This window comes from Solea senegalensis, linkage group LG19, assembly GCF_019176455.1.
Source record: "Solea senegalensis isolate Sse05_10M linkage group LG19, IFAPA_SoseM_1, whole genome shotgun sequence".
Lineage (NCBI taxonomy): Eukaryota > Metazoa > Chordata > Actinopteri > Pleuronectiformes > Soleidae > Solea > Solea senegalensis.
In genome coordinates this window covers 12162958-12281095 of record NC_058038.1, presented here as the reverse complement: position 1 = coordinate 12281095, position 118138 = coordinate 12162958, and the positions used below count along the sequence as shown (strand labels likewise).

At 42.4% G+C, this 118138-nt stretch overlaps 2 protein-coding genes across 4 annotated transcripts; both read left to right on the top strand.

Moving 5' to 3' along the window:
- Positions 1-871: 871 nt before the first annotated feature.
- Positions 872-98677, top strand: cep112 (centrosomal protein 112). Of its 3 annotated transcripts, XR_006362292.1 has the most exons (29): positions 872-930; positions 1308-1413; positions 2008-2198; positions 2436-2599; positions 8017-8101; positions 9609-9686; positions 12437-12484; positions 12603-12677; positions 18326-18412; positions 21089-21188; positions 21580-21698; positions 22671-22814; positions 26259-26413; positions 27070-27199; positions 27314-27406; positions 27584-27643; positions 28865-28944; positions 37628-37763; positions 41068-41175; positions 45880-46062; positions 54360-54590; positions 63259-63321; positions 69269-69418; positions 80120-80209; positions 87972-88073; positions 89355-89419; positions 90178-90244; positions 97652-97786; positions 98178-98677. XR_006362292.1 is itself a non-coding variant. In XM_044051343.1 (27 exons), the coding sequence occupies exons 2-27, from the start codon at positions 1314-1316 to the stop codon at positions 90179-90181; spliced, it is 2841 nt and encodes a 946-aa protein (XP_043907278.1). In that variant the 5' UTR covers positions 872-930; positions 1308-1313; the 3' UTR covers positions 90182-90470. The 3 variants fall into 3 exon arrangements, 2 of the variants coding, with proteins under 2 accessions (XP_043907278.1, XP_043907279.1); XM_044051343.1 differs by lacking the exons at positions 97652-97786; positions 98178-98677 and having other exon boundaries at positions 90178-90470; XM_044051344.1 differs by lacking the exons at positions 90178-90244; positions 97652-97786; positions 98178-98677 and having other exon boundaries at positions 89355-89423.
- Positions 98678-101523: 2846 nt separating this feature from the next.
- axin2 (axin 2 (conductin, axil)) lies at positions 101524-116227 on the top strand. Its single transcript, XM_044051345.1, has 11 exons — positions 101524-101798; positions 103085-104016; positions 106029-106160; positions 108418-108520; positions 110135-110275; positions 110384-110916; positions 111042-111218; positions 111339-111554; positions 111696-111821; positions 112550-112717; positions 115963-116227. Exons 2-11 carry the CDS (start codon positions 103208-103210, stop codon positions 116087-116089), a joined length of 2532 nt encoding a protein of 843 aa, XP_043907280.1. The 5' UTR covers positions 101524-101798; positions 103085-103207; the 3' UTR covers positions 116090-116227.
- Positions 116228-118138: the final 1911 nt, after the last annotated feature.

Below are 118138 nucleotides of genomic sequence, written 5' to 3'. Positions count from 1 at the left end.
GGGGTCAGTTTGGGTATCGGCTGATCAGAAAATCTTTTTTTCCCTCTCGCTCTTAGAGGCATTTAAATTCTGTATGGTTCTCATATTATGCCTTTCTTTCTTTCAAAATGGCATCAGTCTGACCATGCTTCCATATATCTCACTCACATCACTAAGGCCACTGTGTTCCTGAGATCATTCAGAGCTTTAGAAATGGCTACTTTTTCTTTCCCTGATCCATTCCTTGTCACATTTTACAGAGACTCTCTTGAACTGTGGTCTGTATTAATCTTTGTCATATGGGTCATGCTCCTTAGAAATAAACACATACATATACTGTATGTGTATATATATATATATATATATATATATAAAATTTAGAACCTTCTTCCACAGCTGCCATTTTGAATGATGTTGCATCCTCTTTATAAAAGTGATGGGTCAAATTGGCTGCTCTGAAAAGGGTCCATTAAGTGTATAAAGTGAAATGATTCAAAGCTATTGAATGTGGGGAGCAGAGAAACAGAACAGGGATGCAGTTTCTATAGCAACAGGAACAAACTTAAAACCCCAATGATTCGTTTCTGGGGGTATTCTCTTAACTGCAAAAGTTCAACTCGGATTGTCACCTTTAATAGTTCCCCCCATAAACATTGGTAGGTAGGAACCTAAAGCAAGAATAAATAAGCACCTAAATATACACATTCATATTATTGCACATTCATGTATAATGTATGTATAAAATTGGTCAATCTATAACATGCAACGGAAAAATATATTGTGAGCTGCATGACGTGAAGCTATTGAATATGGAGGCAACAAAAAGACGGAAATATGATGCAGTTTCTATGGCAACAGTGAGACGCTGCTTCACCGCGGAAAACGGATGTGACGTAACTTGAGGACGCTAAAGTTTTTGAACCGTTTTGAGCGGTGGAATCAGTGCCTGTGGTAAGTTTGTTTTTTCCCCATCCACGTACAACATTATCGCCAGCGCTGTGATTTTTTTAAAGACGCTGTTCCTACAAACTAATGTTCCATGTCATCTGTAGGACGATGCACTTGTGCTTTCCCAGCGTTATTGTGTGTTTTAGCTCAGTTAGCATCATGTTTGCTAATGTTTACGGTCTGTGTGAGCCCTTTAAATTGTCATTCGTGTGTTTGCAAACACTGCGAGATATAATTATAAGGTATTTGTCATGTTGTGTTGTGGTGGTTCTACGTGTCACGGTGCTACTGTGCGCCACATAAATGAGCTAAAACACTGTCTGTTGCTAGCGAATCTGTGTTTAACAACAGGTAATATATTCTTTAATTCCCACCTGAAGGGCAACATGAGCAAACGTGAAGAGTCATGGTTGAGGCTGGACACTGAGTTTGACCATTTTCTACTGGACATGAAGCCATATGTCCTCAAACACTCCAACAAGACAGGTGAGATTTCATTTACTCACACTTCACTTTTGTTAATAGCATCATCAGACATCACTGGTGTGGGAAACTTGATGTTTGTTGTTGCTCTTGAGCTGCTTCAAAGACACAAATCTTGATACCTAGAGTTAGAATTAATGATTGATGATACATAGTGCGTTAAAAGTAAAAAAATATTACACAAAACTGCTCAGTTTAAAGAAACATTTATTGACCAACACTTATGGTCTGGCTTTTCAGTCTGCATTTTGTGTCTGCACTGCACTGCGATTGTATACTTTAAATAAAGTAGTGTATAAACAAAATATTAAATGCATAAAGCAGGTAATCAAAACATAACATTGTCAAATCATCCTTTGAATGAAAAAATAAAGCTTTAGTGCAAGCGATCATTTTATGGATAGATATGATTGTCTTGCAATATATTGATTTTCACAAATCGTTGTATCGTGATATTATTGGTATCGTGCAGCATGTGTCGTACTGTTAGGTACCCTGTGATTCCCACCCCTAGCACAGTGCAAACCAAAGTGATATGTTATATAATAGTAATAGTAATATACTTTACCTTGCTGTCCTCTTTTCCAATGTTCCCAGACCGTCAGCAGTGTGCCATATGGATAAAGAAACTGTGCGACCCGGCCACGTGTGCCTCAGGTCTGGATGGACGCAAGAACCGCAACATGTATGCCCTATTGCTTCTTCACATGCTGAAAAGAGGGGTTCTGGAAGCTCCTTTCAACAGCAAACCAGAGCCTGGCAATCTTAAGACCCTCCCTACCTATATGGTAAGTAAAACAGCTGCATTAAATCCCAAATGTAGCTGTATTACCGCCATCTAGAAGTGAGACAACATTTGTGCCTCAATTTGGATAATGCTCTTCAAAAATGCTGCCTTAATCAAGTTACTCGAAGAGTCCCTTTTCAAGTCATTGTGCAAAAACGTAGTAGTTGGAACTCAAAAACCACTGGATTGCATATCCTGATGTTCTTAATGAATATTCATTTTAAATTTTAATTTGTAGTCCATCTACTTTGACGAGCCACTGAGTGGTCGGTCTTTGGAGAACAACACAGCACATCTGCCTGACTGGGTGACAGGAGAGCTTGGTGGATATACAGATGACAGTTTCAGTGCCAGTCTGCTCAAGGACAGAACCAGTTCCACACCTATTGCGGCTCTTCACAGGTACTTTTCCACTGTGCACAATTTTGTCTGAATATACACAAGTACCACAGCATATCTCCTGAATAAATCATGGCTAGCATGATCAATCATCTGTTTTTTTTTTTTATTCATATATAACATTTGCAAGATTCTGCATTTTAAGAATATTTTATGAGGTCTAGATCTGGTCTAATCTATGCCATCGATCTGGCATAGATTATGAACTGATGCATAAGAATACATGTTACTAATGAACAAAAGGCTGAACACTAAAACCTCAGTTACCCCTGAGATTGTGGCCCATGTCAGTATGTATGCATCACATCCTTCCTGCACATTTGTCAGCTGCACATTCATGAAGCGTATCCTCTGATCTGCTACATCCCAGAAGTGTTCTTTTTAGGGTCTGATGACTCCTTGTTATGTTACTGAAACCAGTTATGACATTTGTGTTGAATCATTATGCTAAAAGAAGCCATTATGGGGAAGCATGAAGTGATGTCAGCAACTCAGTCAGACTGTAGTGTTTAAATGAGAGTTAATCAACTCTATTCTCACAAAAGTGTATTTTTGATGATTTAATTCAGCATTATTCTTGTTATTCTTCCTGTTTCACCACATTTTTCTGGTGCATGGAGTGGACAATGGTTTGGGCCGAGAGATGGAATAAAATATATGATAACAAATGAGTCCCATCAGAATAAGCTGTTATTTAAACAAGAAAATGTGGCATAGTGTGTATAACAGGCCCAAGGCGTTTGAATAAAAACACTTTCCACACCACTATATCACCTTCAGCCTAGACTGTTGACACAACGCTATTGTGTGCAAATCCCCAGGAAATGGTCTCAGAAATGGTTATACCAACCTGTCTTGCACCAACAGTCATGTCACAGTCAATTACTTTGTCATTGTGTACAGTTAGTGTATTGCTGATGGATGGATAACTATAACAGGAATTTCCATTATGCTCATGTCCTGTATTTGTGCAATGCACTGCTGCCAAATGAATGGTTAAAATGTATACATGTTCTCTTGGATGGTCAGTGTGTCTGGGAGTGCTTCATAAGGCTCTCTTCTTTTAAGGGAGTAGTAAACATTTCAAATAACAGACTGACTGTCATTTTCTGATTGGAAAGCACAGTGAACTTGTGTCTCGTTTCATTTATCCTTGACAACATGGTGGCATTTATTTTAAAATGTACCACAGTTTGGACACAAAGGTCCAATAGTTGAATACTATTCTGGTGTTTTCAGAGACTGATTAATTGGGCCAATAATTAGCAATTTTTCATCATTAACATTGGCCAGATATTATTTAATTAAACAGCCAATTATTACACTTTTTTTTTTTTAAGTTTTTTTCCCAAAAGCTTATAGATGACCTATTTTATCTATTTAATATTTAGTTTGTTTATATTTTTTATTTAAAAGATACAATGTATGTGCACTGCAGTACAGACACAAAATGCAGATTGTAAACAAAGTGTTTGTGCGTGTATGCTTATTTAAGCTAGGGATATTTATCTATATTTCCTGTTTTCAAAGTTCTTTTACCAAACTAAAAAAATACCGGCCATGTCTGTTATGCCGGTAACACACAGCTTTAATGCCTGAATGCCCGTCATACTTGCTCAGCAGCGTTATTGGAAAAGCCATTGCCAAGTACTTGCATCAGTCTGCATGAACCGTCCATTCAGAATATTTCAAAGAGAAATACTTCAAAACAGCATGAGAGGACGAGGAACCTCTCATATTCTCTATCCATCTTTTTTTTCTCTCCACCCCTCTTCCTCTCTCTCTGTTAATGAACCTGAGGTCAAACCTCCACAGAGGAGAGAGATAAAGAGAGAGAGAGGGGAAAGCACACAATAAAGTTTGGTAGCTCACTGCATGAAAATCATCTTCCCTAAGACCTAAATATATGTATTTCGGATTTAAAATTGTCCTGCTTGGTTTAAAATTCATAATGTGTGCGTCATAAATTGTGTAGATTATATTACAAGAGGAGGGTGCCTTTGCAGCAAGACGAGTTGTGTGTGTTTGTGTGGGTTTTCTGCGGGTTTTCTGGCTTCCTCCCACAGTCCAAAAACTTGCAATATGGGGATTAGGTAAATTGGACAATCTAGATTGACCGTAGATGTGAGAGTGAATGGTTGAATGGTTGTTTGTCTCTATCGCGAGGGACTGGCGAACTGTCCAGGGTGTACTCCGCCTATCGCCCTATGTCAGCTGAGATTGGTACAGCCCAACCCCCCCCAGACCTGTGGAGAGTAAAGCGGTAGAAGATGAGTGAGTAATATCACAAGTGATCCAAAACTATGTGGCTTGCTTTTGATGAGACACAGTTCTTCCTTGTCCTTGTCATTGAGCATGTGCGCATCCAGGTTTTGTTGGGAACAGGCTGCCGAGTACCAGAACATCTGATTGGAATAAGACCATGAAAGACACTCGGATCACAGGCTAATGTCCCGTTGGGGAAAATTATTCAGGCTTAGAGTTCTTTTATGTGTCTCTCTCATTAAGATAAGATTAAATGGAAGGAACTTGTCTGACTCCCTCCCTATGATGTGGCAACGTTTGATGTTGGTCTCACTCACCATTAGTCAGGTGATGGGCAGGGATTCGTTCTACTTGTGAAACTGTCAGACCTGATTCAATTTTTACTGTAAATCCACACTCGTTATTAGAATGGATATCTGAGTTGTCTCCTTTTCACACAGTGGTGTGTGGGTTCCCCCACATTGTTTGTTTGGATTAACAGCGCCGTTATTCCAAAATGCCCCGAGTGAATTCCGTCATGCATTCCACTCCTGCTTTGCTATGCCTCATTCAGCCACTAGATAGAGCCTCTGCTTTATCATTAGCTTGAGCTCAGCTCAGGCAGAGGAATGCTGTGGGAAAGCAAAGGCAGTTGGTGAGGGTCAAAGGATCTTACAGAACAGCTTTGGTAATTAGTCCGCATGTCCACTCCATCTTCTGATATGTCAACTTGAGTTCAAAGGAGACACTTAATGATAAAGATGTAAGGGGGGGACTGGCATGTGTGGTTTGGATTTGACATGTAAACCTGGTTATCAGCACTGCTGGGGTCAGGTTCAATGCTAAAGTTTAGCTGAAGAGAATGTATGTTTATGAAAGCGGCTTTACTCGTCACATTGTACAGTTTCTCTCGTAGGCGTCTCCTTTCTGTCTTCCTGACCTCTGCCTTCCATCTGTGTGTTTTCAGCCACACATGAAAACTTTTAACCCCCCCCCCTTCCTCTCTCATTTCTATTTTTTTTTTGTCTCTGTGTAAGTGTGACAATAACATTGCACTTGCAGTTGAAGGAGTCAGCCGTTGATGTTGGTGTAAACGCCTCACAGCTCTCCCTCGTAGGCCAGCATGTTTGCACTGATCCTCCAGGTGCTGTGGGGTTATGTCGGAGGGTGTGCAGGGGCAGAGGGATGTTTGTGTCCCAAGGTCAGACTGCTTTCCTGAGATTGCCTGAGGCTGAGACCTGGGCCCTCTGGCTATGCACCTGGAGGTCAAGCTCGGATATGGATGTCAGGCAGCTTTAATCAGCCGAGCTCCAGCTTCTGAGGCTCTACATGGTGTTCTCATTTTCTTCTCTCTCTCTCTCTCTCTCTCTCTCTGTGTGTGTGTGTGTGTGTGTGTGTGTGTGTGTGTGTGTGTGTGTTGTCTGTGTGTAGCTCTGGCCAGACATGCCACTGCTTTGATCTCTGGGCCTCAGACTCCAGACACATCTGATTCAATTATCTTCATCCACCTGTTGACTTAGAGGCCCAAGATTGTGAAGCTTGGCCCCCCTGTCCAAGTTTCACAGCTGCATGTGTTTGTGCATGTGCGTGCAGGTGTGTGGCCGTGTGCGTGTATTGACTGACCAACTTGGATGTGAGTAAGGAGTATGTACACAAAAGCTGAGGGTATCATTAGAAACGTTTGGTTAATTGCATGCTGTTGTTTGCAACATGGGTAACTCAGTAGTCTTTTCCTACTTTGAGATTGTTTTCTCTGTGTAGCAGCCGTTGTGGAAAGTTGTAAAAACAAAGTTAAGTGGCGTTCAGCGCAATGAATGCATTTATAACTTATTCATTACGGTACAGGGCAAGTTACTGAGCATTTTCTACCACTGTACATGTTCAGAAGCACAATGCTGCCACTGCACATTCTTTATTGAATCAAACATCAGCAAGTCAACCCACAAACCTGGCTCACAGCAAGGTTTTTCTGAGTATCTAACTCTGTGGTACTCATGAAACTATGGGGGGGAGGAGTTCAAAGTGCCATGATTGTATAACTGTCCTCTCCTATGCCTAAGTTTCCTTTTTGATTATGTTTTTAATCAGAATCCTACTAAGAAAATCTCTTATATAATTACAATATTTGATATTCCATTTGTTTAGGAGAGAAACAGAACTATAAGAAACATTACCTGCTGATTGACTCACTGTCTTTTTGAAGGGATGGGTGAACTCCTTATTTAAAAGAAAGAATGTTTTTAATGTTAAAAGGTTGCGATGATGATGATGATGATGAAGAAATGAGTACATGTTTTGTATGTTACAATAACCTAAAGTGGACGGTACAGCATCTGCTTACCTCGCACAGGTATTATCCTGTTCAATATTCAGCAGACGATCACATCACATTGTTTGTGTTTGCCTTCAAGAGGCAACACTGACTGTGATGAATTCTCAATACGAGGAATTCTGAAAACATTACATTGGTAGGAAAAGTATGTCCATAGGCAAGAAAATAAAAATGGACTGAAGAAGACTAAGCGATGTATTTTCTTCATTGTTGGTGTGCTAATCTTCTTGAAGACATGTTTATATGTCTATTTGGGTGGTATTAGTCATTTCTGAGAAACTAGTTAAGGTTATGGCGAAGATGTGAATTGTGCTTAGGTTACATTTAGGCATTAATTGGTTAAGCAGCACTTTTGTTATTCTGCTGGACGATGATGAAGAACAATCAAGTGTAGGGCTTATTTTCATAATTGATGAATCTGTCGATGAATGGATTAGTTGTTTTGTCCATAAAATGTTAAAACATTGATCAATGTTTCCCAATCTTTTCCCAAACCAAACCAGAAAATATTCACATTTACGAAGCTGAAAAAATCTGACAAATTATTTTAATTAACAAAAAACAACTCTAACCAATTAATAGATGATCTAAATAGCGCATGGAAAACAAACGGATGTATAGCAGGGAGGTTTATTGTTCAGATGGGATGAAATGAAAACCACAAACCATGCAACCAATGCCAGATGTTGATGTGTGTGTAAATACCGCGGCGCTCTGCCTACGCAAGCGCATTCATATGCAAAGAGAGACAAGAGTGCACTCCAGAGGCGTGCACACATGCATATATTGTAGCTTAACCTCCCTCACTTTGCTGTCTTTTCCTCTCTCACTGTATCTCATCCAGGAGAAAGCTGTATGAGGAGAGGAGCTCATCACGACCCGCAGGCTCCAGTCCACTCAAACAGTCCTCCAAACATGATGTTAGAGAGGTAACGATGACGTTAAACAGGTTATTTTGAAAATGGATATTTCTAGGTCACTGCAAGGTATCTGTGATGACGCATTGAAAGAACCTGCTTGCGCCAATCAAAACAGGAGCCACGCTTCTTAAACACAAACCGTTTTGGAAATCCCTCGTCTAATTTTCCCACAACGTCAAAAGGAATTCCCAGAACTCATAGGTTGTTGTTTCATGCAACATAATTGGGGCTAGTGATTGGAGTGACAATACAATTTCAGTATTATACCCTCAGCAGCCAGTTTGTCAGCTTGTCTATTTAATTGGATTTCACTATTACTCAGTACAGGTGTTCCTAATAAAGTCAACAGAATATGTATGTTAATGGTATAAGCCAGTCACTTCCAGACAGATGGTTTTGGGAGTGTATAAACAGCACATTCAATAACAAGCATGAAGATTAGCAAACATTTATTATGGAATCTGGTCAGAATAATATAAGGTGCTCTATAGATGGCAGTGCAGATCACACATTTACATTGTGACTTGAATTGCACTGGTTTTATCTTGAAGTGGGTCCTCGCAAAAAGCCAATGTGCATTTAATCAGCAGAACTTTAGCTATATCTGTGACTAAAGCCATTTAGGCCATTCAGTGTTTAAACACAATGTGCAATGAATTCCTGGTTCGATAAAGAGACTGTGACATGCAGCTTTGAACAGCCAGTGATTTGCATACTAAGTATTCCTAGATACTGAAATGAAACGTTGAGTATGTTTGCTCAAGATTGAGTCTCTGGGACCTTAATGCCTTTTTAATCACACAGGGGCATTTAATCCTGAGCTATTCCATTCAGACAATTCTCTGTGCCGGTACAGTTCCACTCAGCGACACCCAAGGTCCACACTCCACCAGATCCTAATCACATTCAACAACATCTCTCCTTTCCATATCACTCTCCCAGCTCTATTAGATATTTTTCCTATTTTCAACCTTTCTGCCCAACCTTGACTTGAGTAAACTGATCTTGAATCAACAGAAAGAATTCCAATGATGCTGTATGAAACACGTCCGGAGGCCTTTTGTATTAAAGGGGCCGGGGAAAACAAAAATGACAGGCAGCATAGCTGCATATGACACTCTTGTGTGGAATTTACTGCGTGACGGAAATGATGTGGAACTGCCAAACATCTGGAGTGCTCTATGTGAGAGGGAGGAGAGCAAGGGAACAAAGGGCGGAGAAATGGAGATAACGAGGGAGTAGAACGCTGTTTGTAAGGGAGGAGAACACATGTGGGTGTACGTATATCTGTAAGCTGTTAAAGAACCTTTTTGTTGTTGCCAGGAGAGCAATTATATTTTGTCAAAACAATAACCTCCGTCACATCTGTTGTTCTCTCCCTCAGGCCAAAGTGACAATCAAAGTGCTGCCAGAAATATTTTAAATTCCCTCCTCTAATTTGTTTCAACCCTCGCTTTGCTTCCATTTTGTTTCTGCCGTTTACGCATTTATTGCCTCCATTTTTCCCCCTCCTCAGGTGGACAGGGGGTTGAAAGCAGACACGTCTCATGATGACAGTGACTTGGAGGCTCGTCTCAACAGCTGGAACCTAGGGGTGAGTCCAGGGGCATGCCTTGAGCTCCCTGGTTAAATACAGCTGTCAACATGCTGCGGCTCATCTACTGCGTGGATGACTGAGCTCACGAGTAACTCTAAATCAATAATGCATTGATGCTGACTTAGCTGTATTGCTTGCGCGCTGCAAGGGGCAAAAATATTCCTTTCACCTATGTCCTCTGCAAACCGCTTCCCTCAGGCAGCTCACTGCTTTTGTGGGACGCGAAGGTAGGATGATGAGTGCAAGAAGGGTTGTGTAAACTATTACGTATTTGATGATTCTGTCTGGAGTGCGCCAGGCCAGGGCTTGATAAGCACTGTACCCTCACATCTTTTATTCTCTTATATGTTTGTTATCTCCTCACCCGCACGACCCAGAGTCTCTCTTTCTTTTTTCCTCCTTTCGTTTGCTTGTCACCTCTCATTTCTCCCACATTGTTACACTCTTATGCTTTTTTTTGTTTGTTCAGAACAGCCCGTCTCTTTCAGTGTTTTCCCTCTTTCTCTGTTTCTCTCTGTTCCGCCATTCTGTCTTTTGCCATTTTTTGTCCGCCCAGCTTCCCCCCTCCAACACTCTCATCGTTGCTCTCCCTCTCCCTTTCAAGACGAGGGTAATCTGAGGTCTCTATCAGCAGACGTGAAGCTGTGCACTGCTCCACTCCGCACTCCTCTGTGTTGAGACGCTGATAAGATGCATTGCTTGGCAACGCTCCCTCAAGCCTGCATCTTTCAAATCAACAGATGTTCCTTCACACACAACCACACAAACACACACATACACACAAACCCCCTTCAAGTTTATAGAAGTTTCATGGATGCACTGCCTCAAAGAGCCCAGCTCCTACAAAATTTCAGCACAGCCCAAGCATCACGCTGTCTAGCACTTCTTTAGCTTTGGCTTTAGATGTTCTGAAGCTGTTTGAATTGGTTTGTTCGTTCGACCCGAATGTAATAAAGTCAGTGTGGTCAGCACGACAGCCGTACTGGACAGTAAACAACCAATTGCTTGAGACTCCGATAAGAGTTTCTTTAAGATACACAAAACCTGAGTCAGCTGGACCAACATTGGTTTCATCTCGCACTTAGTCTGTGGTGTGTGTTGGAGGCACAGACGGCTAAACTGCAGTAAACATTGTGTAAAAACATTACCTATTTTACCTCCTATCCATTTCAATTTCAACCCGGCCGTCCATTGTCTGTTGTTAGATGGGCGTGCCTACCACTTACCACTTGCTCAACATCAGTCCGATGCAAGGAAGTCATCAATCACAGCTTGTTTGTTTGGCCTGAGATCCTGGCCTTGTGATGTGTAGTCTTGTTCCTCTTCTGCGTCCGTCCATCCATCCATCCATGTCGGGTTCCATCTGTGAGGCTGGACACACATTTACTCACGGCAGTATGTGTGTGTTTGTGACCGCGCAGCAGATACGCACGCACGCATGCACACGCAGAAGGTCATGGGCACACACGGGTGACCATGTTTAGTATCAGACTCACTGTGCCAGGATTACACCACAGCATTTAGTATAAATGTCTTCCTTACCCTGTGGGCTGTGCTCAATCAAGTCTAAAGACTGGCTGTCCATATAAAAATAAATCCCATTCTTCTTTTCAGCCTGGGCACTAGTTTAGAAGAGTATTGATTGATTCATCACTTGGCAAATGTGGCCGGTGCCAGATTTTGAGTAGCAATTCATCACATAATAGCATGGCACCCTCTATTGATGCTAGTTTGCACCGACTAAGCGTGAGTGGTCTTGTTTTGGGCAAGTGTGTGCATTTGATAATAAATCTGACTGTAGTCAAATCAGATGTTCCCTTTTTTGGCTAATAAAATGCCTGACCTGTTTTTCCTCTCTCTATCACAGTCGGGAAGTAGGTCCCCTTTCAGCAGATTGTGACTGTGGCTATTTTAGTCCCAACCTCTGAGGTTCTATCGGGTTCTCTTCCCTCATCTCCCATTCATTCTGAATTTAATTTGTTTGGGTTGTGTCACATCACAACATGAAATTATTATTGAAATGAGTTCCACTATACTCCCCTCTCCCTCCCTCATGCCCATGTTGAAGATATTAGTTACAGAACTGTTTACTGGGTGTCATTGCTGTCATCTCCAAAGTGAGCTCTCCTGTTTGAAGGCTGTGATCTTGCTTTTAGTTGGCAGCCCCTACAGACAGCCCCCAGTACATAGCAGAGAAACACTGTATGATACTTTGCTCACAATAAAGTAATGGGGTCACAAATAGTGCAGGGGGAAAATAGCAGGTTGTCGACACAGAGTTTGTTTGTTTTTTTGTTTTTTGTTTTTTTGCACTGAGCAGTATTGATGTAATGATGCGGAGTCATTTGAAGTGTGACCCCTTTGCTTTCAGGTGGTTTAGTGGCTCACTCGTATTATAATCAAAGAACATGCTGTGTCAGTGTTTGGCAAGGATTTGTACACATTTGTCTCCATCGCATGGTAAATGGTTGGGCGATAGCTTACAGATTAGTGGTTGCGAGTGTTGACAAAAGGACCGTGTCAGGACAGCGGAATGGGGCCGAGAGCGGAAACAGAGATGGCCACACACAATCCCTTGAGGTATCCTGACCCATTCTCTGTTTCTAAACAGAGGATAGTTGACAGAAGAGAGCCAAAGCACCAGGCTTTTGATGTGTTCCCCACAGTGTTTATGACAAACTGAGGGTGGAGGTTAGGTTTTGCGAGTAGAGAGGTCTAAAATGGTCTTTTTGTGTTGACTCTTCCAGATTGAAAACCCCAGGTATTTGCGAGAGAAGCCTATCCCCTGGTCTCCGGTAAGTTTTCAGACGGTACCTCCCTTGTGGTTCACGTATGGTTAAGAAGACAAGAGCGTTGTCTTTGAACTTTACAGTCACCTTGACCACTAATCTCTTTCACCCATATCTTTTGTAGATTTTCAAGTCAAGCTTTGGGAGGAACAGCGCCTTGACTGATGATCAGGGCCCACAGCTTGTGCAGAGCAAGGAGGTATGCACCAAGGAAGCGCTTAATAAACCCCAGCCTTACCTGAAAGCTTCTTTGTGTGATAAATATCAGAATTCTTTTATAACTCTGATACCATCTCTTTTCATGTCCCAAAGCAGTGCATTTAAGAGACTGCCCTTTACATCCATTCCAGTAAGCCGAGATCCCTTGGTTTCTGCGGGGCCTAGGCCCTGTGGTAGGTTGTTGGGAGGGTGGTCTGTATTTTGACTGGATTAACAATTTGTACATAATTCACAACACAAGTTTTTACATTTTATTATAATTGTTCTCAGACATCAGCCATGAGAACACCAACATATACTCACTGCAGAAGGGCGTTCTATATCCTGAAGTAATAACTTCAGTAATAAATCACTGTACCCCATACAAAATAACGCTATTTGCACCACAACTTTCTTCATTTCCGTTTGCTGTCTGAAAATGAGGCAATATTGAAACTGCTTACAAAATGTGTTTGTTCTGTTTAGTCTCCTCACCATCCCAAAGACCACTAGTCAGCTGACCCTGAAGGAGAACTCTGCTTTGCTGTTGGCAGTACAAAAACATTTGAGGAAACAAAGGACAACATAGATACACGCAGCACAAACATTAGAACAATTATCAACCATCCTCCTGTATTTTTTCTGACATTTAGCAACATCGTTTTTCATGTTCTTGGGTGGAGGATTTATTTTCAAGAACTGGATGAACCGAGGTCAGTTCATTCTAGGATAAGAATCACTATAGTTTGGAATCAGAAACCCTCACAATTCTGTTGTTTAATGCACCACTGTTAAAAGGACCATAATTATTATTATTATATAATTACAGTATCCTTCAGAGCAGTCGACAAGAACTTAGAAACATAGTTTATCTGTTAATTTTGGTGCTCTGCCCATCGTATTACCCTGGTAGTCAGTATATTCACTTTGTCTGTAGAAGCAACTCATATAGAGGTTGAATGTTGCTTGACTGCTTTATGACAATGAACATATTCACAGTCATGTTCATAAATCCTTGTCCGTAGTTTGTATTGTAACGGCCAATATGTGCATTTTTTTTTTCCCCCCAAGACAAAAATAATGCTCGCTCCCAGTGATGACAGTTTTTTCCTTATGTGGAATTAAGCTGAAAATCCTACTCTGAAAGTATGCTTTGAAGTCCTCTCTGCCCCTCCCTGCCTTTCCGAACCACCACTCATCCCCCCATCCGCCTTAACTCGCACTGTTAAATATAAAACTGAGCATGACTTGGCTGTAAAAAAGCTGTGGCTTTTCATGTCTGCTCGGGGAAAGCACTGCCAGCCTGTTACATCAGCTTCACCAGGAGAGGGAAGAGATTGGGGGTAGAAAGGACGGGAAGTGAGAGAAACATACACGGTACATGCATGATGGACAAAAATAGTTGTTTATTGACCCGCCATGTTCGCGCTGAAGATGCTTTGCATGGGTGGACAGCTGGACACGCACTCGTGTCCTCATCCCCACAGTCGAGCAGTCTACCTGTGGGCTAATATTGGATGTAGCAACACCAGTCCTGATACAACATTAAAGCAACGCCCCATTCTGTTTGATCCTGCTTCAGACGAGATAACTTGCCCCATACAGCTCTGTGTGGTAGGAATATAAATGTATCACTCCTCAGAAGACCACATCATTTTATTAATTCCACCTTTTCAATCTAGAGCAATGCAATTAAAATGTCCCGTGTAGCTCCTGTTGACACTGAGTCACAGGTTTCCTGATGCATCTCGATAGTCATCTTTGAGGCTTCAGTCAACATATTTGACTGCATTTTATTGGTGAATGATTCTCTGTATTGTAGGTGGCCTTGAACCGGTGCATCATTTTTTTAGCAGGGAAGCTGTAGGAAATTCTACTGGCCTGTCATTTCCACTGAGGCCACAGTGCTCTCGGTATGAGAACCAGTTCAAAAGTTGCACAGAAACATTGGGAGGGACACACTGGGAAACGAGAGGAAATTGTGCAGAACTGGAGCTTTTTCCCTGTGGTGCTTAGATTTGTGTAATTTGCCGACTGTAACCAAACTGTTGCGCTGCTGTACAGTCTAACTTATATGGACTTTACTTTCAATACAATGGGAATAGAGCTGTAGATAAAATGTTTGTGGATTTTTATGTTTTTTTTTTTATTTTTTTAAAACATCCATAAAGAGCCATGCTGTATTTCTGGATAAAATGATAACATCAAACCCCATTATGTGATGTCTGGCACTGTCTTTGGTTAGGTAGGGATGACTACTTACAGATGTTTTTTTCAGATATGGGTAGGTCAGTAGCTGTGTTTAGGGGAGCCTGGTATAAGCCGGTTGTCATTCAGATCATATAAACAGTCGATCCAATCATGACTTCCTGGTTTGGTGCTATTGGCTTCTCTGATTCCATACACTCTGCCCACTACAAGAGACATCATAACAGGATATAGCTATAACCCTGTTATGGTGTGGCTGTCTAGACCCAGTCTAGGAGTCACAGTGACGTCACTTCCCTTTAATTCCCACGGGTGCACTGATGTGTGCAAGTGTATTCGCCACCTACACGACGTGGGTGCTGGGTGTGAAAATGACAACTGCGGCAGACGCTTTCGCCGCTGTTTGCGCCAGGCTTAAGATGGCACCTAATACACATCGACATGCGTGCAAACATTCTGGCATTTGTACAGTTCAACTCGTACAGAACATACTTTTATTCTCACAAACGGGGGGTGCATCCACGATGCATTTTAATGCCAGGTGTGAACAGCGGTACTTAGCACAATCTTGCTGTGATAGGATCATCGAGGACAGATGTTAATACCTTGTCTGAAAGGGGCCTAGTGGTCATAAGCCCCTGACAGGGGATCAGACCCTTTGTTTTCTGATGCTGTAATGATTCGGTCTCTTTAATTTGTGGAACCTCTGGGACAGTGCTTGATCTCCTCAGCCTGTGATTTAGAGGGCCATAGCCCATCTTATCTCATTGCTTTTCAAAGCTAAAGCAAGGGCAAGCTAGTGAGCCTTGATAGTTTTAAGGTTCAGTCTCTGAAGATTAAGATGGTGCTTCAGGCTGGGAGACAAAAATGGACCAATGAATTTGGTATTTTAAGGTTCTTCTTTTCTAGATCTTTTTTGTACTTCTAATCTGTTCCACCTAACAATTTCAATTAATAAACCTGTTTACTTCACAATTTACTGTGAACAGAGAATAGTAGACAATATTATATGAACTTTTTTTCCCTGAGTATAGAAATGTCATGTAGATGTTTGTCAGTAGACTGCAGAACGCTCACTATTGAGCATCTGTGTGTACTGAGGATGAAAGACACACCAAGACACTGTTCGTCTCATATGCAACCTTTCTTTGTGGAGCCCAAACAGTTTGCAGACGATTTGTGAACACATCCTCCTGAGGGAATGGGGCTTGACCCCGTGCCACTTTTGAGCGCAGAAAAAGCAACCGTTTCATCGTCTTCTTGCATTCCCTCTGTCATAACCCCCTCCTCCTCCTTCTCGCCCTCTCATCTTTTCAAGAGTGAAGTGTCAAAAAACTTGGCATCTTACAGTGCTCGCTACGACTCTGAAGAAGAGAGAGGGGGGGCTGTACCACCCAGTTAAGCTTATTGAAGACATCTCAGAAGCCTTAGGTGTACGACATTCCTCCTCCTCCTGTCTTCACTGATGCTTTTATAAACAAGTTTCAAACGCCCCTGATCTAGTTTGACAAACTTTCTCCAAAGACCATTTGAAGAAAGGATGAGAAAGTGACACCCCCATGTTGTTTTTTTTATTTATGTTTCTTTCTTTTTTTTTGGCCTCTTGCTTTTCTATCACCGTGCCGCCCCCCCCATCTCTTTCTCACACATGCTTTTTTTTCGTTCTCTTGCGACAGGTCTCCTGTGGTCCCTTCACATGAAATTGCAGTAAGTTAGGAGAAAAGACAGAGAATAAACAGGCAGAATATTTAATAGGGCTTTGTCAAGGATACACTGTGTAAATGCACCTCAAGTGCAATAATGAGGTAATACGAAGCGAAGGCCTTCAAAGATTCCACCAATTCACTCACAGTTCATGGATACCATGCATGTCTGTGGTGTATTTATCAGTTACAGCGGCAACATTTAACCGATTTATCTATTCATAACTAATTACTACTACTAACTAGTAAATTGACGAGGGATTTCACCTTTTGAAATGTGAATATTTTTGCTCTCCTGTATGACATTTAACTGAAAAATAAGACATTAGAGGATGTTGTTATTTTGATGTTTTTGAAACCGCTTTCTTCACTTTGCATCATTGTACAGACCAAACTATTAATTGATCAGTTGAGGAGGTAATCATGATATCAATCAACAGTTCAGCTAATTGTTAGTCACAGCCCTAGTATCTATATTTACATTTTTCACCATGTAGTACTTTAATTATATTTACATTGGGATGTTGGCACAGTTCCTCTCCTTTTTGAGTATAGCAGTACAAGAAGGTCTGAGGTGTTTTGACTGTGCCAAGTCAAGTCGTGGGAATTCTCTGCTTAATTGTTTTGATGACTAGAACAAACAAGGACTAGCCCCAGGACATTGTTAACTGCTGACATGCTCACACACACATAGCCACACTTTCAAAGGGAGAATGTTGTCACTGTGCTCCAGGCTTGATTAACACACCAGAGCAGACGGTGACTAAACACGAGTTGTGACATCAAAGCAAAGGGCACCTTAGGTCATCTTTCCATCTTTGTCTTTCCGCGTGTCGTGTATCCGTGAGAAGCAGCGCGTGTGTTTTTGCAGCTAACTAAACAGAAAGTGTGTGTAATAAGAAGCAAATGTAAAATGTGTTAATGGAAACAACAAAAGATTGTAAAATGAATAGGGTTGCATATTATGTGATTTTAATTATTCTCAAAGAGTTACTGAGGAGATGATTTTTTTTCTTTTCATACACACACTAACAAAACATGTGCTGCAGCGCAAAGGGAACAAGACCAGGCCGTGTCTTTGTGTTGCCAGAGACGTGATAATTATTTTCCAGTAATCACAAATGACTAATGGCTAATTTTGTACAAGAAAAAAAAAAAAAAAAATCGTCAAATGGAGACTGGATTGTAATGTTTTCGGTCAATTGCAGACATTGATGAACAGGTCATTATGGGTTTGTGTGACTGAGAGCGCTGAGAAGCCCTCTGGCTCAAGGAGATCTGTTCTCACACGCACACATCATTGAACATTTGATCCTCCAAAAATACTGTGTTGAAATCATAACAGCCGCTCTCACCATGTTAAGCTGCAATGAGTGCAAGAACACGGACACGCGGGCTTCCACCTTGTTGTTCTTACCATAAACAGACTGAAGACGTTCTCACAAACACGTACGCACACACACACACACACACACACAGTGTTGGGTTCATCTCAGATTCTTCCTTGCTAGTTTTTGAAGCTGTGTGCGTGTGGATGAATGTTTCTAAATGTTACCATGGTTTATTTCATCATCAACTACACTAAGATGGGACTCAGTCTTGATTTATGCCACTGCTATTATCCTGCCATTCTATATGATGATGTGTGTTTTTTGTCTCTGAAAAATGTCAACACATCCTTGAGTTCCACCAGTAGAAAGTTAAATGTGATTTACGTTTGGTTTCTGTGTGTTTCCAGACTGAGATGAAGATAAAGGTTCTGGAGTCCAAGCACCAGGAGGAGAAACTAAAGATGCAGCAGAGACATGATGCAGATGTTGAGAAAGTAAGAATCACAGCTATCACTGTGGGGGTTACCTTTTCAAACCGCAGGTGACTTATAGCCACAGTATGTCAATATGTATAGTGTATGTTAAGTCTATTGTCCACCACAACACTGTCTTTTACTGAATTAGTGTTTTGCTTCTGGAGAATGTCGAGTTAGAGTGTTTTCCGACACCTCATCTCATCGGGCAACTCATGTGTAGAACCACAGTATAAAGTTCACTGTATAACTAGTGTCTATATATAATAATGTGAAATATAACAGATACAATTTCAAAGGAGTTTATTGTTTTCATTGGCCAACTGGACAAGTTCTAGTGCTAATGGAATCTAGTTAACCTGTGTGACAGTAGCCATCATTGTTACTTGATAGAGCAGCGAGTCCTATTCTGAATGCTCCATCTCCCAAATAATCATCTCTTCAAAGGTCTTTGCCAGTTGTTGAAAATAGCAGTAAAATCCGGTTTATTTCACACTTAGGCTGCAGATCAAGCACCTGGGATCTGTCACATCCTCGCTATGACTTGTCTTTGTTGCCACAGAAGGTTTTAATAAATCGGGGAAAAAAAAACAAAAAAAAAACCACTTCAATTTTCTTTCCACTTTAAGATGCCCGTGGCTTCTTTGTGTTTGACAAGAGACAGGATGACAGCTCCCTCGCTCGCTCTCCCTTCGTCACTCTGCAATTACACACAGATTGCAAGATATGTCCAAATGAATTTCCTCATAATTGTACCCATTATTCCCTGTAGTGGCTTCAAAGTGTGAGTGATTGTTGGGTGAAAGTGATGGAAGGTGAGCTAAGATTTAGGTTTTTTTGTAGTCTCCTTATGAATAATGTAGCCCTGCGATGGACTGGCGACCCGTCCAGGGTGTACTCTACCCAGCACCTCCTGCGACCCTCATGAAATACACTAGACTATCGGATCCGGCATTTCCCTACCACTGATTCACCATTATGAAGTGAATTTTGTTTGTTTGTCACTTTGGAAGCTACAGATTTTGTTTATGTGTATTTCTCTCCAGCTCTACTCTCTTAATTAACTTAATGTACTGGTTAAAGCTGCGGACAGTCGGGCTGGACTGCTCCTGCATTAGGAGGGCTTATAAAAGCCTAAAATTGGCATTCTAAAAGCTGTCATTTCCCTCTGTCTAATGCACTCTCCCTGGACCTGACACTGTGTCTGACTCGGACCCATAAAAAGACAACACTCTCTTTCGGTTGGTGAAATGGAAAAAAAAACGGAGTATCCCTAAATGTTCGGTGACCTTTTACTCCAGTCACCTCCCCATCCTCCTTTCATCTCCCCTATCTTGTTCGCACAGAGGATGACAGGCTTGGTGACTAAGTGCACTTGGGTAGAACAAAAACTGGAGAGATGAAGTCTTCGACATTTTGGGACACGTCTTGGAAAAAAACCTCCCTCACTCGTCATTAACCCAGAAAATCATAGCGTCACCTGTTGTTGCACATGTCCGTTTAGTCTTTCTCGTATACATGATATCAGTTGTGCTTAAAAATATAGTATTAATATAATATAGATATAGTATTATATTAATATAGATTAACATGTCAATTAGATGACGTAATCCCAGAGTGAGAGCAGAATTTATTAACGTGAGAGTAGGACAGATTACAGATATAATATTACCGACACAATGCATTGTGTAGGTAAACCTGGATTGTAGTATAGTGCAGGAAAATATGTGTATGTATATATATATATATATATATATATATGTATATATATGTATGTATATATATATGTATATATATGTATGTATATATGTATATATATGTATATATATGTATGTATATATATATGTATATATATGTATATATGTATATATATGTGTATATATATGTGTGTATATGTATATATATATATATATATATATACACATATGAACACAACCAGTTAGACCAGTTATATAATAAACCTGTATATGTGTATTATAAAGGTAAGCAAGAACTCCACTTGAGTGTTAAACTGTCCTTTCATACTCGGGCTCCAACTCTCCATGGTCTAATTTAACTAATTACAGACAGATGGCAGCAGCAAGCAGATGCAGTTGCCTCATTGCACCTTAGCACAGGTGGTTCACTCAGTCATCATTTCACTCAGTTAGCCCGTAGTCTCTTCAGGATTAGTGGAAAACGACGTCGGGTCATAGCGCAAATTATGTCTTCTAAATGTTCCGTGTCTTTATGAGAGACATAATGTTTAGTTGTCATTTTATAGGTGAAGAATTGTATTTTGTATTTGTCAGATGATCATATTTGAGGATATATCTTTCTTTTTTTTTTGAAGTCCACAAAATTGTTTATGATGTAAACAAACCTTTAATAATGTCATGATAATAATGTTTGTTGCCAGTTTAAAGCTGCTCAGATATGTTTTCTTACAAACAAAGGTTTACCTTTAGGCTCTGATTACCTTCAGGTTTTGTCACCAAATGACACGGATCAGAACATTTCCAAAGACAAACTTCCTTGAAGTTATGAATCCTACATTAACTCCCTGCAGTGATATACAGTGCAGGTCATGGTTAATAGATTTGATTGCTTGTGATGTTACTAAATACTTTATGAAAGACATTTGGACATACTTACTAAGAACGGTGATATTGTTTTTTGAAAAGAATCCCTCTCCTTTTCCTCTTTCTCTCTCTTTAGATCCTGGACCGCAAGAATGGTGAGATTGAGGAGATGAAGAGCATGTACCGGGCCAAACAGAAGGAGTCAGAGGAGATGATCCACAAGCTGGAGAAGAAAGGTGAGGGGGTCGCAAGAATGCAGGGTGAACATGGAAGGATGTTTATACTAGTGTCTCTGAACACTCGGAGCAAAAAGCCCGAAAAAGATGCAAGTCCACAGGAGACAGGGCTCTGGTGAAGAGTGACATTCTCCAGCTGTGCTGCTTGATCCAAAATTTTATCTCACAATGTGAGCCTTTTACTGCATGATGAATTTTCTCCTCCCTATTTTAGGACCTCTCACCTGGCTCATAAAGATTTGAGATAATAACTTGGTTAAGAGAATCAGTACTGGCCATTTGAATCAATGCTTTTATTGAGACTGATGTACTGCAGTGTGTGTGTGTGTGAGTACATACCCTGTGGCAGGGCCTGACTGCTCTCCATCTTTGTGTGTGTGTGCTCCCGCAGTTCAAAGTGTGCTGCGGGAATCCCAGGTCATCTGCGAGAGCAAAGAAAAACAGATTACTGAGCTGAAGAAGATGTTGGATCAGAGCACTGACTCCCTGAAAAACGAGTGGGAAAAGAAGGTATGAGGAAAAGTGGAAGAAGGGCTTGGATATTCTGCAGCCCTGAGCCAAAGAAAGTTAGTGTGAGACTAGCAATAAAATCTGTATTCTCTCATGCTACACTTAAGCAGAGGTGGCAAGGAGTACTGAAATATTCTACTCAAGTAAAAGTACCACTATTAATACATTTTTGCTTAATTACAAGTCAAAGTACTGGTCTAAAAATGTACTCAAATTGAAGTAAAAAGGTTGCTTGTTTAAATTTTCTTGTAATAACAAGGTTGGGGTTCTTTCTTGTGTCAGTGGGACACAAATCTCACATTAATTGTTTTTAATTAAACAAACCTTTTACAAATTAAAGTGCTGACAAAGTAAAATATGTAAACACATAACGTATCAGTCAAAATGGGCCAAAGGTGACAAATGCTTCAACATTCTCACCTTTATTAGTGCCAATTCACCTGTCCTAATCATTCACTGTCAAAGTTTCCGGTGCGCTAATTATGTATTTATTTATTTATGTCATTTAATGTTTTTTTAAATTCAGGCCAATATTCTTTTTACTCAGTGACCGAGTTGATTTAAAATGTAGCTTACAGTTAACTACAGTGCTTCAAAAAAAAAACATACCTAATTAAAAATAAAATTCCAATTTTTAGTACTCAAAATACCTACTCAATTACAGTGACGGAAGTAAATGTAATTCATTCATTTCCACCTCTGATTTTTTGTAGTGCTGATTTGTTCTGAGTAAAGTGTGTTTTCAATCCAATAGCACTAGCTTTTCAAGCTGTTGCGGTTCAGTGAACTCGTAATAAAAATCAGTGTCTTTAGAGTCACTCGGTGTGTGATGGGCAACCTTGTGGAACAATTTCTCTCAGATGTGATAGGAAGACATGCATAGATGTATAATGGTGTTTCTTCCCCTTGAATAGGTGCAGAAAAGAAAGAATCCGACTGTGACTGATGCGTAGTTATCCTTTGCTCTTTCAGCTGCATGCTGCTGTCACAGAGGTGGAGCAGCAGAAGTTTGAACTGCAGAAGAAACACACCAACAACATCCAGGAGCTGCTGGAGGACACCAACCTTAGACTGGCTAAGATGGAGGCAGAGTATAATTCCCGGGCACAGGCCACTGTGAGTTTACTGACAACATGTGAATGTGTAAAAGTGTTTTTTTTTTTTTTTGTAAAATATCCATATATCTTCATATTATGCTAATGATTTCAGGAAAATATTGCTATTTTTTCTGCATTCTATCTGACAGCACTCAAATTAGGATTATTGTCATTATGGAATTTAACTTTTAATCATAACCTTTATTAGATCTAAAACATAAACAATAGTGAATGAATACCAATGTTTGTGAGCCCCAAAACACAGTCAATATTTGGTTTAAGAACACATGGCAAGGAAAGACATTGCGCAGTCCGAGAAATGATTTAACATTTAAAAAACAGTTTCTGAAGTACTTGTCATTGTTAAAGTTTGAACCAGCAGTATCCAGTTTGTTTTTTTTGCGACTTGTGACCTACAAAAACAGATGTCCATCAGTTGTTACCACTTAACACCAAAGACTGTTTCCCTTGTAAACTTTTCAGAAGGAATGATAAATATCTAAAATGTGCATATTCTTTTCACATTATGCGCCTACTGATCTTGGTTAAGTCAACTTTTAATTTACGACAGCCTTTCATGTGGATGACCCCAAATGGCATCAAGCTGCAACAGTTAGTTTTGACTTCACTCAGACCTGGTGTGACATGATTTTCACAGGAACGGTCATGATTCGGGATAAAAATGCAGACACATTTTTGGCACCAAGCCTTGTTTAGCCGCTTAAATGTAAACATCAGTCAAACCACCGATTACAAAGCAGTGACCCTCATCGTTTCATGACAAAAAGTGACTTTGACATCTCGTGTCTGTCATTTTTACTAAGTTGTTTGAAGTGTGTATAAAATCTTTCTTTCTTTCTTTCTCATGGCGAAGGATGTGCTTCAAACTGTACGTGGGATGAAGCACATTGTGTTGGTCGTGATCAACACTAGAGGCCTTGTGATTACACCACTTCATAAAAAGTATTTCTTTTATCAGTAACGGTATTAATGGAGTGTCATATGTATCACACACACACACACACACACACACACACTGCTCCTGGCCTTAATCTGTCAGCAGGCCCACATTTAAAAGACATCAAACACTGGACAGTGCAGGGCCAGTGGTAAGGCCCCTCTTTTAATAATTAAAGACAGACAAGGCCCCGGAGAATGAAAGGAGCCCTATGTCATTTTAAATTAGCTGCTGTCCTGCTATGAATTTGGTCTGACCTACACACACACACACACACACCTAGGTTAGGATGTTCAAAGTGGACTCACCAGCTGAGTTATTACACCTCTCTTGTAGCTGCCTCTAAGCCTAATCCTTTAAAGTCAAGGTTATCTTGTCTTTTATTGCACATTTCTCTGTTGACTTGCTTTTGTCGTTTATAGAAGTATATAAATTTGAAGATATGACTCAGGGGTGGAAAAGTAGTTTAATGTATACATTGTGCAGATGTTGTTGGGTTTTTGTTAAATATTCACACAATGTGTACACGGTAAACGACACCGTATGACACCATGTTTTTTAGGTATCTTCAATCCTCTGCTCACTATGGGAGGGGATCTAAAAGTTACTACCCGGGATGTGATGTGAGAGGTTTTCTCAGGTCACAAGCCAAGACAAATCCAGATTGATGATTCATGCTCATTCAAAAACAGCACATTGGATCTCGTTTAATCACAGTGAAACGAAGGATGTTCCTCCTACCATCGATACCTGGTTGGGTTTTTTATCCAGCACAGATCACGTATCTCGCGCAGGGCTTGGAGATATGTCAGATGTTGTTATTTTTGGACGTTACCTGTGCAAAGGGCAGAACAGATAGAATGACTAAGTAGATGTTTTGAAATACAAGACAAGCCTCTATCTGTCTCTTTATTGCACCAGCCAAACATCTGACTTTGGTACGTGCATGTCCAAATATCCAAATGACCTTTCATTATTAATATGGTGTTGTTATAAATATTGTACAGTGGTTAGTAGTACTACTTATATATGGTAAATAACAGCAGTATTTATTTGGTGCAATGTACAAAACTCCCCATGCAGAGCCAGCATTGATGATCAGGTGCGTGTTTGCGTTACCAGCGACTTAAAGATGCCTTTTCTTCAGTACTTCCTCCCTTTCTTGTAGCTTATGCTTGACTTTTTCCTCCACTGACTGAAAACTAATGTGTTGCAGCGTGTTCTGATACACATACAGACTGACAATCACCTCAGGAGATGAGTGATGGAGGCTGTCATCCAGTTCCTGGCCTTACTTTTGACACTTAAACTGTAAAAAGGTCATAAATTCACTTTCACATGGGGCTCTTAATGTGGCCTATGTTGTCTGCATTTCACACCTAGTAATCCTAAGTAAAAAAAATCATAATATGTGCCTACCGAGCAAGTCCAGGTGTACCCGTCCAGCTTCAGTATGTAGAGGTGCTTCTATTCATCCCCTGCCAGAAAGCCAAGTGTCAGCACACGTCCTGGCACAACACAGGCCCCTTGTTCCTTTTCATAGCACCCTACACTGTGAACACAAAGACAAAAAAAAACCCTCTCTCAGCTGCTGCCTTTGCCAGGTACTGCTCTTACCTTTCTCTTTTCAAACACACCGCACCTCCTCTTCCATCATTTTGCTCTCCGTCATCGCCGGACTCCGTCATCGTCTACATCTGTGAGCACGCTCCAGCTTCAATCAGTGCCCCGTCGTCGGCTTTATCAGACTGCCCACATTCCATTCCATTGTTCTACACACATACAAAGACACTCGCATGGTGGGTGACAGGATGCAGAGACATGAGAGACGATATCTCCATCAGGACTTTGATCATTTTCTTGATTCAATATCAGAAATCAGACTGAAACTTCTGTATTTTAATGTTCAGTAAAAGCAGGAAAATAACTCTTACCTAGTTAGTCTTATCACCTATCATCAATGTATATCCTTTTTTGTAGTATAAGGTTGTACATTACCACCCATAGAGTCTCACATCCCCAGGTTGAGTCCAGCTACTGACCGTAGAAATTGAGTTCATCAATAATATCTTATATGTTTCTCCTGATGCAGAAACCAGAATTTTCTAGCTCAAACTAAAACTTCTGATTTGACCTTTTCGTGTAGCCCGTTAAGATATCTTTGGTTTTAAAGGCGTACACAGTAGATCTTTGAACAAGTTGATTGCAATTTGTCAACCTTGGAGTAGACTGTCATAAATATTTGATAACTAAAGCAGTAAGTATCTATTATTCATATGCTGAAATCCTTAACTTCAATCATCGTACAGAAACTGTGTAGAAATGTTATTGTGATGTTGAAGAAAGAATAACTTTAGAGAAACTGTCGACCACTTTATCAGCTACATTCTTCCTTTTAAGCGACCTGATACTGCTGACTTCTGACCAGTGACATTTGCTCTGCCCGGTGCCCTCAGTGGTTCATGCCGGACGGTTCATTGGTGTCTGTGTATCCTTGTGATCCAGGAGCAAACGGTGCATGAGCTGGAGCGGCGCGTGAAACAGCAGTCTGCGGAGGTGGAAAAGGGCAACGAGCTGCGTCAGAGGGTGACACAGGAGAAGGCCCAGCTGGAGATCCACATTGCATCAATCAGTGTTGAACTCCAGGAGGCCAAAAGACGGTGTGTCGAACAAAAAGTTTGAAGTGAATTAAAACCCTCTTACTAAGCTAATTCTATATGAACAAACGTGTTTGCTTGACAACACGGGTACCGTTTCCACCAAGCAAGTATAGTGCTATAGTCATCACAGTGAATGTTAAACCCTGATCTGGCTTTTGTTTACACTGCGGGTTGTGTTGCTGGATGGCGATCGCTGCATCCGCTACATAAATAGCATAACATTATACCAATGCCACACAATTGCTTGTTGTTTCTTCTTGTCATGTGGCTGTGTATAGGAAATGCCACCATTTTTCCCTACCGTCGCACACAAGTGATGCGTCTCTGTCGATCAGTCAACAAACTGTAGTGTGTGTTGCTCCGCCCTGTAGGAGTCGCACCACTGTGCTTGGTATCACGGTGAACAGGTGCCAAAAAATGGGATGTTGATACCGTTCACGAAATTTGACGTGTACACATAAGTGCATGATTTACCGAACTGAACCAAACTGTACCACCTGTTGGAAACTGGACTTTGCATGTTGTCAAATTGCATGGTACCATTCTTGGGGAACATCATTCGAATGAGAGTTAAAATGTAATGATTGAAGCTGAAGCTGTAATTGAAGTGAACAGTCGTACCACACAATCTGAATCTAGCTTTAAACTGTCCGCAGGTCTGCAAAGCTGCAGGAGGAGAAGGAGCTGCAGAGTGAGCAGCACGAGCAGACGGTGCAGAAGCTCCAAGCCAAACATGAGACGGACATAAGCCACTTGTATCAGGAGCATTCACTGTCTGCTGCTAAGGTCCACATTAGCACATGGTTTCCTAACAGCTCTCCCTTCCCACCTTGCTGATGTAATTTACAAAAACATTCTTTTTGACCAAATTTACTAATTGTGTTTGTTTTCCTCATCCAGGCCTCTGAGGTAATGGAAGACTTGGAGAAAACGGTGGCTCTGCTCAAACAGCAGCTGCAAGACAGTGAACATCGAAGACACCAACTAGCCAGGGTATGGTTTGCATGGCAAAATGTGTGCGCTTTGTGTTAGCACGTTTAACTCATCTGCTCACAGACAAAAAGCATCTTTTCTGTTGTCACTGCAGTATAACTAGCTGTAAAAATGCATTAGGTTAGTATGAGCTATACTGTGTATGGGTCATTTATTTTTTTTTGTTCCTTCTTTTAGGATCAAGAGATAAAGTTTCAGCAGGAAAAAGACAAACTGCAGATCAACTGTGAGAAAAAGGTAACGTTTACGTTGCTCCTTTGGGAAAACTGATCCCCTGAACCTCCGGGATTCTGTCATTGAACTAAAAAAGACCTGGACAACGTGATTACGGTCAAGTAGAGATCAGAGCACAGAGTCACGTGTTTCTCTGATTTTTTTAAATTGTATGCCTGGTCTCGTAAAGTCAGAGCTTAGATTAACAGGTCGATGTGAAACTGGACTGACTAAATAAATGAATTTTTTTATGATTTGGCACAAGAGTTATCAAGTAAAGCAATTCAACTTTAAACTTGCAGTCACCCTGCAAAAAAAAAAAAAAAAACGTTTAAAGGGGAAATGTTTCTCTTTGTATCATGTGCTGTCAGTGTAACATGGCCTACACTAAAATAACTTTTAAGGGAGCCTCTTTAAAGCTATAGAGCGCAGTCGTAAACCACAGAGTACAGAGGCCATTGTTAAAGATCTGAGTTAGACCAGACCAACCTTCATGGGTGAAGATCAGGTTTTAAGACTGTGCTGCACCTGGGTCATCTTCAAAGTGCCACACTTATAATGTGCCTCAGTGGCTGATCGCACCTGCAAGAACTTAACGGGCCTTTGTGCTAGAAGTAGGGCATTTATTTGAACTATTATCATTGCTGATTATTAATTATTTATAGAAGTCACAAAAATAAGTGGTGTTGTGTAAGATCAGCCTGAGAAAAACCCCCAGTAAGCTTCTCCTCTTTTTCAGTTTCAATGAAGTTTGATTAAGCTTCATAACAAGAATGTTGGGGTTTTATTTTTTATTTAATTTTTTATGCCATCCATTTATATCTTTGTAATCGACCTGCATGTTGAATTATTATTTCTGTGAAAGTGAAGGATGAAAACTGTGAAAGAGAAGCCACCTTTCTGTTGCCACTGGGAATATTCCCGTTTCCCCTCCTGAGGAGTGCTTAATGAAATATGTGAAGAAGGTCAGAATGTGGTATCTGGATATAAGACGAGCCCATATGGCTGCCATAGATCCAAAGTGAGGGGCCCTCTGTGCAGGCAGATCAGCTCAGATTGTTCTTTTGATGGGGTGATAGAGAGAAGAGACCAGACCAGATGCACAAGGTCAGCGGCAGGAGAGTTGTTTTGAGTGATGTTTGATGGTGTCTGCTGTTGCACTCACTTACGCCTCTCTCTTTCTCTCTCTATCTATCTCTTCCCATCATGCACTTCTTGACTCTCATTTCTCTTTCACCCTCTCAGGTTTTAGCGATCCACAGTGAAGCAGAGAAGGAGAAATCGGAGGCTAAGAGGAAGATGGCCAAACTAGAGGATGCACTCAGGTACAGTAGTGAAGGCCAAGTGTTTTCAGAACATTATAGAACAGGCTGGAAGACAGATTAGGAGGCAGTGTGGGTTCAAACCTGGGGTTTTGATACACTGAAATATTGATGCACTAAAACATTGCAGTATTTCACGGCGCGACACTATTGATTCTGTGAAACGTTGTATCAATGTGGAAATATCCTTGACAGTGGTTTTGTGTTGAATTTAAAGTCCCTAAAAAGTGATAAAAATATCATACATAAAATGTATGAGTGGCCACCATATTAAATTTGAGTGGTAAAATGTTTAAAAATGAGGTTTTAAATCATGCAAAATTCAGCTTCATTCTCTGCTCTGAGATGGTGGGGGGCAGGGGGCGTGGCCACTGCAGCCGTTGCACACACTATTCTGGTGAAACACCCGTGAAACATCACGGTTTGTCAGTGTTTGTACGGAATATTAAAGTAGATGCTTCGATAACATGTAGAGAAGCAACATTTTCACTATAACAACAAAAGCAGCTACTTTAGCAGCAGCATTTATAAATGTATTATATAATTATTAATTTCACATATTTACCCTTGATGGAGAGTTGTTTTTGATTGTAAGAGTAGCGTGCGTGCGTGTATGTGTAATCGCACAAACTCTTTGATCTTTTTTTATAACTCTTTAGTAGCCCTGTTAGTTGAGAGCCTGGAAACTCTAATAAGTTCGACAGGTCAGAGCTTCATGTGAATCAGGCATCTGGGTTGAACCACTGAAAGTACTAAACCTAATCTGGTTATATAAATCCAACGGTCCCCACGATGAAGGAAAAAAGACTAGAACCTGTGATAAGCATTATCTTACTCTTCATGTGAGACATGATAATGACGCTCGCACAGTATAGACTGAATATTTCTTTAGAGGAGTGTCATATGTTCATAATATGTTCAGCATTTGATAAAAAATGGTTTCAAGACATGTTTAAGGTTTCACATCTAATAATGACTGGACTGCAAACAGACAACTTTTCCACCTACTCCCTCTTTTCCCAAGTGTGTCAGAGAACTATGGTTGCCTTATTTTATATGTCTTATATTTTATGGGAGGTGCTAATGAAATAGATTATCTATGATCCCAAGCACAGGTGGAGGGAACACGGGGGAGAAGAGGGCAGCCACCTGCACCTTGGGGAGCCTGTGAAAGATGAATTATTATCGTAACTTTAGATCAAGTTATACAAGTTATACTTGTATTTGTGAACATTAACGCAAAAAAACAAAACCTTAACAAATGTATAAGCAATATAATTACGTGTTACAAGCTGAGGCTTTTTCAGCAGGAGCTTCAGACCCTGCTAGCCGCCCCTCCTGTAAAAAGGGATGACAATTCATTATTAACCCTCGGACAATTATTACCTAACTCTGCTCTACAGATATAGTGTCTCTAGTGTTGTGTTGGTAATAACATTTGCTCTTTTACAGCCTCAACACGTCCACATGTTGGCTGCCAAAAAAAAAAAAAAGATTGACTTTTTAGCTGCTATTGATGTTTTGTGGTGAATAAAAATATGCAATAATGGCATTAACCAAAGACGTAATCCAGCTCTATATTAATTCATCCACATCTGCCTGTTGGTTAGACTCGTGAACCCATCTCTTACACTTTGGATAATTCTCTCTCTTAGCTCCATCACTTCCTTCCCTCCAGAAGTGTGCAAACACACCGCTGACAGCTTCAGCTTTGACTAACTGCAGTCGGTGCATTCCACTGAGTGATTAATTCCACACCGAACAGCATCACTTTGTCACAAGCCGATTTCAGTTTCCCTGGTGGAACTAGTGTTCTCCGCAATTGGACACATTCTGCAAACTCGTCTCCACCAGTTCTATCCACACACTCCCATTGCTCGTCACACTGCCATCATCCCCCCCCCCGTGAGATTTTTAACTGCTCGTCACAATGGGATAGCAACCCAGACACAGCAGGCTGAAAAGAACGAGCTGAGCATCAGTTGCTCAAGGCACTTAGTGTCTTTAGCGTCCTCTGAAAACAAGGATCCTTTTTTTATGCGAGGAAGAAAATGGTGACGATTAATATTCCTTTGTGTTTATGTTGATGTGAGAGAAAATGAAAGCAGCATTTTACAGTTTGTTTTTTTTGTAAATGTCGCAAAGGGACAGTGATGGTTTCTGTGTGCGTATTGTTTATGTCGTGGTCGGCCCGACAACACAGGACAAGCTTATACACAACAGACGGATCAATTTGTGCATAAATTATCCTTGTTGTTGGTATCAGTAATGAGTCGCTCCGTCGTTTAGCGTTAAACCCTGAGAAATGGCAAGTGGCCCACTGGACTCTTAGCTAATTAAGTACTCTGGCTTCACACACACACACACACACACACCCACACTAAGCCGTCTGATGTCTGCTACCTGCCTGCTGCTGTGGTCTTTAAAGGTGATCCAGGAAAACTTCAAAGCAGGAGAACCAAGAAAGCAGCTCGTGTGTGTGTGTGTGTGTGAAAAAGAATCAGAAAATGGATGATGAAATGAAACAAGTAGAGCTGCTCATTTTCTTATAGGAATTTCTTTTATGTTTCACTATGCCACATATTTTAGTTTTAATTTGATCAAAACATCACTCATTAATAATGTGTGTGTACTTGTGTTTGTTGCATCTTTACGACCTGGAATAAACACAGACCTTGTCAGGACCTCATAATGAGGCAGGACCTCATTTCTGAGGAACTGGTTATGTTTAGGGCTAAGATTTAAATTGTGTTGAGGTTAATGCAGTGTCCTCAGAAGAAAAGCTCTGCAAACCTGTGTGTGTGTGTGTATAAGTACCTGAGGCAGGGCTTGAATGACTGTTGGCAGTTGCTCATGTGTAGCGTACACTGTATATACAGTAGCTTTCATCCACATGTCTGTCTTTCTATAGCTTACACCCACTCCTTTCTTTCCAGCATAAAGAGATAATCAGCTTGTCCTGCCATGCAAATAAGTACTCGTGCTTTAACTTCCAGCTCCAGATCTGTGTTACTATAGCAACAACAACAGAAAGCACTACAAAGCTTAGTTTCTCTCCTCTTCTTTCATCCCATCGTTCCTCAGATCATTACAGGGCATTAGCATTGAGACAGAATGATGCACTAAAGGGGGTAAGATAGAGGGAGCTGATTTGAGGAACAGCTTGCCTGCTTTTGCAACAGTGACCTCCAAATCACAATTTTGAAAACATCAGAAAAGCCCCTGAATGGTTAAAGTAGGGGTAAAGAAAAACAAGTCTCCTTCAGTTGTATTTCTTTCTTAGTATTTTGTTTCCACGCCGTCCTCAATACTATCCCATTCCACCTTCCTGCCACTTGACACCCGACTGGCTTCATCAAAACATGTGCCTGCTGATGTGTGGTGCGGGGTTATAGAAGCTCTGGGTGTGTCTCAGTGGTAACCTCTTCTCAATTTGATCATTTACAGTCAGGAGAGGCAGAAGCAGCGTCTACTTTACGCAGCGTGGGGGGAAAAGTGCTCATGTTTGAGTGGCTACTTGCTGTGTGTGAGACCCTTCAGCACACCAGTGCACGTCCATACTGTGACGGGTGGGATGTGTGATGGGAGTGCAGGGTTTACACTAAGTTTTGTGCGCTCTCTGTCTCACTTCATTCCTGTTTCTTGCACTCGTGCTTTTTTACATCACACACCATCCAGCTGGATCTTGTTTTTCTGATTTCTTAAAGTAAAAACACTGTTTTTAGCAAAAAAGTGAGACTCTTATTGTCTTTGTCTATGTTGTATTGTTCAATTTATTCATTTTTGTGCGTTGACGCTCTACTCTTAAAGGTGTACGGCGCATCCAATATGTTCTTTCACGTTGTTTTGTGTGTGCACAGACATTCTTTGCTCTGTGTGTGTGTGTGTCTTTGAACTGGTCTTATCTTTCTCAGCATTCCTCTCCCATGACAGGAGAGATGAAGGGATGCAGGAGTGGTGGTCCAGAAGGGTATCAGAGGTGTAGTAGGAGTAGAGGCTAAACAGCCTGCAAACTCAGCAAGTGTAGAGGTACAAAAGCAGGTGGATTTATGGATCCTGAATATTGAAAAGCTTAACGGGGGGTTCAATATTTACTCCCGTGACAGCTAAGCTGAAAGGAGAGGATTTTGATGGGTTAAGCGTCAATTCACTCCCACTGACCTGACTAAAGGCACATTGTAAACAGCTCTTTAACTGGGTCTAAATGGTCAGGGTCTGGGTGAAAGGAAAATGACAGTTCCCTGTTATGTACATTAATATTAAACACTAATCTCCAGAGATGTGTTTGAATACAAAAAGTCATTTATACTTTATGTGAAGAAAAATCAACAAGAAAAGCCTTGTGTGTTAGTTACGCTGTGGGTGTAGGTGTATAATTGCAGTATTGTGAAATAGTTTTTTCGGTTTTGAACATGAAATAAAATGGATAGTTAATAAAGCAGATAATGAAATTGTGCTCTGACAAACTTGAGTTTGACTTATCTGATCACTGCAGTATCTCAAATCACTTAAAGAACGTCCGTGATTGATATTTTCGACTCTTTGGTGTCACGCCTGTAACGATGTTGAATGCCGTGCCTAATAATGGCCACGTCAGCCGGCTCAGTTACAAATATTCAACGACAGAATTGATCGGTCTTAAAGAAGGACCCGTCAGTATACTCTCTGAAACAACTCAATCCTCATAGAATGCCTTGAGGGCTTTCATCATTCCATTAAAAAAAAAAAAACCCTCACAGCTTCATTCTCCATTCTATAATGTTGTGGATATGGAAATGAATGTGTTTACGTCAGGGACTCCTTCCTCCTCGTTGATTTAAGATATTATGCTGTAGTCTGCATAATTAATGAAGTCAGATAGTATTTAAAGGCACAGCAGAGGCAAGGAAACCCCGTTTTAAATGAGGGTGAGATATTTTCTCTTTGAACTGAAGATTTGAAGCTGTAGTTTGACTAGTATAAGATGAGATAACACCAGTGTTTCATTATGTCTAAACTATATATATATAAGGAGTTGTGTAGGGATACAATAACGATTCGTTCTGTCATCTTCCCAGAGTAGAACTAACTGAAGTAGTTTTGTCTTCTTCTTCTGTCCCGCCCACATGTTTATCCACCCACATAGTGGTACTGTCAGTCTGGGCTGCATCAGATTCCCCTTCATCCTTGAAATGTCATCTGTCAAATCCACCGATGTTTTAGCAAGGCAGTGAGCCCTCTTTCCCCCGCAGTGTTCGCTGATACGTTGCTGACTCCACCCGAACCCACGCTGAAATGGAATGATTGCTGTAAGAAAATAGACAAAATTACAAGGAGGAGCGTCATTCTAAAAATTAACAATTCAAAGAATGAATTGTTGGTGCTTATGTATTTTAAAGGAGAAACTGTTCCCTGCAAGTACCCGGATAATTGTTGTGTGCTGATGTTGTTTTCAGCCTCGCTGTTTTCATCCTGCTTCATATCTCGTTGTCAAATACCGCTCATAAACAGACCACATTTGTTGGCAGTTTTAAAGCCATCGCACTCAATGATTCTCTGTTTTCCTCTCTTCTCTCTTCAACTCCTCCTCTCTCTGTCTTTAATATTTTCTTGCCCTTGTGCTGTCTGTCTTTTGTGTTCTCTTATTTGTGGTCTGTCTCTTTTTCTGTGTCTGTTTCTGTCTTTTATTCTCCCCCCCCCTTCTCTTTCTCGGGGGATGCGGACGAGAACCAAGCCTACTTTATTTTTTCTTCAGAGGGCGCTGAATATTTCAGTTTTGCATTTTCTCTCTTTTTATGTGCTCCCTCTTTTTTTCCAGGCCCCTTTGATGTGTCTGTGGATTCGTTATCATTCCGTTTGGATGAGCTCACAGACACAGATGCGCGGGCACTAGCATGCACTTGCACATACACCACGTCTACACACACACACACACACACACTCTCACTCTCTGTCTTTTTTATACTGGAGACCAGAGGCACACAGAGGCAAGTGTGCTTTCTAGTCTGTTTGTCAGTCTTTTCCATGTGCTGCTCCACCCACATCACTGCCCATGCAATTCTTAAATACTCTGCTTACATGAAAAGAATATTTGCATAAGCAATTACAGTTGCTTTTGTGCGCACTGACTTAAATCTTTGTTAACTGTACGTGAATGTGTGTATACATTGAGTTCCTTTTCTATATTCAGCATGTGCTGCACACTTGCGCACACACACACACACAGGCGGCATGTGGCACCGTGTGGTCAGGGTAGTCCGGCATCCCTGCACCCCTCCTGTCTGCCTGAGCGGCTGGAGGCGGAAGCTCCTTCACCCTGCTCAAGGACAAACACTCCTCTCTCCTTTCCTCCCTCTCTTCCTCCCCTTGAAACAGCAGTTTAACATTGAGGGATGAGAGGACTTCCTCTTTAGAGAAGGCACATCTTTAATTTGAGCCTCCTCTCCTTCCACTTTTCTGACCAGAGATCCATTTAAAGCCGACTGGCCGCCCTGGCGCTGGCACCCCTCTCCTTCCTTTCCCTCTCTGTTTCTCCCTGCCAGGCCTCCCTGACTCTTTTTCCCTGTCCTCTCATCTGGCCCTCATCACTCTGTTATTGATGGTGACACACTGTCTACCGCTCTGGTGACCACACGCATTCAGAAACACACACACACACACAGTTTTTCTCCCAAGAATCACTGAAGGTGCCGCGTGTTTACCTGCTGTTCTCGGCTTCACAGCGCAAGATGTTTCAATCTGTCACATAGTTGAAGTAAACTGCAGTGAGTTTTTCAGTGCATCCTCAGAGGTACAGGCCCAGCAGCCAGCTCCAACTTAGTTATAGTGCTTTCCTTGAGTAGAGTTGTCAGTCACACACAGAGTTTGCAACTGTGGCTCACGAACAAAGGCCCATATATTCACACATGCATTACACCCATACACACACACACACACACATCCTCTCGTCTCTCAAGCAAGACACACAGCCACTTCATTTCTGTTCTCCTTTGGAAGTTTAAAAACTTAGCTATTTCTGTGACATTCTCTTTTCCATCTTCCTCTCTCTTTTCTCTCTCTGTCTTTATCCATCATAGCCTTTCCACATCTTCTTAGTGTCAGTCTGGGCCTGGAAGGCCGAAATGCAACCAGACTGATTAATAATTACAGAGTACACAAAATTGGTAGGGGAGAAAAAAACGACAACAATCTCTTTGTCGTTTGATGTCCGACATGAGAGAGACCAAAATTACAAAGAGACAGAACACTATAAAGAGGAGAGAAAGCTTGCACATTCTTCTTTTAATCCTCCGCTTCTGTTCTATCCCCTTTTATTGTTTCCTTTTGCTGTTTTTATCTCATTTGTCTCACTGTTTCTGCGCGTAAATATTTAGCCGTTGCTCTGACGACTGGCGTGTGTGAAAAGTGTGAACTTTGTGAATCCGTGTCTGTGGTCGCACTGGTTTATGTGCGCACTCGGTCGCATGCACACAATGCGTCCCGCTTCATGCCCGTCCGCGCTTGCACAAACCGAACTGTCCTGCAGCTCTGTGTGGAGAAATGCGTCATAGTCCGCAGCGAACACCCGTGTACATGTGATATGTATTTTTTAAAATTGGTATGAAAATCAGAGAATCGTACTCTGATAACAACACGACAACTACTAATAATAATCTTTATTTATAGCAATGTTTGGAGCAGAGAACAATAAAAGCAGGCATCCAAAACCACAATGGTTTAGCTTGCAATAAGAGGAAGTCCTGATATTAATAATAAAAGGTCATGCAGCTTTGTGGTCAGGTCTATGCAGCATTTTCTCCAAATGACAAACACTTGGAGTGAATAAAACACAAGCCCAAGCAGACACAGCTCTTTGTAATCACGTCTGTGTCCAAGTCGTAAACAAGTCATGTGTGTTTTTTCATGTGACTAACGCACATCATGATTCTAAGTCTAAAAGGGCATCGCAATAAGGTAATCTTATTGTGACTAATTTGATTTTATTAACCTATATAGTTTAAATATGTTTTTTTTTTATATGAAATCAGTAAAATGGTGAAATAATATCCACCCACGCCCAGGACTCTCACTCGTGCCGGCATACAGTGCAGCCTCCTTGGGTTGTGCTCGACTGTCGCTCACTATCAGTGTATGTTGTTATTGCTGGGCTTCCTGACTGTGGCTCTGACAGCTCTCGGTACGAGGCCGTCCCTCTCAGTCTGCTTGTCAATCCACTCCACTCACAACTCTGTGACCTGACATGTGCCAGCCATAGCAGCAGCAGCAGCAGCATACCTGCATGGTACCCATGCACACACACACACATGCAAAGTGTGATAGACTGTCAAGTAAGCTGATAGTTACTGTGCAAGTGCATGCTAAAAATGACTTGCCTGCACTCTCTACACTATATATTAAAACAAAAATAGTAAATGGGTGTATAAAATCAGATGCTCTTCAGCATGTGAACCATTTCACCTTCTGTTGTGAGGTAAAATGTTACCGATGATCTCGATAGCCCCACGTTTAACAACCAAAATGAAATTTGGCATTTTGGTGTTTCTCTCTTAGTTTTCGTCCTTGTTGAAATGTCTTTATAGCGACTGTCTTGAAAAGTTCTTACTTTCTTGAAGCATTTCTGGATTCCTGGTCTGAATTTGCATTTCTCTGGCTTTTTTGTTGTTTCGTTTCGTATATTCATCACTGTGCACGTGTGCTTGGTTTGAAGGGAGATGGAGAGCCAGTTGGACAGAGCCAGGGAGAGCCAGAGGCAGCAGATCCAGCAGGCAGATATGGCACTGGAGCAGTTTAAGAAACAGGTGGAGCTCAGCTCTGAGAAGACCTACGCAGACATGAAGCTCCAGGTCTGGTACACACACACACACACACACACACACAGAGTAATACTTTGAAGGACACTCATTAGTTTCATTTTCATTTGGACAGCTTTAACTAAATGTTATCCCTAACCTTAAGCATAACTAGTAAATGCATAACCCGACCTTATCCTAACCCCAATTTAAAATCTTAACCAAACGCATTCCTCAGAAATGAAGTTCTGCCTCATTAGGACCAGGTTTTGGTCTCCATGAGGACCGCTGGTCTTGATAAGGTCGACCGTTAATACGCACACACACAAAATAAGTTAGCTAACAATAAGCTGTATCCGTGCACACCTGTTTCCCGTTATATATGTATTCAGTCCATGCACCCTCTGATATTCACGAACATGTTGTTTGTGTGTTTGCTGTTATGTTCCACTTATAGCTGCATTTGCACAGACGTACAAACATATACTTTAACCCAGCCTCCTTTGATGTTTACCACAAACAGAGCTGCGCTGTTTGACAGGCAGTAACCAAGACAACCACACACTTAAGGCAAGGTAGTTTTATTTATAAAGCCCATTCCACACACAGAGGTAGGTTGGAGGTGTTGTGCAGAGACGTAAAAATAGAACACAAAGTGCAAAGTTAGCAAACAATTCATACAACTTAAAAGTGATAGGAGATGAATAGAAGACAGCAAGGAGCAGAGAAAGTGGTGACAACATTAAATTGTTTGCTGAAATAAATGAAATATAACAATTTGAAAATATATAAAGTCATTATTAGTATTATTATTAGTATTATTACTACAGTTTTCTTAACTGAACAGGAACTTATAATTGCACTATAACATAATTTATGACCTCTCTTTTGAAATATATTTATAAACGTACTACTTTTGCCCTTCATTTTTAACCCTAACCGAACCATAACCATATTGCAATGGTTTTCGGCCTGAATGTGTCTTCTCATCCATAGTAACACACACACACACACACACACACACACACACACACTCACTTCATAGTTGCAGAGACACAGCCTGACCACAGATGCAATAAGGCGCCACGTTGGCTGTGCTTAAATTCCTGCGTACGTCTTTCTCTCTCTCTCCCTGTCAGGCTCCCTCTCTCTCTCTCCCTCTCCCTCCTTCTCCCTCGCTCCTAATGATTTGCACCATCCTACATCTGATCACGGGTCTTTCACTGGACCTTTGAACTGCTCCTATTGTGAAAAATCAGGATGTAACGGCCAAGAACATAATTATCCCCAGGCTGTTCTCACTTATTCAGTTATTCTATATGAATGAAATGATTTCTACTTTTGCCCGTTAAGCCGCTGCGTTCAGTTATCCACCATCGCAAACTGGCCTCACTTCCTTTCATCAGGTTTACGAGGTCCCATACGTTAAGCAGCCAGACTAATTCGTACATCAGTCCAGCCTCATTATCATTTCTCCACGCTGTGTGGGCGGCTGCTTTTTGGGAGGGTTCTCCAATCGATGAGCACTCAGCTGTAAACTTCTGACGCTGTCTTACAAGTCAGATTGGCTATGGGCATTTTTGTTCAGCATTCAATTCGGCGTTCTATGCCTCTTTTGTGTGTGTGTGTGCGCGCGTGTGCACTTTGTATTGACAAGGCAGCACTGTGTGTGCTCCTGCATGTTTTACAGCAATGCATTTGAGGGAGATTAGCAAGTTTTAGTCTTTGATTAGGGAAGTTTTTCAGTGAGTCAGTATGTCAGGGCAAGTGTTGTTTGCATAGACAAATGTAAAGGCACGCCCCCTCCAACTCACTGACCGAAATTAAGGGTAGAGGGGAAGTGATTGGAAGTGATTCTGCTTTTATTATGTAAAGCACTTTGTGCTACATTTGGACTGTACGAAAGGTTCTCTATATAAAGTTTGATTAAATCACTAATTCATTCATTTATTGATTGATTGACATCAAAAACATTGCGTTGAGTATTTTGCCATTATAGTAAAATAAAGTTCAAGTTCAAGTTTCAGAAGCTTGAATTATTTTCTATACTTTTGATATTCAGCCCTTTGTGAGCTTACCTAAGCTCACAAAGGTGTTTTCTTTGGTTTGTAGCTATTGAATACATTGATGTATGTGAGGCAGAGAACATCTGAAACTTGACCAGCAAGCAATGTCCTCTTTCAATGCTTGGAAAATGTCTGTATTGCTTTATCTTGCTCCCACTTTTTTTTCCTCCTCTTCTTATCGTTCCATTCTCTTGCTCACTTTTTCTTTCCCCACTGAGCCCCCGGCATCCCGATCTCCAATCTGACTTTATCCTCAGCCCGCATCAAAGCCACTGCAGAGGGGAGCAGTCTCTTCTGCATCCCTGTATTCCCCTCTCCCCGACTTCTCACCATCACTCCATACAGAAAGTACTTCAAAAGAAGCTTTTACACTCTGTTTTCATCCCTCCATCCTTCCTGTCATCATCTCCCTCCGCCTGTCTTCAAATGGTGTTATATCTACGTGGATTATCTGTATCACTCCCTTCCTCTGTCTATCTTTCTCCTTTTAAAATCAGCATCCCCCTTCTAGACCGCACTAAAAGAAAAGAGTTTGCCTTATTGTGGTGGTGGTGGTGGGGCGGGGGCACCACCATACAGAGTTAAATCTCTGTTGCATGCATATTTTCAAAAGGCATTTTGGGCATTTTGAAAGGATTAAACACAACACATTCCTGGGTGTTACACAGCACAGCACAGATACTACGGTATTACGCTAAATTACTTTTCCAATTTGTATTGATTATCGTCACCTGAATAGAAGATATGAAGGTTGGCTGCAAGAAATGTTAGTGGAAATATTGTCAATTTCCTTTTTTCCCAGAAAACTCCAAAGAGCCAGATGTCTGTGCAGTCTTCGAGTCATTTCCGTGCAACTGCAAATTACTACTAGTATTGCATATTTAATGCTACATTTATTATTAACCCTTGATGTATAACAGCACTAATATAGGGCTGTTATTACAGTATCACTACCACAAAATCACATGGAATTTGTTGACTATATTTCTCCCCACTGGCAATTTTATTAAATTCAATTAAGTGGAAATGATTACAGCAACTTTCACTCTGATGCTGAATGTGATTTGTGATGATGTTGCTTGCGAGTTGTGACAGCATGCGACACACTGAACATATGTTCTGAATATCCATACATCGGCTAATAATAATAATAATATTGAGCAAACATGTCGGGGAGATACTGTATCTGTCTAGTTTCAAGCTTGTGACCGCAGCCTAAATGTTTTTCCTAATCATTTTATAGGCTACTACATGTGTTTGAATTTTTTTTTTTTTTTTTGTCGTGCCTCTAGATGGGGAAGGTAGAGGAGGACCTGATCCGATCCAAGTCCCTCAGGGAGAAGCAGGCCAAAGAGTTCTCTGAGCAACTTGATGCACTCAGACAGAAATATGAACAGCAGGTTTGTATGAGTTTATTTTTTTTATCTACCTGTACCTGCATGTGCAAATAGACGTCTCACCTAATGTATCAACGACGAGAGATACTCATCCTGCTTCTCCCATCACATTGTTATCTTTGCGATCAGTGATCCTGTTGGAGCCAAGGGGACTGACATCTTGTTATTCCTCCCCATCTGTTCTGCCTGATTAATGTCTCATTATAAGGGACACGCTTTAGAGTGAGCTCAAATTGCAGCGCAATAAATATCTTAAATATTGCCAATTGGAAACCAATGCAATCTGCACAGCAGCTGTGCAGTCACCTTATCGTCCCATCTCCATCCCTTGTCTCCGATAAGGAGTCTCAAAACCGTTTTCACCACTCATTGAAATCTAGTTTTCTGATAGGAAGACGTCTTTTGTAGAGCGTCAGATTCAATTAAACCACAGAAATGGTTATTATCAGCGGCAGCCTGTGTCATTGACGAAGGCAGGGGCTGTAGTTTGTATAGTTTACTTTCATATCAATGGCCTGCTTTATAGTATTTTGTTCCTGCTTTCTTTAAATGTACAGTCTGTAATTACTATGTAATATACAGAAGATCTAGAATGATGACATTGTGAAGCAGCGTGGAATAATGAGCATTGTTGTCAGGGCAGAGCTCTGGTGGCAGAACGCGCAGCAGGTGATGAGTAGTGGCAAAAACAACAGACAGCAAACTGGCTAAATAGTAGTAGAGAATATTTCCTCCATGTCAATGTCATGATAGTGGAGGCAGATAAAGTGATTACTACAGTAAAAGGCGACCAAAATAAAATGCTCTTTTACCCTGAGTAATTTATGCATTTAAAGAGTGTTGTAATGTAAGTGCAGATTTTTATTTTAGTTCTACATAAGGTGCAAAATAAGGATCTGCACTGACAAAAGATATATACATTCCTATATACCTTGTTTGCGATTAAGTATTTAGTGATTCATAAATGATTCAAGTCTGCTTTTGAATTATTTAAAAAACTAATAAAAAAAAAAATAGCATCTCCCCTTGTCCAAATGATAATGATCATAAGGCACGACATAAGTCTTGGAGTGTGCTGGACTGTCGGATGTGTCCCTCTTACTGGTTACTGTATCCGTGACCGTGCTGATTTCTAAGCGGGCAAACTAGCACTTCAACGGCCTGTCTGTTAACAAGCATATTAGCACTCACTTACAGGCCAGAGGGAATTTAATCTGCATGTAATTTGCCTTAGGTTGTTGTAAGTGGAGGATAAAAGGCTAGTGTTATTGCTAAGAAAAACTGGAGGATGTGTTCTCTGTTACTGATTTGCTCCTCATATCAAATGCTGTGTTAGTAATTATGACATACATAGGAAAAATTACCTCAATTTGGATGTTTGGTGTAATAATTAAATTGAATCCACAAATGCAGAAGTGTGCCGTGCATCCGGATAAGCGTCTTTTCCTGGCTTAATATCATACACAAAATTAGGATATCATCGACTATGCTCAGTGACAGCAGCCCCAACCTAAAACACAAAGAGAACCTAAAAGAAGACATTTTTCGTCATACAGACATAAGTTATAGGTTATAACAATATGGGAATTACATTTCCAAGCAAAACTGTTAACTGTTAATACAAGATTAACAGTACTTTGTTGCCATTTTTTTGTTGTTGCTGTTTGTAAAATTCTAACTTGCCATGTTACTGTATATTGTGATACTTTGGCAGCTGTACACTTCAATGGCTTATATTGTCCTGAGAAATCATCAACTGTTTTTATTATATGTACAAAAACATGCAAGTGACAATTATAATGTACTGCCATGCAGAGTGTGGGGCGGTTGACAGTTGAAAACAACTACACAGGGTTAGCAGCACATCAGGAAGCTTTTGTCATCAAGATAAAAACATAAAGGCAAGGAGCCTTTCTTTGTAATGATGCTGATATAAGCTCTGGTGACATCACTTCCACAGAACTATAGACAAAGAATATATGTGTCTCACAGGGTGCACATTGATATGTGTGAGTGTTCGTAAGAAAGTGTGAGAACTGTGGATTCTGTGTAACGCTTAAGCATGATCACAAGTCCTCTGTGTGGACCCGTTCTTCCACGCCTGCATGTGTGTGTGGATAATGCCTCCACTGCAGATAGACTGATGTCACGAGATTGCAGTGGTCAGGTTTGTTCATTTCAGATGCTCACAAGAGAACATCCCCTCAAGGGCAGCTTCAATGACACTTTAAAATGGAGCCATGTATGGAGGAGTTGTTTTCCAGCTGACTCTCGCTGCAGCTAGGAAGCGTGATGACCCGACAGTGCTCCGCTTCTTGACGTTGCAGTGGCGTAATGAGGTCAAATGGCTGGTGTGGAGTCTTGAACTTGAGACAGCCCCGTTCTTCAGATGTTAGACTGAGATAATAAAGGAGTTGGGGAAGAGACATTCAGGAAAATGCACACACACATATCCATACTCGGTGACACTCAGTGGCCATCTTTAATTCAAACCCTCAAATGAGGAAGAAAGGGCCCCTACGAAAAAAAAAAAAAAAATTACCCCAGCCTCCCCTGCTGAGAGCAGACAGACCTTCTGTCCTGCTCCTCCCCTCTACACCCTCAAACTGAGGCTGAAAGAAGCCCATTACCTCACTGTCCTGTCTCAATGCACACACACAACCACGTTGGCCGAGGCTGACACCAGACCCACTCTGTATCTGTGGCACCAAGCTGTGCTATAACCAACTCAGTCTTCCCTCATAAGCGCCATGTCGGTCCCTTTAAGAACCGCAGCACCCAGCATCCTCCACTGCATGCTCGCACTGCGTGATGTCACAACCAGGCTCCTCGCTGTGTCTGCTTACTGTCATCGCCTTTTTTGCGCATTTCCCTTGTGCTGTTTTTCCTCACAATGGATCTATCCAGTCAATTTCTTTAGCCTCATTTCAACTCAGATCCCTTCTTTCCTCCAGAATCCCTCTGGCCTAAGACTCTAAACAGGAGCGAGCTGTCAACCAGGATGCCATCCCACAGTTTCTCTATCCACATGTCCTGCTATCCTGCTGGGGGAGTCTTCAAAGCAATTGCTTGCTGATCAGTCTGTCAGCTTTGACTTGTGTGAATACAACGATTTCTGGCTGTGGATTCGATTTGTATCTGTTACGTCCTTGAATGGAGAATGAAGGCAATCCATGTTTGTCGGTTTGTAAAAGGTGCTGTTGACAAATGCACGGTGTCATGTGGAGGATGTTGCCCACTTTCTGCATAGTATATGTCAAACGGAGCATTGTGGTGTCGTGTTATGTTCTGGTATCTTGATGGCGAGGGTATAGATGTATGTTTTTGTATATGTGTGCCATCCATGGGGATTAAATACATATTTATCCATCTGCAAATCCTCCAGTCGGCCTTTTTAGAGGACATTTTGCAAAACGTTCCCAAAAGCTTAAGGGTAAATTCTTGGCTGCCAAAATAAAGTGTCTATTGTGGCCTTCGTCTCATTGCCGAGGACAGAATCCGGCTTCCTGTAGATAGGCCCTCATTCATCACCTGCTTTGAATAGCATGCAACATCCGAAGATAGGGCCATGGATAGCTCAGGCACTGGGCTGTGGATCTCCACCTTTCTGGCAGGCCAGGTAGGGTGCCGTCAAGCACAATGTGCTGGGGATTAGCTTCAAAGCGGGGAGGCAAATGGGCCCCAGGCTCCTGCTGTCCTTTCAAGGCTCCGGCTGGGACTGCACGGCGGGATGGTGTGGGGGTCACTGGTCCTCCCGCCATGGGGGAGTGGGAATGGAACAGAGCCTGGGAAAGGCTTGGGGCTGGGAGTTCTGCTGCCAATGCTCACCTCTCAGCAGGTGACTCCGCTCACAGCAACACTGGGACTTGCTTCAGATGACAGGATGATTAAGCCCTGAAAAATTGGAGCTTTGCATCCCATTAGAAGTGTTTTATTTCCCCTTACTGTATTGTAGGTAGTTGGCTGCAACTCCCGTGAATCTGAACGTTTATACTTTAACTAAGTATTCCTGTTGATTGGTGCACACGAGTGCTTCCTATATTCTGATAACCTTCATTAACTACATAAATCCCTGTGATAGCAGCCGTGTATTCGCTCTTTGGGCACAATTTCATTTATTGGGATATAATTTACATTAACAGTTAAACGGTGAATCAAAATGTATGCTCCCCAATTTTATTTTATTTCAGTTTGATTCAAAATGATCATCATTGTCATCGCCTAAGCCGATTTTCGCTGCTGTCAGGCGCATAGCATGGGGCATTGGGTACTTACTGCAGCCAGATGGCTAACCCCTGCCAGCTTGCATGCACAGCCCAAACTAGCTGCTCTTTTATATGCCGATTGCAGAACAGGGCGAGGGGGACAGATTTTAAAAGAGAGAGGAGTGGGACATTGAGGACCAGTTCGTACAACTGGCAGGAGAGGTGGGGGGGGGGGCGAGACAGACATAAACGCATCACGTCGTGTTTTTCTCTGACAAAGCAAAGAAGCGGAGAAACTTTTCGTTTTGTTGTTGTTGTTTTTTTTTTCCAACCTCCTTACGGATTTCACCAAACTGTTGGGGCACAATTGTGTTGTGGTTGGAGGACCGGGATAGGGGGATTTGGATGAAGAAAGGATGGATGGACAAGTTGTCATGACGACAGGGTTGCTCTGAGTGTGTGTTGGCTGATGAAGTCTCTCCTTGCCTGCTTGTCCAATCAGATGGCTGAGCAGCGCATGCAGCACGAGCAAGAAAGGACGCGGCTACAGCAACAGCACATCGCGGAAAAGGACAGCCTGGTCCAGGAGCAACAGCGGGAGGTGGAGAGTGTGGAGAGGCAGGCCAGGGCCACACTGCAACAGCACCAACAGCACACCCAAGAGTGGAGGAAGCACAACGCTCAGGTAGGGGGTCTCCACTGTTCCATGTTCGCACACACATGCGGACGTTTGTCCACCGCTTTCCCGTGGACAAATGTTTTTGCGTTTTGCTATTTCCAACAGGGTGTCAAGACACTTTTTAAAGGTTTTATTATATGAAGTTAAAAATCTTGATTTTTTTTTTTTTTTGAAAAGAAGTAGGGTGCGTGAGAAAAAGTAAAAAAAAAAACGTTTGCAGTGAAACAACTTTGAAGAACATAATAATGTTTTTTTATATTATTATTACTTATTTTAAGCGTGTTTCGTGATATGACTCATAGAATTGAAATGTAAGAACTACACGCAGTCGGATAGAGATAAATTTGTTGCGTTGACCACAATTTATTTCAAAACAGTGGGTTGAATTTCTTTTATTTTTCCGCCGTATGGTTGCGGACCAGCGCCCTGTGCTTCCACCGAACCGCTTGGCGTTCCCCTCTCACCACAGGTATCTATCTCCCATCTGGAAAATGGAGGTTATTCCCTTGTTATGACTCGGACTGCCACAAAGACTGCGTGACATTTACGTCTGTATTTATGGACATCTCTGACAATGAGAAGTCGTCCTGTTTCCATTTAGCTGTACCAGCAGCAGGTCTTCATCTCATACCCCTCGCTCAGTCCTCGCCTCCCTGCAGCCTGGGCTAGCTTGGAGCTCTGTGGGAAACCATTTGCCTAATCAGCCTCCGACTGGGGACGTATTGGGCTCATCAAGCTTTTGATTTAAATTGACATTATGTTCATCATTAGCTTTGGATAGAGATTCAGACAGACGCGCGTATTTGCCACAAATGTGTGCACAGAGTCGCGGAAGAAATCAAACTTAACGTAAACTATTTTCCATTTTATTTGTGTCATTACTCTGCACAGTTAAGATTTAGGAGTTAAGAGATCATTTATATTCACCACAAATAAAAATAAGGCATCTGCTACAGTATTTGAACTTTTCTCCCCCTCCTTTATATTCCCTTTACAACTGTGGTACTGTTTGGATGTTCTCACTAATGGCCACTGCTTCTTATTTGCACTTTTAAACCACCATAATACTAAATGGTGGTTCCATTCCATTTTTTTTTTTTAAATATTTTTGGGGAAATATCTATGGCCCCACCGATGGCACCAGCTAGTAGTTTTCTGCAGATGCTGTCACAATGAGACATTTTGTTTTTGCTGAAAACATGCTGTCCAAGTCATGTCAAAGTGATGTGTGTTTGTGACAAATCTCGTGATCTCTGGATGTGAAAGGAAACAAACCTTCGAGGCCCTCATCTCATATTCTCAACTCCTGTTTACTTGTGCAGCATTTTAAGTAGCGATCACACGGCTGACTAATGTCACATATTAAAGTGACAGAAATCAGATTTTCAGTCAAGCCTTGGAAAGACGGTGGGGTTTGTGGAACTGCAGGGGATGTGAGTTGGTGTAGGCTTCCTGTGTGAGCACTGCTCCATGGATGTGCTGTTAAAATGACAAGAAGCTGACACACCACCACCACCACCACCAGCAGCAGCAGCAATGTATTAAAGATGAGCTTTTTTTTTTATATTGAGCAGATCCACTTACTGTTAAACACTTATGCTTTACCAAGGCTGTTTACCCCTCGAGAACTCTTGATCTGTCACACCGATACTACATGTTGCCCTTCACTGGCATCCTCTTGGTGAAAATATAAACTGATTATGATCATCCATACAGAATACTGTGCTTTCCAGCACATGCTGCAGCTTCTTTCCTTCATTGTTTCCTGTGCTCCTGGCTGTCCTTGGATTTTCTCCAGCCCATTAAACAACATAATCTCACCAGACAATGATATTATCATCAAGTGACATGTCGGTAATGTGCAACCCAAATGTTTCCTGTGAAGATTGAACCCAGACCTCATTATTTCTGTTCCTGGAATCAGTGGAAGGACAGTTGGCTAAAAGAACAGCAAATGTCAGTCACACACTCTCAGGATGAGTAATACCCGCTCATCCCCTTGATGTGGCGGGACAGAAATAAATAGCATTCCTGACTCTTGCCTTGTGTTTGAGGAGGAGAGCCATTTGAGTCGTCGCAGCGACTGAAGGGAAGATTATGTACACAGGGACACATTGTCCTGATCCCACTCAAGTTTGTTATCCAAGAAACTCTGACTTTACCCACTGCGTAGGCGCGACACATTGTAAAGGCTTTGCAGCCCAACTGTCATGTATATGGGGCTTGTCTCAGCATGATTAAAATATGTTTTAATCATCTTCCCTTTACTGATAGAGACGTTACATGTTTGCGAAATTCCTGTTGAACTAAATTAAGCAGCTGATTTAAAGACGTTGCGTGCTGTTCCCTTAAAGGGAATAAAGTATTTTTTTTTAATCCGTTTATAAAAACCGTGAAAGGAAGCTTTCAGTTGGCAGCTGAGGATGATGAAATAAATGTTGCTGATGAAACGTGTTTGCCTGTAGCGAGTGCCATGTTTTTCTGTTAGCTGATCAATGCCCACCAGAGGATGAAGGAGTTTCATGTACTGTTTTGGATTTAGGAAACCAAAACCACCTTACCTTATTACACACTCAAATTATAGTGTCGTGGCTTTCATTGTTTTTCCTCATTCTAAAAAGGTGTCCGCCTGCGTGCACATGCATACACCATTGAACAGTTCACTCTGTAATATATTAAAGGAAAACAATAACTACAATTTAATATTCTCCACAAAATGAATCCCCTCTAACATATTCTTCTCCACTTTGTGTCTGTGAGGTTTTTTAGTTGTTAAACATTAGTTTAAATTTGAAGCCTTTGATGCAAACAAACAACAGAATGTGTTTGTTTTAATCCAAACCAAAAACTATTATGGGTGTGATTCTCCACAATAATTATGTCTTTTTCCTTTTTTATATAAGAACACACACACACCATCTGGACTTCAAACAACATGGGACAGCAGGTGATTCTTGTGAGGTCTTTTTGTCTGGCCCGTGATGGACTAAGTAATGATGCTGTCAGTGCCTTTTTTTTGTTTTTCCTTTTTTTTTCAAAGAATCTCAGTCCTGAGTATTTGATTAAGATGAGTCATGAGAGAGGGTTATGACAGAATAAAGTCAAAGCTAAGAGGATTTGTGATGAAGAGAACAAGGCAACCAGTGCAGTGTGTGGACACTGATTGTCTCTGTGCTTGTGTGTCTTGTCATTTACCAGACGATTGGTCCCCGAGGTCTTTCATTGTCGAGTCAGTCTTGTCTTATTACTCGGGGATCTCCTGTAGTGTATGAATATGTGTCACTGTAAAGCTTTACATTATCTTCTCATATACATCTGAGAACTTGTGTTAGAACTCAGCTCATTATTACTTTTTCTTTTCTTGAGAACGGTTGATGTTGAGCCACGATGGTGAGCGAGTACTAAGGCTGTGTGATGTGATTGTGTTTAAAAGCGTACTTTCTTTAAATGAAGCCATTTTGGTACATGTATACATCACATCATGGGTTTCAGCCAAGTGGATTTTTATCTGGTTGACAACAGTGAAACATTTGATCCACCTTGTTTTGTCAGGTCTCGCACAGCATTGCATATATTTTGAATTAAGACCAGTTATTATTGTTTCTAGTAGAGCCAGTTACAACACAACATCAATTGATCCTGCAGGACTGCAGAACATTCATACATACATAAAGTAGATGGGGGAAACCACTATTGGTAAGTTTTGCTTAGTGTATGTCAGGTAAACTGTCAAGTTACGCATCTATGACAGGGGTGTCCAAACTACGGCCCTCGTGAGATGTTGTGCGGCTAGTTTGAAACCCTCTTGTGACATTTCTATGCACTCATTTCATATTATTGTTATTTGACTCCAGATGTGGAAAGAAAGTAACAATTGTGTCAATGAGAATTAAAAAGAATTTAAAGGAATACTTCACCAATTTGTATTTAGCTTTATATTACTAGAATAAGGGTAGTATTTTTGAAAAATGTTGCTTCCCAACGTCAGTTTCCCCTGAGTTGAGAAATATCTTCATTCTTTTCTTTGTTATGTGCCCACCAGTGATATAATAACCCACTTTTTTTCATTCCAAGAATGTAAACAGCGTCCGCCATCTTTGCTAACAGTTACGCTAACAAGACGAAGTGTCACTGGTGGGCACGTAACACAGAGAAGAAAACAGTGCATTTGTATGTAAATGTTACTGTTCAAAAAAAGGGGAAACGAAAGGAAATGTTCACATTATCAAATATGGCCCTCGTTAAAAAAAAAGTTTAAATTAGATGAACAGACTAATGTCTCTCTCAGTAAAGACTGAAGGCAGATGGTATCAGTTGGCCTGATCCTATGCTAACATCCTTTGTGGAAGAGCACAGGTGTAACTTATATGATATGATTATGGCTCTATTCCATTTAGGTGTGTCTGTGAGCCAGAACACACACAGGCTGGATAATGGCATTGGCATTCATAAATTGAATAGAGCTGTTATAAATTACACCCGTGTTTGCCAAGTCACCATCCACTGTGGGAATCTCGTTTAAAGATTGTCATCTTTATTTGATATTACAACACAAAATGATTTTTACTGCATGAATATGTTTTTTTTTATTATTATTATTATTGCATTGATTTAGTCACCTACTTTTTTGATCAATCAAGCTAATCAGAGATGAGAAGTTACCTCCGGAGCCAAGACTCTTTTGAAGTTGCTTGTGTAAATATGCTGTCAAAACAAAATGTAATTAAGGTCCTTCAATTATGAAAGCTTGCAGTTGAAAGGAGTGGTAGATGGGCTGTTGTTGTTGTCCAATTTGAGTTTCCACATCCTGCACTTCAGTCCAAAATGCAAACTGTCTCAGAAACACCATGGACGTATGAAGGGAGAGTTGTCATACAGTTGTTTGTATTTTTCACTTACGTCCCCCTGTCTTCTCTTCTATCTTTCTGCCAGTCTTTTGTCTTCTTCGCTGACATAGTGTGACCCAGTATACTTCCTTTGACACTCTCCTATTGTCGTCGAGAGCTGCTGCTGCTGCTGCTGCTGCTGCTGCTGCTGCTGCTGCTGCACAAAGCCTCACATCAGCATGGTAAATGTAGCCTGTTTGAAGAGCCTGCACTCACTCACATCCAAAAAGAAAGATGCCCCGTTGCACGCCAATGCCTCTGTTCTGGAAGGTTATACTCTCATTTATTAAAAGCTTTTTTTTGGGGAAGAGAGATCATCCACATTTGTTAAAGAGAATTATACATTAAAGCCTCTGTGGTCTCAGATCTGATAGCTGCCTGCCCTTGAAGGCAATGGCAGAGAGGAAAGACTGGAAATGTTGGGGAGACAGGGGAGCGGTACGGAGAGAGAGAGGACTGCATTGTGTTTGTTGTTTGTTTTTTTTTTTGTTCATTTTCTCCGTATGTGCTGCATGCCGTCATATGTACAGTATATGACAGCAAGACAATGTGTGGATGCTTGTCTGTGTATATGTGGATGTGTGCACACAGCTGGATGTGTCTGCGTGCCAGTGCAGGAGGGAGTATGCAGTAACACCGAGCCACAGCAGCTGCCTGTTTTTTGTGACACTCCTTTGAAGTCGTTTTAATTCTCCCCAGTGCCCGCGAAAAAAAGACTTTAGACACTTTCTGTCTTATTGCCTTAGCATGGCGCTGTCCTTGGATGCCCAGGCGTTTGAGCAGAGGGGAGGGGGTTGGTGGGCAGGAGGCAGAGCTTACAGCGCAAACAAAAGTAAGCAAGAACGTCAAGCGGGGAGAGGAACCAGGATGTGCAATCGCTGCAGCATACATGCAATGGTTTAGAGGAATTAAACACAGTAACTGTATCGTGAGTCTTCGTTCCACCTACACTTCATTACGCTGTGTTTTCTCATTCGAATAGTCATGTCATACTAGTGTGATACCGTTCAAAGTCACTGGATCAGCTTTTGCCCAAGAAAAAGATGTATGTGTGCGATATGAATTATGAACCCAAAATATAACACACGCTTCATTGAGTGCGTGAGTGTGAGGCAGGGCTGCAGTAATCATGTCAGCTGTGTGGACAATACAGTGTATTTTCTTTAATTGATTTAAATTAAACCAAATCAGCAGCAGCAGCAGCAATCCTTAGCTGAGTCATGTTGCTGTTGTATGTCCTTTTGAAGCCATACAATATTTGTCAAACATTTCTTCACATTCTCTTACTTTTTTCTTTTTTTTTTTGACATTTCCACAAAAAAATCCTTTCAGTTTTTAATCCCTCTCCTCATTTCCTTTGCAAACAACACCAGCACATCGGTGCAGCTCTGTCAAACTCTAGAGACATGTTTATACTCTGTCTCTTCCCAGTTTTGAAAACTGTCACTTAACAAGACTAAAATGAATCTAAGTCAGTCGCTCCGATGGCTGGCATCACGCAAGCAAGGTAACGCAGTTTTGCCGGAGAATGACACCGTTAGACGGATATACTCGGCAGCATATATACCTGGCAATGTCAGGCAAGTCGTAACTGTACCAGCTGTTCTTAAAAAGTGAGGGTGTTGGATAGATGTCGTGCACCAGGATGATGAAACAGACAGAGACAGACTTATTGCTGGATCGCCAAAGATCCTGAGGACAGCAGAGGTGGATCACTTCTATAAAACACACTCAAAATATCTGGAAAAGATGGAGTGATGGGAAACCACAGACAACGGATTCCGCTTATAGAGTCATAATGATTGTTTTGTTGTATGTTGTATGTAAAGCCGACCAGGAAGCTGTGAATCTGTATGCCAACTTCAGCGTTGTTACAGGCTCTAACGCATTTAACATAAATATCTTGTTTATTTTAGGTTTTTGCTTTTATTGTGATGTGTTCTCTGGAGTAGAGTGAGGGGGAAGTTTATCAGAAAGTTGAGGATTTGATGCTGCAGGCCTGGAATATTGGTATTGTAAGATATAGTCAGTCTGTCGGGTTCTGAGACTTCTATTTATTTATTTATTTATTTATTTTTGCTTGATTTCTGTGTATTGAAAGTGTGCATTGGACTCTAAACGCTTGAAACAAGCACTGGTGCCATTCATCTTTCTGGAGCTTTTCCAGCCAACATAGTGCTGTGAGCAAACCGAGTCACGTGACCGTCCGGAGATCTATAAGTGCTTCTCAAAATCAAGTGGGGGGAGTTTGTCAATATGTCAAAATGGTAGAATCACTTTCATTCTCCTTATGCTAACTAGTGATAAATAAAAACAATAGAATAAACTGGTAAATTCACGGTGGACACGGAACATATTTTAATGGGGTTGCTACCATTTTTAAAAAAAGCCCTGCAAAACATGCACATGCAAAGGATTGTGGGCACGTCCACTGCGTCGCACGGTGGAACAGTGGTTAGCATGTGGGTTTTCTCTGGGTACTCCGGTTTCCTCCTAACATTAAAACACGTGTTAGAGTAATGCTTCCTGTCAGTGCCCCTGACCAAGGCACTGACGTTCAATCTGGAGTTGGTCCCCAGGCGCTGCTCAGTGGCTTCCAACTGCTCCTAGTTCTTGGATGCTTTCCTAGTACAGGATAAGTGAAATGCAGAGGAAGAATTTCCCCCACGCTGGAATTGTGATCGTATACATTGTAATGTAGTTTGAATAAAGCTTTATTTAAAAAATATAGGATTGGATTGGATGAAGACATTTCCTGCAATGAAGCCGTTGTATCTGTGCTAGTGCTAGTTTTTCTTTCTTTTGATATTGGGATGGGTTTTATATAATTGCTGTGTGAGCCTAAGCGTATCCCTCACTTCACATTTTCTACTGTCTTGAGGCGTAACTTCATTACACGCGTGGTGTTTCAACGGACACAGTAGAGTCGTACTTCTCAGCATTCTTGTTCTGTTTTGCTTTGTTGACTTTCACTGGCAGCACCATTAAAGGGCTTGTTTCAAGGCAGAACCCTTTAAAAAGAGGTCAAGATAGCAAAATAGGACACAACATAGGCAATGGCCTACAACAACAAACCAAAAAAAATAAACCAGGTATTATCTGAAATGAAAGGTAATAACTGTAATTTAGACCTATGTTCCTATGACTGACCTGTGTTTGTTGAAAGAACAATTCAAAACTACAGTTAGGTGGTTTTAGGTACTTTCAAAAAACGTAAAAGTATAATATAGAACATTCTGTCTGTCACTTATTTGTCAATTTCAGCTACACCACTGACGGCATTTACAGTATGGACTATGAACAGGAAGTCATCATAGCTTGACTAAGAGTTTCTCTTTTTCAGAGCCAAGAGATAACTGCTGGGCTTTAGTTAATATCACATACCTAAATCCACTCTACATCTCTGTCTTTTTCCAGACTGTACACGATCTCGAAGCTCAGCTGTCAAGTCTGCACGATGAACTCAAGAGGACCCAGGCCCATCATCAGAAACAGCTTGCAGAGCAGGCAGCGCTTCGGGAAGAGGAAAAGCAAAGGGCTTTCCTGGACAAGGAGGCGACCCTGGACCGCCTCCGGTCTGACATGGAGCGCATGCGCAGTGACCTTGAGAGAAGCAACCAGCAGGTGAAGGACGCTGCTCAGGAAAAGGTGGGTGAAGGGCAGGCAATAGATGACAGCACAGAGGTTGAAGGCCTCTGTCGTGCACGTTGTCCTCTAGCTGGAGTTGGAACTTGTATCCGCTGTAGCAGTGAAGGCCTTTCACATGACAGAGATGACAGGTATCAGCTTATGGAGGGAAAAGGGTCAAGTTTGAGGGAAGATGTGACAATGTTCATATTTTTTCACTTGCTGCTAACTTGAATGAACCAGCAACATCTGCAGTCTTAAGGTTATAAGGCTTTTGCACTAACTTCTACATCTATATTCAGACCTGTGCACCGTAATGTAAACTTCATTTACTTTCTCAAGTACTTTCTATTAGTCTGTTGGTTGAATCTCCTTCATTAATAGGATGTTTTAAATGTTCACAAGTGCCATTATCTTGCTTTTTGCAAACCAGGAAGAACGTCAATTAGAGCGTCTTGCTTTCATCGCTTTTTTTTTTTTGTTTTCTTTATTGCTTTTGCACATTTTGGAAATCATCCATAATCTTGTGCCGGTCTTGCAGGAAGCTGACCTAGGATGGTGTTGATCAGAACCTAATCCCTCAGCAGGGCCCATCAAAGAGAGCGTTTTTCATTAGACACCATCTCACTCCACCTGCGCAGCATTAGCCCCGGAATGCACCCAGGCAGCCATTTTAGCTCCACATGGTTCACAGAACCACGGGTACTGAGATGAGAGAGATCCAAGGAAATGAGAGAACTTATTTGAACATTGTCTTAATTTCAAGTCATTAATCATAATTCCTATATGTCCTCTTTTTTGGATGTGAAGGCTATTTTATACTAAAAGTTGTTTTATATTTTTGTCACTCTTTAAATGCTATCACGGCTTGCTTTTAGAACATGAAACGTGAAAAAAATGATTTAGAGTTGTTGGGGAATTTTGAGTTGATTTAAAGCTGTGGGGATGAATATTGAACTTAGACCGATAACACTATCAGTAATGTGCAAGTTCAACATTTACTTTTCATAAAAGAGATAAATGCTTTCTCTGTCCTCTCTGTCAGCTGAAAATGAAAGCTTAGAGAAAAAAAAACTCACCAAAGGTTGAATATCTCACTTCCCCCCTTTTCCCCCTCTTTCAAATCTATCTCCCAAGTTTTACTTCGGAGGGGGCAGGAAAACTTGCGCTCACTTTTTTTCGTCCACATGGGATTGAAGTCAGCCAGGCCTCAGATCCATATTGACTTGTTCACCCTGTTTTGTAAGCTGAAAATTTCACATTCTTTTTGATGCAGACAAAAATGCTGTCCTCTGCAGTCCACTGTGCTCATGGAAGCAGAGCTTGGGCAGGCCAGCTTTCTTTTTTTTTCTCTCGACACATCTCCCAGATCCTGGAAAAAAAAAAGTCCAGAGAAATCCATTAAAGCCATGAATGGATTCTCATCAAAGACACACGTGTTTAAGGAAAAGCTAGAGAGGGATACAGAGGATGGGGGGTTGTTTTAGGGGTAGACACTTGGAGCTGTTGGAATGAAATAATGAGAAACAGAATATCAGTGGAGATAACATCGGATGTTAAGATAGTTCCATACGTTGTAGCTTCACCAAACGGAAGGAGAAGTGATGGAGGTGGGCTGAGGAGAAGGTGTGTGTGTGTGTGTGTGTGGTTTAGTCAGGTTGCTACTGAAGTTTGTACGTGTGTATCTTTGTGAGTTTGTGTGTTCACCCATGGATGAGAATGAATGTGCACAATTAATCCCAAACCTCGCAATCTCTGCACACTATTGAGGTGCCTGGGAAGCTGTCTCTGTGCCTGATAAAGATGCCTCATCTCTGGGCCACAGTTTAGCACGAATCCTGCCTCTCAACCACACCACCTCCTTATCAAACTTTCTTATTCTCCTCCACACCCCCACCATCCGTCTGTCTTCCCTCTTCGTCCTTCCCCTCTGCCTTCAAGTTGTGGCAAAGCCCAGAACCTTAGGGCTTTTTATAAAGAGTCTGCCTCACCAGAAATCTCAGCTTTGAGGAAGTGTGGGAACACCGTTTCTTAACACACGTAGGCCTACATATGCACACAACACACACACACATCTGTATGCTCACTGGCATATTAAACAGAGGACATGAAAATGTAAGTTTGCGTAGTAAAGAAAAGGTCTTTGTGTTTGACCTTTTCACCTTGCGACGCTTGTCACTGCTGGAGATTGTGCGCAACAAAAGATCAGGGGCTCTGAATAACGTCTGAAAACTTAAAATCGTATTTACTCTTCGTCTAGAGAGGGCCGCTCTTTGAACTGCTGGAGGAGATTAGATCGGCAAATTTTGTCTGATATGTTTGTGTGGACTGGTGTGTTTGTGTGTGTGTGTGTGTGTAAGTGTCTCAGAGAGAGTGTGTGCATACTTCCATGTACTTTGTATGTTTGCTTAATGCAAGTAGCTGGTGTAAATGTCACAGTGACTGTGCATGGAATGCATATATTTAAAAAAAGTGACCCACACTCACTCACGATTCCTTAGGGAACCATGTGCATGCACGAGGACCAGTTTGACCATTAGACTTTAGAGAGTGAGGACATTTTTGGAAAGTGATATTTTTGAACTGTGCTACCCTCTGACGCCTTTAAGGGTTTCAGTTAGACACGTAGTTGAGGCTGTTAGAGTAAGGGTCAATGAGTGTCCTCGCTAAGATAGGATGTGTGCGTTTGTGTGTGCATGTCTATGCATGTGCCTACTTTCACTTCAGATCAAAGGGCCAGGACATTTCATCAAACACTAACCAAGTGTGACAAAACCACCTGGAGGCAAACATCAGCCAATGAGAAATCAGCTATTTGGCTCCTTAGACATGAAAGCTTGACGATGCTGACTCTTTCTCTCTCTTTCACTCTCACACACACACACGCCGAGGCAGAGCACAGGTTTGAAGGCCTCTGTCTTGCCGGTCGTCTTTTCTTTCTTCTTTTTGCTTCAAGGAACTAGTATGCACATTCAAAATCTTGAGAGGTTTTCCTCTTAAGGTTCGGGTGGCTCAGCTTAAGTCGGTGTATGAAATGATGTCCTCTAGCTGCAGTTGGAACTTGTCTCCACGAGTCATGTTGTGACAGTGTAGCTGTGACGGCCTTTCATATGACAGAGACTTCCAAATGTGCAGTTGATGCTAATGGTATTTGGCATCACAAGCTGCAAACAGCTTCTTTAGGAATTAAAAAAAAGAGCTACATCTTCAAGACTTTATGTATTTTTATGACGTTGAACTGACATTGAATTCCCTGCCAGTACTAAAAGTGCTTGTGTAAAAATAACTCACTGGGATTGTTCAACAGACAATGTCGACCTATGCGCAGTTCATATTTTGAAACACAATATTCTCCTCTTTGTCTTGTTTCCATTTAGTGGATATGCAGTTCATCCGCGGTGTTGTGTCTCCCGTGATCATTTCTCAGCAAATTCTGTCTCCCTACACACATTTGATTTTATCTGTGAGAAATGAGGATGTGTTTTTTAAACCGCCGTCACGAGTTGCTCGGAAAAAGGGAGAGAAAAAAAAGAAAAACTTGTTTGTTTTCAGTGATACAGCTGGAGAAGACGACTGCAGCTGCTATTTGGTACATCAGCTTACAGACTTCAAAACCCCATTGAAGTTGTTTGGCACAAGAAAATCGTCTGTATATAACTTTTTGTTTGTTGTGCTGTGCACAGAGCTGACTAGGCAGTCTTTTTTATGTGGCTGAAGATGGGTCTACTTTCACACTATTTTCCATGTGTGGACACATGTGTCTACGACCATGCTTAAATGTGGTTTGACTGACTGGGTCTTGTTGCATTCACATCCATATTTTGGGTTGTGCACTTGTGATGGGACCACCCAAGGCATAATTTACTGCAAAACATGCACAGCAGATTTGCTAAATTCACACACAAGTTACAGTTACCCAGCAATGCCGTTAGGCATCTTGTGGAGCTCTTTACCTGTGTGTGCTGTTAGAACATCAACAGTGTTTAATTTAACTGTTAGTGCAACAACAAGGGCAGGTTCTGTCCCAGCAAAGCTACAGAGAAATCTAATTATTAGAATAATAGAGTCACCCACAACATCCATATCAATCTCTACACACGACCCAGTTAGATGTTTTCAGACAGTGAGTGTACTGTTCTGTCTCTCAGCCAGAAGATGGTGGTGCGAGATTGTTGTCGTCGCCATAGTCACGTCTTGTTCTTCTCTCTCGCCCCCCCACCCCGTCACTGCTGACTTATTAGGTTGGTCCTCTGCCATTAGGCGATACACCAAATCACATTATTGAGTCAGTCATGGATTAGACGAGGAGGAAAGAAACACAGGCTGAGGGATGATCAAAGAGGTACTCGCATTCACCTCACTGACACACTTACTGTGAGACAATTAGATTGGGGAGGCAGAGTGAAGAATCTGATTTAAGGAGAGAAAGAGGTAAAGTTGAGGGTGTGAGGCTGAAGTCGTCTGCCTTTTTTTTTTTTAGTGCTAATGTTAACGTCATAGCAGATGCACGAGCACACATTAAAGGATTTTAATGTGCGCCTAGAGATTGTGCTGTTGTGCGCATGCCCAGACTTATGTGAGATCCACGTTTCCTCATTGTGCCGTCGGGCCCAGCGGCAGAGTGAGGGAGAGAGCGAAGGGAAAAAAAGAGCAAGAGAGAGAGAGAGAGAGTCACCCAGAACGTGAAAGAGTCACAGTAAAGGAACTGCTGTCCCAAAAAAACATCACACAGCTCCCTTGCTCACTTTTTGAAGTCATCCAAGAGGAGGGAGGGAAGTGACACACTTTCTCAATCGCATTAAAACATGGCATCAGGCTGCTGCCATCTTGTTGCACGCTACAGATCACACTTTGGTTTGAAGTGGAGTTTTAAGTGGGACACCATGGTATTGAGCGCTGTGTTTTTGGGTTGAAGTTCTTGATCTGAACATCAGGCAGACTTACTGATCAAACAAATTAGGGAGGCCTTAATAGATGCGAAGGGAGGTCTGCCAGGAAGAAGACTAGTTTTCATCACAGGTCAACCACAGTTCAGTGTCGAAAGAGGAAAAAAAAGAATTGTTAAAATTGTGTCATGGCACTTTTTTGTGGGGTTTTAATTTGCCCACCTGTTCATTTTAAAGCAATCTGTGATTCTATAAGCAACTTCATCCATGAATGCTTAAAGCCTGTAACATTTCTATAGACCTCATGATGTGTTAAGTCCACTCAAATTGATGGTAATGGGTGTAATTGGTTTTCTAATACCAAGGACTGGCTGGTTCATTTTGGTATGGTGTATGTGTGTGTGAGTGTTTCTGTGTATCTGATGTATGTTTATCTGTGTATGCCTGTCTATGTGTGCCCGTGATGCATTATTTCTGTACCGTGTGATGCAGCGCTGACACTGAGCAGCAGGATGAAGAGAATCACTACTGACAGGCAGTGATGGCAAACTGTGAAATGGAAATAAAGCCTCTTGTCATTATAGCACCAACCTTCTCACACACACACACACACAGGCGAGCACAGCAAGACACCAATGATTACAGACAAACTAGCAAAGAACATCTCCCAGCGCTCCCTCCCTGGCAGATTTAACTCAAATTGTTATGAGAGACATGCGTGGTGAACAGAGCATCATTTTGAACGCTTACAAATACCGCTGCCACTAAAACTGAAGACTTTGGTGAAGCAATGGGGAAAATAATAATAAAAAAAAAAAAGAGAAATGAATCACATTCTTCTTCATGAGCTCCATGAAGAAGAATAAGAAGACGATTCTGTGTGATTTATTTTCAAACTGAAAACTGTCCCTGCCCATTATCTAATAGTTCTCTGGCAGTCACCTTTCTATGTGTGGATGTATGCCTTTTTCTGTAATAGTAATACTACTACTTTAAATTGGATGTCCTCTACAGAGTTCTCCTTTAAGAAAGTTCTGAAAACCGTCATAGCTCTTGTAAGATGATTGGAAATATCTCAGAGATGATTCCATATGGAGATCATAGCTTGTCCAGGACTGCAAAACGCTTTACTTCATAATGTCACTGGGTAACATCAACAGAAAAACAGAAGCACACTTATCCACATGTACACACACAAATTATACAGTGGTTCATTCCAATCAATGGGACTGCACACCTTGAGCGAATTTCTCTGCCAAACGCCTATTGATCAAACTGTTGTGCACCTCTTTTGGGCCTTTTCTGGCATAATCACTATCCTTCTCAGGACCACTAGTCTGAAACCTCATAAGCTGCACCTCATTTCTAAAGGAACGGGTTATGTTTGGGGCTAAGGTTTGATTTGCGGTTAAGTGAAGTTAAGGTTAGGGTTAACAATTAACTGGTTATGGTTAAGGTAAGGGATAACGCTTTGTAAAGGCTGTGTGTGTGTGTGTGTGTGTGTGTGTGTGTGTGTCTGGCCTCATTCCTCCTGCAGATTATTAATTAAGTTCTGGTAAGCAGTGCATGCCTCGCCTTTTAGATCCACTTCCACTCTCTTTTACACACACACACACACACACAAGCACCAACCCCATACACGTGCACAAACACATACACACTCACTTCAAAGCAGCCGCACTCCACACCACTAGGATTAAGGAGCGATTGAAGAGCCTGATACTGCCTCAAAGTGCCTTCAGCACAAAAATGCCTTCGGCAGGGCACAGGTAGTCTCTTTGAAAGTGCTTACACACACACACACACATACGGCTGAGCTTTTAATTTATCTCTGATTTTGCTTTTGTATTTGTCACCATGTTGTTGGGCTGTTTCTCCCATGCATGTACCAGCCATATCTTCGTCTATTATCCACCCAGTTTAATATGCGTTTCGATGGTTGAGCTGTATAATGTATGATGTTGTAAAATGCTTCCTGCTCAATTCCCCCGAGTGACTGTTGGTAAAAAAAAAAGGCTAGTAGCAATGCTCTTAATGTTTTTTATTAAACATCTGAACATGTTTGCATGTCATTATGGCCATAATGTTTGCATGAGCACACTCGCACGTGAACTACGGAAGCCTCATTATGCCACAGTCATTTGCAGAGATGCTGATGCATTGATTTCAGTTTTTCAAACAGAGCCACATTATTCAGAATATGGATGACAAAGATGATAATAACAGCACATCAAAGAAGTGTGCTGCCTCTATTAGTGCCATGTTTTATTTCATTGTTGTTTTTTTTGGTGGGTTTTACTAATAAAAATTAGCAGAGGTGTTGCTACAGAAACCACACACTAACTATCCCTGTGTCACTACAGCTGTAGCCAACATGCAGCACTTCTGCAGCAGGGAGGGGAGACATGAGATGTGTCAGCTGTAAAGAAAAAAAAAAAAACCCACTGAACACTGATTTGCACTTCTCTTCCACACTGTTCTTGCCTCTTCTACACCCTTCTTTGTCTCGCCCTCTCTCATCAGCTGCTGTAGGGCCCCTAGGGACGAGCGGTCCGCCACTCAAAAGAGTCCCGGTGCGAGTAGACAGGCGTGTATCCTTGGTGATATCTGTGTCTTTCTGTGGTGACAGGTGTGTCCGCTCAGAGCGGACGGCAGTGTTTGTCAGGAAGTGTTCGAAAGGGGTGCAGAGTCCAAACGAAGCTCAGGTGTTGATGGTGACGAGGGGCGCATCCAGGGAAGCGTTGTGTGTTCGCGAGTCGTCTGTCTGTCGAGGGCTGTCAGGACAAGAGAGATGTATGAGTGTGTGTGTGTGCCTACATTGTATTTACTACTTTACTACTCTTAAGGACATTGTTTCTTTTATAAATACTTTTTTGGACTTATGAGCACGTAGAATATTCAAAGAATTTAGTGTTTTTAAGTTAATGGATTGGAGGAAGCCTTAGAATGGTGCTCAACATGCTAACAACCAGCTGTATGCTAAACCAGAAACCACCTTATACCAACAAGCTGAGGGAGGCGTTTCAAACACTTCATTCAATAAATCAACTCGCCACTAGTGCTTGCTTGGATACTGGGCAGTTGAATGGCAACCATAGCTTGACTTAACTGCATGAACAAGTCCTGGGTGTTTTTCAGGAGGACTTTCTCGTCCCTATCAAGTTCCATTACTCCACACTTATTGATTGCAGTCCACCATTCTGCCTCTTATTGAATCTCTAGCATCGCAGCCAGCTGAAAGAAGTTAAGCCTTTTATTAGAAACCGGCATTTTTTCCCTCTAGCTGGCTAGTTCCCCGCAGTGAGAATGAAAACAAAGAGATGAGCAGTGCTCAGTAACTTGCCTTACAACAAATTCCATTGAACCCCTATTCTTTCCCTGTTGTGTTGTCTCCCGGCCTCTCCCGATCACCTCTCTTTTTTTCCGCCTGTCACTAATTGGCAGCAGAGTTTTAATTCCCCCCTCCCCCGTCTTGTTAGGTGATGAATTGTTGGCAGGGGATCAAAGAGGAGTGGTGCCCACTGTGCACTGTGCCTGTCACTACCTGCTGGCACACATGAGCTTTGGGTTGGGCACTGTGCCAGGGGGCCCCAGGCCTGCGCCACAGGGACACACTGCCAAGAGACGGGGGTCAACATGAGAGAGTGTGTGTGCAAGCATGGGTAGACTGGGAAGGTGATGTGTCTCTGTTCACTTCCTAACAGAAGATTCAGTTTCACAACTCTCTCGCTCTTTGTGTGTCTCTATCCGGCTGTCTGCATATCTCTCTCTTACACACTTCTCTCTCTCCGTTCTCGTTGCAGACCAACAGCAGGTTGAAGCAGATTGAGAAGGAGTACAGTCAGAGGCTCACCAAGTCTGCCCAGGTAATCACTTTTCTCCTCCTCCTTTTGCCGTCTGTTATTTTACATTCCTCCTTTTTCCCCCGAACAGTTGGAAATACACAAACACACACACAGCTTTGATTCTTAGGACACCACATTGACTTCCTTTCATTTGGACAGCCTAAACAGTGTGTTATTGCTAAACTTAACCATAACCAATTAATGCCTTACCCTAACCACAATTCAAACCCCTTAACCCTAAACTAGACCAGCTCCACAGAAATTAGGTTCTGCCTCATTTGGACCAGATGTGCGTCTCCATGGGGACCACTGGTCCTGACAAGGTCAGTGTTGATGCCAGAAAAGTTCCTGAAGAGATAACAAATACAAGTATACACACCCACACACACTCGCACTCACTGGGAAAAACAACCCTGTGCTTTATCCTCCAGCTGATATGTAACACACAACTGGACATGAATGTGTGCCCCCCCCCCACACACACACACACACACACACACCATCTGGGATGAGGTTTTTGCAAATTTCAGAGACATTAAGAACATCTAAGGCTCCACTGATTGGCATTTCTCTTTCCTTTTCCTCTCTCTGTCCATTGATTGCCACTTGAAAAAACCACAGTGAAATCAGTATTAGGAATGAGCCAGTACAATATGCAGTATCAGTATTATTTTTGGATTAGATATAAGAAAGAGAAATGTCCGCTATACCTCATATGACCGGGGCGACAGGTGTCTTACATGCTTAATATAGTATTTGTGTTTATTATAAGTTATATTGTGGTGGTAAATGCTTTAGCACAAATGTCTTATGTTAACAACTAAGTTGTGTAAAAGAGTTAAAACACTGTACTGTACAGATATTGTTGCAGGTAGAAATTTAAGGTTGTGATATCAGACTTTAAAAAGTGGTATGGAGCCAGACCTGGTCAGTACAGGTTTTCATGCTTTACACTAAAGGGAAATTCATCTCTCTATTTGACCTAAAAGCTGCGCTAATCAGCGATTTTTATATTGATTATGATTCAAACACCAGTGTGTAATGCAAGAGAGATCCACCATAATCCCTGAGATACGTCTCCAAATGATATATGTTTGTTTACACATTTCAAAGCTGGCCAAGAAACAATGGATACTCTTTGAAGATCAACACATTGCCAGGTCTGCTTTATATTGGCCATCTCGTACTGCAAACGCTTGGCGATTCTTCCTGATTTATGTTCCTGCAGTGAGTCATCCCACCATTCACTTGTCAATATCGGCCGTGATTTATCATTGACGTTGGAATCCAATCGTTTGATGGAAAGCCATGACGGCGAGGTTTGCGCTTGGAAAAAGCTTTGTGTACCTACTCAAAAGGAAAGTTTAGAGAGCCTTTCTTTAACTTACTCCATGCGCCATCAATAAAAACATGCTGGAGAAAAGGCCAGGATAGCTTGGTGTGATCAGATCAGTCGCTCTCACAGTCCAAACTTCCTCTAATTATTTGATTGGAGCCACTGACTTTGCACAATTAGCCTCTGAAACACCTTGAAGCAGAAGTGTAAATCAGCCTTGAATGAAATCTTATTTATTCTTTGTCTTTCTTTCCATTTGTATTCTCCTCTCCTTTATTCAGTCTTGTGTACCTTGAATACTTTTTCCTGGCCACATTTTGGAAACGTCTCTAATCAGGGGCCATATGTTTATCATTACCGCTTATACTCAGACTGAGTCCATTTAAAACCATGATAATGCTTCATTCCAACAAAGAATATATGGTTTCCTCGGGAATAGAATGGACTCCAACAAAATGTCTTAGAAATGTAAGGCAGCTTTGCGCGTGGAAAAGATCCAAAACACCCTGAGTAGAGTTTACATTCTAAGGGAAAATGGTTGTCTTTGAGCAGATTAAAATATTGTAATCATTTGGCCGTAATTGCACCTCGTTACCCAGAGAGGGGATTTTGTTGTTTTTCTTTCTTTCTTCTCTTTAAACCCCTTTTTTTGGTTGGTTGGCAAAGGCAAAGAGTTGAAAGCGGGGTTGACAAGCAGATGTTGTGAGAAAACAGTAGCTTATTAGGTTACACAATGCTCAACTTCAAAAGCCGTCTAATGCCGAGCGAAAGTTCAGCCGTGTTTGCCCACTTTGGCAGTGCGGTACGCCACCACAGGCGTAGCAACGTCTCCCTGTTTTACACAGGAACCTCACCGTCTTTGTTAAGGTGTGCCGTTACGTAGAGGATTCTGGTGACGGTGTTGTGTTTTGTTTTGTTTTTTGTGCAAACATTTAAATACGTGAGATTAATGCAGGCCATTTGTCGTGGGCGGAGGGGTTTCTGTTAGCTACCCCTTGGGGAAACTCAGTCAAATGCAAACAAGTGGCCTTTGAACCTCAGAGGGTAACCCAAGTTGTTAACCCCCCAGTGTCTGACAGGGGCATCACTCTTGAACTCAACTGCATGGCTAATAGCCCAATTAAAAACATACCATGTCATACATTATCCTAAGGGGACTGGAGATGCACCACGTAAGGGTATGTGTTTACATGCAGGCACACACACATTATCTCTTTGCTGCTGTCTCTCTTCCACTGCCTCTTATTTTCACACACACACACACACACACATACAGACTCTCCTAATTAGTGTTTCTCCAATCCAATCCTGTGTGTTAAGTGTCTAGCTGCGAGTAGTTCTCCTGGGTGACCTGTGAACTGAGCAGGCCCACTCTCTTTCCCCATTTAATGAACAGGCTACAGTGGGTGGTATCAGCAGTGCTAGTGGGAGATCATTACTTTATCCCTGACCGTCTACCGTGGGAGTAGGTAGGAGGTAAAAGGAATTTGCAATGGGAGGCCCGGTGCATGAGAAGTACCGTGTTCTTGGGAAAAAAAAAGGTTGAAGTTCACTCTATATGCAAATGTACCTCAGTTGTTTCAGCACAATTATGGTAAGTCTCACAAATAGTGTTCACATGTGACCTCCTCGGCATGTTTTAATCAAACAGGATCTGTTAGTGTATTTATACCTTCTGATACTTTCTTGGTCATTAAAAATGCTTGAAAACAGCACTGGGTCTCCATCACTGGTCAAACTTTAAGGTAGTATCTATAATGAACGATGTTGGAGGAGCTAAATGTAAGTTCCAAAAACAGTTCACAGTTATTCTTTGCCATACACATGGCCCTAAATTAACTTTAATCTGATATTCAATATATTGGTAGTATGTATATATATATATATACATATTTGTATTATATATGTTGTTTTAGCAATGCTATAACAACAATAGAGGATAATTATTTCTATTTCACTTTAGTGCAACGCATGCAGAAAATATGTATGCAGTTTTTTTGTTGTTTCAAAAAAATAAATAAAAATCAGGTGTCAAGTATTTAGCGTGATCTACCCTTACACTTGAACAATAACACAGCTCTGTTAATACTGGAGTGGAACCTTAATTCATGTTACTGGTAAATCCTGTGTTGTTTGTCCTTTCATTTAAAGAAATATCTGCTGTAAAAAAACGTTTATTACACCAGTTTATTCAAGACATGCTTGAGCATTGCATACACATGTTGCATGAGTTAAACTCATTAACAGCTCGCTTATATATCTATATATGTATCGCATCACTTCATTCCAAATTCCAATGATCACAGAATTTGACAGACAGAAAAAACAACAGAGCTGGTGGTGCCTGAAACTTTTGCACGGTACTGTATTTATATTATATTATATCATATGTCACTTCACGTCAAAAGGTTTTTTTTGTTCGTTTTTTTGCCATGTTTGCGGATTAATGAGTTTTCTGACCCATTAAAATGTTGCCTGTACTACCCCAAAAAATATAAGTCACTAATCTAATCTGGGACTATTAAAAGTAGCTGTGTAACAAAAGTAAAAATGATTATTCTCTCTCTTCTAACGCTCTCAGCTGCAGTCACAGCACCGCAGTTGTCTGTTGTTGTGGCTATAAAATCAGGACTTTATCTTGGAACGTGCTTGAAAACAATAGGTTGATACTGGTGGTTAATGGTCCCTGTGTCAGTCACTATTTCATGCTTGTTTCCCTTTCTAATAACAGACACGGAAGACGCAGATGGTAGCAGGTTTAATGGGAATGCAGCTGGTTTAAGCTGCTGGTGAAAACCAGCTGACACGCAGATAATGATTTAATGAAGATTCAAAGCAGCACTAAAAGCCTGTTGCGGTTCCACTACAGTTTACAACGTCATTCTCAATTGTGCACGTTGACCGAACGCAGTGCAGGCATACATTAGGGTTTTGACCTAGTCTTGTTTTTGAACCCCAGGTTCATGGAGAGGTAAGCCTAAACAGAGGCTGGGAAAACAGACGAGTCTCACCAGACCAATTATAGACTTAAAAGACCTGGCTGGCTATCAGACAGAAATAAGGTGCTGTCTGTCTGTGTCTGTGTCTGTGTGTATGTGTACAGGAATAACAAGAAAGACAGCTGAGTTGAGTCGTTTAAAGCGCCACCGTGGTCGCCCCATGGCTGAAGAGCAACAGATGCGGGGACATATTGCGAAATGATTATTACGCCCAGAAATGATGTTCCCATAATAATGTGCCATTTGTTTCTTTCATGTGGCTTTCTCACTGACAAACACGCCCCCCCCATGGTCAGCCCGCATCACTCTCTAACTCCCACACAACGTACAGATTCCAGCAGGGCTAGTCCTCCAGAGTTTGAAAACAGTAAACAATTATCTATCTAGCCCAAAGCTAGCAGCAGCAGCAGCCCCCCCCACACACCCCCTCTCTCTTTTTACTGTCTCTCATCTTTCCTCTGCCTTTTCCCTGACAGTAGCTTAAATAGAATGTTAATTTTGACTGGAGGATTTCAAAGCTGAGGCAGTTCCCTTTCATCTCAGTGTGCACCGCAAGTTCACCAACACAAAGTCACTCTGCTCTTCAAAAAGGAAGTTGTTTTTCCCTTTCCTGTCTATTTTTTTTCTTCTCCCCTCGCTGTTCTCTTTCTCTCAGCTTGCTGTATCTTCTGTCTCGTCACACAAAAAAGACACACGATGTGAGACTCGGGATGTGTGTGTGTGTGTGTGTGTGAGTTTTAAGGAGGTTATTACTGCCATCCAAAATCCAGGACAGATTTCCCATGCTCTGTCTCGGGGGCCCACCCAGGTAGATTCAGACCCACCCTGGGAGAAACATTCACTTGATTTTTATCTTGAGTAAATCTAACATTATATAACACTCCGTTCAATCTAATCGATGTTTGACCTCACACTTGTCTTAGTAACTGAGTGGGGATCAAAGACGTCTGTGTGCACAGTCACCTCGCTATCTTCTCTACCATTACTGGAGGCATTTCATAGTTAACGTTGTTAATTGCAGTGTCTAACAATAGTCCCCATGTGAAGCTTTTTAAGGACATCTATAAATTGTACAGAAAATAACCTGGCTCACATTTGCTCACACACTACGCCACAAACCACTGCACTGCACTGAAATGATCTCACTATCTGATACATTTGGAAGTTTCATGTCTTACAAAAATCACAGTGAAATGCCGCAAATGAAAACTCTTTAGTGAACTTGTTTTGTGCCTAAACTACATTTAGCAGCAGGTTTTTTTCCTTTTCCTCGGGCTCCCTTTCACGTTACCAGAATACAAACAGTGAAATATCGTGCTATTTTTGCGTGGTGATATTAACCCTTTTGTGGCACCAAGTATTCATTTTTTAGCATATAATTTTTTTTAACTGATGTTACAAATAAACAAACTTTTTGTGGATTATAATTAAAAAAAAAGTGCTCACGCTCACTAGAGCTGTTGTGTGAGTATATCGCAATTTCTGATTTCGCAAATACTCAGTATATCACAATATCATGATAATATCGTGGTCACTAGTGATTCCCACCCCTACACAATTGTGCTGACTCTCTGTCAGTCCTTCACAGACTTCATCTTCAAATTCAAACATGACATCTTCCTCTCATCCGTAGCTAATTGCCGAGCTGCAGACGTCTGTATGTGACTCGAAAGACGAGGCTGTTCGTCTGCAGCAGGCGATGGAGCGGCAGCTGGAGGAGGCCGGTGCGCGGTGGGACAAGGAGAGGAGGACAGTAACTCACCACGCCGATCAGGCAAACAAGGTTAGTGTTAGACACTCAGGAAATCACACTTCAAGCCAGGGAAGTCCCCATATTCTGGCATTATTGAGCAATAAATCCATAATAATCTTTCAGCGTAATGTGAACAATTGACAATTACAATTTTTTGGGAAAAATCTGGCCTGGGACAGGAGACTTTGACCAATTACAGGCCAATGAAAAGAGCGAGGGCACTCCTATTGGGTGTTTTACTGTTACTTTAGTGGAAAAGTTGCTGTTTCAGCACTGGCAACTGACTGTGAGACAGTTAGACGGCATAAAAAGGCGTCCCTATCTGCAGAGTTTCTCAAAGATGGTCAGATTGTCTCAGGTAACCTGTTGTGTAGTAAACACACTGCACACACAATGCAACACAGTGTGTCTGGCTGTGCTCATCTGGTGGGAGGAGCTCAGGACACAGAGCTTCCATTTCAAAACTCCCACCTACTCCAGCTTTAAAGAATTGCACCTATACCCAGGCTAATTTTTCAGAATCCATGCAGACTAAAAGTGCCCAATGTTACGCAAACTTTTTATGTGGACCCCACTTTTTAAAGATGACAAACTATTAAACTATAAATCCTGAGAAGAGCAGAGTGTGTGCAGTGTGTCTTTGATCATCTATTGCAACTTCATTTTATGCATAGCATTTAATAAATCTAAAATAAATAGCTGGTGAAAAAAAAAAGACCGGAATAAGTTTATCATGAACCATGTGTGGGTCCCGCCACAGTCTGTGGATATGACTGTGTGAGTATTCTAAAGTTAGCGCATGTAATTATATCTTTGGAGTTAAATGGAGTGCATCATAGTCCATACCTTTACAGCATCTGCACTTCCCTTTGGTCAGTCTACAAAGTGGCAACCGTTTTATCAGTTTCCCTCATCTTCTTGTCATCCTTATCTACTGGCAGTCTTATGCACTTCCCGCTCTTTATCATCGGTTGTCGCAGTGTCCGTCCAAAACCTTTGGACTTAAAACTGTTGGGGGTGGGGTGTGTCGGGTGTGCATCCTTTAAAGAAAAAGCGAAAAACCCTGTCTGGATTTGACTTTTATGGAGTAGACACGAGTCACTTTTCCTTTGTTAAAGCATGGTCACAGTTTGTGCATGTGCTCTGTCATTTTTATGGTTGCTTGCAAACTCCATAGTGTCTTAAAGTAGCTTGTGTGCTCTTTCGGCCGCACCCCACTTCTTAAGTCAAAACCTCTCTATGTCATTACTGTCATCCTCCTTTACAGACAGAATTTACGCCCAGGCTCCTTTTTTTAGCGTTACATTTATTTATTTATTTATTTTAACTTATGTTTACTTCTTTTACTCGTTCAACTTCATCTCCAGCACAATGTGAGAAATACCATGTTATTCAACTTGTTCCACCACTCTGCTAAGACATTAGATTTATAAAGTTAGCTAATCATTAATTTCCCTGATCTTTACCCGGAACTCCGTCCTTGTCTATGCAGATTTCTCTATTGGAATCAAAGGATCTTTTTATCTGCCCTCTGCCTCAGCAACTACACTGGGACACTGTGTCAGTCTATTGGGTGTGGTTCACTAAATAAAGAGTTGTTGTGTCTGGGATCAAGACATTTATGCCAACCTTGCCTCTCCCTCCAGGCTCTGGTAACCTAAACCCCCCTCACTAAGACCTGACTTTTCTCCTAAAGTGGGCATTTAGCTCTCAAATGTTTGCCTTGAGCTCTTCCCTCGTATCTAAAATGTCTAAATCCTGTGTTGCTACCAATACATGCTAAAAGTGATAGCTATGGTGGCCGTGCAATCCAACTCAATCTGGCCAGGTTTTTTGAAGATTGCTTTTCTGACCCAGGCAGAGTTTCTACTGAATTTAACACAGAATCCTCGTCTAATTTCTTCAAAAACAAAAGCTGCACACAGGAATTGGTCTTATATATAGGTCTAATATCGATTCATAAAATCCTGAAATCTGTCTTTTAATATTTGCATTAATCGTTTGGTCCATAAAAGGTCAGAAAAGGTTAAAAAATGTTGATCAAACCTGGAAATGATGATGTTCTCAAATGTCTCGTTTTGTCCACGAAACCAAAATGATTCACTTTTAATGATTGAAACAATCAGAAATTTAATTTAATCATGAAAAAAAGCTTCAGTTTAGAGTTCCTATTTTTTTAAAAACTTGAAAATCTATTATTCCTTTAAACTGTTTAAACTGCACAGTCAAAACACACAGTAATATTGAATAACTGCCAGATATGGAAAGTTATCTTGAGAAAGGGGCAGAAGCACTCAGTCATTGAACATTTCTTGAATTCTACAGCCATAAAATCAAAATAAATCCAGGCGGCCTGATGATCATGACGGTCATAAGAGGGTTAAAGGTTCAAGTTTGAATTATCGCCATAGACTGCACTGAGGAGTTGTACTCTGTGATCATGTGAAAAATTTATATACTGTGCATTTATATTTTTAATGATGCACCACGTTAGAAAGAACCATGTTATTTTGGGGAAATATTGAATCTATGAATCAAATTGGAAATCTAATTGAATCAGAATCCATTCAGTTCGGGAAATCAGTAGAAATACCTGGCGTTACACAAGAGATTAAGTTGTGATAATCCGTGGGGGTTCTTGACTGTCAACATCGGACAAGAAGGTAAGACAGACATAAATAAAAGGAAAATAACAAAGACTAATTTAGTGTAAACCTGAAATAAAAGAGAGAGAGAGAGCGAGAGAGCAGAAGTTGGAGGAAAGAACTGATGGAGGAAGTGTGAGGATTGACACAGCAAACACAAGGGCAAGGGAAGAAATGGAAAAACAGAGAGGAGAGAAAGGGGGGAAAAATGGCGCAGAGCTGTCAGTGGGTTTGTCAGAGGGAGTGTGTCGCCTGCTGACATTGTTTCCATGCTGCTCACTTCAAAGAGCCGGGATTATGAAGAGAGCGAGGGGCTTCAGACAATGGGAGGGGAAGAAAATAACATCAAAGTTCACTGCGTATTTGAATTGGGATAATCCCAAAACAGTTGTTCTGAATGCATGCTGTACCAGATCAGATATTCCTTTTTTTCCCCTTACGCCAGCCGTGTTCTGCTGTTTCTAGCCTGAATTTAGCTCCGTCTGTGGTTCTACTGTACTTGTGAGTTGTTCACTGCACAGACCTTCGTATCTCGTAAATCCCATTTTAGAACAACGGTAGTACAGTTAAGTATGCTCATTATCTGGGGGGGGTTTTGTGTAAGTGATGTTTAGGTGGAGTAGTATATTTGGGAGGCGTGTGTGTGTGTGTGGGTACCAGTGCTTTTCGTGTGTGCCATACTTTGCTCTACTTGAACGTGACATAGACTTGATATCAAGTACGTGTTGCACTGACTCGTCATCGCCAACAGCGTGGAAGCCTTGTCGTTTTGACCTTCTGATATGAACTTAGATTTTACTATAAACACTGAAACAAATCATTGCCTTTAATATAAACACTCTGAACCCTGTTTTATAAATTCCCCTTCTGTTATTTTCTCCTTTATGCTCTGCCTTTTCGTTCTAATCATCTCATAAATGAAGTTGTGGTCCGAGTGGGTGACTATTTCTGATCCAGTTATATTTAGTTACCAATTATCTCATAACAGTGGGCAAGGCAGGAGTGGGCAGTTGTAATGCACTGGAAGCGGGCCAGTGTCAAAGCACCGTGGAAGGTGAAAGCAAGATGAAAGGGTTGTTTTTGGGGTTTTGCTTTCACTGGTGCGGTCTATTTGTATCAGGTAAGGGAAACGGGAGCTGATATAGAGGAAGTCGGTGTAGTGCATTGGGACACAGCCAGCAGTTTTTGTCAGTGTTCACTTCCTGATGTCATCTGTTGCCCTACGTGGTGGTATCTCAGCATTTATAGATTATGGGTGGATGGATTGTTTTATCTCTTTGAGAAGATGAGACACGGGAGTTTCAGTCTAATAGTGTAGTTATTGGAAATACTTAAGTGCGTAACAATATGCACATGCAGCGTGTTTGTCTGTGTGTGCGTGTGCGTGTGCGTGTGCGTGTGCGTGTTAAGGCTGCATGAATGTGCAGCTGCCATATCTGACAGATCTCAAGCCCACATTAGCCTGCCAAGAGAAAGGTACAGACACACACACAAACACACACACACACACACACACCTCCTCTCTTTCTCACACACACCCTCTCTCTCTCTCTCTCTCTCTCCAACTCTGTTTCTTGCAACTCTTTCTGTCTCAAACTCTGTCACCACACGCACATTCACAAGCACACATGCTCACCTCACCCTGCCAAAAAGGGAGAGGTGGCTGGTGAATAAACAATGGCACTCCGCCCATAGTGTCACCCGCCTGGGCTTTGATCAGCACCGCTGTTCCTGCTCCCCACAGCAGTGCTTCCTGTCTCTCTGCCTGCTGAATGTTGCTGCGCGTGCACAGGTGTACGCGCGCACACACACACACACCTTTAACATATTGTTCATGTCTCATTCTTATACACAGGCCTGGATTCGCTTCTCTCTCCTATTTTCTCCTCACTAAGTATTTATCTGTATGTTTCTGTCCCTCAAACTCGCCCACAAACATTGCTTTGAGTTAGTGCCCTTATCGCGACACCTTTGAATAGTGTTGCTTTCTCTGACAAACACCCACCTATACCCTGTGGTTTCACACACACACACACACACACACAGGCTTCACACCTTGGATCCGTGGCCCATCCTGCAGTAACGTCTAGTGCTAGTCAAAGAGAAGGTCCTGTTGCAGTGTCCTCAGGGTGAAGTGACAGCAGACACATTGCATTATGCAACAGTGACCGTTGTCTGGCTCTGTTTGAGGATGAGAGTGAATACATGAGGTGCACTCTTCTTTGTCCTCGGGACAATGCATGGTGTCACATTTAGAAGTAGTCCATGTGATCCCTGTGCTTTGCCTTTATGCATGTACACACAGTAACGAGGGACATGTTTTTGCGCGTGCACGCACACACACACACAGTGACACAAACGTGCGCACACTCAGCAGAGCTAGTCGTAGCAGCTGCAGTTTTGTCTGTACTTCTGCAGTTATATATGCATTAGTTTTTTACAGTGGGGGTTGAAAGAATGACTTTGCCTGTGGGAAGGAATGGCAGCGGTGGATCAAGAACAGGTGTGCTGGATACCCTCTGCTGCAAAGGCAAAGAGTTGCTTCAGTGTGTGTGTGTGTGTGTGTGTTTGTCGTCTTTGTTTGTGTGTGTCTCTTCACGTCCGCCAACACATGTTCCATGTTCTTCGTGTCAACCTTGAACTATGTAGTTTGTTTACTGAAGTACGTTAAGCCATCTGTGTTTCTGTCACTTCTGTCTTTTAATTTTATGCATGATTACCACTGTCACATTTTTTTAAAGATAACACTAAATAAAATGGCTCTTTGAAAGTGTAACTGCACACCTCTGGGGGATGTTGGCCTTGTTCAATAAAGGGCACTTTAGTTGTTGAGGTAGGCAGTCCCTTCTTTAACCTCTAAGTCACAGCTGCCTGTAAGTGAAGGCAGCACAAACTGACAAACCAGTTAGAGCGTGTGTTGTTTTTTTGTTTTAAAGCAGATGCTTACTTTGCAAACAAAAAAAGGAAAACATACTTTTCCACTATATGCAAAGGCCACTGTAGCTGTAGCATGGTTCTGGCTGCACTCCCAACTCCAAGTTCAGACATATTACAATATAGTCAGCAATAAATGTGTCCCTTTCTATCTGTATTGGTGTGAAAGATGGATCAACACCGTCCTCTGTCACACTCTTACTCTCTTTATGTAACTGTATAAGCACCCATATGCCTTCATGGCCACATAAAAGCTTGTGTACCCACTCATTTTGACTTGTGTGCATGGTGTTGGCTGATTGATGACTTTTCCGGCTGTGGGCAGATTCCCGGCAGCGTTTGATCCACATATCAGAGGAGGTGGAAGTAGGAGAGAGATAACATTCCAGGATGCTACGAAGGAACGTGGGAAGTAGAACAGCTCATAGAGGACATACTCCATTCAAGGACAACAAACGGAAATTACTCATTAAACCACAGGCCTAATGCAAAGTACAAAGAAACCACAATGGCCAAAATGTTTTGTGCTTCCCTGTTCCAGTAACTCCATGTGTAGTTAACGTTGTATGATTGCGAAGTTGGAAAAATGCCTGCATGCAAAAATCAACACAAGCACAACCCTGACCATTAGTTGCCATATTAAGGTATTACGATTTCCCCCGTTTAGAATTGGATACTTGCATTTTATAGTTTATGTAGTATGAGCTAACCAAGTCTCTGCATACACAAAATAAAGGTTGTGACTTATTTAACCCTCTTATGACCATCATGATGATCAGGCCACCTGGATTTATATTGATTTTATGGCTGTAGAATTGTTAAAAGAAATGTTCAATGAGTGAGCGATTTCGGCCCCTTTTTCCAAGATAACTTTCACTTTCGACATCTGGCGGTTATTCAACCGTTTAGGGGTTATGGTACGGAGACGTTCCATGGAGGTCCTGAGGGCTACCGTAATGAAAGCTCTATTTCTCTGCTTTCAGGTATCCATCCATCCATCCGTCTTCTACCGCTAAATCCGACACATGAGGGTCACGCGGGGGTGCTATGCCAATCTCAGCAGACATAGGGCGAAAGGCGGGATACACTCTGTACAGATCGCCAGTCCATAGTTTTTGAGTATTCTCGATGTCGGCCATAGGAAAGCCTGTATTAGTCGACCTCTGCTGCGGTCTGCTCCTGTTAAGCTGAAATTGTATTTGCAACTTTTGCTAAACTTAGCATCAATTCAATGATATATTATTTGATAAAGAGAATATATGCATGTAAACCCACACACAAACACATGCGCAAGGCATATGGTGCATATTACAGAGTTGTTTTCTTATTCTCTCTCTACTGTAGCTCACAGCTGCAGAAAGAGTCAAAGACGGAAAGCTCGAGAACAGTGTGTTCTCCCCGTGGGCATAGCTCAGTTGCAACACGTCTTCATTACTGCAGCAATTGTCTTCTGACTATTTCCATGAGTGCTAGGAAAGGTGCCTCCTTAACTGTGCCACCATGTTTGCACATTGCAAGAGACAAGATTACTGTTCTGTTCAGAGGATCTACAGCTCGGAATCAACTCTGGGAAAAGTGCTGAATATCATCAAAGTACTGCAAGCAAGTCAGTTCATGCCAATATCAGTGATATCTTTCAGAGGGGCTGTCCTGGTCCACTTGCTAAAGCATGTCTCTTTATTCCTACACACAGTCGGGCAGAAAGCAAAAGCAAAAGTTTCTCTTCACTAACACCTCAGGAGGGAGACCTCTCCTCCTCGTCGTCCTCCTCCTCCTCGTCGTCCTCCTCCCAGCTTCTCTCTTACACTCACTTTTTTACCTTTCCCACAATCCTTTGATAAAAGTGCAGATCAAAGAGAGTCTGTGCTCATCTCTCTGGCCATCCATCTCTCCTTGAGGTTAGCACCTCCTTTATTATTTACTATTGGATCAGTAGACATACATACACACACTGCCTTGTTCTACTAAAGCTGGTGTGAATGTGGGAGCGCAGTCCACATACTGTGTCTTTGCTTATGTCTGTGTGCTTCGAGCCCCTTGTGTATGTATCTGTTCTTACCCTTTTGTGTGTGCGAGTTTTGTGCGTGCACGTGTGTGTGTGTGTGTGTGTGTGTGTCCTTGGCTGGAGGCAGTGCAGTGTGAGGTTTTCTGCTGCTGTCTGAAGTTGTCCAGCCTCAGTGTCATTAGAGGATCTCTTTAATCCAGACTTTGGGAGAAACTTCTGACAGCACGCTGCAAATAGAAGGCCCCGCCGCACATGAAGAGCAGCTCGGCTCCTAACAAAACACCAAGTTTAAAGAGGCCTTTTTTTTTTTGTTCCTCCCACTCTTCCCTCCCTTCTTCCATTTTGCTTCTTCTTCTTCTTTTCTTTTTTTCCCCCTGCCCTCTGTTGCTTTAACTTCACCCTAGGGAAACATGCTTCCCTTATCTGAGCACGAGGACCACCCAGGAAAGATGACTCAGTGCATCTCTGCGCCTGTGTGCATGTGTGTTTGTGTGCATACAACACCGACTTGAAATCGCACAGTCATTTGAATAAGTACAGCCCTCGCATTCATTTTAGAACTTTTGCTGTTAATATTAATGCGTGCCTATACCTGCATGGATCGCTCGGAGCGGTGTGTTTACTGGTGCTTGCGTGCACGTGTGCACTGCTAATCCTATGCCAAAACTTTGGAATGAAGGGCAGAAGCACATTGCTGATGGAGAGGTGAGAGGGGGCCTGAAAGCTGTCGGCTGTGGGACTGTGCAGCAGAGGTTCACTGCTGCCCCCACTTCACTGTGTCCCCCTCCGGTTTCTGAACCCTTTTCTCTTCTTTATTCCACTATAACTTCCTGTTATTTGCCATGTCTTTGTCTTAGCCATGGGTTTGTGTGTGTTTGTTTTTTTTTCAACCTCCCCCCGGCCCATTCTCAGTAATCTTAAGTCTGCATGGCTGATAAAGACCACATCGCCCTGAGCATCTGGAGACGTTTTAGCTTGATCCTGTGTACACGGTCATTCACACATCTTTACACGCTCAGTGTTTTGTGCATATGTGCGTCTTAACACAAGACAGACAGGAAGTTTGATGTTTTAAAAAAAAGAAAAAAGAAAACTGGACCACTGCAGTTATATGAATGAATGTACACATTAATTACCATTTGAGATGTTTGCCTCTCAGTTAACACAGGGTTAAAATCAGATACTTGACTCTATTTACTTACTTATTTATGTCGTACGTCTATCAGAGTCAGCCCTGAATGCCATGTATCATAGACATCAGACAGCGATAATGACTAAACATTTCCCTGATCCTTTCTGACTCATCAAGAGCTTGCGTCCATCAGTGGAATCATCGCATATATTTCTATTAATGAAGTGACAAGTGGTGAACATTTCTCCTCAGAGTTGTTTTGAGCACTTCAGATGCAGAACCCACATGAAAGGGAAGCGCACGTCAGCAGTGAGGCACACGAGTCAGCCTTACTTCCCAGAAGACCTGGTCCAGAAATGCTGTGTCACACTGCAGTGAATCAGAAGTGGGTTTTAGAAGGTCGATCTTGTTCTGTCAGGGTCTCTCTTCATCAGCTGTGCTGCTGCCTGGAAGAAGAGATGGTGAAGGATTTACAGTTAAAGTGGCAACCACTGGCAAACGCCGAGCGGATTAATCTTCTGACTTGTTTGCGTGTCGACCATCACTCACTGTCTCCGTACCAACCATTAACCTCGAAATATTTACTTCTTTAAGCTGACAAAGCATAAAATTGTCAGTTGCCTCCTCAAAAGAAAAGTGAGGGTAAAATGCCTCACTATTACAGTAAACTGAAGGGTGCCAGGCCAGCTCCACAGAAAAATCCTTTTCTAGTTGTTGGGCCTTTGATTCACCAATAAACAAAATGAAATGATGAAATGGAAGGCAACTGTGTGCTCTGGATGAAGATGTGGGCTGTAATGGGATCGTGACTGCCTAAGAAATAGCCTCAATAATAGGATCAGCATGCTGGAGGCCAGCTGCTTTTCGTGCTGCAGATTTGAAACTGACATGACTGCGTTCCCATGTCACGACAGTCAAGTAACATGTGTTGATAGGTGGAATATGTCAGTCAGATGCAGGCACAATGGAATGACCTGCATCACTGGAGTTCAGGTGGTAGAATCACACTGTGGTGTAAACTACGTCTAGAAAGTGACACGATCACATGTCAAAAATGAGTGGGACAAATTTGTTTTTTTTTACCCCTTCCTTCTCTTTTACTCAGAAGCTCGTAGAATTCCTAGCCTGAAGTTCTCTCTGGCCCCGAAGCCTTACGCTCAGTGTATGATTTATGTCAGTGGAGTGGGTTGTAGATCAGGCGGTCATGCTTATCATCTAAACCGGGTTTCCTTCAGCTCTGAGAATCAACAAGGCAACACCTGTACTCCTCAATCAACTCCACTGGGGAGAAACACTGACAATGCTGATGCAAGGCAGAGCTCCTCACACTTTGAGTTTGTGCGTGTGCGTGTGTGTGTGTGGGGAAGTGTAAAGGCATGTCTGTGCTTTTATGATAAGGTGTGTGCGTGCATATATCACTCTGCTTTTCATGCGGACTAATCAAACACGAAGTGTCCATATGTGCACTCAAAACATCTGGTTCTGTGTCACAGGCAGGAACTCTTTCTTTCTTTCCACCACTATCACTTACAGGCAGAAAGAGGGAAAAACTGCCTCACTCACACACTCACCGTGCATTTTCTTTACCTTTTCTTTGTTGGAATCTTTTTTTTTTAATTATTGGCACCTTTGGTGAAAATTTCTACTCAGGTATCGGACCACTTTATCCACTCTCTTTTACTGTATCTCTATCTTATTACCTTCAAAGAAATAATGTTCCTTAAAAAAAACTCAGCTTCACAAAAGTTTAGAAAGTCAGAAACTCATTATGTGTCCTTGTCTAAGTAGACGTTTTGGATTATGAGGTAGACGTCTTAATAGTCCCTATGATGGCTTTATTATTAGCCTTTTAACACATGAGGTCTAATCGCAGGCCGCATCACTTCTCTCCCTCCCTCAGTCTTACTGTTTTTCCTGTGTTACTATTTGATATTGCACATTATATGACTATGGTCTTGAGTTGCTTTTCTTTTTGCGTCAGTCAACGCTGACTCTCTCTTTCTCTTTTTCCCTAGGCTCTGCAGGAAAAAATGGAAAGTCTTCAGAGGCAGCTTCACTGCTCAGAGAAGAAGCTCCTGAGCAAGGAGCTTGAAACGGAAGAAAAGGTAACACAGCAACTCCTTATTTCTCTCCTTTTCATGATCGTCGGGCCTGTAAAAGAGAGACAGTTTGTCTCTCTCTCTCTCTCTCTCATTCTCATTTGCTTCTCACCATGACTGTTGCATCACTCACAGAGTCCAACACGAACATTTTTTCCATTGGCTGCCCTCAGCCTTTTCATCATGCTTCTTTTTGCTTCCTGCCAACTCATATCATGTCTGTGACTTGTTCTTATGAACTCCACCATCCTTGTAGAGGGGGTTCTTTAATACTTTAAGTGACCCTTAAAACACAGATCACTGCTTCCCCCATCACCTGATATCCCCTGTCCCTCAACCTTTACCTGCCGTCCTTACATGGCCCTGCAGGGGGGTACAAAAACATTTTTCATCTCCTGTCCTGCCCTCCTCTCCTCATCACTTCACCACTCTCCTGTGCAGAGCAGGAGAAATGCCCCCTCACACATTTCCCAAATTCCTTGAGATTTAGCTTCAAGAGCCAGCGCCTAGGGCCAGGAATGCCACCACCGCCTGTGTTCAGAGGGAAGCCTCTGCATGCACACACACACTCCCCATGGCTCTCCAGAATGCCCTGTAATCAGGCTCTGTTTTGACCTTGACACACACAGAGAAGAAAGCAGTAATGACTACACTCACACGGGAGGCTCTTCTTTGTAGCCTGGTATGTACACCAAAAGGCATTCATTCTTGCGTCCCCTCTGATCCGCCCACTGACCCTTGTACACACTTCACACACTCGTCACACACCTCGGTGTCTGACTTGTCATAAATCTGTTGGAAGGGGTCACTGGTTTTTAGGAGGTGCTGGTCGCTGACCCAGTCCCACAGGCGCTGCGTACTGTTTCCTACGACTTAAGCCTCAATCACGAGAGCGGAACACGTGTACAGCTGTGGACGCTATGGACGTGTAAGTTGTTCTCATTGTCCGCCAACAAACAACAAATTGATGTGCACGCGAAGATCAACACAGAGACTTCGATACCGTGACAAAACGCTCCATGCCTCACACTCACAGGAAGTACAACGCTGGTGTTATACTTTCAGCGTCTGAAAGTCTGCGAGGGTGACAGAAATGCAGGCGTCACAGATTGTGCGTGATGCTTCGCGCTGATATGTTTGTTATTAACATGCGTGTTACATACAGTACAGAACGACTTCATTGACCGCACGTGCGAAGCGTACCATTAAACACCACGCACTTTCAAAAATTGGATGAAAACAAAAAACAAATGTAAGCAATTAACCAGCAATTAAAGAAATATGTATATATATATGCATATGTATATATATTTATACATATATACGTATACATGTATATATACACACACATATATATACATGTATATAATCTGTCATATCATAGTCAAATCATATATCATAGTCTGTCTAGTTGCAAAATAGACAAAAGGATTTCATACCCTATTAAAAAATCAAGGGCTTCTCTTCTCTCCGCGCTCCTCGAAAACTGATCATTAGAAGCTGACCTCTGTAGCGTCCAGGATTGTGATTTCAAACCCTCTATCATATATTCATATAACTTTAGTGTGTTAAGGAATAATACATTTATGAGTTGGTGTATTATTAAGTGTAATACTTCATACTTGGATGTGAAAAATCTTAGATCTTAATTAATAAATCTTAGTAGAGTAAGTCTCTACTTGTTTTTTTCATTTTCATGCCGTGTATGTAATAACATCCTGTTTGAGTGAGTGACACAAAGTAAGAAAAATCATACTAGTGGTTGCTGTTAAATCCTCGATTTGGTCAAAGTACTTTCAAATAGGGTTTTCTATTTATTAGTTCTGCTTTAATTTAACACTCTAAGAGCTAAGTTTAGCTTAGTTCTGTGTCAATAAAAAGCACAACATTTCATACGGATTTCAAAAACACTGCTGCCCGATATCATATCGATTGTTTTTGTAATCCTTATTGAAACCCTTATTGTTCTCATATCGGCGATATGAGAACAATAAGGGTTATGATTTAAGCAAAGCAATGTGACGAAGCGCGGCATCCGTAAACAAGAATCTGACAAAGCATTTGGTACCAATTTTAGATTTACGATGGTTCTTGATTCTGTGCCACAAGCGAATCTCATTAATTTATCGCAGGTTTAGTTGTTGCGACAAACTAAGTAGGAAACCGTGCCACAGCTGGATGAGAATGCTGGAATCTCAGGAAAACACAAAGTTCTAAACACAATATGGGACACAACTGTGGCTGGATCCTGAGTGAAAAGAAAGAGCTTCTTGATTCGGTGCAGCCACAAGCATTTTGACAAGAAATTGTGACTGTGTTAGGAAGACGAGTAGAAATTCAGGTCGCCTCCGTGTGTCTTATAGGATGGACAAGCACATTGAGTCAATGTTAACATAATAACATCAAACTTACAAGAAAAGAACTACAAAAACAAAAATAACCTAACACTCTTTAATAATAAGTCATCAAATGGGTCAGTTCAGTCCTCAGTGGACATGTGTGCAGACTGATTCTCGTCCTGTGTGAGGTTTGTTTTCATGTATTTATAATTTCACTAAATTAAAACGATAAACACCTGTAACTACTTTTTCTCCAACTTCAGAAGGACTTTGCTCTTGCAGGCTCCCCCCACTCCTCACCTCACCTTCCCATTGGTTCACTTCTCACTGAAAAATAGAATCGGACTGTTTGGGAGTACAGCTCTTTTTATAAATTTGTAATGATACACTGGGCCCGTTGAATTGTACATGTTTAAAGATGCATCTCCCTGCAACATGAGAGCTTGGTAAAATAAGAAAATGAATTATTTTTGTAGCCGTTTTTAGTATTGATGCAAAAATAAAAATGCAGAGGAGTCTTCCTGATTTTCTGTTTTTGTACAGGCACATTACATCAGCAGCTACCAATCCCATCGCATAGCTCGAGCAACTTCACTGAGATCTGTAGCCACTTCTAATCTCCTGCCTTTTCTCTTTTTTTTTTCTAAAGCAATTTCTTCTTTTTCCCACTTGCAGCAAAGCAGTTTTTTTTTTTTCATATCGCTTCCTTGGTGAACTCTCCGAGTGCAAACTGAGTGGATGATGAGGTGCAAACTTTGTGAGTGGCGTCGTTTTTGATGTGCTCTTTTGTTCCTGACAAGGTTTTTTTAAGCTTTGGAACAAGGGGGTTTATCAAAAACGTCTTTCCATCATCCCCCAACCCCACAAAACATCCCACGCAAGCCTGCGCACACACACCGACACACACACACACACACACACACCCCAAATTCATTAGCATACATCAAGCTTCCCAACAATATGACAAACTTTATTTGAACGTTGTAAGTGTCGAGGGCTTGTTCTCTACCGCTGGCAGCTGTCAAACGCCACACCATGTGACAGCACCAAACACCGTGGAAAGTCAAAACCACTATATATAGATGAAATGCTCTCACTTTAAGATGACTGCGAGGGGAAAACGACGGCTCTTTGCAGTCTTCAAAAACGAGAGAATCTCACTTCATCGGGAACAAACAAAATCTCATTTTAAGAAAGAGCTGCGGAGATGAAACCTGATTTTTCTCCAGAAATTCAAAGTCCCTTTTGATTGCTTTGAAAAAAAACAGCGACTCACTTTTTTCCTCCGTGTTTCCCTTCCTCTCTTTTCTCTCCTGCTCACTCTCATCTCATGTCCGTCACTGGCCAAAACCTTCTGGATGCTTGATCAACAGCGTTGCTCAAAGGCATCCAAACATCTGTCCTAATAGTGATGAGGATTTGTTTTCTTTTATTCCCTCCAGATGCCATCACATGCCTCCCTCCACCTGTCAGAAAAACAAACATGCCTTTGCTGTACAAAGATGTTCAAAGAAAAGAAAAGTGTGTATTTGAGTGAAGGGACCTTGGAACAGACAAGGGGATGCAAAGCTGAGGAACAGTGTCTCTCAGAGAACGAGTGAGACATCTTTGGGGAGTCTGAGAGATTGTCCTGTGTTGACTTTTAACAGAGACGACTTGAATTGGTACTTTACTTGTCCTCGTCTCCTTTGTTTCTGTCTGTTAGCTTAGTTTATGTTTCCACATTAGAGGTGCTGTTACAGAAAAAGGTTACTGCTTCCACCCACGCACGCTGCACACTAAACTATGGTTAAGGTTTAGTTGGACATGCCGTAGAAAGATGTAATTGCAAACGCTTTGCTTTACAGAGAATGGAAATTATACTCCATAGTATGTATTTATACACATATGTACTTTGTATGATTATATGAAAGTAGTGCTATTACTCACTACACTACCTTTTACAATAGAAATGTAAGATGTCTGTCCGGCCGTTCAGCAAAGTCATTAGAACAAGTTCCAGGTCCTCGACCTTGAGGAATCACACATCATATTAGTTCTTGGCTACATCCAGTTTTCCGTGAAAAACACATCATCTACATTACTTTGTAGTAATAAAGTGTGTTTTTCTGCGTTTTAGTTTTGGATGAGGAAAAACAGAGACATTTAAAAACACAGTAACCCGCATTTTCTTCCTAAATTGTTCTTATAGGCCACAACTCGTCTCTTTTCTGTCACCAGTACTGCAGTTTATATGATGTCTCCTTCTACTTCTGGGTCAAAGTCCGACTCCAGTCCGATTAAGTGTACGCACGCAGGAGTAATCCGACTCGATTTTAGGTGGATTAAAGTGTTTGCATGACATTAAGATAACCAAATTATTGGCTTAGTCCGACTAAAATTGGACTTGTTGTTGGACTATTGTTTTTTTTTGGCTCCAACTGCGGAGGAGCAACTCACGCCGAGTGCATGTAGTTGGTCCTGTGATGATGATGATGAAGTACGTTTGTAGGTGTTGTCATTATGGATCTGAAAAGTGAAAATGTAGTGTGGATCGTTCCCCGAGTCTGCGTTGTTATTAAAGCAAACAGCCACGGCTTGTCCACTTAGATCAGCCTTGCAGTTGTCCTGACGCACTGTATCCACATGTCCCCGTTGCTCTCTGTGAGTCCTGATGAATACGCCGTTGCAGCCTTGCCCATTCTAATGTATGGGAAGGAAAATGGAGACAGCATTGCCACAAAGGAGCTTGTAATTTAGGCAGAGCGGATCTCTCATTGCTGCGGTGACTGCACCATACATGAACCAAGAATGCAAAACTAAGGAGCTTGGCTTTTGAAGAATCTAAGACTTATATTCAGAGTGGTTGGTAAGGGATGTGTTTATTCAACCATTGTTTATTGCTTTGGTCTGAGGTAGTGGAGTGTGTTTTGTCTTGGCTAGCCATTTTGTTATGACTACAGAAGCTGCTATAGATAGAGATAGACATTTTGAAAATCTGCACTCCCGTAGCTTCAGCTCATTTTTTAAGTCCTGGACATTCAAATTAAAGCTTATGAAAACCTCTTTTTTTTTGCCACTTGTTTGAAAAAGTTACTCTCAAATTATCCTTGACTTCATTCTCACACAGCGAGAAAAAGACATATTTCTGTAAACCAGCGGCCTCTCTGCCCACTGTTATTGCCCTGACACGTTAAAAAAACGAACAGGGCCGAAAGAGCCAGAAACACTGGCAAAGTTGTGGCAGAGTAATCTTCTCATATTGTGTTCTGAGACAAAGTGAGCCGCTTCACATTGGGATCATTTATACTGGGGGCTGCTTTGAAGTGCTCCCAATTTCCCAATCCCTTTCATTCTGCCCAGGAAGATTAATTAGCCAAAGACAGAACAATCAGTAAAATCCACAACAGGAAAATTATTTTTAGGAAAACCGATCTTTTATCCTCCCTCCTCGCCTTATCCACAGCAGCCTCTCTTGAAAGAATGGACGGCTGGAGGTGGGGAGGCACTGGATATACTTAACGATGCCTCTGTCAAAGACATTATGGTCATTTAAAATGCCCAGACTCTCCCCTGGTTACACCTTGAAATATGTGGGTGAAAACTGTTGCTTTTCACTCCCCCCCCCCATTGATTTCTTGAGGTCTGTTAAAACTGTTCATTAAGCTCTGAATTAATTGATTCAGCCACTCTTTTCATTCATTGTCTCCCACCTCATTATACTCCACATGAGGTCCACCAGGAGCTGGATCCAGTCCCGGCTGACGTAGGACGAAAGACGTGGTACACCCTGGACAGGTCGCCAGTCCATCACAGAGCAAACACATAGAGAAAAACAGCCATTCACTCCAGTTCACCCTCTGCATGTTTCTGGACTGTGGGCGGATTACTCGTAGAAAACCCATGCGGAAGACATGCAAACATGCATGTTCTCAGGTCTGGGTTGCATTTAGGCCAAGGGAAACTATAGGAAGTGCACTCAATGTGAATGTAAGTCAGCGTAATGTTGTCTGAAGTCATGGAGACAGGACTGTGTGTGTGCATGCACCCATTCATGTGTGTTTGTGGGTAAAAGTGGGGGGGGACTGCACAAACCAAATCCTTTTCAACTTCTATAATCAGACTCTGGTTTAGTGGAGTGTAATTTAGCCCCAGACAGACTTCCTCCTCCAGTCCTCCCCAGTGGTGCTAGCAAGCTAGCCTGCTATTGAGCTGCCTCAGCGTTTGATGTGTTCAGTCCTCCAACCATGGCCCTGTCCTCTTCTAAACCCAGCTGTGTCAAGCCCGTAAATGCATTGTGTCAGGTCTGGGCTGTAGTCATTGGCAGCCAGTAGGGGGTGTAGTGCACAGAGAGCATGCCAGCCTGCGAACCCCCTGTGGAGATGTGAAGGAGCTGTGAAGAGCGAGGGAATTCTCTGAGCCATGAATAAAGAAAGGAGGGATACCCTGTCTGTCTGTCTGTCTGTCTCGCTGTGTGTGTGTGTGTTCCTGTATGCATATCTTTGTGAGGACCGCACAACTTCTAAATCTAGAGTGAGGACGTTTTGGCTGTTCCTCACATTCTGTCACCTCTTAGAGGGGCGTTTTGAGGGTTATTATGTCTATGGGTGTCCTCAGTCGTTCTGAAGAAGTGCACACATTGGAGTGTGAATGCAAGTCATTTATTTTGCGTTGACATCAACAGATTATTGTATTGTATTAAAGCAGCAACGTTAATTATTTTGTATTATTACATTTCCACCACAAAGGAGTTTGTGTTGTCTGTGTTGTCTGTGCTGTCTGTCTGTCTTTTATTGGGATTAAACAAAAAGGAATCAACTGATTTTCTGGAAACGTGATGGGAGGAAGAATGCCTTCATTTTTAAACATCTGATTTAGGAGGAATTTATCTCACTTGGTTTAACGTTGCGAGATGGGGTGTGTTTTTCCACAGATTCTCAAGAAGCTAGAGAAGGCTCTCATAGAACACACAGAGCTGCTCAGTTTCAAGTGCTATTACTCTTTATTAAAAACATTTTTTGAAGCAATAGTGATAGTTTAACAGTTATTTATGAAACTTTTGAAAAAATCTTATTTGGATCTCCATCAAAATATAGTACTTTCTTCTGTTGGCTATACCCTATATCCCCAGAAAATGCCTTCATTATTGTTCCTTTATATTTAGAGTTATTTCACTTCAAATGCTCTAAGAAAATCATGCTTATCTAGTGTACCAATACCTATGAACTGGTGGAATTTTTTGTGTGGATCTTGATAGTAATCGAAAAAAGTGTCGGTTGGTGTTTGGAGGTACAGTGTGTGCGTCATGAGCACTTTCCTCGCTCGTGTATATGCATGGATGATTCAGATGCATGCGCTCCATGCGTGTTCTGGATTCATTAACTCTATGTGGTTGGTTGTTCCTCTAACTTAACTGACACCATTTGGTTGTCGTCCCTCTGTCCCCTCAGGTCACTGTGGTGCGTCGGGAGTATGAGGAGAAGATTAAAGGTTTGATGCCAACGGAGATCCGACAAGAACTGGAGGACACCATCACGTCTCTCAAATCTCAGGTTGTTACCTCTGTTTTTCACCTGTATTTCTACGTACTTTGCGGTTCCTCAACCTGCTCTGGGTTTTCCCAGTCGCTGCTGCGAATACCACGTACATTTGATTTTAGCTGTCTTTCATAAAACCACTGGACAGAAGTGTCTTCTTAATGATCTGTCTGTAAGTGCCCTCAACCGCCAGTTTTGATCTCATGAAATGAATTTCAAATAAATCTCCTGAGTGTGTGTCAGTGAAAAAGATTGTTTACGCTCACATATGGTTAGGGTCTCTTCTCTCTTTTCTTCAATTGTCTTTCACTTTCCCTGCTATCAATCAACCGAACTGACCGAAACCTAACCCGAAGTCTCTGAACGAATATCCGTGTCTGAGCTATTTGTTTGAACGTGGCTAAAGATATGTTTGGTATTGGTTTTGGTGTGACATTCGATCACAGACGTTGCTTTTGCTTCCCTGCCAGTCCTCTTTATAAACTGCAGGCTCTGCTTGTCTCTCTCATTCTCCATTTATACAATAAACAAAAGTGGGTTTTATGTAACAAAGATATCTAATAGTACAAGGTTTTGTAAAAAAAAAAAAACCCTGCCTTGTTCAAATAGGTTTACAAAGATCACGTTTCAGTTCCGAGATGTAATTCCTGACCAGAGGAGTCTCTGCTCTCATTGACACGTTGGGTTCTTGCACATAAAAGTGCATTATTTTTACAATCGTCTCTGGAGGCATCTGACCACATTTCAGTGGGGTTTTGCATATTCTTCCCCACTGTGTGGTGCCAAATGAAATGCTAGAACTTTCCTGAGGTCTCCCCCACAGAAAGGAATGTACCCTTGGCTCCAGTACGTAGTCCCAGAACAATACAGATTATTTTGGAGCCGCTATTATTCTGCCAGGCTGTAGATGCCGTGTAAATGTATGTTGGGTTTATTGTTTTTTTCAACCAAAAACACTTTGTAACCAACAAAATGATACCAAGGTCTCGCCTCACAGCGTCCTAACCTGGCTCATAATCTTCCCCCTGTCCCCCTGTGTGTTAACCCCTCTGCCCTAATCTCCTGACCCCCAACCCCTGTTGTCCTGACCCCTGGATTCAACAAGCAAGCTTTTCTTCTACCTTGCTCTACTTAGCTAACCCCTCCACCCAAAAGCACAATTGACCTAAAGCCATCATTTCTCCCTCCACTTTCCCAGCTGCATGTTTCTAAAACGCTGGTTCCCTACCTTCTTCACTCTTGATTATTCATTTTTGAAAATGTGGTCAAATTTAGCATTGATGGTCTGTGTTGCAGGTGAACTTCCTTCAGAAGAGAGCGTCTCTGCTACAGGAAGACCTGGATGCCTGTCGCACCAAGAGGTAAGTGAAACAGTTTGGGTTTTTATCCAGACGGTGCATACATGCCTGCACATACATAGTTCATGTGGACGTTTTCAGCGTTTGTGTATACCTTAATTGGCTTGCACATGCAAACAGATTTGTATGACTGTCCATGGTTCCGTGCAGTAAAAAAAAACAGTTGTAGAAAAACCCCAGCTTGTTTCCCGTTGACCCATTATGTCACATTCCCAAACAACTTAAACTGGTGGCTAGTTGGCTGCATCATTCCTGCCATTAATAATGCATTAAAATATTCAATTCTTTGAGCTGACGGAGCATAAACTCCTTGTCAGTTTAATTTGTTTTTCTCACAGTTGTCTTCTTCTGTGATTCAGCTCCCGCAGTCCATTCTCACTCAAAGACACACATTGACGACCTGTTGAGACAAACGGCCGCAAACCGAGCAGAAAAAAAACCAAGCCGCTCCGTTGTTGTCTGTCGTGTCACGTTCGATGTCGTTGTACGTGTCAGTTTTTCTTATGTCATGTAAACGTACCGAGTGACAGCTTCTATTTTAGAAAACGTATCGATGCATATGCAGTGATAAGAGGCTCAGTCAAATGCTGCAGTTCCTCACATATCTCTGAAGCTTGTCAGTCACACACTTCACACTCCTCACGACTTAAAAGCAACGAAGAAGCCGAGAGTCGATCAAAAGCTTTTTAGATTTTTGGCTTTCATTACAGAACTTTATTTAAGTAATCCAACTTTTTTTTGTTTTTTGTTTTTTTAAACAGGTAACAAATGGAAGAACCCCAGTCTGACCATGTGCCGGGACATGAAGGACAAGTTGTCTAATCAGATGTGAGCATTGTTGACTGTTTTAAGTGTCTTTCATAGCAGACTGGACCAGTCATCATTTTGTGTCATGTGCTGCTAGTATTTATTCATTGACATATTTTATTTTTGCTTTGTGTTGTTGCAAAAACATATTTCAGCATTCTCAATGTTTCTTTGTTCATTTCTATTTCTATTTGATAGATGTTTAATAGCATTAGGCATTACTTTTAATAAAAGTCGTTGCATCATTCTGGGTTTTTGTTTTTTTCCTCATTGAAAGCATGAGTTTGTCTTCCAAACAAAAAAAAACATAATTAATGCCTACTCGCACTGTTGCCCTTATTTTTATTTGACCGCATCATGCATGTTAATCAAGATTAGCATGTGTAACTTAAAACTAAAGCCAAAGACCTTGAATTCCCATCACTCCATCGCTATTTAACATCGCCGTTCTGCTCGAGCCCTCATTTGAACTGTAAATAGTAGTTGGGGGTTTGTGGTTGGTTCAGATAAAGACCGCTGTTAGTAGGTTGTTTGAACCTCCGGCCAAACACTGCAGTCCTTGGCCCCGCTGTTTCTGCCTCTGCCACCACTTTGTGTTTTACCAGCGGCTCCACTCAAAACCAAGCTGAATCAATCAGACACTGGAGTTCATGAAATGGCCACTGTACTGTGTCGCTAGTTGGCCCATCATCAGGAACACCTACATAGATCTGATCTAGTCTTTGTGTCAGGTTTATTAAGTGTGATGGGGGATGTACCTGCATGTTTTAAGTGTCGGCCCAATTCAAATCGATAAATAGGTGCAAATCAACGACACAACACAGTTCAAAAACACCACAAAACCACAGCCTCCAAAAGGGAATGTACATAGTTTGAATAAAAACCGAACCAAAACCTTCATTAACAGAGGGTTTCTTGCCTGACGGGTGTTCCTAATAAAGCGGCTGGGTTTATTTATCTCCACGGTTCCTCTAAGACTGAGGAGGAAGTGTGATTATAACATTTTGGCAGACCAAGAATGACATGAACAATCCCCATCTCCTGGAATGTGTGTGTGATAGGTGAGGAATGCATGGCCTTGAATACTGATCTTTTCAAGAGTGTCAATTTTTTTTTTTCTCCCCTGGAAAACAGTTTGGAGTTGTTATTGAATTCCAAAATCAGATTCAGTTTCAAAGAGGTCCCTATAAAATTGCTTTCTTTTTGCTCCCGCAGTTCACGCACTTCCATGTGCTCCCATTGTCCATGACCTGCTTTGCTGCCTCCAAACGTAACACTATACCTCTCTGTGTATTTATTTGATGTGCTGATTCTGCTACCCAGGCAGAGAACACGAGTGAGAGAGGAGAAACAAAAAAACAAAACAAAAAAAAAGACTGACGAAAGGAGAGAAGACTGTCAGATTGACATCTGAGAAACAGGAATTTTGTCTTTCGGCACAAAGCCTTAGTAAAGTGTTGTTTCTGGAAGAAGTGCACACAGTATTTTATAGCAGTTGCAACATAGCATTATACATGCGTTTTCTTACATGATTCTTTTGCCAGTCGTGGCTTCACTTTCATGTGAACCAGTTAAAACGTGCAGCTTCATCTCATGTCTGGAGACAATGGTCCTTAATCTATATCCTACAGCTGATTGCGTAGCACTCTCCAAACTTGCATGTCCTAGTTTTGACCCGGTGAATAAGGATTTACAGTATTTAGGCAGGTGTGAAAATGCTGTAAGAAACCATCAGATGCCTCCCTGATGGTATTTCATGAAGGTTAAAAACTCTTTTTGGACACTTGTTCAATTGGAAAAACAGCACATACTCAGTTCACAAAGACATTAAGTTAACCTACCGGTCCAGTAGAAACAGAGCCACCATGTCATCACGTTGCAGCCCTGTCTGGGCGTTCAGTTCAAACGCAGCACCGATGTTCACTCTGGTCTTGGATCGCTCTGCATCTGCCTTTTTCTTGGCAGCATTTCCCAAAGACTGTCTTTCGTTTGCAACCAACCTCTGTTGTTGGCGCCTTTTCTGTCATGACGTCACTGTAACCGTGTTGTTGGATTAGCTAGCAAGCTAGCATAAGCTCTGGTGTTGTCTTCTGAGCGTGCGCGATTGGTACTCAAAGAGGTGTACGTGTATCTGCTTGTGTGTCTCAGCATTAAGGACACCATTTGTTCATTTGTGGAAATGCAGCCCCAAAATTTCAAATTATTGTACCACTCTCCGGCCCTTTTGCAAACAAACTGCCGTCTGCAATGGCTAAATATAACTAGTTAGATATGCAGAAGACCATCTCTGCACACACAACGTGCTGGACCTGAAGCAGATGGGCTACGGCAGCAGATAACACCACACCTGGTGCCACTTCTGTCAATTTATTAGTGTAACTGTGTACCTAATAAAGTTTGTTTGAAGTCATTTGTAATCTCAGCTTTTCAGAGTTTTCAGACACTGTCAGGTGATCCAACAAACATCCAATGATGCTGATCTTGTGGAACTAAAGGTTAACGTGAGCTCCGGCCTGCTGCTCGTTTACACCCGAGCACGCTCCGGCCGTAGCCTCTCCTTTAATCTGTGTTATTACCCTGACTAGTTTCACTCTAATTGATCGTCTACCGCCAAAGTAACCGCCGTAATTGTGCTTGTGTAAATACAAGCCATGAATGTCACTTCCACGCGGCTGACGAGGACCCATTAAGGATCAAAGCCCTCGCTTCCTCTCGCTTATCTCCACATCGGACAGTGGACTGTTGTGTGACGACAGTAAAAGGGCAGTCAGTCTGAGACTTGTTCATGTCGTACTTTGGCTTCATGTTTTTAATGTCATTCTCCAGTGAGATGTTTATTTAAAACCCAGTGAGCGTGAGATGAAGCAAACACTGCTGCGTGACACTGACTCGCCCGCAGAGCAACCAGAAACCAGCTTCCTCTCTTGAAGTGTCGGTGCAGAGCACGTTTATGGTTTTCCCTCCTGTAAGATTCCACCGGTATATTTGAGGACATGAATCCAAAGATGAGGAGTAAATTGCTGCGCAGGATTATTTGAAGTCATTCACTGCCTTTCGTCTCCGCCTCTTAGCAGATGTGTGACGTGTTTCCCTCTGAGCGCCTGTGACGGGGCCTCTGGGATTCACTGTACATCAGCGTGTGATTGACAAAAGTCATTATCTGTGTGTGTGTGTGTGTGTGTGAGCAGGCTGTGTCACCAGATCTTTTTTTAGAACTATATTTGGAGTCAGACCTGAGGAGGTCTGTGTTTGGCTGCTGTACGCTGCTTGCATAAATAAACCTGTTTATCACCAGCACTTCACACACACAACACAATACACTCAACACCTTTCACTTAGGCTATTTTTTCTGTCTACCATCGTGTTGTCTTGTCTTTGCCTCTCTCCTCGCTCGAATCCTTCTCTCTTTGTTTATATCAGTATTTATGGCACCATTTTTTTCTGTTTTGTCGCCCGGCTCTGTCACTCAAACACAACAGGAGCTATGAAAAGGATATGCAGCTGTGTGTTAGAGCGATGCTGTGTGTTAGAGCGATGCTGTGTGTTAGAGCGATGCAGACTTTAGAGAGGACACAGCGGTTGTGTGTGTGTGTGTGTGTGTGCGATGAATCTTCCTTCTGAGCTGATAGTGTGGGCTGGGCAGAGGGACCGAAAGTGATGCAGTCAAGACCACGGGGGAGGTTTGTCTTTATCACATGCCCTGTGTCTGTGTCTGTGTCTGGGCATCTGCCATGTCTGCCTTGCACCATCTTTTGATCTCTCACAGTCTCGTTCCTTATTTCACACAAGTTTGTGCCCCTAAAGTGTCACATCTGCACTAATGAAGACAAACTGTGTAAGGATCGTAGCCTTCACTGTTTGCAGTCAGTCTGAGACTTGACCTTCAACTGATAGTTGTTTTATAAACAGTTACCTTTAACCTTGAGTCAAAGTCAAGCCCAAGTGATTGCCATTGCCAAAGTTACAGCGCTTTTACATGATACAGTTTTAGTACGGCCATTCGTGCTAGTACCTGGTACCTGGTGGTGTTTTGGGTACCTGCTCTAGCGAGCCTCCAAGCAAGCTGAGCCAATACTAACAGACTGCCAGGGGCGGATTGGCAGAGACTGGAAGAGTCGTGTGCGTGATGTTCGACATGGGAATCGAACCGAGCAACACCGAACTGCAAATCAGTTAAAAATCCTGAAAACATGCCTGAATCTCCAACATTTACCAATGAATACGAAAATCTCAATAGTTTCGTAACAGAGGAATCTGGTATGTTTAGCAACGGTGATTGGGAGCTGACTCCACAACCGCAGTCATAGACCAAGTGGACATAATCCTGCGGACATAAAAAGTATACTGAATGGCCACCAGGTGGCTCTGATAATTGCAAAAAGAACTAGAAGAAAATGAGCCTAACTCTCAACTCTCAAGTCAGTAAACAGTTTTCCTGAGGAGTGAATGGTCTCAGTCGCTAGTTCTGGGTTTGATGTCAATTTTGTAAATGATGTTCTCAATAGGAAGGAAAATAGATGATAAAGCACAGGCTATATGAGTTGATATCAGTGTGAGTGACAGCTGGTATCGTCCAATAGGAGCCTGCTTGTAGGTTACTTTGGAGCATGCATTTTCAGCCACATGTTTAGTAAAAGAGATAAAGAATTAACCATAACATGCAATTTGTGTCGACAGTTACAATGTGATTGTGACACTCAAGTTGATCTCCAGTGTTTTAAGACATTATTTGCTGCCATAAACAAGCTACTGCCTCACACGGCACTCACTTTCAAATATTTCTTCTTCACAGCCTTAAAGGACTGCATTTTCCTGCAGACATGCTGATTGACTGAATGTGACAAACTTTGTTGAGAAACCCTCTCGTCAAGTGAGACGGGTTGTGAGCCGTCTATACGCCATCATCACAGCATGTCTCTGTTGCCATGGTGCTCAACCTGCTGACACGTCACACTCCTCCAGTGGAGGAACAGGAAACGGAGAGAGAGAGATAAAAATCTGGCATCTGTTGAATGGGCGAGGAGGTTAATCACCTCTGTAGTCTGGGAATCCTGCATTCCTGAGTCAGGAAAGAGGAAGATGGGGTTGAGTGAAGGGAGTCTGGGGTTCAGAGTAAAGATAGCTGTCCCGTCAAGCGTGGCAGAACAGTGGCGTTTGTCCTGTGAAGTGTCTGCATTGTGCTTCGGTGTGAGCAGCAGAGGAAAGTCATTACTGTCAGTGTGGAGTGAGCGTCACGGCCCAAACGGGATTAGACAGTGCATCCCACATTGTTTCTATACATTGGTAGACTTAAAAGTCAAGCACAAAATGGGATTAAAATGAAGGGAAAAAACAATAAATAACCTTCAACACCTGTTTCTCTCTCTCTCTCTCTTTGCTTCTCTTTTTTTTCCTTTGCCCTCCCTCGCTACCAATTCCCATCCTGTTTCTTTCATTCTTCCGTGACTGTTGTCTTTCACTTTCACACCCTGTTACTCTCTCTCTGACACATCTCTGCTTCCTCTCCCCAATCTGTCACACACTCATCCTTATTATCAATATGCCCAGGTAGGCTGACTCCCACTCATATTTTACATTCTGTTATTTTTAAAGAACCCATCCTTCTGGGGCCAAAAAAATCCAGCTTCATTCCCCTTAATCTGAACCCTTTCTCCTCCCCAGCCCTCAAAAAACAGCTTCATCGCAAACTGGTAAAACGTTGCCCTTCCTTAACTTTTAAGGGTATTATGCACCATGTCCAACTTCAAAGCCTGCCTAAACTCCACACTTTAATTGTATCTGAGCCCGCTCGCTGCATGCCATTTGATTCCGCTGACAACAGCACTTGTTCCCTCTGTTCTACTCCGTCCTTCTGCTCGTCCTCTTACGGTCTTTTTCGCTCCTTGCTTATGTTGTTTGTTGACCTCCTCCACTCACACCATCACACACACTGTGCCTCTCATCGGCTCCTTGCTTCCTTCAGAGGCCATTGTCCCCCTGTTGTCACCTACTTTGAAGAGGTAGCCTCCATTTCCTCTCTTGGCAGTCGGTTGTTGCCCGGGGTGTGTACACACCAAACAAACTTGAAACAGTAACCCCCTGTCCTACATTGGCTCTCTCGTGCTCCCTCTCTCTCCCTCTCTCTCTCTCTCTCTGAGCTGACTTCCTCCTCATGGCTCGGGTTGATAATTGCCATAAGCTTCCCTCTTGGTTTCATTTTCCATTGTCCTCCCCCAAATTCTTGGCTCTGGCTTGAGATAAAGGGATGAGTACTTCAAAGGGGTCTGCAAAGAGTTTAACCCCAGGCCGAAAAGGAACAGCACACAATACTGTAATTGAGAGCAGTTACTGATCACAGAGCTGCAGCACAGAGGACAGCACCGGTACACACACACTCTTTGAGTGTTTATGGCTGCAAGTGAGGCAACCAGTTGTAGTTACAACAGGCCAAGGTAACTCAGGAAACCATATAATCAAGTTGTAAAAACTCTAGGTCTTAAGTAGGATTTGTTTTTCATCAACTACAGTATGTTGTTGGATAAATTTTATAAGAACTATTAAAAAATGCTCTCCATTTGTCGTTCACATCCAAAAAACAGAAAGAAACCGTCAGCATTAGAGAAGTGAGTGGGCCCACAGGTGATTTATGTGTGCCCTTCCTTCTCTATTTATAGTTCTCTTTGTAGTCGAGCTGAGTTTGACCTGTTCCTGTAATAATATCTTGCCAAACAGAGGGACGGTTACGTCCCATAACCTCTCCCCCTGAAGCCCTCTTTCAAGAGCCTTTTTATAGGGCCAAGAGCCAAGGACACCCCTGGTCCCAGGCCAGTCACAGACCTGGGGTCAGCTCCTGAGGGGCAGCGGGGAAGACCTGGCCCATGGGGACCTCCTATGAACCACAGAGGGGGTTGACAAGGCGGGATGAGATTGCCCAACTGGCCTCTGGTACTGACAGGGGGTCCACACGATTGTCATGGTAATATTTTCCACCCTGGTGTGTTTACTGTCAGGGATCAGACTGTGTCCTTCAAAAGTTAACAAAGGCTGACATTGTGTAGGTAGCTGTCCTTATATTATCCAGATGGCGTGTATACCTGCAGGAAGACCCAGACTGTGTAGATGAGCTTTTACGGGATAAGAAACCGGGTTTGTGTGCAGACATGTTTCAACTCTAAATTCATTAGTGTCTCACATCTGGCATGGTTCCAGACTGGGCATCTGCTTTTGTCCTGTTTAGTACTCCCTCATTGACACTATGGTGCCGCTCTGATCTGGTATTAACATCCGTCTTGTGATTGGATCTGATCTCTGTTTGTGTGGACAAAATGGTGTCTCATTGTACAGATGTGTCCAATAGGTGTCTCCGTATGTCGGGGAACTATGGCCTTAGCTTGATTAAACTGTACACGTAAACATACGGAATGACACGCCTGGGTTGTGCTTTTACAGGATCTATCAGTAAAAGCAAACTCAAAGAGAGAAAGATGCTGGATTTGTGCTATTAGACACGCCTCCATTCCTGGGGAAGGAACAAAAAGAATGGCAACCGTCGAAGAACACACTTCTTTGCAGCAGGTGTCAATGGTGAGTGCACGCAATTAGGACACTCTTATAATCAGTGTATTTTATGAGTAGCATGAAATGACTAGACAATTAGCAAGTGATGCTATGAGCAAACAAGCTAAATAGGACATGCTCTTAAATATATATTATTATTTTAGTCTGATTCACAGTTGTTTATTAGATTCTCTCCATTTGTTATGTGCTGTCTGGGAGTTATTTGTATGCGATGCTTGTATGTGATGCGTTTAGCAATTGAGCTTATTCCCGTATATTTACATTGATGCTTTCTGTTCATTTTGCTGAATTATGTGTCTTAATTCAATAATGCAATAATGAATAGAGATTTCTATCTCTATAGAAATCATATAACAGGTCTTAGCCGCGTTAACCGTGTCATATTTTTGAATTTCAGGTGCCACTGATGACCCATTGTCCCCAGACTGGGTTTCCTCCGTCCTCTCACACTCTCCAGCCGCCAAGAAGAGGAAACGAGAGAAAGACTTGGAGAGACATGAGCATCCAGAAGAAGAGTGTGACGGAGAAAAGGGAACACGATGCAGTGGATGTGTTGGAAGTATAATCAAAGCCTCTGCCAGCTGCTGAGGAGAGTGTTTCTTGTCACAAACGTGTGACAAGAAACCGAGCAAGGAAAAGATTCCAATATTACAGAGGGAATGTAATGAACTCAGGGAGGAAAACCATAGACTTAAGCAAATCACAAAGTCTGGAACATTTGACGAAGTGAAAAGGAGTATGAAAAAGTGAAGACAATGACTTGTATCCCCCATGTATTCCAAACTGCACACAGTTATAACATTTATGATATCATTTCTGTTGAATATAATATAAATATAGTAGGTTGCCGTGTATAAAGTGGGAAACACTGTGCGGCCTGTGTTGAATAAAGCATTTCAGGTTTCTGCTTTGTTCTCTTGTTTTCTTTTTGCCCTATTTTGTTGAACTATTTCCCTCAGGCAGTCATAGCTTTTCCAACTTGACATTCCTAAAAGAGTTGTGTCAAACTTTAAACAACTTTTGTGCACTGTACTGTCTTTTACAGATTCCAGATTTGCACTCCAGTCTGTCTTCATTACACAGGACAGGTACCCCACAGTAACAACCCATGTTTTTAGATGGTTTGCTGGCATCCTGTGATACATGCAGATAAATATGTAGATAAGATATATATAGACATCACCGAAGTCGGGCTGAGGCAGACAGTTTATTGTTTTCAGCGCCTGAAATACGACCGCGGGAGTTGTAAAAAGAATAGTGCCCAAAACTTCAAGTTTTGCTTCATACCTCAGTTTTCTTGTGGCTGACAAGTGTTTTAAATGTTATTTTGAAGGGGTGTGAAATGAATGAGTGTTTTTTTTTTGCCCTCCAGGTGGATATGACGGATCTGAAAGCTATGAATAGATCAGAGACAATCATATGGATCTGGAGTCTTGAAAATAAGTTTTTATGGGCGTAATTAACAAAGTCACATAGGAAGAAGTCACATTATAAGCTGTATCAAAAGAAGTTTGAGACACAGAGACTTCTGTCATCTATCATACATGTCTTTTACTGCATTAATGCAGTTTATTAGATGTGTGAGGTGTTAAAACAAAACTTAGTCGGACTGGAGTTGGACTTGGCGTTCTGCTAATGCATCAAAATTTCCTCCTTGGTCTTTGACCTGGAAGTAGAAGGAGACAACATATAAACCGCAGCATGATCCACCTCTTTGTTGTTTGTTTTTCTGTGACGTAAAGGTCTGCAGGAAACAGATTCAATACACACTAGCTTATAGCGAGATACAGCAGCACGTATGCGGCCACGATTTTCTCCTCCACATGTACGGAGTGTCTATCTCAATGTAACCACCACATACATCGGCAGCAAACCAATTCAGTCTCTTTTCGTAAGGCATGCATCGTCTGCGCCGCAATTCATCCATCCATCTCCCTCTTGCAAATATAAACAAGACTTAAGGAAGGTGGTCTCTGATGGCTAATACACCCTGAGGGCAGGTTGCGTTCATGCAGCTCAGGAATGTGACAACATGCGTCCTCAAACCACGTCCAAATGTGTTTTTGTGACTGTGTCTAAGGACACGACACATGGAAGGAATGGGTGTGTTCTGACCCTAACGTCCACATGAGATCATTGGATCACTCTGGATGGCTGTTAATACCAGATCTGAAGAGGATCTATTTATTTCAACCATTTATCCATCCCTGCCCTAAGTAGATGTTTATTTATTCAAACATTCATTTAGTTAAACTATTTCCCAGTTGCATAACTCCCCCTGGCTGGAGCCAGTGCTGCCGGTCCTCAGCTGGGACAGTGCATTTGGTGAGGAGACACTGAGGATGTTTTTCATGTGTGGGATGTGAGTGCACCAAATTTGAGCGCAGTTTGTGTGACCTTTTAATGATGAGCAGTACATTAGTCATTGTCTCTTCAAGAGCAATTCCCACTTATATTAACCTCAATGGGAGGTGAGGTATCAAGGGAGAAAGTTTCACAGCACCTTTGGCAAACAGGCTAATCAAAGTGTTTGCTGTCTTTGTGAATGTGTGTCCACAGAGACAACACGGACACACAGACACTACTGTCTCTTTTTCAAGAATCTAGCCTGTCATCTCGTACAAAGACTCCCCTGTGGTGGCTCATTTCAGCGCTAAAGACCAAAGCAAAACACTATTGAGACTGTTCTATAAACGCTAATAGCATTACTGACTTTAGTCAGTCCACCACGAAGGAAAGTAAATGTGTCCCAACAGCTCCTCTCAGTCAGAGCAGTGAATGGGTTTATATTATATGATATGGGATGCCTGAGCTGTTCATATTATCTCCTGATGTAGTAAAGGAGTTATACACAAAGCACAGAGCTGTGCAGTAAAGGCAGCAGAGAGGAGTAATTCTCCTGTCTCATAAGTGATATGATAACATCCTTCACGGAGCAAATCCTCAGTGAGCAGATGTTTTCCTTTGGTGGGAATGCATGTGCCCTAGTTTCCACTGGTGGGAGCTGTGGAGTGGTTTTGTCTGCTGCTGCTGCTGCAGCTGTGCATGAGGACTGTATATGGATTCAGTGCCTGTTCATCATTTTTAAAACACGTTTTTGTTTTTTGTTACTTGCTTGTTTGTTTTACTGTGCAATACTTGCTGCAACAGAGACACTGATCTGTGGCGTTGACGTTCCCATTGTGCATATTTATGAGATTAAAACAATTGTTACTATGTGTCTACTTTATTACAATGTGACCAAAAAAAATGCATAATAGGACAGAAACATTGCAGTTGGACACTGGCCCGTTCATGCACGGTGGTGCATCCTCGGGGACTCCAGTGGGTTAATCTAAAAAACTATGAGGGTCCTGAAAAGATCCGTGCGTCTTTAAAGTTTGTGTAGCAACAGAGGGATTGTAGCGATAATGCTATTAGGGCGGCAGATCAGTTACTTCTGACGCTCCAAAGCCTCGGGGAGTTGGCTCAAGATTGCTTGTCTTTGATAAGGTCCTCACCATGCAACTTCGAAAGCCGGGAAATCATTGAGGATATGTGGCAAAAAAGCCAATAAACCGGGCAATCTTGTAAATATCTATTGTACACAGTGGCTGCAGCGTACAAGCACGATTCAGTGCCACTCGTTATATTTTTTCCTACATAAATATTTGTTATTTTTTCGAGGCGCCAAGCTGCAATTGTTTTTTATGCAGCTGTCGGGACCTGGCAGTCGGTTCCTCACTTTGAAGTGCGTTGCTCCAGCCTCTCGCTTCAGTTGGTGTTGGAGTCGCCTACAGGAGAGACCAACCGTGCGGCATGGCAGCCTGAAACCATAGGGAGGAGAAAAGGAGGGAGGGAGAAAAGCGGCATTTTTTTCTCCTCTCTCTCTCTCGAGTGCTTTTTTCTCTCCGTAAAACCGACTCAAACCTGAACGGACTGTATGTGGACGCGTCGCGGAGACGAGCACAGTGGATTGTACCCGCTTTCCGTGGATAAAACAGGACTTTAATTTGAGGAGAGGACTCGTGGATCGATGGTAAGTTAACCAAGTGTGTGTGTGTGTGAGTGTGTGAGCCTCCTCAAAGTGGCCCCCGTTGGAGTTCTCTTTGATGTGCTGTTGACTCGCTTTGAAGTAATATTCGGTGGAAATGAGCCGCTTTTTGCTCCATTTAAGAACTAAAAAAACGCTTCGGATCGTTTATGTATCACCCACTTATGTGTCTTTTCCATGTTGTTTGATTTTCATACTTAAAATATAAGTTGTTTTTTAAAAAAGTGCTGGTCTTTTTTTTTCTTTCTTTTTTTTTTTTAAGGATTTCCTCCCCCATAAGATCTGAGACTGGTGTGTAGCCTACATGGGATTGGACGTTAAAGAGTGGTTAATTTCGCTTGAAGTGTAACATCAAAGAAACTTAGAAAAATAAAGACTCCAGATCACGCGACAGTATGGTGTAGAGTGGGTTTGTGGTGGTGCTACACAGTGTCCTGGAATATACTGTTGAATAGTGGTTTATATTTTTGGACAAGTTGTCTGTTTTTCATCTCTGACAAGTTCCACAGAGTGTCAGTGGTTCACCGCCGCTGATAGATCGTAGCACTGATGTTTCTGTAACAAGTAAAAGAGCTCACAGTCGGTGTGACAATGGACCAACAGCTGAGACATGTGAGTGTTTTTAAGCCTCCTGAGTGCTTGGCTTCCCCAAAGACACACGGCGGCAGCAGGCGGTGAACTCCATTAACAATTTTGGGCACGTTTTTCCAATCCTTTCTAGTTTGTCCCACATCTTCTTCTTGTCCCCCCGCATGGACTAGTCAGGCTCGCTTGTGGTGAAGTAGATGTTGTGGTGTAAGTGAGTGATCGAACATGGTCACGGATGGGAGACAGAAAATGTGTTTGCAGCCAGATTTTATGGCTGAAAACATGATGATCCGGAAACGGCGATGAAGACTCGTCTGTGCGTAATGATCTGGCATCAGGAGGATAGATGACTTAATAATTGTGTTCACTTCACAGCCCCGTTTGACTTTTGACGTTTCAACTTCGAGTTTAGTGGATTGTTCAGGTCGTTCTCCCCTCTTGTTAGTGCATGTGAGAAACAACTGTTAAATTCTTGTTAATTTACGTCGTTCAGCCTTGAAATCACACTAAGGATCACTGTTTACGTAATGCTGCTGCAGCGTTTTCTCACATTTTTTCTCAGAACTTTGCAGCGTTTCTCTTTTTTTGTGCGTTAAAGTCAGTGGGGGACTGTAAAAGACTCTCTGCCCCTTTGAAGTTTGGGGCGGATCTGGTTTTGATTAGATCAATACTTTGTGTTTCAGGGAGAAGACGAGCAGCCAGAGAGAGAAGCTCCCCCGCTGACATAAGAGAGTGAGGAGATTACAGTAGAAGCTCAGAGGAGGCGAACACCAACACACGGGCTCTCTCCTGCTGCCTTCACAGCCATGAGCAGGGCGCTCATGGACCACATCGCCAGTAGTTTCCGCGAAGATGCTCCTCGGCCCCCGGTGCCCGGGGAGGAGGGCGAGGCGCCCTGCTACCCCGCCAAACTCGCAATGATGAAACCCGCGGGACCCACCAAATCGGTTCTGCTCGGCTCTCCGGGTTCCTCTGCGAGGAGGAACGAGGATGGTCTTGGGGAGCCAGAGGGGAGCGCCTCCCCGGATTCGCCGCTCTCCCGGTGGACAAAGTCTTTGCATTCTCTCCTCGGGGACCAGGACGGCGCTCTTCTTTTTAGGACATTCCTGGAGCGAGAGAAGTGCGTCGACGCGTTGGACTTCTGGTTCGCCTGCAATGGCTTCAGACAAATGGACCTCAAGGATACTAAAACGCAGAGAGTCGCCAAAGCAATTTACAAGCGCTACATTGAGAACAACAGCGTTGTCGCCAAACAACTCAAGCCCGCGACTAAAACCTTTATACGGGATAATATCAAGAGGCAGCACATCGACTCTGCGATGTTCGACCAGGCGCAGACCGAGATCCAAACCAACATGGAGGAGAGCGCGTACCAGATGTTTCTCACCTCGGACATTTACCTGGAGTACGTGAGGACGGGCGGAGAAAACCCGAACCACGTCAATCCCAACGGGTTGGGCGACCTTAAAGTTGTCTGTGGATACCTGCCCACGCTGAACGAAGAGGAGGAGTGGAGCTGTGATTTCAAAGCCAAAGTGCTGGTTGGACTGTCAGCGAAGGTGCACAGGGCCCCCGTGTCCATGAGGACAGTGGATGTGATGGAGAAGGGATACAGGTATGGCTACAACATCTTTCAACTCTTTTAATCTTCATGCACATGCTGAATGCACATGCTGCAATGCTGTCATATAGAATAGAAGACCTTTATTATTCCCAAGGGGTAAAGGTAAAGTCTGTATTATTCACACTCATCCACTTGGTGAAAGATAAAATAAAAGTTTAGCAAAGATGTACAATTAATAAATAGCAATAATGCAACTTATTTATAATTTTAAAAGGAGGCTCAGATCCAATGAAATTAGGCTTGGCCTTCCTTAAAGTTCAATGAGAGTGGTACCTGCTGATATTATACTCCTCAACCTGCTTTTGTTTTTTGTTAAGAGACTCATCCCATTAAATTTATTAAGAAAGGATGACTGACTCAATGAAAAAGGACTAAACATTTTCAAAAAGTCGGGAGTCAAATGTATGTGTAAAAAGAAGAGAACAAATGTTCCAAGTTCATAGAAAACTCTCACTGCCTGTCACCTCTTACCATCTCCGTTGGTAATCCTCTGCTCACGCTAGCCTGGCTTTCCGGGGGCTTTGAAATGGTTATGCGGAATGAGGGATCATCTTCCACTGCAAACGTTTAGAGCACGACTGGCTCTGGCCCCAGCCAGCAAATAATAGATGATGACATTGTTATGCTATGCCTCTTCCTGTTCATCACAGTGATATTAATCTGTGGCAGATAGGTGTTGCATTGGAATTTCTTTATGCCTGTCAAACTGGAGGAGGAGAATCACAAGTTCAGTCTGATAATCCTCAAACAAATGAGGAGCATGGTAGGACAATGCAGCAATAAATTAAAAGTTGCATTAACATCCTTGCTTTTATAATAGGAATGTCAGGCCAGGAAACCCGACAGCTACCTCCACTGTATAATGGGGATTAACAGTTTGTGTGTCCTGATTAAGATATTTGTGGGTTGTTCACATCCCTGACTTATTTCTGGTGCGATGCTCGTCAACTAGACCAATAGAACAGCCTGCCTTTGACATGAAGCCCTGAAACATTTTTTCTCCTCTTCCATTGTCACCCTACAGATTCAAAACATGTGGAATTCATTTCTGCTTTTCCCCCCTGCTTCCCTCTCCTCACCTCTTCTCATCTCAGGTTCTCCTTTCAAACAAGAAAGACAGAAACAAAACAAACCCTGAATGGAAGCAACTGCACTTAAAAAAAAAGAAATCGAGCCGCCCCCCCCCATCTTTCCCACTCTCCTCTTACCTCTCTTCATGTTTGTGTTAATTCTCCTCTGATTCACTCCTTTGCTGCCCCCCTTCTATACTTTTATCTTCTTTTGAAAACTCAGAGATGGGGACTGCGAGGCATGCTTTTGCAGTGCAAGTGAGGGGGGAAAGAGAGCGGAAAAGGAAGGACAGAGAGGGTGGAGTGTGACAGGAGGGAGGGAGTGTACCTCATAAAAGAGTGAGGAGAAAGTATAAATGAGGGGTGAGAGAGAGAGACGCGAAGAGGGAAGAATGCAAGGCCAGCTGTGTTAAATACCTGACTCTTAGCAAGCCCCTCTGAAGGTCAGCCTGGAGCTGGGGGCTTCAGCTTTAGTCATGCTGGGTTTCTCCCTCCCTTATGAAGATCCCTCCTTTTTTTCCCCTCTCTCCTTTCTTTTCTTCCCTGTCACACTCTTCTTGCTCCCACTCCATACTTCCCTTAGTCACTCCCCCTTTTCTTCTCCCCCTGTAGCATTGCAAGAATTCATACACACAGCGGGAGATGAATACTGAGGAAAGAGTGAGTGTGAATGGAAAGGAGGAAACCGGGCTACATTACAAGGCATAGGGAAAGAAAACAAAGTTTTCCCGATGCAGATGAGCTTGTATTTTATAGCAGGAGTTGCCTGGCTCTACAGCAGTCAGTTATATTAACTAATCACAGGATACAGTTGTCGAAATACACATAACCTACTGCTCAGAAAGCAGAAACTCAATGTCACCCACCTGTTGGATGTTGTTTCACAGAGCTGCATTAGTATTCATCTGATCTCTGCTTGTGTCACCTCCACAGATCGTACAAGAGAGGAGACTCGCTCAGCTCTTGCCACATGGGCTCCTTTGCCCCTGTCAGCAGCACCAACGACAGCGAGGTCTCCAGTGATGCTTTAACAGACGACTCCATGTCCCTGACAGATAGCAGTGTGTAAGTGGATATTAACCAAATGGATGAGTGTGCTGTGGTGTAATGGCCGTATGAAATAAGGCTCTGTGGAAATCAAAATGAATTTAAGTCTCTCCTTAATCAACTGAAAGAGTGTTTTAATACAGTGGTCAGTTAAAGATACTAGAACAGCCAGGATATGGCATGATTTGGTGCCAGGTCCCCTCCTTGTAGCATAGTGGTCAAACTGCTTTACATTTATTAGACATGTTGTGAAGATGGTTTCACAAGCATGTAATGTATTGGTAAATAAAAGTACTTCTTCATTTTATTATGAGGTAGCCTTTTAAATGTCAGAACATTTTGGGTGCCGGACAGAGGTAGTACAGAGCACATGCACACCTTCTCATGTATGGTTTGTGTGCATGTCCAGGGCCTCGTCGGCAAGGATTGCATGGATCTATCCCGTGTCTCTCAAGTGACACATGGCGCTATGAAGTCACTGCACAGTGCATAGCTCAAGGACAGGAGTGCCCGGGTCATCTGCTTTTGGACAGAAAGCAGAAAAATCTTGGCACAAGTTCTACTTTACCTCAGTCTGCATGGGAGGCGTCAATGCAACATGAATGATGTCAGTGATAAAGGAAGCTAGATGACCAAGATAAAGATATTTAAAGACTGAGACATTGATGTTTACTGCAACTTGTGGGCTGGGCTGCGCATAAATATGGCAGCTATAAAGAGTTATTTTTTTTATAACGAGGAGCTGCTCTGGCATATCGCTAGACAGCCTAGCTTCAAAGTGGCCGACGCCAATATAGTCCTATTCTGCTGGACTTTGACCCAGTGCAGTTACAAAGCCCTGGCCACAGCGATGACATCCCCTTCCCCCATATTTCCTGTCTGCACTGTCCTTGATCAGAATATCTGCCTCTGTTAAATGTGCCCATAAATAGTTGAATCTCATTTACAGATAAAGAAAAGAATAGAAAAGGGAAAAGCAACAGGGGAGGGAAAGAAAGTAGCAGAGGGGGGATTTTTGCTAATATCTTATTTATGGATTTGCTTGGACGCTGGGGAATGCAGCTGCGCAGACTTCAAACATTACCTTATCTTACAAACCAGCCTTTTGATGTGCGGAGATCAGAAGCTGGCTGCGGCAGCGCTTGCCAAATGAAGATTGGGGGTGGGAGGTGGTGTGTGTGTTTGGGGCTTATGCGCATGACTGTGGCATTTCAAAGCAAAAGTAGGGAAAGTGCTCGTCAGTTAGGCTTGGTCACCAGGAAACTGCTGTTTAGCATGGGAGAAAAGACACCATTATACACTGTCAAGTGCTTTAGTTTGAAGCCTGAGCATAGCTGTTTACTGTTTGATTTCATTTTTATCCAGTCAGCCTTTCAGTCCCTCAGATAGATTTAACCAGGTTAGCTGCACCCTTGGGTCCTGTTCTGCAGCAACACTTTGAAACAGCAGAGTGGATATCTAATGCTAACAGTGTTCTCAACTCAACATAAAGGCAGCAGGGGAATGCTAATGCTGATACTACAGTTGCTTACACATACACACACACACACAGTTCAACCCTGAATTCTTCCACACTTAATAAACTTGATGAGCTGTGTGTGTGACAGTAATGTCAAAATCAGTTGAACTAAGCTGTAAACAGGCTTTAGTCTTGCAGCTCCATCACATAAAGTGTGTGATGTCCTATTGAGCCCATGGGGTGAATAGAGTAGGTGAGAATTCAATAAGTGAACAAATAAGTGAATTTGTTGTATAAAATAATAACCCTGGCCTAAACTAATCAGTGTATTTCCAGTGGGAGTGAAAGTGTCACACACAGACAATGTCCCGTTGTGTGCTGCATGTGTGAAAGGGCAACGTGGGGCAATATCCAGAGAATCGGGTCATAAGGAAAAAATGGCTTACTTTTGCCTTTGTGTAACGTTGAAAGAAATGGTGTAGCAGAATGCCCAGTACTGCACTGACGCCAGAGCTGAACAGTCTTTGTGGGGCAAACAAAACTTCTTGTCACCTCATTTAAAATCCATCTGCTGTGACGCAAACGCAAGGCCAGAAATACTGGCATAATTTACCTCTGACTGCCTTATTTGTTCTTATATTAAGCCAGAAAGATGAAAACACTTCATAGGATAATTAATAAATTAGATTTCTCCTTGCATGATCGGTGTTTGATCTACCCAGCTGGCTAACAAGCTTCTTCCCAAACGGCTGTTTGGTCTTTAATGATGTATTTGATTGGGTAATTGACCTTTATGATCTGCCTGTACACCCCCAGAGATGGCATTCCTCCATATAAACTGGGCTCCAAGAAACAGTTGCACAGAGAGATGCAGCGCAACATGAGGATGAACAGCCAGGTCTCCCTGCCTGCTTTCCCTGTGAGTACACAAACACACACACATAAACACACATGCTCAGTCTTTTTGAACCTGGGTCACACAGTCTGATTTCCATACCACCTTCTGTTCTGGGTCTCTTTTGGTTCTATGAATAGTAACACAACCGTATTCAGCATTCTCACTTTCAACGGTACCAGCAAAGATCTAAAGAGTCAAAAGACCCTCCCCCCACACACCCACACACATACACTATATAAGTAACACACAAGCACATGCCCCTTCTCTACCTTTGGTGTCACCTATACCCCCATTAGGATCTTTGAAGTCCACAGAAAACAGGGAGTTCTCTAAGCGGTTTATCGCCGCAACGCTTGGACCACGTTAGGTTTTTTTTCTTCTCCACTGATGCTGTAAAAAATGGAGAATAGAGAGAGAGTGATGAGGAAGATCTCTGCCGCCTAATCCCGGGGGCTCTGAAATCAGCCAAGTTCCCTAACAAAAACACAAAGATACCCAGGCGCGCGCGCACACACACACGCACACACACAGAGCTGTGATCCAAGGATGAATGAAGCAAAAGCACAAGGAAGTGACAACTTCCAAGAGGACTGGCCCCCTTTTTCTGCACACACACACACACACGCTCAGGCAGCCCCCACTTAAAAGTGAGAATTTACTTGGTGTCATGTGGTTGTGGGTCAGAGAGTCTGTAGATAGAAGTTACCATATAGCTTGTGTGTAACTTGCATTGAGAAAAAATGTGGTTAAAAAAATCAACGCCCCGTTTTTTTTTTTTGCTTTTTTTCTTGTTTTTGTTTGCCGTCTGATTTTTGGCGATGTGCTGCCATTCCCATGGTGCACCAGCCTCAGGCTCCTTCTTTTCCTCACTCTTTTCTCCCCTTCATCCCTACTACAAAGAAAAGGGAGAAACAAAAAAAGAAATCAAGAAAGCCCAGTGCAAAAAATGCAAATAATTTATTATGCACGCACACACGCACGTTCTCATACTGTCACTGCACTGTACCTCAAAGGTGCCCAGTGTGTGACAAGGGGGGGAATAAATTACCTCAACCTTTCTGATCTCCCATCCATTTCTGGCACCTTTATCTCCGTCTTCCAATCCTTCCCTTGCTTCAGTTTTTTCTTTCTCTGCCCTCCTGCAAGCATACATCTCTGCATCTTAACTTCTCCCTTTTTTTTAATCCCTCATCCTTTCCTCCCTGTAGTTCTCTTCCACCCCCTGTTGATATGTGGCTTTTATTCCTAGATGTAAAGCCACTGCTTCCCATCTATCTATGCCTCCCTCCCTCCACCACCCTATTCTCCCCTACTGAGTGTTTGATATTTGACGAGGAAGTCTTTGAAGTGAGCTGACTTTAAAGAGCCCTGCCGATACTGACAGAAGGAACCAGCCAAGGCCTAGCCCAGTGTGACCATACACCAGGCATGCCACCCCTTTAAACAACCCAGTAGTCCTCCTGGGTGCCTATGATAGTGTCCTGATCAGTTCCACCAGCGGTGGGGAAGACTCTGGGGGAGAACAATGCATAAATGTTATTTAATAAGTCAAGGGGAAGTTAAAGGATGGTGGAGGCTTGGTAGTGTAGTGATGACAAGAATGACACAACTAATGTTCTGTCTTTCTTCCCCAAGCGCACTCGATGTCCTCCCAAGGAGATGGTCCCAATGGAGCCAGCGCAATTTGCTGCTCAGCTCATCTCTCGCCTGGAGAGCCTGAAGAGAGAGCAGGACACCATCAGCTCTCTAGAAGAGAGGCTGCAGCAGATTAAGGAGGTGTGTGACTGACTGATCTTACTGAAAACATGTTTTTTTTAATGCTTGTTTGTTGTTGTTGTGTGTTTTTTTGATGGATGGCTCATGCTGTATTTGTTTTTTTACCAGGAGGAAGAAAGAGAAGATTCAGAGATCGTGGGAAGTGCTCCTCAGCTCTCCCCCCACCCCTTGACCCTCCTGTCTGGCTCCTCTGATGAGGACCCCCAAGCCATCCTGGATGAACACCTCTCCCGTGTCCTGAAGACCCCCGGCTGCCAGTCCCCAGCTGTCGTCCGGCATTCACCTCGCTCCAGCTCCCCAGAGCACAGGCCCTTTACCCGGGCTGGGTTTGGAATTAAGGCCCTGGTAAGAACTGGGCTAGCCAGTTCTTCTGTCTCTAGTCCTGAACTAGGGTCAGTTACACTGGCCTTGGGTCCCAGCAGGACCCTTGTCACCAGGCAAAGCACGAAACACATCCACCACCACTACATCCACCATCATGCCAGTCCCAAGTCAAAAGAGCAGATAGAGAGAGAGGCAGCCCTCAGGGTGCGTGGCTTGTGCTCCAGTAGTGCAGAGTGCCCACCGTGCCAGTCTTATCCACGCAGCCGCAGCCTGGGCAGAGAGTCATGTGGAGCAGTTTCAACAGACAGCAGTATGGGGTCAGTACCAAGCTCAGTGCTTCAATTTTCATTTTTATTCCTGTTGGGTTTCTTCTGTTTCTTTTTTAAGTATTAGAATCTAAGTTGTACTAAAATGCTTTTTATTTCTTTCTCTCCCTCTCCAGACGGTCCAGCTCTTTATCCAGGCGTTTGTGTCATTCGGGGGCTGAGGATGGAGTTACAGAAACGTCTACAGAGGACTGTGGGCTGATACAGCTGCCCAGTGACATGACAGATCCCACTCAAAATGTATTGCAGTGGATCCTGGAAAGTAAACAACGGGGAAGACACAAGTCTCACAGGTGAGCAGAGGCTAGGGAAGTGCTAAAGGGTGTGCAAATTTTCGTGTTGTTTTAAAATAACCCAATTTATGGCCGTTATGTTATATTAATGCACATTGTCTTATCTGTTTGCCCTCACAGTTCTCAGAACACCAAGAAATCCTTTGGAGCCTCTTCCACCCAGACACACACATGGGGTGGCGGAGGAAGCTGTGGCCACCTACGTAGCCACCAACCAGCACAGCCATTCATCCAAGACCCTGCCATGCCCCCCCTGCCCCCTCCCAACACTTTGGCCCAGCTGGAGGAGGCCTGTCGCAGGCTGGAGGAGGTCTCCACCAAGACCACCAAGCAGAGGTACATAGAGAATGCCTGCTGTACATTGCTCTTGGCTATAATCTGCTTTATTGCTTGCGATTCCTTGCTGCCCCACATGTAATGCCTTTTGTGGTTAGTGTTTTCGATAATGGCATTAAAATATTTGATGTCTCCTCTTAGGCATTCAGTTTCCAGTCTCCAGCGAGAGAAGAGCCACCTAGTGCCTGTCCAGGGTGGGGGGTCCGTCCCTCTGGCCAACCCCAGCCCCACTGGTCCCTCAGCGAGTCCCGGTCTCCAATCAGAAGAGTACGATGCCTCTAGCGTCCTGCCCTCCCTCTCCTCTCCTCTCTGCTCCTCTTCCTCCTCCTCTCAGCCATAGCCTCCACCTTGCAGTGTACTTCTACTCTTTTTAACTCTTCCTTCTTGTCATCTGCACTGCTCACTGCACATGTAGGGAGACAGCAGTTACAGAAAAATACACGCCTACATACAGTCACTCAAAAGAGAAGGTGACCCCCTTTCCACAGTCTATTTTTAACTTTTCTACACACAGGCCCGGCTCTGCCTCTGCATTTGCTTGAATCTTGTCTATTTGTGCTGCGTGTGGTAGTGTGTAGTCGCAGCAGCACCTTACTGACTCTTCTCCATATGTATAATTTTTATTTTCTGTCCTTCTGTGAGCTGGCTGTCAGCTGGACAGAGCAGAGTCGAGCAGAGAGCTCTGGTGTGGGCATACAAATCCTTGGAAATAGCTGTAGTGGAATTGTTAATACTGTGGCCCTTCTCATGAATACGCAGCGAGTACTCACTTACTGATGGCACTGGGTCACCCACTCTTCCACTTGTGATGTTCGTCAGTTAGGTTTTGTGTTTCTTGTTGAATGCTGTCTTCTCTACTGTGTACGTCTTTGGTCAGGTTTCCTTAGAAGCTTTGCTCCATTTCTGATTTCTCTTTTTGCCATTTGTTTTAAGTGTCATGTGGATGCTCGCTCCTTCTCACACACCCTTCTTTGTTCTTCTTTATCTATCTATAGGGTGAAGGAGTGTAAGAAGGGTTTAGGAAGCCATGGGGTGTGCAGTGGCGAGACAGTGGTGACATATTTCTTCTGTGGTGAGGAGATCCCCTACCGGAGGACCATGAAGAGCCACAGTCTCACCCTGGGCCACTTCAAGGAGCAGCTGCGCAAGAAGGGCAACTACAGGTTTGTAGACGACAATGTAAAAAAGTCTGTTTGTGTTTGATTTCTGTAAGCCTTGAAGAATGTATTTGTCGTTGACTGTGTACTCGCCACCACAAACTGACTACTGTTTCAGGCAGAAAAACTGAGCTTTATAACTATTTTTAACCAAAATTTAAATAGAAGATGTGGAGGAAATTGATCGCGGGTGAGTTCTCAGTATCTTTGATGACATGGGAGCAGTGTGGCTGAGGCTACATTCATACTGCATTTTTGTTAGAAAATGCCTAAATTCTGCTGGGTATGCCTGAACTCAACACTCCCCCAACTATTTAGAAACCCAGAAACTGAGAAGCATAGAAACACGGCTGGCTCCCGTTTTTAGTTTAAAAACTCTGAGGCTGTGTTGGGCAAGAATGGAGACATTTGGAAATGATTTGCTTCTCGATTGGTTCTTATTGTCCACAAATTGATAATCAGCAGTGAAATAAAAGCTCCGTCGACTTTCAGTTCCGTCCACGCCGTGTTGTCAGTCTAATAAAAGTAAGCCCTGCTCTGACCTTGCACCAGTGCTGTTTCTTGTAACATAAACTTTGCATGCCCAGTGCACCTGAATCATCTTGGGATCATTAGTGCTATCTCATACTGTGATGACGCTGTGGTACATTTTCCCCCCTTAACTTTAAATGTTTTCATACACAGTTGTGTGGAGCATTCTATCACTGTTTGCTGCAGTTTCTGGCCTCTGTGGTGTGTGTGTGTGTGTGTGTGTGTGTGTTGAGAGGGGTGCAATGAAAAGGAAAGGACACGAGGGGAAGGGGGCTGGGTGGAGCAGGGGGTTAGTGGGAGAGTTTGAACTGCAGCGATTTGGGTCCCATCTGGTATTGATTTCCATGCTAAGGCACACTTAATACACATGGCTTTGAAGCCCCGGCCCCTTTCATTTCAACCAACAAAGACTCACACAAATGGCCAGCGTGCAAATTCTTCACTGATGCTATCAGGGGCTCTTTTTCTCTGCTCTGTTGTGTGTGTGCGTGTGTGTGTGCGTGTGCGTACACTTACACATGTGTACACGCATGAATGTGCTTGTGTTAAACGTGCACAATGTTTACACATGTTGTAATCATTTTATGGATATATTTGAAAAGGCCGATTGTTAAATGCCAGATCCGCTTGTTTGCTGTACTTCAGAGCCCTGACTGAGGCTGCACCACCTCGCCGTGTGTGTTTGCACAGAGAGATTTTACTTTGATTGCTTCTTTCCAGTGGGCATTAAAGAAAAAAGATCAAACGCACATTGTTTGAGCTGCCACGGTCTCCAGGATAAGAATTGTGTTAATAATTATGGGTATCATACTATCATTTCTGGTTGGGGAAAAAAAGGTGAAGGAACTCCTAGAAATGTCCTCCTCTCTAGATGTGTGCTGTGTTTTTGGATCAACAAATGTGACAAGCACTTAGCTCCAAGTTCTTCACATCTGTCTGTTTGCGCCCCCCCCACACACACACACCTACCCCACCCCGCCCCTCGTCTTTTCTCTCTACGCTGTCTCAGTTCCTGTGTCATACCATCCACATTTTTTGGAAAGAGAGCTGCGCGGTGCTTTAATAGCAGCCAGAGAATGTGTGGAGTTGGGTCATTTCAACATGGCAGCGGTTCAACAAAGAACAGTACTGCCAGGCCCTGCCAGATGATATTGGTGCCAGATGTCAGTGCAAACGTAGAGTGGAGAACAGATCTAGCCACATAAAACATGTTCCAGTGGAAATTCAGGCTCTCTCTGTCTCTGTCTGTCTCTCTCAGCAGAAAGATCATGGCTCTTTGAAGGGTTGTTTTTTTTCTTTGGAAGAGTAGAGCAGCTCAACTTTTTCTTCCTCCTCTAGATAGGAAAAGTGGATACAATTATCAGGCATGTCTTGTGTCCTTTCATGCCGTCCTTTTTATCTACTTAGTCTTATTAACTCTCCTCGTTTTCCTCGGAGAGGGCTCTTGTGTTCCACTTAGTTGAAGCCTTCCTATATTTCAAATGAAGCTGCTTTTTATTAGTGACCACCCTCGCGCTGACTGGAGCGCGTGTGCTCACAGGCACCTTCCTTTTAGCGAGGATGTTTTTTAAGACTCCAGCTCTTGTTTTTATATGTACTGCATGTTCGTCTCGTTAAAAAACAAAAGACTCACAAACATTCCACCCCACACATGGAGCAAATTGAGGCATTTTTTCCATTACATAGTTAATGAGTAACTAGTAACGAAAAAAACTCACCCCTGCTGGTTCCTCTTCCTCTAACATGAGGATGGAGTTGGGGGTTGCATCATTAATGCCCCAGTGAAGTCATGTCAAGCCCCTCCTTTTTAGATTTCTTTTTTTCTTTTTCAACACACACACACAGAAAGTTGTCAGTTGCTCACTCCTGCTATCGACAGGGGCAAGCAAGGACATAGCGTACTATTTTCTCTGTCTCCTCCTCCTCTGTGTTGCTTATGTTCTTGTCTTTGTCAGTGTAATAATGAAATGGGGTTGAGTCAAAGCCGCGCACATGTGCCTGCTAACATGAGTACAACAGGGCGTGTATGAGTCAGGGGTAAGGACTGGCAGACTTGCAGGTACCTATAATGTCCATCTTTGTCAAAGGACCCCTTCATTAGCACGTTGGCCTAATTGCTCCCATTAGCTGGGGCAAAGCTCATGATGAAAATGAGGGGTAAAATGGAGAAGGAGTGAAGAGGGATGCAAGAAACCTGGTGATATCCTGTTATGGGGGTGACCATGATCGTACCACAAGATTTACAAAATTTGAAAGTGTGCAGTCTTAATAAATACTATACTATAAGTGCTTTAAAAAGATATTGGCTTGATGTGGTAGCCTAAAAACATCACAGGGGTTTTGTACTGGGATACTGCAAGCAAGGCAATATACCGCATTATGTGCATAAACGATATTCAGTTTTCTTTGAGTAATGACAGAAGTGGAAGGAAATGGAGAGAGTCGGCTAGCAGTCAGAGGGTTAAATAGAACACAGAACCACTGGCGTGAATAATTCCATATCAGTGCTTCAAATAATTAGTTCCGTATCAAATTTTAGCGTATCCATATTTTCTTAAACCCCCTGCACCACACCCACAAGTCAGTCTTTGCCTCAGCTGAGTTGGTTGACTGTACACTGGGTGTAATGCTGGAAAAGAAGCTCGATGTCATTAAGTTTGCTGTAACTAAAGTTCATGTATGAGAATCCATGTATTCATTGCCGCGTCTCTCTTTCACAGGTACTACTTCAAGAAAGCCAGTGACGAGTTTGAGTGTGGCGCGGTGTTTGAGGAAGTGTCAGATGACGGTGCCCTGCTGCCAACATACCAGGGCAAGATCCTGGGCAAGGTGGAGAGGATGGAGTGAGACCATGCTGCTGCCCACACCGTGGAATTAACTCGTACAAATGCTATGGATGTAGTCCTTCATACCCTGACACACACACAGCACATGTGTCTTTAAAGCTAAGACTGCAGGAATGGAGATCGTTGAGGTTTGTGCAAATGGACTGGAAGAACAATGGAGAAAAAAAAGGAAGGAGCACTTTGCAGGACTTTCAGCCTGCGTTGAAGTTAAGAAAATCTGTGTCGCTGGACTGAAACGTCTCCATGGTTCCAGAAGAGAAAACACTAGAGACTCTAGGTGAATGACCACTTGTCAAATAAAATGGGGCAGTGGGTTTGAATTGGAGACTGACGACCTGTCTGACCCCGCCCGCGCCAGCGTCTGCCCATGGGCATTTGCTAGCACATTGCTAATATGTATATGCGGATATACATGTACATTGCATTATCGTATTGCTATGTAAAGATTTCTATTGATATTTATTGGAGATATCCCTGCCCCACACCCCCCAATTAGTCTGCCATGGACAAGCTGCTTGGAGTTGGAGAAACTTCACTTTCCACATCATTTTTTTTTTCCACCCCTCCTCCGCTGCTGAGCATCAGTTTCTGAGCAAAGGAATTAGTTTTATTCGTTTTCAGGCCCGTATATTGAACTGTACGGGGTTTGTCAAAAACTCCACTCGTGCTCTGGAGGGTTAATGGGACATCTTTGATCTCTTGGCTAGAGAGCTCACTGCTGAAGCTTTGAGAATGGCTCTCTTGTCATTTCAAGTTTGATAATATATTTACTACTACAGTGCTATTTGTGGCTGTGTCCCCCATCTGCTCTGAAGGGCCCTAAGTGTAATATGATAATACTATTAATGTTTAATTCCCAACTCTGGGCCTGTGCCCAGCTAGCCTTGGTCTGTCACTTCTTAGTGCCTTTGTTTCAGCGGCGCAGGCATCGCACAAATAGCCTATGTATTTGCTAAGAGGAAACTGCCCTGAACAGGTCCTAGAGTCCCCAAAATGTGTTTACAACAAAAGTCATACCTGCCAACAGAAAGCTCTACGGCGCACTCCCCCAGTGTGCGACTGAAATGCTTTTGAATAGGATTATTATTGTGTATTTGAATCCTGCACTATGAGCTGCAGATGGTAAGATGGTGGTGATGATGAACACTACGTCGCTAGTGTTTTATTAAGAGTACAGAAGCTGTGCCTACATGGATTCTTGCCGTGTTTTACCCAGTTTTCAGGGTCCTGTTACTCCCTTGGTTTTTCAAGGGGCCTTATGTTGAAAAAGATATTTTTATGCCTTTTAGTATCCGTTTCACCATGTTTATGTTTTATAATATTTTTCATGGCTTCCTTGGCTCCACTTGTAAACTGTAAATTATGCGTTCTATAGAGCTCAGTTGAAAAGATGCCTCGGTACATTAATTATTGTAATTATGAAGAGATGTAGCCTTTATTAAAATGTTCTATTTTTCAAATTAGTAAATGTCTTCCTATTTATTGTTTGTGTCTTGTGGTTGGATATTATGTTACATGGATTTTCCTTCCTCTAATTGGTGTGTGTGTGTGTCTGTAGGTGTGTGTGCGTGTGTGTTTGAGACAGACTTCACTGCACACACCCCGCTGTGTAGAGTGCAACTCACTGGATCCGGTGAGAAATCTGCCAGATTTGCATCCATTATCAGCTCTTAATTTCCTACAGGGACTAAATTAAAACATGCAGGATTAATTTAGCCACCAGAGCCTCCATGTGTTTTATTGCGAGCAGGAGAGCGAGAGAAAGTATCTAAGTATGTGTTAATGAGACATTTGGCAAATCCGTACCATAAGTACAAGTTCCCATGGTAAAGCGTTTGGTCTCCTGTGGCACTTTATGATCTGTGTGAATGTAATGTGGTCTTTTGCTCAGACACAATTAGGTTCCCAGTAAATAGATGCTGCCAGACTTAATGAAATGTAAATGTGGTATAAACCACCCGGGAGTTAGGGGGGTAAAATGTTTTTAGGATCAAATTCTGTCTTTAGAGAATAGGTGTGGGATTTTTCTAGTCAGGTACCGATATGAAAC

Coding starts and splice junctions, on each gene's coding strand:
- cep112 (XM_044051343.1), top strand. CDS start 1,314: ATGAGCAAACGTGAAGAGTCATGGTTGAGGCTGGACACTGAGTTTGAC. Junction 9,687..12,436: donor TCAACAGCTGGAACCTAGGG/GTGAGTCCAGGG, acceptor TGACTCTTCCAG/ATTGAAAACCCCAGGTATTT. Junction 54,591..63,258: donor AGGACGCTGCTCAGGAAAAG/GTGGGTGAAGGG, acceptor TTCTCGTTGCAG/ACCAACAGCAGGTTGAAGCA.
- axin2 (XM_044051345.1), top strand. CDS start 103,208: ATGAGCAGGGCGCTCATGGACCACATCGCCAGTAGTTTCCGCGAAGAT. Junction 110,276..110,383: donor GGCTGCAGCAGATTAAGGAG/GTGTGTGACTGA, acceptor TTTTTTTACCAG/GAGGAAGAAAGAGAAGATTC. Junction 111,822..112,549: donor CCCGGTCTCCAATCAGAAGA/GTACGATGCCTC, acceptor ATCTATCTATAG/GGTGAAGGAGTGTAAGAAGG.